Source organism: Brachyhypopomus gauderio, chromosome 11 (assembly GCF_052324685.1).
Source record: "Brachyhypopomus gauderio isolate BG-103 chromosome 11, BGAUD_0.2, whole genome shotgun sequence".
In the NCBI taxonomy this organism is placed as follows: Eukaryota; Metazoa; Chordata; class Actinopteri; order Gymnotiformes; family Hypopomidae; genus Brachyhypopomus; species Brachyhypopomus gauderio.
The window spans coordinates 8,099,657-8,243,323 of record NC_135221.1 but is presented as its reverse complement, the minus strand read 5'-3'; the positions used below and the strand labels follow the sequence as shown (position 1 = coordinate 8,243,323).

The 143,667-nt window shown below is 41.1% G+C and overlaps 9 protein-coding genes and 2 long non-coding RNA genes across 21 annotated transcripts in view; 5 read left to right on the top strand and 6 right to left on the bottom strand.

Moving 5' to 3' along the window:
* Nucleotides 1-430, bottom strand: part of ahnak (AHNAK nucleoprotein) — a 33,396-nt gene extending 32,966 nt beyond the window's left edge. Inside the window, exon 1 of one of the 3 annotated variants that reach the window (XM_077021699.1) lies at nt 242-430. The gene's annotated coding sequence lies outside the window, so the exon portion shown is untranslated. The remainder of the gene's footprint in view (nt 1-241) is intronic. The other 2 variants (XM_077021701.1, XM_077021700.1) reach the window with 2 other exon arrangements.
* Nucleotides 431-6,764: 6,334 nt separating this feature from the next.
* On the bottom strand, nt 6,765-10,320 carry LOC143526910 (uncharacterized). The gene is made up of 3 exons (XR_013133989.1): nt 10,205-10,320; nt 7,323-7,445; nt 6,765-6,903 (listed from the first exon to the last, which is right to left on the bottom strand). It is a non-coding gene; the product is annotated as an uncharacterized LOC143526910 (long non-coding RNA).
* On the top strand, nt 6,778-7,577 carry LOC143526911 (uncharacterized). Its single transcript, XR_013133990.1, has 2 exons — nt 6,778-6,892; nt 7,237-7,577. It is a non-coding gene; the product is annotated as an uncharacterized LOC143526911 (long non-coding RNA).
* A 21,249-nt stretch (nt 10,321-31,569) lies between the features above and the next one.
* Nucleotides 31,570-37,288, bottom strand: eef1g (eukaryotic translation elongation factor 1 gamma). The gene is made up of 10 exons (XM_077021697.1): nt 37,226-37,288; nt 36,218-36,376; nt 36,065-36,128; nt 35,728-35,870; nt 35,499-35,642; nt 34,428-34,557; nt 33,460-33,688; nt 33,062-33,234; nt 32,085-32,209; nt 31,570-31,871 (listed from the first exon to the last, which is right to left on the bottom strand). The coding sequence occupies exons 1-10, from the start codon at nt 37,235-37,237 to the stop codon at nt 31,713-31,715; spliced, it is 1,338 nt and encodes a 445-aa protein (XP_076877812.1). The 5' UTR covers nt 37,238-37,288; the 3' UTR covers nt 31,570-31,712.
* A 4,422-nt stretch (nt 37,289-41,710) lies between these two features.
* ppid (peptidylprolyl isomerase D) lies at nt 41,711-45,815 on the top strand. Its single transcript, XM_077021698.1, has 10 exons — nt 41,711-41,870; nt 42,149-42,289; nt 42,466-42,572; nt 42,827-43,015; nt 43,235-43,357; nt 43,744-43,850; nt 44,425-44,569; nt 44,710-44,796; nt 45,158-45,200; nt 45,619-45,815. The coding sequence occupies exons 1-10, from the start codon at nt 41,786-41,788 to the stop codon at nt 45,705-45,707; spliced, it is 1,116 nt and encodes a 371-aa protein (XP_076877813.1). The 5' UTR covers nt 41,711-41,785; the 3' UTR covers nt 45,708-45,815.
* Nucleotides 45,816-46,199: 384 nt separating this feature from the next.
* Nucleotides 46,200-53,586, bottom strand: etfdh (electron transfer flavoprotein dehydrogenase). 3 transcript variants are annotated; one of them, XM_077021693.1, is made up of 12 exons: nt 53,407-53,586; nt 52,530-52,676; nt 51,188-51,417; nt 50,523-50,604; nt 50,178-50,336; nt 49,911-50,080; nt 49,439-49,585; nt 48,669-48,809; nt 47,951-48,094; nt 47,368-47,716; nt 46,939-47,160; nt 46,200-46,827 (listed from the first exon to the last, which is right to left on the bottom strand). In XM_077021693.1, the coding sequence occupies exons 1-12, from the start codon at nt 53,435-53,437 to the stop codon at nt 46,664-46,666; spliced, it is 1,986 nt and encodes a 661-aa protein (XP_076877808.1). In that variant the 5' UTR covers nt 53,438-53,586; the 3' UTR covers nt 46,200-46,663. The 3 variants fall into 3 exon arrangements, with proteins under 3 accessions (XP_076877808.1, XP_076877810.1, XP_076877811.1); XM_077021695.1 differs by having other exon boundaries at nt 49,911-49,988; nt 50,218-50,336; nt 53,407-53,585; XM_077021696.1 differs by lacking the exons at nt 52,530-52,676; nt 53,407-53,586 and adding an exon at nt 52,325-52,458.
* Nucleotides 53,587-54,295: 709 nt separating this feature from the next.
* rxfp1 (relaxin family peptide receptor 1) lies at nt 54,296-91,732 on the bottom strand. 2 transcript variants are annotated; one of them, XM_077021690.1, is made up of 18 exons: nt 91,144-91,732; nt 86,414-86,566; nt 69,792-69,875; nt 68,055-68,160; nt 65,120-65,191; nt 64,044-64,115; nt 63,800-63,871; nt 63,337-63,408; nt 63,088-63,222; nt 62,854-62,925; nt 62,264-62,335; nt 61,913-61,984; nt 61,634-61,705; nt 60,931-61,002; nt 59,864-60,093; nt 57,190-57,600; nt 56,480-56,698; nt 54,296-56,008 (listed from the first exon to the last, which is right to left on the bottom strand). In XM_077021690.1, exons 1-18 carry the CDS (start codon nt 91,184-91,186, stop codon nt 55,707-55,709), a joined length of 2,331 nt encoding a protein of 776 aa, XP_076877805.1. In that variant the 5' UTR covers nt 91,187-91,732; the 3' UTR covers nt 54,296-55,706. The 2 variants fall into 2 exon arrangements, with proteins under 2 accessions (XP_076877805.1, XP_076877806.1); XM_077021691.1 differs by having other exon boundaries at nt 63,088-63,156.
* On the top strand, nt 91,175-94,916 carry LOC143526905 (uncharacterized). The gene is made up of 3 exons (XM_077021692.1): nt 91,175-91,307; nt 93,654-93,882; nt 93,985-94,916. The coding sequence occupies exons 1-3, from the start codon at nt 91,228-91,230 to the stop codon at nt 94,111-94,113; spliced, it is 438 nt and encodes a 145-aa protein (XP_076877807.1). The 5' UTR covers nt 91,175-91,227; the 3' UTR covers nt 94,114-94,916.
* Nucleotides 94,917-126,137: 31,221 nt separating this feature from the next.
* fbxl13 (F-box and leucine-rich repeat protein 13) lies at nt 126,138-135,163 on the bottom strand. 3 transcript variants are annotated; one of them, XM_077021683.1, is made up of 21 exons: nt 133,935-135,163; nt 131,848-131,951; nt 131,605-131,698; nt 131,457-131,524; nt 131,165-131,319; nt 130,947-131,056; nt 130,701-130,805; nt 129,882-129,977; nt 129,672-129,807; nt 129,409-129,461; nt 129,206-129,306; nt 128,905-129,034; nt 128,716-128,814; nt 128,458-128,578; nt 128,047-128,209; nt 127,780-127,899; nt 127,511-127,637; nt 127,331-127,414; nt 126,995-127,129; nt 126,668-126,831; nt 126,138-126,549 (listed from the first exon to the last, which is right to left on the bottom strand). In XM_077021683.1, the coding sequence occupies exons 1-21, from the start codon at nt 134,028-134,030 to the stop codon at nt 126,411-126,413; spliced, it is 2,400 nt and encodes a 799-aa protein (XP_076877798.1). In that variant the 5' UTR covers nt 134,031-135,163; the 3' UTR covers nt 126,138-126,410. The 3 variants fall into 3 exon arrangements, with proteins under 3 accessions (XP_076877798.1, XP_076877800.1, XP_076877799.1); XM_077021685.1 differs by having other exon boundaries at nt 133,477-134,063; XM_077021684.1 differs by lacking the exon at nt 133,935-135,163 and adding an exon at nt 133,144-133,461.
* On the top strand, nt 134,029-135,953 carry armc10 (armadillo repeat containing 10). Its single transcript, XM_077022916.1, has 6 exons — nt 134,029-134,110; nt 134,316-134,461; nt 134,596-134,730; nt 134,829-135,005; nt 135,110-135,181; nt 135,702-135,953. The coding sequence occupies exons 1-6, from the start codon at nt 134,029-134,031 to the stop codon at nt 135,951-135,953; spliced, it is 864 nt and encodes a 287-aa protein (XP_076879031.1).
* The window catches only part of cax2 (cation/H+ exchanger protein 2), a 10,477-nt gene continuing 2,759 nt past the window's right edge, over nt 135,950-143,667 (top strand). Inside the window, exons 1-19 of one of the 4 annotated variants that reach the window (XM_077021689.1) lie at nt 135,950-136,727; nt 137,310-137,461; nt 138,294-138,446; nt 138,694-138,791; nt 138,879-138,987; nt 139,134-139,250; nt 139,344-139,405; nt 139,753-139,908; nt 140,085-140,273; nt 140,626-140,719; nt 140,895-141,036; nt 141,241-141,424; nt 141,585-141,684; nt 141,880-142,004; nt 142,135-142,172; nt 142,290-142,402; nt 142,585-142,727; nt 143,145-143,239; nt 143,581-143,659. In XM_077021689.1, coding sequence (XP_076877804.1) covers nt 137,404-137,461; nt 138,294-138,446; nt 138,694-138,791; nt 138,879-138,987; nt 139,134-139,250; nt 139,344-139,405; nt 139,753-139,908; nt 140,085-140,273; nt 140,626-140,719; nt 140,895-141,036; nt 141,241-141,424; nt 141,585-141,684; nt 141,880-142,004; nt 142,135-142,172; nt 142,290-142,402; nt 142,585-142,727; nt 143,145-143,239; nt 143,581-143,659 — 2,055 coding nt within the window. In that variant the 5' untranslated portion in view covers nt 135,950-136,727; nt 137,310-137,403. Of the gene's footprint in view, nt 136,728-137,309; nt 137,462-138,293; nt 138,447-138,693; nt 138,792-138,878; nt 138,988-139,130; nt 139,251-139,343; nt 139,406-139,752; nt 139,909-140,084; nt 140,274-140,625; nt 140,720-140,894; nt 141,037-141,240; nt 141,425-141,584; nt 141,685-141,879; nt 142,005-142,134; nt 142,173-142,289; nt 142,403-142,581; nt 142,728-143,144; nt 143,240-143,580; nt 143,660-143,667 lie in introns of all 4 variants that reach the window. The other 3 variants (XM_077021687.1, XM_077021688.1, XM_077021686.1) reach the window with 3 other exon arrangements.

The window sequence follows — 143,667 nt, the reverse complement described above, 5'->3', positions numbered from 1 at the left end:
CTAGATACACACCCACTTCTCCTCATGTTCGCATTACACCTCTTGAGTTATCGTTAGTAAGATTCACAAATAGGTATTTATGAACAATAACCTCTTTAGTGTCCCTACAACTTTCTTAATTTCATCGCATCGTTGTCGGTATGTTACTTTTCACCATCTATACACGGGTATGAAATGCAAGAATCTACTTAAGAAATGTTGTTTTAGACTAATAGGAATTTTGAAAATGAGCTTTAATTACCTGGGAGCAGATCCTGCTTCCAAAAGTTTAACACCTTAGCGCGAGCATCTTCTGACGTCCTCGTCTTTCTGCCACAGCCCCGACAAGTTTTTCCCCCAGCCTATTCGTTCGAAAACGTGTTTTGAAAGTTTTGTAACTTTTATTTCTCCGTTTTCCACACGTGAAAGCACTTAATGGGCTTAATGTATTTTGTTTACTTGCCTTTACTCTCTCACTGTTCTTTCTTTTTGTGTCGTCGTAACTTCGGGCTAAGGAGAATGACTTAGAGTTGAGCAGGGAAGGGATCTTCAGGGGGAAGGAGGGCGGGAGGTAACGGTGTAGCAGGGAGTGGTCGTTTGCTGCTTTGGTCCACCCACTGTTTGATTCACTCACAGCCTTGTTGTCGCGACACGTTTGGGATGTTGAAATAGGCTTGCTAATGTGAACAAAATACTCACGAAGGCCTAGAATGTCATGTAATGCATATGTATTTTGTTAATAATAACTGCATTCATTTATTTCCGAAGTAATGACAATAAGTGTTGTATTTACGCACAGATAAATAGCTTTGAAACTATAAATGCTTTCACAAATTACATAGACTGCCCAGGGAAGAGCAAGTATATGTAAACCTGTACTGTTCTGTACCAGGACTGTACTGTTCTGGATGGAGATCACCGATGTTGTTCCTGGAATTTGAAATCCCAGTGTGGGGCTTACAACCCCCGGTCTCCAATTAACATGGATATGTTGCCTTCTCAAGATTTACGTGTTTATTGTTCCTGGTGTTGCTTGGGATTACTACATTTACATTTGTTCTTCTTTACTACATTCCAGTTAGCCATTACCACTAATCTGGAAGTCTGTCTGGAAGTATCAGGGGATCTTAGCTCAGTCATTCTCGACCACCATTCGCAGTATATCCCACTTTGACCTTGGAGCTTCCAGTACAGATGTTTCTACATACTATGCCAGCCACTTGGTTGCTAGCACCTTGCATCCCACTGTCATGTGCTGTATTGTCTCAGGAGCATAATTGCACAGCCTGTACCTCAGATCTTATTTGGTGAGGTAGATCACCATATTGTATTGGTTCCTTGTTCCTGTGCTGCCATACAGTAACCAATGCCTCTGTCCTACATACCATGCTTGGCATACAGTCTCAGACTGCTGGACCTGGGATGAAACCCTCTGTGCATTGTAAGTGGTTGACTTGTCTTGATGTCAGTTGCCTCTATCTCCTACTTAGGCAATCTTAGAAGCATTTGTAGAAGCCCACACCCTCTTCTTTAGCCACCTTCCCTCTGCTTGTAACCTCCTGACCACTTATCCAATCCGAATGTATTAGTCAGATCCGTTTGTCCAAATGGATTAGGGAGAGGGTCACTTCTGGCATACAATTGGATGTCATCCCTGAGAAGAGGTGCCTATTGGCTGCTCCATTCCATAGCCACTATCTGTAGCCACATTTGGTGATGATTTCACTGAGGGGGTTCATGTCTATGCAGAACAGCTTCAGGGACAGAGTATTTCCTTGAGCAATCCTACACTTGATTATGATTTGTTCGATTGTCCAGAAGTTGGTCTCTAGGGTTGTCTTCCACAGCTTACGTGACTTACAAGGAATACATACATATCCACACTTGGAATGTAATTCATGTAGCAATCCGTATGAATTAGGTTGATTTGTAAAAATATTATTTCCTTGAATTTTAACTTAATTTTTGAGATTTTGTAGTTTTGACAGATAAGAATGAACTCTCAAATGAAAAATATTAAGAAATGCTACAAGAGAAAATATCTTGCAAAAAGTGCATGCACATTATCTGATTTACATAGCCGTTGACTTACCTGATGAACCTGTCATGCTAAGAATGTGCCAAACAGCCTCTCCCATCGGCAACCCTTTAATTCTTCCTTTATTGCTGCATGTTACTTACACCTTTTCAAAACAGTTTATTTGCAATGCTTCTGCTTTCTCAAAATCCCATCAAACTCTGACTTTGTTCTAACATTCTAACTAGAAAATAAAAATGCTGTGTTTATTAGTTAATGCATTCCTAAAGAGCATAATGTTAAAAATGTTTAATTGTACTGACAACAAGCCATAGTAGTTTACATGGTTGTTTCTCACTTTTCACTCTTTATAGAAAGATCTACAAATTCTATGATCATATAGGAACGGCAGGCTCAAACACTGTTGCACAAAAACTGAAAAAAACACAATGTCAAACATTAAAAGTGAAAGCATGTTTAATGCTATGCAAGGAACCTGAGACTTATTGTTTTAGAATTGAAAAGTTTTTAGTAAAATTACATTGTAACATTTTAGGGCAGTCTGCAAATATTCCAAGCGAATACTGAACAAATTACTATTGTCTCATTACTATTGTCTCATTAAAGTTATATTATGTTACACAGTATTAGTCTCTCAATGGATGTCACAACTTTCTGTAGCTATGAATCCCATGATCATATAGGAAAGGCAGGCTCAAACACTGTTGCACAAAAAAATGCCAAACAATTTAAGCTGAAAGCATGTTTATTGCTATACATGGAACCATCTTTTACATTTTTGCATGCCCATTAAGCTCAGAGTATTTCTCAGTGAACTTTCCAGTTGACATAAAGGCTGTGTGTCTTATGAAACATTTTCCTGCCTACTATGAGTGATCATAAATTGCACAACAGGATTTTAAGAAAATTCAGTGATTTATTGGCCAGATATTGTTGCTATGTAACATACACTTTGTAACAGAGCAGCAGATACAGAAATACAGACATACAGTAATGTCAATGTAAACTGTTTGTGTGGGGGGTGCATAAAGGCTCAACTGTGAAGCACTACTTCAACAAATCTGTCACACCCATATTCAGCACAGACACATAACAAACAGCAGGTGAACTCAGTAAACAAAGAAGAGGTTATTATCCTGCCTCTCTTAGCAAAGAACAGGGTGTGGCAAGTTACTATGGGGGAAGAAAGTGATTTTAGTTAGGGACAAGAATAAAGTCAATAGGTCTTGCTGCAACAGACAAAAAAGAAAAATATGATTGTTTTGCAAGCAAGAGAACACAAGAGTAGGTTAACAACACTACATGTTGATTTGGCACTGGTGCCTTTAGTGCTCAATGCTTAGCATCTGTGTTACATTGAAGCATGTCAACTACAAAAACTTTTTATGAAACTATGGGGAGGGGGAAATCTATAAACAATTACCTGCTGCAGTCACAGCAAGTCTGTTCCATACTTTAAGTTAGTGTAAACTGTAAAATGGAATGTCTCAATAGCTTAATACTAGGATATGTGGTAACGGGTGTGTTTCCTGGTGTGCAGTGCATAGGTGTGTCTGCTTGTGTGCACTAGAGCAAATAACAAGACTAAGTGCTGGTGTGTCAGGATGAGTCATCCTGTATGACTACAATACACGCCATACCACTCATGCAGAGAATGGAGTGAAGGAAAAGAACCGGGAGGGGCAGGGGGACTGAATTTTTTGGGTGTGTCATAAGATCAACTTCAGAAAAATTTTAAAGGAGCAACCTTTTTCAAGGTTAAATGAAGAAAACAGTAGACATGATAACACAATGGAAATTCCGTGATTAACACTTTTACTTTGTGGTAATTTCTGCCAAAGAAAACAATTGCACTCATTCTCGTTTAGCCAAAGACCATCTGTTGAAAAGACTCCTCTGGATCGTAATGATTTTGTTCAACAACTGATCCAACTGTCGTCCCTAACAACACTTGAAGGCACAGTACAATTCTTCAGAAACATCTGAATCTGAAGTACCACATCTTTATGAGATGGATATATAGAGGTGGACACTTCTTGTGGCCATGGAAGCATTTAAAAATGGACATTATACACCTTTAATCATTCATCTTTACATGCATGACTTACAGTACTGACACCAAAATGTTTTACATAATTTTCACAAGTTTACATCCCTGCAAAATGTTGGTGATTACAACATTTTGCAGGGATGCAAGCCTTTGGTATGTATTGTAGGCTATTATTGTAGCCACATGCATTTCTCATTAGCTGGTTGTTTTTCTGAAAATAATAGCACAATTGTGGCAACAAATCAGCACATCCCTCCTAAACTGGAAAAAGCAGCAAATCAAGCGACAGTGTGCACAAAAGAGTACCTTTAGTCTGACTGAAATGTTACTTCAGGGTTGTGCCATTACAGAAGACAACATGAGAATACGCTGTTTACAAGACCCTGCTTTATTAACTGATATAGGCCATTTGGTTCTGTTTTAGCACCTTTTGCTGAGCACGCCCCACTTTTACATTCCAGTTGAACTACTTCTGTAAACTGCAGTTGCCATACCACTGCCATGTATCTTTGTCCCCTTTTCAGTTGAATACGGTAGTGAAGTAGAAGTATTTATGCATGTGGCTATGCTACTCATTTATGGCATTCCCTTTCTAAAAGAAAGCTGTTGTTTTTTCACTTCCTAGTAAGTTTTACATGAACTAAAATAAGCATTGCAAACAAACATTTTCATTGAAGTGAGATAGAAGAAGACACTTTTCTACTAACATAAGATAATACTGATTAGTTGTTATAGATTAGTTGCTATAGTCACAGTGTTTATTAGTTTATCATCAGGGGGTTCCCCTTATCTGAGTCTTGTGATTGTGAGGCTGTCCAGTAAGAAAAGAGAAAAGAGAGAATAGCACAGAATGTCAGGCGGTTTGAATTGTGGTTTGCCCTGCAGATTATGACTCACCAACACGAGGGACGGACGAACCGAAAAGGACTATTCTGGGATGGCTGCCATGGCTACATAATAAGCAAAGGGGCAGGCTATTGCAGGAATGTTTCCATAGCAATAGTTTGTCTGTGTATACAAATATAAGAAGCCAAACACTCATTGAAGAAGTAAAAATCTGATGCTATGTAGTTAAATGTATTAAAATAAAATTATGACACTGCCAGTGTAATATCAGTGTCCAATAAAGCAGCATGTACACCAAGATGTGTGTATAATGGCTGCTTTGCTGATGCCAACATGAATAACTTCTAACAAAAACTGTTTCTAAAATGAAATGCTGTTTTTAATCTGGGTTTGTACTGAAATGCCATTTATCTAATTTCATTTCACATCTTAAATTTTGTCTTATTTACATAAAACAATGCAGCACGTTTTAATATAAATCTGCATTGTTTAACTCTTATTCCACGTTGAATGTTTATGAACTAATCTACACTATGCAACTGCCCACACCTTTAAAGTTTTATTTTTTGCTGTAGAAAATACAGCATTTAATACATAGCTGATCGCAAAGGTAAACGTTAATGGCAAATGTGAATTCCACAGGACGTACATGCATACACTTTAATGTTGAGATACATATATAGTTACCTATTTTTTTTCTTTCATGTTTTATATAAGAGCTTGTTTTATATCCTATTAGTCTTATTTTCCAGTCATTTTTTTCGGCCCCTTTGTGGATGGTAGTCAGTCCTCAACAACTCACCAATAACAACTCAACTCAGTAATGACGGTTTTGCATTTCTGTTTGTTTGTTTGGGGGTTGAAGTTGAAAAACTTCTTTCAACTTTACTGCATGCAGAGTGGAAGAATATTAACTTTCATTTTTAAAGTACCAGATCATATTTTCAAGTATGTGATGCATTAAGCAAAAGGTAAGTTTGGATGTTAAGCAGCAAAGTTTAGCCTTATAAACTGAAAAGTGGCATTGTAACTATGAGAAACGACCCCCTGGGAAGTGTTAAGAAAGGTGCATGGTAATTTGTTACTGTTATGTTTATATATAGATTGTGCCAGTTTCTTTTTCTCTGTAGTGCAACCTTAACTAAAAATAAAATGAAAAAATATATAAAATAATTAAAAAAAAGAAAGGTGCATGGACTACGGGGCTCCATTTTAGTTTTTATGATATAATGCCAGAGCATTTCTAATTTTGTTGGGGCCATTTTCCCTACTTCACTATTTCTGTGGTTAGGAATAGACCAGTGAAGTCGTGTCATCATTCATTCGTCGTTGCCATGCTTATGAAGTACATAAGTTATATAAGGTTTTTGCCATGGAGAAAACGTTTTTGAAAATTGTCATGCTGTAAACACATTCTAATTTGAATTATGAAGTTTTTGATGAGTCGACAATATCGTTAAATTGACGTTATAAACTAGCAAATTCTCAAGTTATTTTCTTTTGTAGTTCTTTAACAAACTCAAGCCAGTTTGTATTTAGCTTGCAGTTATCCGTTAGATATCGCTAATTAGTCCGAGCGATTTGATGATACAGGCTACGATGCACTAACTTAATCTGATACTCACCCCGATAGACCTTTCCCGTCTGTTCATAGATTGCTTTGACAAGCCCTATAAGGTGACTTGCACTCAGCTAGCCTACTCAACAACAAATGATCAGCTTGAAAATGGAATTCACCCCTTTTAATACTTTGCTCATCCTTTTAAAAAAGACAATCAGAAGAATATGACCACCATAGCCCATCTCAGTCAACTTACTGGCAAATAAGGTGCAGTACTTCTGTTTACACGTAGCAATATGTGGATTTGATTTACTTAATGGTCGCATAGTTCAGAGCATGATTGGACGCCAACTAAGATCACACGGCTCCAGTGGTCTATAATCGTCGTCGTAGGAGGAGACCCGGGGGGCGTCAAACGGTAATCCACCACTGCAAACAAACCCACTTTGTTAAACACAATTCTAAAACGATTTCTCAACTTCAAACTTCCCAATTTCTAATAAACCACCCTTTTGTTTATTTAGACTTGCACTATTTATGTAAACTACCTTAAATAGGCTGCTTCACCAAACGTATTCTGTAGCAAATACAGGGTGCAGCCACCCCACGTTGGACATTTGCCTACTTCCACTGTAGGCTGTTACGTTTTATTTTTTCATAAATCGTGACCAGGAAGTATTAGGGGTGGGTCCTCTCATTTCACTAAACATATCCACTCGATGTATATTTGTGACGAGATTAATCATTTGGACTGTTTTGCAGTATCTTTTTAGATGTAGAAAGTGCTTCAAGACATTCAATTTCCAAACATTGTCAGCAACAGAGAAAGCAACAAAAGGCATACGTACTTTTGAGCAACACCAAGTGATCACATCCATACTTAAGACACCCGTAAAGGATCTGCCGCCCATAGCCAGTGTTGCCAGATTGGGCAGGTTACAAACAATTTCGGCGGATTTTCCCGAAGCACACTGGGAGAAAAAGAAGAATGTTCTTCTTGGAACATTGGAAGTGGAAGAAAAAAGTGGAAGAAAAAGTGGCAATATTAATCAACATTTTGTATAGTTTTATGTTATAAAAAGATAATAAAGAATCATCATTCAGTGCTTTGTGTTATTTGCTTTACAATGTCATCAACTATCAATAATCAATCAATTATCAATATTATTATTATTACAGTCTTGCTTGTTTATGTGCCGCAGACCCTGCATGAATTGTAAATCCCCCCTCTTTTTAAGTCACCTTCTTACAATCCTGATACTGAGTCAAATAGTGATTTTTTGGGGAGGACTGAATTGTCTACATGCAGCAATATGCAGAGTCTGATTTTTTTAATATTCAAACCAAAAGTGGATAGTGTACCTGAATTCTCTGGCTCTAACTGACTTTCTGCATGAGTGTCTTTTTTTTGCCGTTTCTCTTCATTTGTGTAATCATCGAACCATAGAGCAAAAAAGTGTCACACTACAGTGGGATTTCTGCGTTATCCATATAGCTAGGTGGCTAGTTGCATGCTAGCTATAAAGTACTTAATATGCAGCACATTCTCAAACCAGGAGTATGACTGCGTGTTGCCAGCTCCTCAGGAAAGCTGCCCTAAATTAGCTGAAAGTCTCTAAATGACGTAACTCCTAAAAGTAGCTAGTCTGAATACTGACTAAATATAGCGAGTTGGCAATACTATCGCTTTATCACCATTCACAAAAATGATGTGTCTCACGCCCGTTTTGGACAGGGGTAACGTGTCTGTGCAAGTTTCATTTGGTGAGAGGAGCTGGGCAACCTTTGAGACCGTCTCGTTTTAGTCTCGCGTGATTAAAAGGCGATATCATAAATACGGCTGTATTTCTAAATAGGTTTTATTTAAACCTCTGAAAAATTTACTACATAATTATAGCTCACCTTCACTGTTTGCATTTGATGAAACATAAGCCTTAATGCCCATCCCCCACACAGTATTTTAATTGTGTAGTACTTGAGTGAGTTGCATTTTGCTCAAGAGTACAGCACCGAGCTTTATATTAGATCGGTAAGACGAATCGCAGGGGACCACATACGAAAGATTTGAATCTAATTTGAAAAGTGGCTAGCTAGCTTGCTAACACAGAGGCAGCTATATGTAAAAAGCGAATGTTAGTTGATCGCAAGTTGGGCGGTTGCTTTTTTTGAGCTTGTGACCTGAGCTGCACATACTCGCATTTGTGAAGTAAACCAGAGAATTTTTCTCAAGTTTTTCTTATTAATTTACTTTACTTATTGCTTAAGTCCTATCATAAAAATGCATTTAAAAACGTTACTTTGAGTAGCCTATATGCAAAAAAAAAATTTGAAATGTCCATAATTTAATTAGTGATTTGTACATTTTAAAATAGCAATATATTTACTTGTTGAATACTGTTGAATTGCTGAACATCAGCTGTTTTCATGTTTATTTTTCGGTTTGGCTTTTCACGGTATATATCGGATTTGGAAACACGTTTTTGCTGTAAATCACTATAGCAACCTGGCAACCCTGTCCAGAGCATGGTTTCGTATACTGAGAAAACTTTGCTGAGCAAGGTTTGTGAGCGTTTCGTGGCGTGTTCATGCGGAAATGCAATTAGAATGGTTACTGTCCGAATTCGGAAACGTTCGGACCTAGAGTGGAAAGAAGCTGTATCTTACAATAACACTGATTTTGGATTGTGCATCTTGTTAAAGCAGAATACAATATTTATGCGCAGCAAGAGGTTTTCCACATTTATTCCTAACACATGATGTGTCTGGATGACGGCGTCAACAACTCAGATTACCAGCAGACTGTATTACTGGGGGCTTTATGAAAGCAGATTAACAAATGGCTTGATTAAATCTTAAGCAAAGTAAAGACTGGGAATACATCTCAGTATAGGAGAGAAGACTCTGCCTCCATCTGTAGTCGCCCATTTTAGGAACAAAGAGAAACCCTACATTTTGAGGGCACAGCAGGCCAGGTGGTTTATACTATGCTATGAGTTCACTCTGACACTGTTGGGCCAGACCATCTAGCACTTAACAGAATATATCAACAGAAACATTTTTAAATCAAGGGTTTCCCAAAATGTTTGTAATGCTAAATACTTTATAACCTCATACTTAAAGAACATCCATAAGTTTTCTGAAATTCTTTCTAACTAATGCAGTACTTTTAAACAGATTGATTCTATTATCTTACCATTCATCTAGGATTATAGGTCACACAAATTTCTAAACAACATCTGCAGAAACCAAAGAAGTACAGTGGTTTGAACCTGCCTTGTTTTTTGCATTTTTATTGCACTGCCAATGTTAGAATAATGGTGTACTGGCAATTAGTTCAGACATGCCTCCTTGGCTGACAATTGAGCAGAGTCTGATAAAGAAAACATCCCTCCAGGCAGTTCTCTTTTCACCTATCAGACCATGGTCTTCTCGGAAAGAACAACACTTCACTTTACTCAACTCTGAGAAAATTGCCTACACATGCGCAAATGTTTTGACACTTCAGTAAACATCCCAATCTGGCATAATCACACTTTTCCCCATCACTTACAGACAGTGTCTTTAGAGAGTGGAGTCATAAGGGTATACTTTCTATAAAAGACCTGTATATTGATAAACAACTTTGTTCATGTGAACAATTACAACTGAAATATGCATTATTGAAAACTCACTTAGATATATTATACTCATATTTAGATATATTAAGGAACAACGTAAGACAAAATCTTACCTTGACTGGCCTCTTGCCAGAGGACAATGCCCTGTATAAGATCTTGTTAGACTCTCCAGAGGCTAAAAATTTGATCTTGTCACTTTTCTTGTCTTGTCTTGTCTTGTCTTTTCTGTCAAACTCTCTCAACAAGCAGTAAAAATTAAACAATTGTGGGAGGAGGACCTTAATATGGTGATCCAAGATGATTTATGGAAACAAGCCCTGAATAATATCTATCATTGCTCAATCGACGCCAGACGCTAAATAAAAAAATTCCCACAAACCTCTACTGCCTGTGATAGATGCGGGAATACTCCTCGCACACTTGCCCATCATATTTGGTCTTCCCCCAAAATTTGTCATTTTTGTTGCTCAATCTTTAGGTGGTTCTTTGCTGCACTACAGGAAACTTTGATCCTGATCCTTTTACAGCTTGGTTTCTCCAGCATGTTAGAAGGTATGGATCGTAATACCTGCACAGTAATAGCCCATTGGATGGTTGTTGCCAAGCAGTGTATTTTGAAATCTGACTCAAAACCTAATTTCAAAGCTTTGCTGAGGGAACTAATATGTGTTTTCCACATTGAAAAACTATGATATGAGGTATCAGGCAGCCCACTGAAATGTTACAATGTATATGCAGTTCTACCTAAGATATAATAGAGGCCACTTATTTCCCTTTAAAGCATGGCATTAGCACATTTGCTTATATAAAACCATGAAATCATGCAAAAACGTACGTGTATCTATTATACTACATCCTATTCCACAAAAAAGCAAAGCTACAAGAATAAATTACATACTCAGTTTGGTTGTATGTATCATAGTTTAGTGGTGTCATAACAATCCACTATGAATGTCTTTTAGTTCAAATCTGAGCATAAATATATTGTTTAATTTTATTCCAAGCAATTTCACTCATGGGTGGCATGGTGGTTAGCACTGTTGCCTCACAGCAAGGCAGTCTGGGTTTGATTCTTGGTCCAGGCTGCTCTGTGTGGAGTTTGCATGGTCTCCCTGTGCCTGTGTGGGTTTTCTCTGGGTACTCCGGTTTCCTCCCACAGTCCAAAGTCATGAGTGTTAGGTTGATTGGTCACTCTAAATTGCTGGTAGGTGTGTGTGTGTTGGCCATATGGTGAACTGGCAGCCTGGTGTAACCTGCCTTTGCCCAATGATGCCTAATAATCTTGACATGACTTAACCAATCAAATGGACTGATTAATCATTTACATCTAAATAACTTTGAGTCAGGCCAGACTAGGGTGATTCCTGTTGCCCATGAGCAAAGCTGCTAAATCTAAAATGTGTGCGTGCAGTGACTAAAGCACTGCTGTACCATGCATCAATATAGAACTTTTCCACATACTAAAGGTGCATTGCATGAAATCAATTATTTTTATATAATTGGAAGTATTCCTGAAATTCTCGGTGCAATGGATGGCAGAATGAGCCCCATACACCACCAGCCTCTTGAGCCCTGTTGTAAAGTCATAGTAGTTTAAGGGGGGCAGTGAGGGACATGTCCCCACCCAATAGTTCCTGTTCAAATTATATACTGCTATATATTACTCACCCCAGTGAAAAAGCTGAAATGAAACATACACCACTGCATAAAGGTCTCTCATATGTTGAATGTGCAAGTCCTATGCAACCACCAAGTCGTCATTATGGTTCATTATGATCAAGTGAGTGTACTCATGACTCCTTAATCTGGCCCAACTGGAATGATACATTTGCTGGTGGATATGCTGGTATCCAGGTATAGCAGGTATCCACTCTACAGCTGCTTTCTTACTCCTGTTTTGAATGACCAGTAAGGAATGACTTAGCTACCCGGCTGACTTGGAAATACAAAGGCAAATTATACACTATGTCTGTAGGTTTGGGAAAGTTTTTTCCGCAATATTTGGGTGAGCTTGTCTTTAGAAAAATCTTGTTTGTGATGTGGTTTGCCATGCTTCTGTACCAATGCATGAAATGTTAATTGTGTACGAATTTATAGGCTTGATATACGATGGTGACTAATTGAGTGTTATGTAATTACTTTTCTAAATTATATTTCTATGGTATAATAATGAGAAAAATGAAAATTAGTGGGAAACACTTTAAAATTGCCGTTGTTAAAGTTACATCGTTCTTAAAGTTGTTTGTAAATCTATGATCATTCTTCATTGGTAAACGCACCCAAATTCAATATTTAACTGAGTGTCAGTGCAGTACAGCTCTCACTACCCAAGCTAACACAATAGTATGAGTAGTAATAGCCTATGTAGTTTGAGCAGGAATTATTGGGTGTGGACACACCCCTCACAGCCGCCTTTGGGAGTATCGGTGTACCTGGATACGTTCGTCTATGTGTATTTATGTTTCTTCTGTGTGCATGTGTATGTATATGTGTGTGCGCGTTAGTTACTCACATAACCTGTCCCTTATGTCATTATGTTACACTTGTTGCTTCTTGCTGTTTGTGTATTTAAGTGTGTGTCTTGTCTATGTTTGTCGTGAGTCGATGTCTGACGTGGTGTGCACGTTTTCATGTTACTCTATTTAGGGCTAAGGGTGTTCACTCTGTTCTCGTTTTCGCATCCTGCTCTCACCTTGCAACATTACAATATTTATGCTCAGATATGAACTAAAAGACCTTCATAGTTGGTTGTTGTGACACCACTAAATCCTGATACATACAACCAAAGTAAATTTAGTACTAGGAGCATATACTGACTACATAATTCAAGCTAGTAGCTCCGGTTTTTGTTGGCAATGTGTGTAGTATTAAAGATGCACTTGTGTTTGTTACTGAGCTTCTCAAAGGTCTGAGTTGTAATGTGAACATTTTTATGAGAACACAAACATGAATATGAAGGAGCACCAAACTCTTTATTTTCTCTTCTGACTTTTTTCTCAAAAACAACAAGAACACTCTTCAGCACCCCAATAGGGTGTTCATTGTCACCCAGGAACTTTCCCTATAAATCCATTACACATGTCCCCCTCTCAAACATAAACATCCCAGTTTATATCCTCAGAAACAAATACCAAATTATTAAAACAGAGTAATCATACCAAAAACAAATGCTGGAAGTCAGTGCTAGATAACCTGACATTTCCACAGCCCCATAAACAGCAGAATAGAGCCTCCCGAGCCTCCCCATTCCTCAAACAAAACAAAAAACCCCACATACAACTACCACTGTCAATAAATCACAAAGTCCTGAAGATGAGACGGGGCACGCAGAACACATCCAGCACAGGATACGGCAGATCCAGACTCCGATAACCCCAGACACCCCCTCCAGCACATCAGCCAAGTCTGTTCTCTCCCCAGTACCTAAAACCAGAATATCCAGCCGTGTAGCAGGACTACAGGCCATCTGAGAAGCATGATATCGAGAAGAGGGTCTTGAGGGCAAGGACAACGTATATAGCTTCAGCCTGTTGTGGTGAACTACCTGAATATGTTCCCCTGGGTCCCTTGGTTTACTGATGGAGTATGTCAGGCCAGTTTCATCCCCTGAATGCTGAACCTGAGTAACTTGATAAGGGACTCGGTAGTGCGGTGCCAACTTTATAGTTTATTTTATTATTATTAAAACACATTATAACACATAGTTTAAAAAGTCAGAATTAGCCAAAAGTCTAGTTTTCATCTGTAGTCCCCTGGCCATGATGTAATAAAGGCAGTAAAATTACAATGTAAAAGAGAGAAAAAAACACACACAATATAATACAAAATACATGCAACACTTACTATATAAACAACAACAAAAATACATACATCATCACAACATAACTTATCATACCTTCAAAATAACAACAACAGGATTATCTTTTAATGTTGACAGCTATAGGTGATGATAAGCCACATTTTCTATTTTTTGTGAAGACCTTGTACACTATACTGCCAAAAGTATTCAGGTGTTCCAATCACTTCCATGGCCACAAGTATATAACATTAAGCACCTAGGCATGCAGACCGTTTTTACAAACATTTGTGAAAGAATGGGCTTAGTAGCTCAATGAATTCCAGCATGGAACTATGATAGGACAGCACCTGTACAACAAACGCAGTTGTGAAATTTCCTCGCTCCTAAATATTCCACAGTCAACTGTCAGCTGCATTATAAGAAAATTGAAGTGTTGGAGAATGACAGCAACTCAGCAAACTGACAGAGTGGGGTCAGCAGATGCTGAAGCATATAGTGCGAAGAGGTCGCCAACTTTCTGCAGAGTCAATCATTACAGACATCTAAACTTCATGTGGTCTTCATAGTAGCTCAAGAACAGTACACAGAGAGCTTCAAGGAATGGGCACCATGGTCGAGCAGCTGCATCCAAGCCATACATCACCAAGTGCAATGCAAAGCATTGTGTATTGTGTGAAGTTTGGTGGAGGGGGAAATATGGTGTGGGTTGTTTTTCAGGAGCTGGACTTGGTCCCTTAGTTCCAGTGAAAGGAACTCTAAATGCTTCAGCAGACCAAGACATTTTGGACAATTCCATGCTCCCAACTTTGTGGGAACAGTTTGGAGTTGGCCCCTTCCTCTTCCAACATGACTGCACTAGTGCACAAAGCATGGTCCATAAAGATATGGGAGGCAGAGTCTGGTGTGGATTAACTTGACTGGTCTATACAGAGTTCTGACCTCAACTTGATGGAACACCTTTAGGTTGAATTAAAGCAGAGACTGAGAGCCAGGCCTTCTTGTCCAACATCAGTATGTTACATCATTAATTCTCTTCTGGAAGAATGGTCAGAAATCCCCATAAACACTACTAAACCTTGTGGACAGCCTTCCCAGAAGACTTGAAGCTGTTCTAGCTGCAAAGGGTCGACCAGCGTCATATTGAACCCTATGGATTAGGAATGGGATGTCACATATGTGAGTCAATGAAGATGAGCTAATACTTTTGGCAATATAGTGTATGTTGTAACCAGTTTAACCTGCTCAAGTAGCGAGTTCCGCACACTTGCACTCTTTAATGACTAGGCTGACTTAATGAAAGTGCTTCTGTGCAGAGGAATATAACAGTCACCTCTGACAGAGCTGCAAGTGACATGCTCAAGGCTGTTTCTGGCTGATGAACTCTGCCAGAGGATCAATTTATGCAACTTTATGAAGACTGTCCCATTTAAAATACTGTTTGTTTATTGCATAGTGATGATAATGCCTGGGTTTTTTATCCATAACTTTTATTGCCTGTACAAGATTTCCAAATTTCCTATTTTTCTGACCTGTCTGGGACCTGCTGGTTAGGATTGAAGTGGCTGAAAATCATTTAATGCAAAAACATTTTTGCAGCTTCAGTGGACATTTCATTTTGAATTGCATAAAAAATTTGTAAGATTAAACTTGATTATTTTAAACTATTTACCAATGTGAGCTTTAAAGGAGAGCTCTGAATCTATTATTAATCCAAGATATTTAAATTGGCTGACAATTTGGATTCTTTCTCCATTATCATATATATTATCAAATATATTTGTTTTAGTAAAATACATACCTACAGATTTAGCTAGAGGCATTTAGCTGCAGACAGTACTTCTGCAACCAAGTTGTAACAAGACATTGTTTTAATGAGTTTAACGGCAACTGTGACTTTAGCAAATAAACTTCATTGTCTGCATGCATTAAGCATTTAGCTTCCGGACAAACAGTGGGACAATCATTGATATAAAGATTAAATAAAAGGGGGCATAATATTGACCCCTGAGGGACTCCGTAAAATGTAATAATTGAGGCAACTTTGTTTGACCCTCTGCGGGGTTGCTCAACCAAAATTAACTACACACAATATACGTATGGTGTCAAACACCCTTGTCACAGTACAACTTTTGTCATTCTTGAGCCTTGGCCAAATTGAATCTAGCCATCCCAAAAGCCATCTCCAGCCCTCGCACCAGAGAGGACACAAGCACATCAACAGGAACCCGAGCTTCACGGCCATGCATGAGGAAGTAGGGGCTGAACTGGGTGCTGCTGTGCCTGGATGTGTTGTAGGCCAATACAGTCTGTTTCAAAAAGTTGTCCCACTCGCCCCCACAGGACAACAGCTGCTTAGCTAACTGATGAATCAACGTCCTGTTATGGCATTCCACCATGCCATCTGACCTGGGATTATAGGCTCTCATGCGGGTTTTAATCCCAAACATCAATTGAATTATCTCTGCCTCAAACTGATGACCCTGATCACTGTGTAAGGTCTCCGGAACACAGTGCAAAGAGGTCATCAAACAAACACTGAGCCACTGACTGTGCTGTCTGATTTTGAAGAACGTACAGATTCACAAATTTGGTGAAGTAGTCCTCCACCACCAGAACATACCTATTACCCTTGGACGTAACTGTAACTGGCAGCTCTAGAATGTCTGCAGCCATGCTTTGCAGGGGCCGACTGACAGGTAACCTGCCCATAGGCGCAGTTGTGGTACAGGGGATGCATGTGTTTAACAAGCTTCACAGTGACACAGTGAGAATGAGATATTCAATAGGAATTAAACTTGAAGCCTGATTTTTGAGAGACTCTTATATCGGAGTCATATAATGTGGCGACACCACCTCCATGACCATTTGGACGGGGATTATGAACATAAATGTAGCTGGAGGGAGACACTTCATATAGGGCCATATAGTCAAATCAAAATCAAATCAAATCAAATATATTTGTATAGCACTTTTGACAACATATGTTTTACAAGGTTTACAATTTACAAGGTTAACAATACTATGGGTCCAAATCCCTAATGAGCAAGCCAAAGGCGACAATGGCAAGGAAAAACTCCCTAGATGGTGGGGAATAGGAAGAAACCTTGGGAGGACCAAGACTCAAAAGGGAACCCATCCTCCATTATATATATATATATATATATATATATAGTCGTGGGGCCAAGTCCTGGTTTCGGTTAGGCAAAGCTTGCATAGCTTCATAGCTTATGGTCAGTAATCATCTCATTTAAAGTAATGCTTTAAATGATAAGGATCTTATATTTAGCAATCCTAATTTCAGATTTAAATGATTCTGTTATTGGGTTTAAAATTGATAAAAAAATTTTACTAGAACTAGAAATGTTTTTACTAGAACTGTTTTTTGATACTCGAGAAACAGACAGTTTCAATCCAGTGTAACTTAGGTGACATTTCCTTGCAGCTCGCAGTCAGTCGTTGTAGCCGACTCTACACCAGCCTAAACTTAGAGCAACTTAGAGCAACATAAAAAGCACTGGATGGTATGTGCAACTTGGAAAGCCTCCAATCTGAGGAGATCAGGAGAATGTGTTTACAAATAGACAGCTTTGCATATGAAAAACAATCTTGGCCAAGGCAGAGCGAGACATTCACTAGGCAAATAGCTAGTCTCCAAAGTAAAGTGAGAGCAGGCAGGAATTATGACTCAACTTTGGAGAAATGCTGTGATAATGCTGGAATTCTTGTGTCTGCTGTGCAACACATCTTCAACCCTAAAAGTCCTATCATGCCAGTATCCAGGAAAGGCTTGATGTTATCAAACTTCACTTTCAATAGTTTGTGAAATCCCTCTACCATCCATGCCTCATTCGTTCTCTGGGTTAAAATTATGTTTGCCCATGCTAATGCTTTTCCTCTCAGTACTGATCTCATAAAAAGAATAAGGATGTTGTCTGGAGGCATACGGCAAGCACTGCAACACGAAACCGTTTGCATTTGCTTCCTCACTGGAATATACAGCGGGAAAGGAAATTCTTGAGGGGAACACAAAGGGTCTACCAGTGGTGTCTACAGGAAAATGCAATTACAGGTAGTCTCAAAATCAACAGATGACGGCGTTTCCTTTACCGGTGAGTTCTCAGCGGCTGCTGCACCCCTTGAGGCTATCTCAGCAGCTGCCACGCCCCTGTAGGTCATCTCAGCAGCTGCTGAAGCCCTTAAGGCCGTCTCAGCGGCTGCCGCGCCCCTCGATGCCGTCTTAGCGGCTGCCGCGGCCCTCAATGCCATCTTAGTGGCTGCCGTGCCCCTCGATGCCGCCTTAGCGGCTGCCGCACCCCTCGATGCCGCCTTAGCGGCTGCCGCGCCCCTCGATCCCATCTTAGTGGCTGCCGCACCCCTCGATGCCGTCTTAGCGGCTGCCGCGCCCCTCGATGCCATCTCAGAGGCTGCCGCGCCCCTCGATGCCATCTCCGGCCAAGCTCCCAGCCAGCGGTCACCTCTTGTTCCTGCGACCTGGAAGGGGTTACCTCCTGTTCCTGTGGCCCGCCAGCAGCCGTCTCCCGTTCCCGTGACCCAGAAGGGGCCACCGTTACACATTCCCACGACCCTGACAGGGTCATCCCACATTACTAAGGCCCACCTGGGGCCTGGACCTGTCTCAAGTGGATGTTTGAGGTCTGCAGAGATGGTGATGCCAGCCTGCGGGCCTGACACTAAGACTGGGCCACGACGTGGTGTTCCTAGACCCAGTGGGTTGGCTACATCCACAGATGCTGCCCCCTTGTTTAAGACTCAGTATATGTGATGAACTATGTGTGTTCCAGAGGGATGCCCTTGCTTCCTGCCGTGGTCCCTAATCATGTCCTAGTCCCGGGTCTCGTGCCAGTGTACGAGACGTCTTCATTACCAGGTCGTGTTCTAATGTTTCAGTGCCTAGCATCTCGATCCTAGTTATGTAATCTGTAATTGTGTCTGTAATCATGCCGATACTTACCTCAGTTGTCATGTCAACTCATGTACAGGATCTGTGTGCTTCTCCCCCAGTGTCTTCCTGACCTTTTATTTTTCCTAGTTCTTGGCTTTTGGTTTCATGTTTGATCTGGTCTCTATTTGGTTTTTTGTTTTTGAGTTTGCTGTTGCACGCTCCGGGGTTGCGCGCTTAAGGGGGGGACTCTGTCACAGGTGGTCCCGCCCCACCTGTCTGTCTTACTTTCGTGTTTCTTTAGCCCCGCCTCTGTTTTGGTTTCTATGGTTTTCTTTCAGTTTGTCATGCCTCCTCTTCATTCTCCCCACCCCTTGTTATTCCAGTTTTGTTTGTGGGTCAATGTTTATTCAGTGGTTTTCAAGTTTACTCCACATCCTACCTATGCTTCATGACATATGGTGAAGTTTCCCTGGTTCCATGTTCGTATTCTTTTCTGGTTATTGTTAGCTGCTATACTTAGTTTGATTGTCTGATTTATCAGGTTTGTCTAGTTCTGTGGTTAGAGTGTTGCTCTTATATTGTATCATCCATGTGTATGTGTTCAGTTTCCTGTTGTGTACTTTTTTTGTAATTGTCTTTACTTTGATATTCTTAGTCTATCTCTGTGTATTAGTGCATCGTGTAGTAATGCCTCGTAATCCCCATGCCCTTCATGTCTGCACAACTCGCCTAAATATGTCAGACAACGCATATGTTAATAAACCCTGCTCTATTCAGCACACGTCTGCCTCCTAGCTCCACACTGTTACACCAGTAAGCCCAAGTAGACAGAGACAAGACAAAAGCAGTCAGGTGCTCGCTACAGCCTTTCCAGGATTAACTGGGCACAGGGAGGGCAGTCCTCACAACTATCCCCCCAGAGCTAATATCTAATGCTCCAGGACAACTCCTGGATGGGCCACTTATGACTCCCTTACTGAGAGAAACACACATGGATGTGTTAGCCTGACTGAAACAGACCCTTCTAGTTAATTAGGGGCATGGTTCTGGCAGCATGGGATAAGAACAAAAATATATTTTTTCCTTTATGCCTGAAAGTGTGACTTCAATAGTGTGACAGTCACTTTAATGAACTGTCCAAGTAAAGAAGAATAAATATTATCTGAAGAATAAAAATTTCAACTGACCTTTAACAGGGTTAAATGTATTTATCTTGACTGATATTTCTAAGCATTGAAACATTGAAGTCATTCCTGTGCTCCACCTCCCCGACTGGTAATCTGAGCTGGCAGAGCTGTGTATGGGGTCTCAAGTGCAAATACACAGGGGCTGTTTTCCCTCTCCCCTTCAGTTCTCCTAACTAAAAAGTAAGCCATTTAATACGCCAGCACTAAAACACTTGATAAAGCAAACTCAAAATAAAAGACGATTCTGAGCTACCTACTAGTTGTCTATTCTGTTTGACACTTTACACATACTTGCCTTTAGCACCATGACCTCCTACCCCTGCAATGGAATGTAAAACTCTTCCCTGCACTTCAGAAAAACATCTCCATTACTCCTCAAAGACATCAACGAACATGTCAGCACAGCACAGCTCACAATTCTTACGTGAATCTGAAGAGTTAAAGCCTGATAATTTAAGCACAAGTATTACAGATTTTTTGATATACAGTTTTGTTATGCTGATTCAAAACTAGACTTGTAATCTTTTCCTCAAAGACTGACTCCAGTGGAAAATTCCAATATCAGCATTACACATTAAAAAAACATATATATATACACTCAGACCATTCTTCTTCTCTTGTATCATCTTCAAATATGCAGTGTGACTAATAAAGGACTGTTTTAAAGCTTAAAGGGCCATGCATTAAATTAGCAAATTTTTCTCACGCCAAATGATCAAATTAATTTAAAAATGCAGTCTGTTTCTCCCTCATGTCTTTGTGAAAGTGAGACACTGCACGTGGTTCTTCAAAAGCAAAAGAGGTCCAGTCTAATTTAAAGTGCTTACCATTCCTCATCTTTCCAGATGGAACAGTTGCTTAACACATGCCTAACATGCTTGAACCTTCACATGAGAACTGCATGTACACAGAGAGCTCTCGTCCTCTCAAGAATGATATTCTTGTCACTACAGCCTGGTACAGAGAAGCAACAACAGAGGACATAGGTGGTGGGGAAAAGGTTAACTGGACAACAACGGGTGAAGCCTCCATGTGTCAGCTGCCCTCTAGTGGCTGACTGCGGTACATGTTTCAACCCCACCCATTCTATGTAAGTGAATGGCTCAGACGACAATCTTGCATTTCAATTTATATTACACATCAAATACGTTTTGGGGTGCAGTTATGTTCTGTCATTTCAATAAGAGCCCCTTCTATTGCTATCTCTCCCAGTGTTTTTCATTACAATAAACAGGCTTTATAAAAGTTATTTGGTGTTACTTAAAGGGGTGTGGCAATGAGGTGGTTGACATCTAATGGCTCAAACATCGTAAACATGCTCAAACGCAGCTAACTTTTAAACCTTCACATTGGCAAACTATGCTAGCTAGTTTGGACGAAATGGGAGTTTGTATTACACTTCATCAAACTAATATTTTATCGTTTATATTTGACTCTGTTAGCTAATATCATTATTCACTTTTATATTTTTAAAGTGAAACATTGGGTCTGTCCCAAAACCCTGTGAGCTGGCTAAATAGGCATTGTTTACATGGGCAGCTGTTTAAGTCCATCATGGTGAATTATTGAAGCCCATTCCCACCACCTAAAATAAAAATAAAAAAATTTACATTTCATCATTATGTGAATTGCTATCTCATTATTAAGTCTTTATTTTGACATATTAAGTCATTGTTTTGATATATTAAGTCGATAGTTTGAGATACCAAGTCATCATATTGAGATATTAAGTCAATATTTTGAGATACCAACGAGTCACATCTGAATCAGTTCGGCATCAGCATACAGGTAAACTATATTGTCAGAAGTATTCGCTCATCTTCCTTGACTCACATCTGAGCAATACTTTTGGCAATATAGTGTGCCTGTATGCTGATGCCAAACTGATTCAGATCAGTTCATCCCCAGTGACATCCAATTCCTAATCCACAGGGTTCAATATGATGTTGATCCACCCTTTGCAGTTAGAACAAAGCTCTTCTGGGAAAGCTGTCCACAAGATTTAGGAGTGTGTTTATGGGGATTTTTTACCATTCTTCCAGAAGCACATTTGTGAGGTCACATACTGATGTTGGACGAGAAGGCCTGGCTCCCAGTGTCCACTCTAATTCATCCCAAAGGTGTTCTGTCGGGTTGAGGTCAGGACTCTGTGCAGGCCAGTCAAGTTCATTCACACCAGACTCTGCTTTCCATGTCTTTAAGGACATTGCTTTGTGTACTGGTGCACAGTCACGTTGGAAGAGGAAGGGGCCAGCTCCAAACCGTTCCCACAATGTTGGGAGCATGGAATTGTCCAAAATGTCTTGGTATGCTGAAGCATTCAGAGTTCCTTCCACTGGAACTAAGGGGCCACGCCCAGCTCCTGAAATACAACCCAACACCATAATCCCCCCTCCACCAAACTTTACACTTGACACAATGTAGTCAGACAAGTACCGTTCTCTTGGCAACTGCTAAACCCAGACTTGTCCATCAGCTTGCCAGATGGAGAAGCATGATTCATCACTCCAGAGAACGTGCCTCCACTGCTCTAGAGTCCAGTGCATCCTACACTTTGCATTGCACTTGGTGATATATGGCTTGGATGCAGCTGCTCAACCATGGAAATGAAGCTCTCTACGCACACTGTTCTTGAGCTAATCTGAAGGTCGCATGAAGTTTGGATGTCTGTAGTGATTGACTCTGTAGTATGTCTGTAGTGGGGCTTCCTGGGGCTTTCCATTCCACATCTGGTCCCATGACTCACCAATCCACGTCCGGTCCCTGGGCTCACCAATCCACATGCGGTCCCTGGGCTCACCAATCCACATCCGGTCCTGGGGCTTTCCAGTCCACGTCTGGTCCCGAGGATCACAGGTCTTGTTTGAATCTTGGAGCTAGCTAATCCTGGGTTTGGGTGCATTATCTTTGGTAGCAGTGGTGGGAGTTTTTTTGTTCTATTTGATAGGAAGGTCATCATCACTTTCACTGTCAAGAAGTCTTCTGTTGAGTCTTGTGAGGGAAATACATAGAAAAGTAAATAATTTTAAATGACAAGAAATATGACAAGTAATAGGAACAGGAACAGGAAACAGCAATAGGAAAATAACTTTTTTTCTCTTGGACTTTTTTGCCATTGTCACATCTTGATCTTCTTCCACTGTATGGATGTCTGTCATGGCTACTGCCTCAGGGAGTTTCAAACGTGCACTGGCATAGTTGTCTGAAGAGAAACAATGGGGAAAAAGAAAAAAATGTTAAATTAGTTGCAGGTATAGTTTGAACTCCTTGTAGACAGAAGAAACCACTCACAATGCAAAAAATTTAAAATGATAAAATGTACATTAATTTGATGTTGTGTATCAACAAGTATCAACCTGCAAATAAATGCTTAATGACCATACCAGTTGTATATGAAAGCTTTATACTGAATGACTTCCAATGGTCCCCAGGCTGCTCCTGATTCTGTATAGCTCTGATAATGTCACTCATTTTAGATGTCAGAGGCCACTGACACATTCCATTTTAATCCCAAATTGATGAGACAACTGCAACTTTGTGTGTTTGGAGAAATTCTACAATATAATACATTATCTAAAAATCAAGCACACACACACACACAATTATTTTTAGAGTCATTTAAGCAACAACAAACAGGATTTCAGGTCATGGGTGGTCAGTATTTAAATAATGAGAACATCTTTATGCCATATTTAAAGTTTACATAGCATTACTGAAACCTATCTCCCTTATTATATATACACACAGGTAAACTGAGGAAACAATTTAATTTGTTATTCCTGCTAAAAAGTAATAATAAAATATTTGTAATCATTTCACATCTTTTCAGGTAATGCTGTTATTTTTGCACCAAACAATGGAGAGTATTATTCATAAGAATATCAGTAGGCATCAATAAACAGTAACATTAATAAAATTGTAATGAAGAACATTTACAACAAACAATAATAATAAAATAATACTCAACTAAGAACAGCCGGTTGTACTAATACAACTAAGAACAGCCGGTCAGCAGTGTTACACGGGGACATATACTTTAATAGACAAAATGGTGTCCAAAATGGAGTCCAGCACACAGCACTCTTTACATTCAAACACACACAGGCACGAGCTTTATACAAAGACACATTAAATAGACGAACTACACAATCCCCAGTGATCACGAGACGAGGCACAGGTGAGAACGATGAACACGCTCACAAACAACCCACACCCATGGAAATACAAACATAGACATAAGACGCATAAGACGACACAAACACACACCCAAAAAGAGGGGTCCGGAGCTGTTCCATGACAGAGCCCCCCACCAGGGGCCCGCTACTCCCGGAGTGTCCCGCGTAGCTGGAAGGCCCCGAACCTACACCGACGGGCAGATACTTAAATATTCTTAAATAAACAAAACGGTGGAGTCCAGCGCGGGTAGCTTTTACATTCAAGCACACACAGGCACGAGCTTTAGACAAAGAAGAGCACGAGACATTGCGTGAACGCACATTAAATAGACAAACTGCACAATCCCCAGTGATCACGAGACGAGGCACAGGTGAGAACGATGAACACGCTCACAAACGACCCACACCCACCGAAATACAAACATTGGACATAACCAGACGCAGACAACACAAACACACCCAAAAGGAGGGGTCATATATATATATATATATATATATATATATATATATATATATATATATATATATGCAGAGTGGGCAAAGTAACATCTGTGGAGCATGGACTAGGTTTCCATTTTCAAAAGGGAACCCTGAAATAAGGCTATGAATCTTTACACCACAAAGGTGTATCAACCCATGTATATCATAAACTAAAAATTCACCTCCATAGGTGATCCCCAAAATGATCAACAAAGGACACTAGCAAAGTTTCTGCAAAACTCTTCATCAACCAATATAAGGACTAGCCAAGATGTAGATGCTCACAGATAACAACATAAAGTTCTGATAAATCTCAGTAGGTAACACATCCCTCAGAACTACAGGATTTGTGTATTGTGAAAACTGGCACAGCTCTGTTGCCTTCCATCATAACCGCTCAGTGTGCAAAGTCTTCTTATAACAAATTCGGTTGGTATGTAAGGCCTCTGAGCAATCATTTTTGCAGATATGCAAGACACCTGTTGAGATGAAATCTGGCAATGCCACCACTGCCCATCCACAAGTACAGCAGGCGACGCATCACCCCTAAGCACACTAAATCCATATAGTCATGTGGAAAACCACTGATCATACCAACAGTGGTTTCAGAAAGAGGAGAAGGTTGCACGTGATGGTCCTCATCCTCTGAGTTTGCAAAAGACACATCTGTTATTTGTCATGCTTTAATTTGAGGAATTCAGTTGCATAAATAAACATCAGACTGTACACGTTTGTCACAGCTGCTGTAGCCATTGTGGGATTCAATACACCTAATAAATGCCTGAGCAGGAGCATCACAAACAACTATGGACAATGTCAAAAGGTTGACCACTGACAACAAACCCACTACTCATCGACTTCAATTCACTGACCAGATCTTTCAGGTACTCTGACAATGACTGAGGCTTCGAATTACAACAAAATATGGAAGTCAAATTTAACATATTCAACACACCAAAGTATTAAAATGATCCACCAGCCAAATAAGCAACACTGTATGACGTTATGTTTTGAGCAATGATCTTGCATCTTTGCAAGATCCCCATCCTTGAGCTTTCTGTAGGCCCTATACACAGCAGAGCAGACAATGCAACCAACAAAATATTTGAACTTGTTGCCCACTCTCTCAAACAGCTGGCTAAATCATATTTTGGAGAATTATCATTGTCAGAACTGTTACAAGATGATGTACTATCCCCATCTGACAACAAGACACTAAGGAAACATCTAGAACTTCTGCCCACATCTTTTGCACTCACAGATTCAAGTAAACCATTTACCCTTTTCTTAGCTTTCTTCCTTAATTTTTTTTTTGTTGTATTCCACCTATGTCTCTCCATTATACACTTAACTTAATCTCCAGTCAGATGCTCTGAAAGGCAAAAAAAATTACTAACACTTTACTAATGCACTTTAAAACAAACTATGTACTATGTTGGCTGCTAGCTGACTGACAATGTACTGTGCATAATGTTAAAAGAAATAAACACATGAATTATATCAGTCTGTGTGTAATGGAGTATAATAAAATAAAAATTTCTCTTTTTGAATGGAATTACAAAAATAAATCATTTTTTTTACGAGTTTTTCATGAATTCTAGTTTTATGACCAGCACCTATAAATACCTATCTCTGAGTTGTAGGTTGTTGTTTAGGATGCACTTTGTGTATTACAACTTGTTTTGTGGACTTATGATGGACCGTTTAAAAGCTATTGAAACTTCTAGACAAAACTGATCACCACAAATTGGTGTAAGGTAGAAATACCCATGTAAGACTTTTAGGTTGTTTAGGATGCACGTAATGCAATACAACTTGTTTAGTGGTCTTATTATAACCCACTCACAGGGTGATCTATTTATTTTATTCTTTTTTCTTTTTGCTCTTTGTTGCTATGTTTTATGTTTTTTTTTTCCAGAAGTCTTTTAGTAGTAATGCAGCATGCAGCACCCCCTATAGGTCACGTGAGTGTACTGTTTTAGCTGTGAGACGTGAAAGGTCTGGTGGCTACTCGTAGGAACTCTCATCCAATGCAAATATTATATTTGCTTGTTATATCACATATACACACACCTCCTGCCTAACCAGTTATGATGAAGGATCAACCCACTACCCTGGCCCCTCCCACCACTGCTATGGCTGCCTCTCCACAGCCCTGTACTACCACTACTGACCGACCATCAAGAAGTCTAGGACTCTTACACACAAGATTAGAATTATTCATAATTTCCACCACTTCTTTGTTTATTTATCTTTCTAATTATTGTTTTCATGGTGAGTCTTGGTTCCTCTCAAGGTTTCTTCCTCGTGCTCTTAGGAAGTTTTTCCTTGCCACTGTCGCTTACTTGCAAAAAGTGCTATATAAACTAGATTTGCATTTCCTGAAGGAAATACAAGAGGGCTGGAGAAGGTGTGTCCTGTTCTGACTAAGGTTATGGCCAATACCCATGAGTGAGGAAACATAAGGTCAGTGCCCTGCCTGGCACAAAGACAGGGCCGGCGCCAGAACATATACAGTGAGGGGGCGTCAGAAAATTTAGGCGTTCAAAGTTGTTGAGCTATGGCGGCGGCGAATGTAAGTTGATGAGCGGGGGGGTGGCGAATGTAAGGTCTTATTATTTACATTGAGGGGGCGGGACACCTCGCCTGAGGGGGCGACACCCCCATTCGCCCCCCCGTGGCGCCGGCCCTGCACAAAGATGATGTTCTAAGTGTGTATTATGATAAGTAAGAGATTAAATGTATGTGGTGTGTATGAAGATGTGTTAGAAAAATGGGTTTAAAGGTACATAAATTGCATTAGCGTGTGAACATCAATGTGTACATTGTGTGCCAAGTGTGCGTGTGTTTGTTAAGGTGAACAACACCTCCTTAGGTATGTGTCTGTTTGTGTGTGTGTGTGTGTGTGTGTATGGTGTGTGTGAGAGACAGATGTGTGTGTGGGGGAAGGAGAAGCCGCTGGATGTGAGAGCATTATTGTAAAGTGTGTAGAGAGTCTACTGTGTATGAAGAAGTTTATGGCGTGTGGAAATGTATGTGGTGAAGGTGTGTGTAGTGTGTGTATAGTGTATATGTTGTGTGTATGACAACACCTCTGGAGTGAGGTTGAGAGAGATGTATTTGTGTGTGTATAAGAGAAATGTATGTATCTACTGTACCTGTATGTATGCAGACGCTGAACCGATTCAGATGTGACTTGTTGTATCTCTAAATATTGACTTAATATCTCGAAATATCAACTTAGTATCTGGATTAGGATGTTACCTAAACTCAAGGAAGGTGAGTGAATATGGAAGTTAAATGGTGTCAATATTAAAATTACAATGTAATACGCAAAATCGCAATGTAATTCTAAATTTGCATTTACATGTTCCACTCATAAATGCAACTTTGAGCTCAAAATAAAAAAATTCTAATGCAATAATTCCATTTTGTGACGAGCGAGGAGTGTGAACGAAAAAGGAAGCGCCAAGTCTCAGGGAACACACACATAATGCGCACCAACTAAAGACCCGTGACAAGATCCAAATTAAGGATACAATTAGAGATGGGACCGATTCAATACAATATCGGTATCCAGGCCGATATTGACGTAATTGAACATATCGGATATCTTGCGAATGCGGTATCCGATCGGAACTGAAAAACACTGGATTGGCCCATCACTACACAATAACCAGCAGTCAACTAGTACAAAGACAAGACATATAGACGGACAAATTACTCAGTTGCTCTGCCACAGCTCTCAATTTGGCAATAACAACGGTCCTATCAGCACCAGATAAGGCAGAGATGTCTGCCACTTGCTCGATTAACCTTTCACACTAATCGAGTGTAAGTTTACCATAAGGACTCGTCTGCTACTCTTCGAATTAATCTAATTAGTACTTCTGCTGCCGTGTTTCAAAAAACTTGCCTGTACTGCTGTAGTCCCGTCCTGATTGGCTTCCTGAGGAGGAAAGCTGTGGAACCCGATTGGCTGAATAAAGTGGCGGGCTATGGAATCTGATTGGAAAGCTGATGGCTAGTAATAAAGTTTGTCTAGTCCAGGGGTGGCCAACCCGTCATAAGCCGGGTTTCCATCCAAACCTTTCGAAAAAATAATGCGCAATTTCCAAGTTTCGGCAGAAAAAATGCGAATTAAGCCTTGTTTCCATTCATTACAGTTATGCGAATAAACTTTAGATCACGTGAGAGGACGCCAAACAATAGTGGTTTTACGTCCATCTGGCAGTTACGCATTTTTGCACGTTGAGGTTTTGAAACATTTTTTTCTTTTTCTTTTCTATACATGGAGAAGTTAAATTCAATTTTTGCTCTCTCCAGAACTGTTTTTGTATGCATTTGCCATTTTTACATCGCGATCGTGTACAGAACCACATGACTTGAGGCATGATACGTCATCGTTTATGCGAAAAACCCTTTTCCATCCAGTTTTTCCGAAATTTGGCGATGCGATAGTCTAACTTTTCCACCTCCTCCTAGCGTAAAAATCTTTTTGCGATATTTGGGGCTTTTTTCGAATTTTGGTCTTTTTCCATCCAGTTTTTTTCATGCGCATTTTCAAAATGCGCAAAAACTCGGTGGATGGAAAACCCTCTATAGACCAAGAGCCACTTTTTTACTGTGTTACGGCAAAGAGCCACATCGTACATGGGCGAGTGTAAATTATTAGCTGTGAAAACAGTCAAATGCGTGTTTTCCACTACGCCGGTTTTAAAACTATTAGCGGCTCGCTAGGCTTGTAAACTAACCGCACACCACGAAAATGTAGCAGTGTGTCGCCCCGTTTGTGCAGGTGAGCCCGCGGACCGGCTGGGGAGCCGCATGAAACCAGGCAAAGAGCCGCATGCGGCTCGCGAGCCGCGGGTTGGCCACCCCTGGTCTAGTCAGATGGACTTGAGCGTATGTAATTAGGATCGTTCATGAATTCATACGACCTCTCAGTTGGACCGACTAGCAATGCCGTGCGGCCTGACTGACCAATCACAAGCAGATGCGGTGTTCACCCCCACCCCAGGCTTCTGGTTCAGTCAGCCCCACTTTATATTACAGGAAAATCAGGAATCTAAAGTGCTATTCTAAAGTGCAATTTCCAGATCCAGTTTCTCATTTTACAATTTTGCTTCAACAAGAATTGGTCATTTCACAATTACTAATTTTATGCACCATTCGTGACATTTCTGAAATGACTATGTGCATGTGCCAATAGTATGCCTTACTTCTGCATTTGTGCAGTTAACAAAATAAAGCCCACATTTATACATTTTCTATATTCTAAAATGACTACATTTGCAGTATGCTTCACTTTCAAAACCCAAATTAAAATGCAATGTTTTCCTTATCCAAAAAATAGGCAAATAAATAGTAAATTGACAGCATTCAATACAGTTACTAACACGGATGCACTTACTGTGAAAAGTAAAGAAATAAGAATGAGCTTTGGCTCCACCTGCTGTCACATTTAAATGTTTCTTTTTTCCCCTCAAGTTCATTGGTGTTGCATAGCAAAATGAATGTGCAGAGTGCAGTTTAGACCAGGGTATCCGCACATTTTTAAATCTCAAATTCAATGACTTTTAAGACCTTTTTAATACCTCTCACAAGAAAAAATAATACTATTACTGGGGATGCAGGTGTGTTCCACCTCCACATCGTTGACCGGGGGAGGGGGGGGGGGGGGGGCGAACGAAAATTGTTGACATTGTTGAGGTCGTATACTCCAACGCTAGGAATCTAGCACTAGGACCCTGGAGCGGTTATTTTCTCCATGGTCCTAGCGCTAGATTCGGCAAAGTTCACATCGCGCCAGAACAACTAAACAACACACACTTATAATAATTTAATGCCTCCCCTCATAAAATTCCAGACATTTTAAGACATTTTTAGGCCTTGAATATGGAAAACTAAATTTAAGACTTTTTAAGGACCCGCGGGTACCCTGTAGACACCCAATAAAACTTTCCTTGATGCAAAATGGGTTAGCATTGGTGGACAGCAATAGAGTGGTCAAAAATATACCTGGGGTTAACTAGCTAAAGAGCTTCTGGTCTACATAAAGTAGAGGTGTAGTAAAGCAGAGTAAAGTCAAGAGTAAATGCAATTTGAAAAAAATCACACAAAAGGTATACGTATTTCTACACTGCCAATAATATAGGGCAGGTAAGTTTGTACACTGATTACTTTCCGGACTATACATTTATGCATTATATTTCACATTTTACATGCATGTTTTATCTAACAGCACTCCTTTTCACAAACATGTTTTAAGCTATCTTTTTGGTAGGTTTGGCTAGCTTTAAAACGCATCATTACTGTGTATTCTGCCTTGCTTTTAAATACCGGCATAGGTCAATGTCTTCTACCTCTGTACAATGAATAGGGAAATAAATAAAAAAATCTTTTGATTTTGGGAAAGGTGATGAGCTATCATAGGAAACATAGAACCTGCAGTGAATTTGCATGGTCCTAAATGTTTCTATTGTGTAGTTCTGCTGATCAGGTTAAAACATTTAAGCTTTTGTATAAAATTACCTCTCAGTAAAAGCTCAAAACAATCCCCATTCATCTGTTTGAAAACGGCTTTGCAGAAAAGGCAAAACATTTTCCCTAGGGCAATACAACATACCTAAGACATCAGATTATTTTAAAACTTCATGAAATTAGTTTTTGTACATTAATTATAGATCTCTTTGCATTGGGAAACATTATACAAAATACTTGATACATTGCATCTGTACTTTGATGCATGTCGATTTCATCCTGCAATTGTAAGAAGCCAATACTATTGGTACCATAGGTAAAGCAGTAAAACGTCTAATTCACTGTCCTTATTTACATTTAAATCACAGGGCCTTTAAACAAGAGGAAATACCAAAACCAAAAGTAAAGTTCCTTCCCCATTAAAATTGAAACAAAGAAAAATCAAGCAAAAGGGACTCAAAAAGATTTTATTTTTTCACAACTCAAACTCCAAACCATCGTAGCACATACACACACACAAACACACCCCTTCACGCCAATAAGGTGGCTGCATGTCCTTTGATTTAGATGTGGATGGTTTAAATGCCACAAAGATCACTTGAAGATTTTGCCCTGGTTGAAAGGTTTGCCTACATGCTTAAATTCACCCTCCCATGCAAAGTATTCCTTCACCATTGTCTTGCACTCTTCACTGTCCACATCCAGCTTGCGCCATTTATAGGATTCGTAATCAATCTGCCAGTCATCAGACAGCTGAAAGCAAGAATAGCAATAAAAATGCCAATTTTTCACAGAGCATTTGTAATTACAATACTTCATTAATCCAGTACAATGTATTTTATTAAATACATGTATTTTATTTATATTTAATAAATGTCTCACCAATAAAACAAGCAAAACACCCCCAAACCCTCAAAGTGCAAAAAATTGCAGCCCAAGAACTGCTAACAAACAAATCTGACTTACAGTGAAAGCTAAATCTTGTCCCCTGAAGATCCAGATGCCGGAGATGGAACTGTCATTGTTTGTGCCAAAGAGAATGACGCTAGCAAAAGCATTCTTGCGCAGCTTGTCAAGTCGTTGGAACATTCCTAAAGAAAATATAGAACAATTGAGGGCAGAAAATTTATGCAAAGACATACAACTGCACATTAAAATGCACCAAACAAAAATAACTAGCAATTAAGGGTGAACCAATATCGTTTATTGGGCTGAAACGATAATTGTATCTTAAAACATGTTCGACCTGTCAATCATAGATTATAGTGAGAAGTGCATCTCAGTTGTCACAGGTAAACCAAAAATTTATTGTAAATATTTAGTTTAATTACATTTTCTAATTTTCTCTTCTTTTGTACATATTTGAACTAAAGAAGGTACAAGAAAGCCTACACTTAACTAGCAACAACACAGTAATGCTTAATGAGCAAACTGGAAAAGATACGCAATATAAAAATTCTCCCAAAAACAAGGCAGCCTGCCTACAGCCAATGATCCTGAAGATTCAGAGGAACCAACAGAGGTGATTTGGGCACCTGATAACATTTCTCCCTAGTCAGCTCTCAAACAGCAGTTCCAGGTGCAGCTGGAACCCACTGGAAACACTACATCTCATATCTGGCCATAAGGTGTCCCAAATGATGAGCTGAAACGGTCGCAAGGAACAGAAACGTTGGCTAATCTTTTCAGCCTGCTAACACCATGAGATGATAAGAGTAAAAAAAAAAATAGCTGTTGCATTACTAAAGGAAACATCGGACACCATAGACGACTTACTAAACTTGGAGTAATTGTAAATTTTAGCAAAGGTGATTCTTCAACAAACAAAATTTCTGGACTCTGCTCTTTAGTCTCAGTAAATGGTGAGGTAGAGGAGTGAGGGAAATCAGGCTTTCAACTAGATGCAGTTGTCAAGAAAATGTACAAAACATCAGTGCTATTACCTGTAATAAGATTGCAGCTCATAAAGGTCATTGCAAGCTCATCTGGAAAGCGGTACTCGCCATACCAGATGGAGTAGCCCTCCTTGTCAAAGGTTTCCCAGAAATGTGGGAGTGCCACAGTAAGAGTGTCCTCATTAGAGTACTTCCTCTTGAACTCGTCCAAGACAAAAGCACTGGCGATAAATGTTTAAACAAATGAATTACACAGGGTGCAGGGGTTAGGGTAGCAACTGTACCTTATGTGTCACACACACACACACACACACACACACACACACACACACACACACACACACACACACACACACACACACACACACACACCAATCACCCCATTTTAACAAATGCAAAAAATAGTCTCATTTTGAAGACCGTTTCAAATTCAGTATTATCAATACCTCTTTGGAAGGTGAGCAAATGGGTCTTTTGTTTTGGGTTCAGAGGCCAGTGCAGCCTCACACTCATCCATCTCCTCAGCAGGGGCAGGAGCTTTCTTCTCCTCCTTTTTCTCCTTCTTCTCCTTTTTCTCCTGCTGTGGTTGCGGCTGCTGCTTGCCTGCGTCTTTGCCCCCTTTCTCCTTCTTGGGAGGTGCCTCCTTCTTAGGCTGTAGCTCTGCAAACTTCTTGGCTACACAACAAAACAGCTGGATTATTTCCAGACATCTGTAACTCTGCAATGTCAATAACCCAACACCATGCCAATAAGGACACAGCATCATCTACATACTCGATGTCTATGATTAATAATTTGGTCAACAGAATTGACACCATATTGTGGACCAACTACCTACATTTGCCCTAATTACTTGTCAGCCAGTGTCATGAATCGACATTTAATTTGTCAATGTGTAAATTACATTTACGCTGTCACATTTTATATTAAAAATTCTATACCCGCTGAAGGGGAGCGTTTTTCTATTTTCTATGAGTTATTTTGCAAAGTCCTTCTGCAATTCTGCATTCACTGTTTACAAGAATTCTCTCCATCTTAACTAGACGCTCTAGGCTATGCTGTAAATCCCATTAAACTGAAATTTCACGCACCTGAAATTTTGCTTTAAAATGCTTTTTAAATGGGTTTAAACATTTTACCTGTAAAAGCTGTGAACCCATTAGCATAATACAGCTGCTGTCATTTTAACATGTGGTGAAATTAATGGTACATTACAGTTGCTGATGTGAAGCTTTGTTTATTATTGAAATAGTAATTTGTTCATTACTTATTAGCCAACAATCTTAATTTCCGTAAACCTTGTTAATAGTACGCAATTAAACCATATCCGTAAAGTAAATTTCAATTAAAACCCGTTTACACTCATGCATATAAGTAATCCAAAAGTGTGAGGGTAAAAGGAAAACCTTCTCACCATCAAACTGAGCCATCTTTTCACACAGCTTGACCTCTCCCAGAACAGCTTTAAACTGGAGCTGATTGATACAGGTTGTAAACCAGCGATTCACGTTGGGGTAGGGTTGACGAAACGCAGGCTCTAGAACCTAAGGGGGAAAAAATTACTTTTAAACAGTACAACTCCACATTCTTTTCCAAAGCCAATAGTGGTGGCTAACAGAATTAAAGATCAGCCCTAATTTGAGGAAAAGCAGTCAGAGCTTCACCCTTTCCCCACTTTTTCACTTCTAATTACACCAATACTGCTATATATTCTTTAAAGGATGTGCAATGTCCCAAACATACATGTTAATGTTGTTGTACTGCCACCTCTGACATTACACCCAACACAATTAGTGCCATCTTCACCTAATCGGCATACTAGATTAACCAATAACCAAGCCCTCCATGAACTGTAACAGAAGCATCTCCACACCTACCTACCTTTGGCTACTGTGGTTACAGATAAGTTCAAACATTCAAACTCACAGCAGCAAGCATAATGGTGACCTTTTCAAAAAGCCCATTAAAAGACTCATCTGAACATATTGCACCAAGGTGTCAAATGTCATTTTTCTGGCCATTAGGCATCTGTAAATCCCTCACATACAGAAAATGTATACATTTCCCACTTGAAATGAAATGTGCCGTATGTTGTCAATTGTGATTTTTACACCCCAATCAAAATTTGTCCTCCGCTTTTAACCCATCTGTGCAGTCAGAACACACACACACTAGGGGGCTGTGCCCAGAGGGGTGGCCAGCCCTAGCCCGGTGAGCAGTTGGGGTTAGGTGCCTTGCTCAAGGGCACCTCAGTCATGGCCTCAGGTCTGGGAATCGAACCCATGACCCTCCAGTTACAAGACCAGTTCCCTACCACCAGGCCATGACTGCCCCCGAGGCAAGTGCATCAGAACACTTGATGGGTGTTCATTTCTGATACTCTATGGAAGTGTCAAAATGGGACCACCTCATTATAGATCAAGTTATTTAAACATCTTGCACATTTGTTGAGTGCAGAACATGTTTGTATTGTGTGGAATCTCACCTGCTTGTAGAGCCAGAGCAGAGAGCAGACCACAGTGATGTCGGCAAGACTGACCCTCTCACCAACGAGGAACGTACGAGTGTTTAAGTGCTGGTTCAGAACAAGCAGCACACGTTTCACCTCTTCCTTTGCCTGCTCTGTAGCCTAGAGAGATAAGGGAAGTGGATTTAAACAAAATCAATGCAACACACACTGCTGGTCAAATTAAAGATACAATCAAACCACTGACCTGTTTGTTAAACTGCATGATGCCTAAAGTTGGGAAGACCCAGGCACTGGCTGGAGGGACAATCTCAGAATCAGCAAAGTTCACCCACTGCAAGACCTGGGCGCTTGCTTGAGGAGTGTTTCCGCGAAGGGCATCGCTGCTTACTGCCAGAGACAAGGGCCGCAACACTATCAGGACATTTATCCTTGTAGTCTATGTGAACAGTCCACAACCCCCCCCCAAGCATGTATAAAAACAATGAGAAAGTCAGGCAGACACAATGTCATTAAGCTTCGGAAAAGCATTAAGTAAATCTTCATATACATCTGTTCATGCCAAAAACAAAGGTGATCCTTACGATAGTGAGCAATGGCATTGCTCTCAAACAGACAGAAGCCATCATCACCCTGAAAAGCTGGAACCTAAAGGCAAAAAAATATAATGCCAGCAGTGAGGAGACAAATTACTTTCATTTGCAGAGGACACGTACAACAGAAATGAGCCGACCTACCTTGCCCAAAGGAAAGCTGCTAAGGAAAGTAGGTGAGCGGTTCGTCTGCCCGAAGGTGAAGGCAGGGGGGGCACTTGCAACTTTCAGATGAGCCCCACTGTACTGGGCCGCAATTTGAGCCTTATAGGCTCTCCAGTTCTCTGCATATGTGTAGAGTGTCTGTGGGAAATGTGAATCAACATTTTTCACAAAGCACTTACTATAAATTCCTGAAATAACTCATTACTTCTCACCATTAGTTATCAAACAATAGTGTTTGGCTATGCAGACATGTTGACACTAGATCTGGCAGTCATGATACAGCACTTTCCCCTTGATCAGTTACAGAAACATACTGCCCATTACGCTAAAGAAATCCCCTAACATCTTATTTCCATACATTTTAATTAGTTCCTTAAGATAGTCTGGCAAATAACCATCTATATAACTGGACATCCAAGAGTATCTCAATTTCCTTTTATCCTAAATAAAAGTGTACGGAATGGATGCCATCTAGCAAATACTGTCATTAAACTGTCGTTTCTGTCCACTTTCTAGACCATGAACAAACACATCTATCATACACTAGCTGGTTGATGCTTTAGATCCCTAGACTAGCTAGCAAGCAATACATGTAGCATAGGGATGCTTGTAAGTAAACGTTACATTAAGCTTACATTAAACTTTCAAATAGGATGACCGAAGCCATGTGTATTACCCCTAAATTTATTCACAATCTGTCAACAAAAACTTAAAGTGTCTCGTTATTCCCGAAAGCAAAAAAAAGCAAAACGTGGCACAATCGCAAACCGTGTTCAGACCCACTTTACAGCTACTCATTCAAAAATTCTAATGACTGGGGGCAAGGAAAACGTTTCAAACTAAAATGAACCATGGTGTGGTCTGGATTCTGGTAACAAAATGAAACGGCAAGACAATAAAACTGTAAGCAGGAAGGATGGTTGTGATAAAAGTAGGATTGATGGCAGAGACTATAATGAAAACCTGTGTTTCTTCCATCTTACTCACCCCGGCCGCCATCTTCAGGACGAGGAAAAGAGGGAAGGGAGGCGCGCGCTGCTGTCGTAAAGAAAATTCGTGTCGCAGAATTAAAACGTCGGAGATGGCGACGGCATTATTTCAAGAATTTTCGGAATTAAACTTCATAATTCTAATTAGCGGTAATTAATTTAATGTTTGTAATTTTATTTTAATATTTGTTTTTTGTGGACTGTGGAAATATTATTTTCAAAATCATTAACATTAGACCTATTGGGAAAAAATGTGGAAATTGGAAAACATCAATAATTTACTAACAGTAGGCTACAGTAAAGGTTTTTCTCTAGGTGACCTAAGTTTTTCTTTCAGTCAGTCCAGACCTGTGAAAAAAGTAATCTGCAGCTGCTTGCCAAAGAGAACAAAACATGAATTTATCTTGAACAAGATTTGAGTCAGAATATAAAAATAAACTGTGGTGATTATAATCGTTTTACTCTTCACCTCCTGCCCTGTAGCATAGAGAAACAAGGGAGGTGGAATCATACAAATCAATGCAAAACACACTGCTGGTCTAATTAAAACCCCATTCTGAACTGTTTGTTAAACTGTAGGATCCCAGGCACTGGCTAGTGGGGACAGGTACCTACAATGTTATCTAGGCTTATTCTCCCATGGCAATCTAAGTCACAACAGTAACCACTTTTCTGCTAGGGCTTGACGTGCAACACTAGGTTGTTTCTTGTGATTGCTTGATTTAATGAATTTGAGATTTGAGAGGGGGGGGCAGTGTAACATTTAAGATTCCTTCAGGAATATAGATGGACACAAACGCGAGGGCGAGGAGAGAGTGGTTTTATTAAATTAGCAAGAAGCTGTCTCGTCAGATGATGCAGATATGATTGTACTATCCACCAGAGTACATGAACACAACCGAGACCACATGCACTAGATTGAACTCAACATTCAAACATGTAATATAAATATAAAGTAAGAAAGTAATAAACAATATAACAACATAAAGTAAGAAAGATTAAATCATTAAATGCAAATGAAACTAACATAAGTCTTACGACTCTGGCTGCAGCATTCTGTACAAGTTGGAGTTTCTTTAGGGACTGTTTAGAGCATCCAGTGAAGAGACCATTACAGTGGACCAGTTTTTCTGCATTTGATAACGAAAGTAAATGTCTCAGCTTGGCAATATTACGTAAATAAAAAAGACAGTCTTGGTGATGCCTATAGTCATGGTCCATGGGTCACCCAGGGGAGAGGTGATGGGACTCAAGTAAAAAAGAAAAGTAACCATTAAAAGTAAGACATATCAAGCAATACATTTTAACTTGTCAAAGTGTTGAAATTACCCTAAAAGACAGCATGAAACATTTCTGTGATTGGTTCCAGAGATAATGGAACAAGTTAAAGAGAATAGGAGTGAATTTTGAATAGGAGTGAGTGTAAGGGAATTTGTGATTTACTGTCTGTGACCCTCAGTCAGAACACTCTGACTTGTTCATTCCCTTATCTGTGTGTCTGCTCCTCACTTCTCATGGCTACATAAACAAAACATAAATGATTGACAGCTGGGGGAGGGGCTAAACATGACAACATCCTCTGTTCTCCTGGTACCAGCTACGATACTCTGAGGGTTGAACAAATGTACAATCCTGTCTATGAACCCTGAAGGCTATGATCTACGTCTAGAGATGATTTCAGAGACCTTAACAGTGACGATTTTGAAATCATCTCTATTGTAGATCATAGCCATCAGGGTTTACAAAGAGCAGTACAAATTTGTTCAGCCTGTAGCTGAACCGTAGCTCGTGCCAGGAGAACAGATTCAAAACACAAGGGTGTTTGGACAGAGTTCCAAATAAAAAAAAAGAAGACAGTAAACACAGAAGAAATAAGATGCATCAAGACAATTGGCTCTGTAAACAAAGATAGTTCAAATTAAATGACTGAAGTAGGAATGTTAAAATGCTTGAACTAATGTGCTATTATATGGAATTTCATTGTTTTAGTGTCAGATCACAAAGTACAGTTATAGCCTTTATAGCCCCAATGGAAGTGCACCGCCCCTCCCAGTCGTTGGGCTTCAGTCTAGGCTGCGGAGTGGGCGTGGTTAAACAGGTGATGGTGTGTTGTTGGAGGTAACATACTAATACTTGAACTTGAGACTGGGTCTATTTCCAAAGGTGATACAACATGACCAAGACCACCAAACATATATATACGTTCAACTCTAACAATATACAATAAGTGAAGAGAAATCCCTAACCACCCCAATGGGGGATTGGAAGACGCCCAAGGAAAGAACAATCTTGCTAAACCCTATACTATACTAATATATGTATATTTACATATATACAAGCTAATAAACATACACAGGAAGCCTAACACATTCCCACAAATTCATGCACACTGATAAACTATCCATGTAGGTTAAATTAAATGAAAAGATACTTACCATCAACTAACTAACTAGTAATAGGAGTGTCTTCTTCTTCTTTCAGCTTTTTTTCTTTTCAGGGATTGCCACGAGTCATCCTCCATCTCCCTCTGTCTTCTATGTCCTCTATCCTCACACCAGCTACCTCCATGTCAACTGCATCCATAAATCTCCAATTTTCGCCTTCCTTTTTGTCTTTTTCCTGGCAGCTGTATGTCTAAAATTCTTCTACCAATATACCCACCGTTCTTCCTCTGGACATGTCCAAACCATCAGTCTGTATATATATATATATATATATATATATATATATATATATATATATATATATATATATATATATATATATATATATATATATATATATATATATATATATATATATATATATATTAGGGGTGGGCATAGATAAATTTTTTTTTATCTAGATTAATCTCACTGAAATCAAGAGGTTCAGACAGATCATAGCAGCCAAAGAGTAGTCATGTTTCAGCTATGGCACGGGTCTACATGGGTCCTAAGAGTGGACATCACATATGCAGGGGCCAAAGGTTATACTGCAATAGGAAAGTGCCTTCTCCAAATTGTTGCCACAAACCTGGAAGCATGCCACTGACTTCAACGTGTTTGAATGCTATAGTCCTGATGGTACTCATCACTAGAATTAAATTCTAGTAGCCCTTGACTACTATTAGTTATATTAGTTATCTTCCACCACCACCTAACCTTTCTGTTGGCACTGGTACCATTCCAATTGGCAGGGATCTCCTGGCATCCACTAAACCCAGATTCATCCATCACATTGCCAGATAGTGAACCATTATTCATCATTGAAGGGGACATTTTTCCACTGCTCCAGTGGCAAAGGCACAGTGGAATTGCAAATAGTGATTTTTGGGTTGGCTACAGCTGGTACTTCACAGAAACTCACACCGTTCTTGAGATGCATGCCTCAGCAGTCGGAGACCCCACTCTGTGTTTTTGTGTGCTCTATCACTTTGTAGCTGATCTGTTTGTGCTCCTAGTTGCTTCCATGTCACATTAATAGCAAACACATTTGAGTATGGCAGATCTAGAAAGGCAGAAATTACACAATTTGTTTCAAAGGTGGCGTCCTATGACAGTGTCACAATTACAACCCCCCAACTCTTCAGTATAATACACTCTCCAAATGAGATTGCATATGTTCTTGATTTTATATACTGTTAGCAATGGGTGTGGCTGAAACACCTAAACTCAGTAATTAGGAGATATGTCTATACTTTTTGGTCCAATCATGTATAATCTATGGGACCCATACAGGAATTAGTGTAGTGTCCCAAAGGGGAAGCTAAAGAAAACTGTTGAACTAGACTAAATCTGTGTACAAACTATCTGTCTACAATCTATTATTAAATACAACATAACATTTATTAAATGAAATCTTGTCTTGAAAATTGAAAACATTCACAAAAAAATCCTTACAGACTCATGATTCACACTTCATCACACTTCATTTCACTGGTCGTTTTAAAAACAAAATAAAATTTGTAACTGTACTTGTACGTCAGACTTTAAGAACAGTAAATTACTGTGACTAATACTACTTGACACTGACTAATATGACAGAGGTATATCTGGTTTCCAGGCGTCCCATCTAATATAATTTATAGTGCTGATGTCCCGAGCCACTGCTCTAATGTACTTAACTCATCCCGTGAAAGACTCTTGAAGTTATGAGATAAATTGAACCATTGGTATAAATCAGAGACTGTGATGAAGTGTGAATGATGAGTCTGTAAGGATTTTTTGTGAATGTTTTTTTTCTGGTAATTTTCCAGACAAGATTTCATTTAATAAATGTTATGTTGTATTTAATAATAGTTTGTACACAGATAGTTTGTACACATAGTCTAGTTTAACAGTTTTCTTTAGCTTCCCCTTTGGGACACTACACTAATTCCTGTGTGGGTCATATAGATTATACATGATAGGACCAAAAAGTATATAGACATATCTCCTAATTATTGAGTTTAGGTGTAAATAGTTTGATTAACTCCATCCCAGTAGATGGCGCTATACACACATTTGTAACTGACGGTTTTTCTGACGGCCAGGCAAAGAACATTCCAGTTGTCCGTCTCTGCGGAGGAGAAATCAAAATGTCCAACCCGACACCTGCGACCAGGCCGACCAACCCCGGCAACCCTCGCGTCTTCTTTGACGTGGATGTTTCTGGAGAAACAGGTCAGGCGTTTAACAATAAAGCTCCATAACTGATTTAAAACGGGATATTGCGTTGCTAACAGTGGGCAGCTTAAATGTCTGAGCTAGACGTGATAACAGCAGGTTGTTTGGTGAAGTAGTTTTAAACGCTGAGATGTTTAATTTTGTAAAAACTTACGGGCGAAATGGTCTTAAAGGCAGAATAAGGGCTGTTTGTGTGTTTGTGTCTCCCATAATCTCGTTTGGTTAAATAATCTCTTCTCTTCATCTTCAATATTCATCCACGTTGTTCTTCGTAGTTGGCCGCATTGTGTTTGAACTCTTCGCTGATGTTGTTCCTAAAACTGCCGAGAACTTCCGTGCGCTGTGTACCGGTGAGAAGGGAACCGGTGTCGGCACCGGACTGCCTCTACACTTCAAGGGAAGCCCTTTCCATCGGAGTAAGTACACGGACACGAGCAGTAATGTGATCTGGAAAATTAACATTTGCACCTTCTCATGCGACTGAACAAGTGTTGTGCTATACAACATGTAACTCTTTTGACTTTCTAATGAAGTATTAGGATCAAGTTTCTTGAGACTACAACTATAATTTAGTAACCCCGTTTTGTTTCAGTCATTAAAAAGTTTATGGTCCAGGGAGGAGATTTCTCTAATCAGGATGGCACAGGAGGAGAAAGCATCTATGGAGAGAAGTTTGAGGATGAAAACTTTCACTACATGGTGACGAGCTGTTCTCTACTAATCTTTGAACGTTAATTTGGAAAATCTTACATTCAATTTGTCTTGCTGTTGCATAATTGCACTGAATGAGATTAAACAAAACAAATTGCAATAATGTCTTTCATGGTGGGAACTAAATGAGCTGGTCTGAGGAACAAGGCAGCAAATGGAAGACATGCTCACCAGTTTTTTATTGGAATAAGTTAAGTGATGATTTTTAGAAAAGCTTTTCCTCATTCTGGTTTTCTCATTAGCATGACCGAGCGGGCCTGCTCAGCATGGCCAATGCTGGGCCCAACACAAACGGCTCTCAGTTCTTCATCACCACTGTGCCCACCGCACATTTGGACAACAAGCACGTGGTGTTTGGACAGGTGCTGAAGGGAATGGGCGTGGTCAAGATCTTGGAGGACATGGACACAAAGGACGACCGCCCTGTGAAGGTGAATCACAACTGTCTGACCTGCTGCATTGTTTTTGTTTGTTTATTTGTTTTTATTATTCATGAGAGATTATGATGCAGCTGTTTGAGAGCTGTTACATTTAAGTGAGGTTTGATGAACGAGGGCTGTGGTATGATTGTGTTCAAAAGTACTTCCCTCTCTGTCTGTCACTCTCTGTATCTGTATTTGTCTCTCTCACTCTCTCGCTCGCTCTCTCAGCCATGTATCATTGCTGAATGCGGAGAGTTTAAGGAAGGTGATGATTGGGGTGTGGCTCCCAACGATGGTTCCGGTGATGTACACCCAGACTTCCCCGAGGACTCAGACGTCGACTTTAAAGATGTGAGCATTTCTACCTCTTGCGGAACTAAAATACAAGGGATATTTAGCAGGGGCACAACATCAGGGGCTCCTGTGACACTGCACATTTTTGGGTTATCCAGCGTTTACATACTGGATTCTGTGCCAAAAAAGTTTAATAAGATCTATAGGAAGTAGTCTTAATTGAGGGGAAAGTCGGTCAGACATCCTATCCAAAGAAAGGTTTTGGCATTCTAATAAATCTAAATATGCTTCTCAGAGCAATGTTCCGTTAATAACAGATATAAGATGTGCACGCTTTCTGAGATACTGTGTAAAATTCAGCTTGTTCTCTTCGTTTGCCAGCATATGCTTTACACACAGGGCATAATATGACGATTCATCTTTATCCCCTATTCATCTTTCAGGCTGATAAAATCGTGTCTGTGGCTGAGGACATAAAAAATATTGGAAATAGCTTTTTCAAAAGTCAAAACTGGCACAGTGCCATGAAGAAGTACTCCAAAGCTCTCAGGTAAAAACCTCACTCATGATCTCCAAATTGGACCTCTATGAAGTCTAGTTAAAATGGTGCTATATTATACAAGTTCTAGAATGTTGGAAATGCAAAGGAACTATGCAAACCTAGTTTTTTCTGCAATTTCGGGATCAATAGTTGTCTTATCTTTTGCTGGACCACCATCCCCTGCTTTTCATGCAAGTGTCAATGTACAACATCTCAGACGCTTGGAAGGAAGAATAGAATTAACTTTTTCAAAAGCAAGTCTGTTACATTAGCGCCAAAATATTAGTGTACACTTCAGAGAATAAGATCCATAAAGCCTTATTATTACAAATATCCCTCTTTAAGCCAGCGAGCTAGAAAATTAACTGAAACAATCTCCACCAAAGCCACCAGCTAACATTAGAGGAAATAATCATTCCTGGGTATAATCCACTTTTTTTTTTTTGTACTATTGGGAGAACCTTTTGTTGACTTTGACATCTAGATTGCAGGGAAGTCAGAGATTCATTCTGTGAATGGAAGTGGTGGCCCTAGTCCAAGCCTCGCGGCAGTTGCAGTTGAACCCTGTGTGTTTCTCCTGCAGGTATTTAGAGGCATGTGGCAGCGCCCTGGAGGACGCCGGTGCTCAGCCGAGGCTGGAGTCCATCGCCCTGAGCTGCATCCTCAACAGGGCAGCCTGCAAACTCAAGCTTCAGCAGTGGCAGGATGCCGTAGAGAGCTGTGATGAGGTACACACACACACACACACATACGGGGGGGGGGGATGAAGATGGTCAAGGCCTACAGACCCAAATCCAGGATAAATGAGCAGGTCACAAAAGGATATTTGACCTATTAAACTTCTGATGATCTCCTGTGTTCCGCTCAGGCTTTGGAGTTGAATCCGAACCACGCTAAAGCTCTATTCAGGAGAGCCCAGGGCTGGCAAGGCCTGAAGGAGTTCAACAAGGCCATGGTACGAAACACACACCCATGTGCTCTCTGAACCCAACAAAAACCTATTTGTCTTTAAATTGCTCGCCACACTAAGTAGATTAAATGCTCTGCTGCTTGACTGACTCGGACACTGCTTAGAAACCTCTGCTTGTTGAGATAAAACACACAGATGGTTGTCTTACCTGAATGATGTTATGACCTGGTCTAGGATGGACACATAACAGAAAAGGTAGAAATGATGAACCAGGGTAAAAACAGTGGTGTAATTACAGGGGGAATTGGTGACTATGGGAAAGCAAACCAGAAGTAATACTGATTTAAAATATAAGTGCCACATTTGGTATAGCAAACGTTGTAATATTCCTCTTTTAAAACTGCAGATTGATCTCCAGAAAGCACATGAGATAGCACCAGATGACAAAGGTGAGAACTCTTAATGCATCAGCTAAGACTTTTCAGTGTCAGCCCATACAGGTTAATTCCTTAATCCTGGAAGAGTGGTGTTTGTCTCAGTGTAAGCTTGAGATAAGTGCTTTTATTTAAACATGTCTGTGATGCTTGTGATATGAATCAAAAGATAGGGAAGTTTAGCTTGGTTTTAGATACAAGCAAATTTAAGTGGTAAGGTTGGGGTTGGAGGTGAGTGGGAGGTCCCAGTCTTCTCATCATTGTGAGCAGTGTCACACTTTCCCTCTTTTTATTCATATCCAGCACACATTAAGATTTATCTATGAACAAGTAATTGAAAACTACACAATATGAATTGTTTACTCCCCCATTTAATTATTTCAATAAGCACAACTTTTAATTTGTCTGCAAACGTGCCCCCTCCCTCCTTCAGCTATCGGGAACGAGATGCTTAAGGTCAAGCAGAAGGTGAAGGAGGAAAAGGAGCGGGAGAAGAAGATCTATGCCAAGATGTTTACGTAGAAGGACGTGTCCACGCATCCCGGCTTTCACCGGCTCGTAGAAGTTCGCCTGTATTCCACCGTCAGTAATGTAAGGCTGGGAGTAAACTGAATAAACACTGTAGCTGGATTCTCAAATCTGTTGGAGAAGAAATTTACAGAAGGACATGATCCATTATAGATGACATACAACACTTTTTGTTATGACTGCTGTAAGGAACGGAAGTATTTTACAAGGAGGCTTGAATTGAGGTTGAATGCAGACTGCTGCTCAAAGCACTCCAACAGCCAAAAGCAGGCTGACCTTTAAGAGTTGCTTGACTCTTCAATATTTATTTGACATAACACAGTTCCTTGGTCCTTATGATGGATCAGTTTTAAAGTTGTGAGGGGAAGTGTTTCAGGGAGAGACTAGTCAGCCCATGCTGCATAAGCTCAGTGTAATAGACGTACTCATTTTCACACCGAATCTTTCTTTCATCTGAGAAAATAAAAATGAATTTAGGAGAAAAAGTTTGGGAAAATGAGTTTATTGTACCAGTTACAATATCTTACGATATATCAATATCTGAAGATTCATGTACATTTCATATAACAGTTTAATGAACTATTGCCGTTAGCTTACAGGCTAGCACCTGACATAATGGCACTGCCCACTATTTGTAAATGTTGATACAGTCAACCAAAAAAGTAGCTTTTCTTCTCGGCCATTTGAATCGGCCAAGTTGGTCACACATTTAACCTTTTTATATAAAAGTTTCTAGTTTCAAGACGTTAAAGTACATTCTTCATAAATGCACAATGCCACACACTGGCATTTCACGCATAACCTTCCCTTAGTGCTTGTATCATCATGGACTTGTTCCTGCTGGAAACTATGAAAACGCATACACAAGGTGCAAGTTCTCTCAGGTACGAGCAGCTTAGATGCCTCAGTGACGCGTTGGAATCGAACGGATGGAAGGAAAAAAGCACCGATCACATGCCATTGTAGGCTGGTCCTCCACTTCCCTCGGGCACAACCCAGTTGATGTTCTGGCTGGGGTCTTTGATGTCACAAGTTTTGCAGTGCACACAGTTCTGTGCATTTATCTGTAGTCTCATACCGTCGGCCGCCTCCAGGGGAACAAACTCGTACACGCCTGCACAAGGAGAGAAAACATCTCAACACTGGACTAGGGACAATAAAAGCACTGCAACACGTTTTAAGTCTTAAAATGGCAGTTAAGTAACATGAGCGGTAGGGCATGTACCCGCGGGACAGAAACGCTGCTCCGGGCCATCGTACACGGCGAGATTCTGCGCGACGGGAACTCCGTCATCCTTCAGAGTGAGGTGAGCGGGCTGGTCGTGCTCGTGATTGGTGCCGCTCAGCGCCACCGACGACAGCAGGTCGAAACTGATCTTCCCATCGGGTTTTGGGTACTCGATGGGCGTGCACTCCTTTGCTGGTTTCAACTGGGCAGAGTCCACACCTGAGAAATAAAGTTACCAAAAATATAAATATAACCTCGTCACTAAAATGTCCTTTTATAGTAAAATAAACCGGACAATTAACTTCTCATGCAAATCCAGTTTATGTTCTATTAAGGCTACAATGAGGTATGTAGTGTATAGTAAAGCTTTTCCGATTGTCATTTGTGCTCAACATGCTTGGCATTCCAATCAGCTGAGAGTCTCACCGCAGTGCTTCAGGGTCCATGGCTCCTTGCCCCGCAGGATCCAGTAGAAGATCCCGGTGTACAGCATCCCACCATACAGGCCAAAGTAGTTATGAAACGATGGGCGAATGTTCCTCACAGCGTGTAGCTCCTGCCAGATCCAGGACCTCCTCAGGTTTTGTTCATACTCTGGAACATGGAGACCTGACTCCGACTGCAGGTTCTCGTCGGCGAGCTTGCTGAAGATGGCCTCGGCGGCGAGGATGCCGCTCTTCATGGCCGTGTGTGTGCCTTTGATTTTGGGGACGTTCATGAAGCCAGGGCTGCAGCCAATCAGAGCGCCGCCTGGGAACGTCAGCTTGGGCACGGACTGCGGAGATGCGAAGAACGAGACAACATCGAAGCTTTTTAAAACACTGAGCACCTTTCCCTTCTACCAGACCTACAGACAATGAGACAAGGAGTTTCATAGCACCACAGTGCAAATGGAACAAACTACCGGGGATACGACATTTGTGAAGATAAACCCATAGTGCTTAATCAAAGCCGGTAACTGCATGCACTTTGTCCACCAAAGGCCACCTCTCCTGGCGTGCACGGTTACCTGGAACCCTCCCTCGTTGAGTGCTCGGGCTCCATACGCAATCCTGCTGCCACCCTCCAGAGTGGGGATTACGGAGGGATGGTGTTTCCAACGCTGGAACTCCCTGAAGGGGCTGAGGTAAGGGTTACTGTAGTCCAGTCCCACCTGCATCACAGCACACTCTCCAGTTACCATGTTCATCATTCATTACTGTGGTGATGTTACATGATACGACCGCAGTTACTTAATGAAGTCATGTACGTGAAAAGCCACATTATTGCCCAGTTCTCTAACGTGTATCTTAATTCAGCTGGCCAATCAAATACACACTGTGCTTACGATGTACGGGATGTTTTTTTAAAGACCTGAGTAATCTATTTAAACAAGTCATCAATCTGTCACTCTTCACATGTCACACAAATATGCAAATATTTCAACAAAACAATGACACTTTTTTAACATCAAGCATAAATATTTCAAATCAACATACATAAACATATAACCATACTATAGTTTGGACAGATACACGTTCAAAGCCTTTCATAACTCATCTGTGCTTGGAAGCATCAAATGAAAGGTAATAATGACAGAGCTCTGTTCGGATCAAAGCAGCGCTGAAATAGATCATCCGTTCAGTCACACAGATGAAGGGTTCGCACAGAGGGCACAGCAGCTCGCCAGACCCTTTAAAATCCCTGACGCCACATCAGTCACACCAGTTTGTCTGCTGTGGACTCACCACTAAGCCCAGGGCCACCATCGGCTCGCCCTCGTTGAGGTGGTAGAGGAAGGAGCCTCCGTACGTGTTGCGGTTCAAAGGCCAGCCCACCGAATGCTCCACCCGACCTGGCCGCCAGTTCTTCTCATCGATCAGCCACAGCTGGGGATGGACAGAGGGGATTTGGTGTGATGCGTCATCGCGAAACCCTCCTAAATACCTAGTCCTACATGTATGTGCTCTCTCGCACATATGATGAGTCTTATGCTCTGTAAATCTAATGGCTAGCCCAAATATGGCATTATGTAATGAACCCCAAGCATATTAATGAACAACAAATATTAAAATACATTAAGCAAGCAAAAACATAAGAAGCGAGAGTAGAGGAAGAGAAGTGAAAGTGAACAGATTAGGTATGCAGCAGGATGTTTGGGGTTTGAACTTGGATTTAAATATAAGGGATCTGGACAGTCTTGACAGGCAGAGGCTGGAATGTGGGACACCTAGCTGACCGGCCAAGGGGGACCTGGGAGCACAGGTGTAGGAGTGGAGGAGCAGAGAGCTCGGGTGGGTGTAGAGGACGAAGGAGAGCAGAGATAAAAGCAAGATTGCCAAGTGCTTTGAGTGTGAGGCGAATTTGGAAATGGAACATGGTATTAAACTAGAAGCCAGTGGAGATTATTTAAAAATGCATGTGATGTGCTTACATGAGTGGGTGTTAGTTAGAAGTGTGAGGATGTGAGCTTTAGGTTAGAAACTCACACCCCCTGGTGGCCGGCGAGGCGCGGTACCTCTTTGAGACCGATGGCGTAGGTCTGGGGCTCACAGCCCTTGCGTAGGTCAAACTGCTTGTAGAGCTGCTTAGCTAGATGGCCGTGGCAGCCCTCACCGAAGAGCGTGATCTTGGCGTGGAGCTCCATGCCTCTCTCGAACACATCCTGCGGGGAGGACGGCGCGGTGTGAAGACTCAGATGGCCGTGACCCAAACCTTCCCACCGCCATGCCTGCCTTCTACCTACCATTAAATATAATTCTGTATAGTTTCAGACACGCTTTCATGACTGCTCAGGAACGGGGCGGTGGGTGAAGCATTTTGCTGCTTCGGGACATAGATTGCTCCTTAGTAACACAACTGGACTACGAAGTAATGCGAGGGTCCAGAATTTTGATATTTCAAGGTAAGTACTGAGGGCAATTTGGATACTGCATACAGTAACACTGATCCAAAAAAGGGAAAAAAGAAATTGGAAAAGAATGACGAACCTTAGGAGATCCATCTTTGGCAATGCCCACGTCATTCGTGGCTATCCCCTTCACACTTCCGTCCTCGTGATACAGCACCTGTAAAACACGGCAACAGCAGTGCAGGGCTGTCCAATCAGCACAGACTTGCCACGAAAGACCGGACGAACCACCACACCTGCCAACACCCCAGTTCAACTAAGAATTAGAAGGAAGGCAAAACCACAAGCTCGTCCGTGACAAAACGTGACTGCCCGTGGTCACTACAATACGGTTCACGAGGGGCGCGGAGGCGGGACTTATGTGAAGTTGGCGGAGAACCCCAGACCTCTGCAGCAGCGTAGCCCGGATACAGCTCCACCCCCAGCTCATCCGCCTGCTCACCCAGCCAGCGCACCAGGTGGCCCAGACGCACGATGTAGTTGCCATGGTTATTCATGGGGAGACCTGTGGGCACGAGAGGAAGAGGTGAGGTCAGGACGTTCCCCCTCCAGGCCAGGGTAACCCCACACTGAAACCTCCAACAGAGTCCGAGTCCTTCCAGAGATCCTCATCTGCACATGTGAACGTGAACCAATGTGTGTGGTAGCGTAACTCTTGGGTGGTGTTGGGGTTGATGTGGTATAACTGCACCTGGAAATATCGGAACAGGGATCCTGTATTTTTCTGTCAGAATGGCGAATCTGTCCTCCGTCACGGGCGTGTTCAGTGGGGCCTGCAGCACAGGTAGGGGAATAAAACAATCAGTGACTTGTTGAGAGTGCATAACACAAAATTCCAGAATCAAGAAGTCCTAAGGGAGTGCAGTTGACCAATTTACACAGATAGTGACTAGTTGCACAAGGTCACACACACACAGTTACGCAAGGTTTTATTTACACAAGCAACAGGCGAAGAATGGCAGAGTGACACGTCCTGTTTCCTACTGTAAAACCACTGTGGAGCTAAGGAGGAGCTATGGAGCGACTTTACCTGTGCAGTCTCCAGATCAGTGAACGCATTTGTCCTTTCAAGGAATTGTCCTTGCATAAATTACCTTTCCATTATTTCAAATGGGCTTTGAGCTTCAACCACCGTGTTACAATACCAATGTCTTAATGCGTCAAGATAGCAATAGTAGTTGGACCTTGGGTCCCCAAGAGCAAACAAACATTCATTACTTGAAGCCAGTAGCGAGTCCGTTTTAGCCAAGAAGGCAATGCTGTCTGTCCCACTAGTAAAAGGCAGATGAAAAGGGCAGTGTACTGGTTTAAAGATGATGAGATTTGTGTGTGTTGGAGTGAGACGTGCACATGTACCCCTCTCTCCTTCCAGTCTGGGAAGAGCTCCTCCAGAGCACTGGGCTCCAGACAGGCCCCAGACAGCGTGTGAGCCCCGATCTGAGAGGCCTTCTCCACCACACACACCCGCAGCTCCTTCTCATGCTGATTGGCCAGCTGCTTCAACCGGATGGCCGCCGACAGGCCAGCAGGGCCACCGCCCACAACGACGACGTCTGCCTCATCTACAAAACGCTGCATATCCACACCTGCACGCACACACACACACACACACACACACATGAGCCTAAACGTTTGCCTTGTCCACCCATGAACCATTGTTCTCAAATTTAACAGGCTATGCTGAATACGTGGTCACTGGTGACTTGTGGTGGACATGCAGCTGCAGCATCAAACACTTCACAGCAGGACCCGCCATCTCAGGGTGGTGTCATAGCTGACAGCATCCTTCAGACACCCACAGTACTAATACATGCTCCTTTACTGGACTGGGGTCTCGAGTATTTCTCAGATTTCTCTCATCTCTTAGCCATTTAATGGATTGTTGCAATAAAGCAATATTGTTCTTAGCAATGCTGATATCACAGAAGGATTTAATGTGCAAATTAGCCCAAAGGTTCCAGATAAGTGTGCTGTGGGTATTTTGACTAAATGACAACTCTGGTCAAAATACCACAACAAGCTGATGGCAACATTTACAATGGCAATATGTAGCAATACAATACATAAACAGCCTTTTGGTCCAAATCAAGCAGCCCTATTTCTGTTGAGCTGTTTCACAAATTAACTAAATCATACAAGAAAAGGGAAAACTGAAGGTGGCAAAGAATAGGACCCTTAAACACAACACAGAAACACTGTGAGATACAGTCACTTCTAATCAGTAAATCCAATTATCCACCTGAGTAACGAGACCAGCAAGTGTGCCTTTGTGTATGCAAAACCTGTCATTCTGTGGGCGAGAAATGGCACAAGATGAACCACCAGAAGCAAGACCTTCGTTATGCTGCATTCGGGGACATTCAGACAGCAGTCTACAGGGTAAAAGCTTATTTCCCTGAACGAGCCCATCCAGACCTGCTCCCACCTGCCTCTCCTCGGATGATGTGAAAGGCCTGCTTCAGCATTCCCTGTGCCAGAACGCAACACACTCACATACTCTCACTGAATCCTCTCCTGGGCAAAGGAGAATACATCAGATCAACAGGAGCGTGTCCCCTGAAGAAGGAACGACTGGCTGGTCCGGTCACTCCGAAAAACCTGTGACAGATCCGGCTGGACTGGTGGGCCTCAAAAAAAAAAAAAAAAAAAAGGTCTGGAATCAAGACTATAGTCAAAGAAGCAGACAGCCAAGACTAACCTTCCCATCGTGGATCCTTGTCCCGTGGGTAGACGGTGTAATGGGACGTGATTCGGGGAACAGGGGCGGAAGAGCAACACTTTGTGTACACGGGTGGAGCCACACGCCCCCTGTGAATCGCTTTCAGCGCACGTGCACACCTCCGTGCTGTAAAAGAACCAGTAGCCATTAGAGACAGCAAAATGAGGCCAACAGGAAGACATCCACATAGAAGAACACAAGTGCTGCCAAACCTGGCACAATGACAGGAGTCTGCACTCATTCACGTTCACTCTCACTGAACCACATTCCCAGTGAGTTATCATAATGCGTCATGTCTGTCCATAGGTCCACAGATAAAGTGTTTACTATGAATCAGTAATCAGCAGAAGGGGGTTCTTTAACATTGCTCAAGTCTCCTATATAGCAGCACTCTCTTTTTTTCAAAAAGACCTTAAGGCACAGACATGGTTAACATGCTGGCTGAATCCTGTGCAGCACCAGAAAGCAACTGCTTTACAAACTTCTCTGAAAACAATAGTTTAATTATGTTACCATTGGAGTTAAATATCTATAGTGTGTAATTCATATAAAGTGCCCATCTAAAACATTTGGTATTATATTACACAATTATATTGGTGGCAGGCAAGGACACGGCGGATACTCGGTGACCTTTGCCCTACTTTTCCTCTCCGTGCAGATCCGATCAGACACAAACTGTATCTACATAACCAGCACATAAGAGGTCTTGGCATTTACGCGTTTATATAAGATACAGTACACCTCATGTCTGATCATGTTGACAGACTGTGTTAACTACTGTACTAATCACATTTTTACATTAACTCGCGCTAACTAGCTGGTTAGTCGGCATGGGAAATTAATTCAAAATTCGTACCGTGAGCGGAGTATCTGGTGGACCGAAACATCGATCAGACGGGCCGGTTATCGTATCGATAACTAGCGAAGGCACGCCTTGTATAATTATATATAACTACCTTTAAATGTTCTCTACGCTGTCGCTACGCTAATAAATAGACGCAAGTTACATACTGGAACCAAAATAGGTCTTCTTCTTCTGTAGGTACGGAAAGACTGTGGAAACCGCTTTACTGCCATCTACTGGAGGCTTAATTCCGGTTCAGTAAATATTACAAATATAAATGACACTAATTAAAGTTATTGTAATATTGAATAGGTTGTTTAGGTTGTGTTATTTTTTAAATAAATTAAATATTGGGCTAATCTGCTTATACAATACATTAAACAAAACAATATTCCACAGTAATAATGATTGTTAGATTAACGTTAAAATGTCATTTCCACTGAAATTTGAGGACAACAATCACATTGCTGTTAATGTCATTTTAAAATGACAGGCATTTCTCCGTATAGGGGCCTAAATATGGTTGATATGGTGTGCTACAGCTTTGGACTAATATAAGATGTCTAATGTCCATAAATGTGACTATACTAAATCCTTTCATCTACATACTAAAGGCTAGCCAGCAATTTCTCCTACAGCAGAGGAGTGAGTCCTCTGGATTTGTTCTCACTGCCATTCAAGTGTTTCTAAAACCTCAAAGTAAGGGGTATATATCCTGACATAGAGCTCCATGGTTGTCATGACAGATAATTCATTTAATGGCTCAACTTTTAAAGTAAAACATGCAAAAAAAAAAAACATGCTGGAGTGTCAAGAAACACTGAAAGCCAAAACCGTGTTTTAAGAACCTAGACATTTATTTATTTTTGCATTTGGAAATAATTAACTCCAAATTCAAAGACATTAGAAAACAGTCTTCAAAGCATACATGAATTATGAAAAAAGATCCCTGTGGGAGTGGCACTAATGGTTTCTATGAATAAAAATACCATGACACAAAGAGGCATCCATGTTCACAGACATGCAATCCTTGCACCACCTACCCTGGGTTAAGATTCTGAACTACTGAGACCCTCCACTTGAAAAAGAGGCTTTAGTTTCTTCAGTAATTCAGCACTCACTGTGTTTAAAGTATGTCTGACATCTTATTCATAACTACTATTAAACATGGACACGAAAGCATATTCAACATGACACTGAAAGTCACAGTGGTCAGTCGCAATTAAAATATGCATACAAAATGTACATACCAAATATACAAACACGAGATTTTTCAAACACAGACAACTTGTCAGCAAGATTTTTTTCCTTAATCTGTGACTGGTGAGATGGCTTTCACATTACATAATTTTTTCTTTTTTGTACTTTCTGTCCCCTGCTAGGTAATCAGATAATCAACTAATTACATACCATAAAACATAGTAGCTAATATAGCACAAGTCTCCATGGGGGGGGGGGGGGTCATCTCATCAATCGCAAATCATAAATGACTTGTGAAAGAACTTGATCATGCATTGTAAATATCTGTCATGTAGTCTTCTTAAATAGCACAGGGTCATGGCTTAATGAAGGAGATTCTAACGCCCACATATCCTGAATGACAGAAACTGATGATCCTGCTTTTAACTACATTAACAACTGTAAAGAGTTTGGTTTGTGCTTTTAGGAACGATTTGGATGGCTTACCTTAAAAAAACCCCTCATATTTATTTATACCCAAACTCGTTTATATTTCTGCACAGTGCAGCAGTAGTTATAAATACAATACACACTATTAAATATATGTTCAATTTAAAAAAGGAATAATAAACATTGTAATATCTTTGCTGATTTTGGCAGTTCAGTATTGTTAATTACTGACATGAATAAAATCAATATAGCAACCGACAAAATCTTGAAAGGGTTAAAGAAGAACCAGGTTGATTTTGATGCATTCTTTAACATCTGATCTGTTGACTCTCTAATTGTCTAATTGTCTAATTGTAACCTCACTATATACTAATCCAGGCTTTTCAAAGGCCTAGAACTATCAAATTAATTAGAACTATCAAATTAATTCAGTACTGTATTTCTTATGGCCGTACACAAACTCGCATGCAAACAGACACACTCTTTATTCTTACCCCTATAGGGTGAGCATGCCTGTGCATATACACATTTATGAATCTACAAACAGATGTGTGCGTGTGTGTGTGTGTGTGTGTGTGTGTGTGTGTGTGTGTGTGTGTGTGTGTGCGTGTGTGTGTGTGTGGCAATGAGTCCAGGGTCTGTGCTCTGACACGGTCTTGTCCCCAGGATCCCGCCATGGTCCCTCATGTCCCAGTCGTGTCCTCCACGGGCATGAGCTGGCATGTGGCCAAGGTGCAGGACGTCTCAGAAGGGTGGGACAAGTACTCAGGTGAGGCGAGGTTCTCTTGGAGGGGCCACATTTCCTGCCAGGTGCAGGAGGGCAGGTGTGTCGGTCGGGCGCTGAGCAGGTCCCTGCGCTGCCTGTAGTTGGCCCAGACCTGCAGCAGGGTCTCCTTGAAGGGCCGTGTCGTCAGTGTGTACAGAATAGGGTTCAGGGCGCTGTTTATGGGCAGGATGAAGATGACCACCCACGAGCTGATTGTTCCTGCACAGAGACGTCAGGCAGATTAGGATTGTGAAGAAAAAGCCTTGGGTTTTACATTGAGAGTCAAATAAGCAGTGTTTACATAACCAGTCTTGAAAGTTGAGATTGAAAAGATAAAAATATGTTTATATGATTCTTCTTTTTGTTTTCTTCAAAACTAATTTTAATGAGACAGAGAAAACACAAAACCAAACCCTTGCAGCTAAGCCATTTTGAAAGTCTCATTGCACTTCAACAAAGAATGGAGATTCAATTTTTTTTATTATCATCACATCTTGACTGCAGAAGAGACTAGCACATACTATGTAACAAAGAGCTGAATCTTGCAGTTATTCCCATCTTTAAATATAGACTACAGAGCAAAAGTCAAATGAACTGGGACCCAATTCTTTCCTCCATTTCTGTTCAATATCTCTTCACAGAATCCAGAATCCCTAGACATCACATAGAAAGCCCTATGAAAGCCCTTACCTGGAATTTCAACCTCCATAAGTGATAATATCTTTAGGATGAAAATGGGTATCCAACAAAGTGAATCTGTAATAACTATGGAGAAGAAGCGTTTGGCTATGGTTAGCTCCTTCTTAATGTGGTTGCTGTACTTGGTCGTCTGTGTCCCGGTTCTCTGGATGTTGTAAAACATGCTTCCGTAAGACAGCACGATGATGAGGAACGCCACTAAGTTCAGACCTGATGGGGGAAACAGGTGCTGTGATAATGATAACACAAACAACAAATCGGTGTGCTACAACCAGCTTGATTGATATCAGAAACTGGCAATAGTGTGACCTTGTAGAAGCACTTTACTCAGACAGTGAATAGACAGAGTACAACACACATCTTTGGGTGTGAGACAGGTAAAGCCACTGGAGGGCTGAGTGGATGCTGCTGTATACGTGGTCTATTCTGGGCTCTTTCTGCATACGCTTCCATCTCCAAATTTGACCTCCATCACACCAAACAAATTAAGGGCACACAGCCACTCAGATCTATGTTGACTTTTTACGATCTTAGAAATACGAATGCATTATGAGGACACAACTGAGGTGCCTCTTTAGCACAAACACAAACCCCCATAAACATCAGTTATCATCGATTCCCAATGAAGTGCTCAAAAGAAAACAAAATAAAAGTCCCACAAGCCCCTAGAAGCACTCTAGTGCGCCCGCCGTTGCACTCACCCAGAAAGATGACTATGGAGTAGATCTGTGCTCCTATGGTCTCAGGCTGTTCTGAGTGCAACGGAAAGCAAACCCCATTAGTCCCGTAGAAGTTCCTGAACGCTCCTTTACACGTCAGCGGTAGGAAGGCGATGACGAAACCCAGGATCCAGATGACCACCAGAATGGTGACGGTGCGACGGCGGCTGGGGGCCAGGTAGCGGAAGGGGTAGACGATGCAGATGTACTTCTCCAAGGTGAGGTAGGTGAGGAGGAGGACGGACACCTCCGTGGACAGCATGGCCAGCGAACCCACCACTTGGCACGGCATGCCGTCCATCCATGCCTGCGCGTGCCGGTTGTACTCGCCCCGAAACTTCAGGTCATACGCCCCGATCACAAACAGGTACAAGCCCATTAAGCCATCAGCACCTGCTCAAGACACAAGTGGCAGATTTGGCTCATGACTGCTCTGCTTAATGTAAATGAAGCGATATTACGATCTTTAACAGGTCAGCTGAGACAGACAAAGCATATTATGATTATATTTGTAGTAAAGAGTTGAAATGTACAGCATGCAGACAGCTGTTTTTTGTCATTTTGTATTGTTGAATTCAAGAAATGCTATTTTTGAAGCAATTCTCTTCTCAGCACAAAAGAGATAAATGTAAAGTAAAAGAAAAAAAAGTAGTAATGTTCAACAGATGGAGGACCATTCAACATTTAATTCTGCAGAAAAGAATTGTACATACTTCCAAAAAAAGCACTTCCAAGCAGCCAGTGTAATTTTCAGAGACTTTACAGTTATTTAGTTCACCATGATGCTGATTACCATTTTAATAACGTACTGAGCAGGACATAATGGAAACTGTTTTGAAAGCAACCTTCCTAACCTTTGTTTTTTTTTACCGACTGTAGACCTTTCAGTAAGATCTCTTCTAAGGTCTAATTCAATTGAAATCGAGCCCCCTGCGGTTCCATCTATGACCCTTCATGAAGGCGGTTTCCGGAGAGGCTGATATCAGTTCCAAGTAAGCCACTTCATTAGAAGCCCTGATGAAAGCAGGTGTGAGATGGAAAGGTGGCGTCTGGTCATTGTCATGCATCATTTCAGAGCTGCCACTCACCACCGCTGCTCTTGCTCAGCCTCAGAAATGAGTTGTGACACCACTGTGGTGGGAAGTAACACAAGGTGGATTGCAGATCCAGCATATGTGTCTCAACACTGCCACTGTGTTACTAGAAGGTTTCATCCTGGGTAATCCATCAGACAACAACATGCTATCCATCTTTAAAAATGTCCATACATTTCAATAGCAAGGCTATGTCTTTTTCCTGTGGTTACACGGTGATGGTAAAGAAAAAATCCATTGCTACTGTAGAGGCATGATGTTAACATTAAAGGAGAATTTCCAATCTCCAACAAGAGCTTTGGATGCAATCCAGACTGGCACTCCCCAGCAGTTCTCTCTCCAGCAAATAGTCTTCAGCATGGCTGGAACGTTGATGGTCTGATATTCATAGCATATCAAAGAGCTGGAGGAGTTTTTCATTTCACATAGAACCGTGCACAAGAGCTGGGGCACAGAGAGAGAGAGAGAGAGAGAGAGAGAGAGAGAGAGAGAGAGAGAGAGAGAGAGAGAGACTCGAAACAACAGAGAAAGATCTTAACATCCATGGCACGTTTTCCAAAATGATGAGTCCAGAAATGTCCACTAAAAATAAAGGTGATTGATTCTGATAGCAAAAAAACATGAATAAAACGTTTTGAAATCCTTTTATGTGTTTGATTCAGGTCCAATAGAAGACAACCAACCCATGGGTTATGTAAAGGCTAAATATACAAACCCTTGGGTTATGTAAAAGCTAAATATAGCTTACTACAAGTATAGCTAAATATAGCTTACTTGTCAGCTCCTACAATATTTATTTCTATGTACAGTATCTGTATTTTCTCCTACTAAAAGCTGGACTTTGTGCTGTTATGGATGTCATTTCAGCAAAGTAATTTTTAGTAAATGATACATGTAGAAGATGAAAAACCTTCATTGCTAAAGGCCAAAGACCACTGATGAAAGGCCTTGGCTGTTTTAGCTCTAGTCAGCAGATGATGGGAATGTAAAAAAGTTTGTGGGCCACTTTTGAGACATGGAACTCAGGAGCCATGCACACATGGACGTAATTTTGATTTCATAAGTGGGGGGGACACAAACGGGGGTGGCGAACGAAAATCATTGGGGGGGGGGAGGTTGTTACCGGAGCGGAGCTTGAAGCGGTCGTTTTCTGCATGGTCCTAGTGCTAGATTTGTCACTATTTAGATATTTGTTTTTTAACCGTTAAAAAGTGGGGGGGACATGACTTCGTCGCTATTTAAATATTTGGTTTTAACTGTAAAAACTGGGGGGGGGGACCAAAACCGGCTTTTGAAAAAGTGGGGGGAACATGTCCCCCCGTCCCCCCCCCCCCCAAACTACGTCCGTGCATGCACATCATTTAAAGCATATTAAGGACACTTTACATGCATTGTATGGGGGATGGGGGGGGGGGGCAGTAGCAGAGCTTCTTAACGAGTTACGAAGTGTTTGCTTTGAAGATTGACTACGTGCACAATACCGATACCGCCCCGGCCACAAAGTCAGCGCCAGCACGACGCAACAAGACGTGAATGCGTGACGAACCGAGCGGCCATCTTACAGCACAAGGAGATGATGCACATGGCGTGCAGCTTGTTCTCCGAGCGGATGTACGAACGCATGCAGATGACAAAGACGTTGCCGAAGCAGGTGGTGGCGGAGACGACCCAGACGAAGACGCGAAGCACGATGTTGGCCAGCAGGTCCTCGAAGGAGGAAATGCCGTCCGTGTTGGGCTTGCAGCTGCGCACGTGAGGAGCATAGCCGCAGTACTGGAACTTCTTAAAGTAGCTGTGTGCGTGAGGAGATAGGGGAGAAAGAAGGGGAGGGAGGGAGGGAGAGAGGGAGAGAATGAGGGAGGGAGAGAGGAAGATAGTGAGGGAGGAAGAGAGGAAAGGAGAGGGAGGGACAGAGGGAGAGAGGGAAGGAGACAACAAGCATGTTTATCAAGATACAAGATAGAGGATTAATTCTACTGCCTTACAATCACCATTAGTAGTAGGACATCTTATGCAATTTCAGTTCATATTTTACTATTTTCAGCTTAGCGATTTGTGGAATCTATTAATAACTCTATAATAATAAGAGTTTTTTTTTTCCATTTCCAAAACTGGCTCAGGAGTTAAAAACTGTCTACAAGATGGATGCTTGCAATGTCTACTGGATGTCTCAGAATAGAGATTACAGAATGCAGTTTTAGACGCAGTCCAAGAGACAGAACTGTCAGAAAGATTTTTACGCAACAGATCCAGTTGACTGCCACTGTGCCACTACAAGTTTTCCACTAAGTAATTCTGCAAAACTTCAAAAAATCTGAAGGAATTACCAATGAATGTACTGAAAACTTACAGAAAGACAATCATAATTTTTAGACCAATAATATGTATACCACAAGGAGCAAACTTCATTCTGCACCATAGGCTGTAAGAATAATGTAGCACAAATTGACAAACGTTACTGTACATAAAGGTCAGGAGGTCTGAAAGGCCAGCAGTGAAGCACTTTTGCTCAAATGTTGCTCTTGGAAACATTGACCCGTCCTGGCTTAATTGAATTTAGGATTGCAAACTAAAGTGAATACCAGTTTTTGTGAAACCTTTATTATATATGTATAAAAAACAAACTTACATGTGTGTGAGGTTTTTGAGGGGTTCAAACATCCGTCTATGAATGTTCCCAATTTCAATCCCTTCGATGCTCCTGTGAGACAGATTTCTGTATTACAACTGCCTCCACACAGCCCACAGTCATAAGCATTTTAGAAATTTACTCTGCAGTGCTACACTTTTGTCTGCGTTATTCCCTTCAACAAAATGTTTTTCGATTTTTTCAAAAAAACCTTCTCTAGAAATCTTTGACCTGTGACCTGAAATGAGACTGCACCTGTCTTGTAAAGACCAGAGAAGACAGTACAGTCGGCGTGAAGTTTAGCTAAGTGCGTTGGACTGGCCAGAAACCCATAAGCATCCTATTACTTGAATGACCACCATGGCATTTTTACGTGGATGTCAGAAACTTTGTCAAAAATGAGAAGCTGAAGTGAAAAAAAAGGTCTAGTTCTGCACTCCTCGATATGGCTGAACATTTGTTCTGTTGCTGCGGCAGAAAACCTCTTGTTTTTGTCATTAAAGGGCTCTGGAAAGTTAAACCTCAACAGTTACAAACACAGACAAACTCTCATGCAGGCTTGAGGTGATTCTGAGCTCTTTACTGTCACAACGAAAGAATCAGTACAATCTAAAAACATCATCCTCCCTCCATTCCTGTGTCTGGAAGGCATAATGCCACAGAGAATCTTATGGCTGAAGTAGAATCTCAAAAAATGACTCACAACGACTTTAATTTTTTCAGTTGGTCAAAATGATCCATTTGCAGGTCCAGTATTGGGTTGTATGAAATATTTCTGTGAAGTAAATACATAAAAGTAGATTTAATGCTAGTGTTGGTAAGACATTGTGCATTCAGGACCTTTAAGATTATATTCAAAGCTGATAGGTACTCTTCAGGGATATGAAACATCAATGGCTGACAGCAGTTCAAGTAGTTTCATGCATCTTATTGACCTTATTGACAGGAGAGCTAGAAAATCAGCATAAAATTAGTAACTTACAGCTGCAACAAGTCTTCCAGATTTATGAAAAGATTATGTGGGATTGTCTCGATTCGATTACTGGATAAGTCTCTGCAGCAAGACAAAATGTTTATTGTAGACTCTGGGGTACTTTCATTAGGTCCACTGATGAGCGCTTCAGTGGTGCAAATCCTTAAACTGCGACTCTGATGAAGAGCAGCACACTTATTTCACAGTTTATTTGACAGACACGGTGGCCAAATGGTGCCAGTTTAAGAACTGATCATCCAATGCACCTTTGGACTGGGTCCTTCTTAAAGGAAGCAGGAAAAGGCTGGAAAAGCTTTAACAAAAACACATGGTGATAGACGAGTGTGGCTAAGAACGTACAGCTCGCCCAGTTTGTGGAGCAGGGAGAACGCTTGCTCATGAATGGAACTAATTCTGTTCCTCTGGAGGACACTAGAAGAAAAGAGAAAGAGAAACAGAAACTAAGAAACAAACAATCATCACTGAAAAACACTGAATGGTGAACACAGGGGTCCTCCCAGACACTTTAATCAGAGCCACTTTAATTCAGCCAAGTTATTACAGCATAACATATACAATTGCAAATTATATACAGTAACACTGGCCAATTTGTGGTACATCAAATCACATCTAAAAGATTGTAATATGCATTTAGTCTTTGACAAATCTCTAGCGATACAACTACCTTAACCTTTGGGGGATTTGGAATTTGGGGCTGATGTGTGCCTTTGCAAAAGGTTTTCAAATGTATTTTTGGATGCCGTAGGAGACATTGGCCATAAGCATCAAAGGGGTGTACGCATTTGCAGCGTGACCTGCGTAACCAAAGAGCACCGTGGAGGTCTGGCAGGAACAGGCAGTGAGAAGGAGACGTTTTCATGTGTGGGTCTAAATTTGGGAAGGGGGGGGAGGGATGTGAGGTGTTGGGGGAGTGTTGACAACATACTTACAGTACTGTAAGCATGCTACAGGACCAGAATGTCACATTTTCCACAATTTCTATCTGATTCCCCTCCATGTCTCTGCAAACAGATACCCACACCCACCCACACACATTGTAGACACAATGATGGTCAATAAAAATAATAGAATTACAATATTAGAAGGACCACATCGTCTTTGGGGATAAACTATTTTCAGCAAACAAAAACTGATAAACTTCAACTTTCACACATTAAACTTACAGCCAGTTCAGTCGTGGCATCTCCAAGCATATATCCTCCAGCTCAGTGAGTTCATTGTTCAAGAGAACCCTGCAATAATACACCTCAGCGCACACACAAACACACACACGCACAAACACACACACCCAAAACATTCTGTAATTGTCATTTAAATCAGCAAAAAGTCACAGCGGCGCATTTAAATACATTACCATTTTAAAGTGTCTTGGTGCGAAGCAGAACAAACAGAAGAAGCTCAAAGAAACTCACAGCAGCAGGAGAGAGTGCAGCCCGGAGAAGGCGAGAGAGGAAACGTGCTGGATCCTGTTGTGTTCCAAAATCCTACAAGCAAAAGTCGAAAGAAAGAACGGTTACTAGTAAACACTAGTAAACACTAGTCAACACTAGTAAAGTGTTTGTGGGAGAGCATTTTGTTTTTTCCAGCATTGGTTCAGGGATCTCAGGGGCATGAAGGTTACAGCCTACAATCTGATCCCATTTAATTAGACATTGATGAAAATCCTCTTCAAAACACATGAGTTTTATAAAACACTAAGATATATTAAGACCAATTGATGTTAATGAAGGTTTTTCTGTTGGGATCAACCCTCAGTGATTACTCCAGGTGTTTTGAAGAGATATGGTTTTTGATTCATCTGTATGGTGGTTTACACCAGTGCTACCAGTCATCAGCACTCACAACAGAAGTGTGGAAGAGGATATATGTGCTTACAGCCACTCTAACTTGTGCAGGTCTTGGAATACGCCCGGCATTAGGCTGGAGATTCGATTATGGCTTAAATACCTGGAAACAGAAAGAAGCAATGCTGTCAGAATAAGCCTGCATCCCCAGCCCCAATGGTACACAGACAAACACGTTGGGTCATCGTCCTCCCAACGGAGGCAGCCAACACACACCGACCACAGGGTGGTCAGGTCTGGAGGCCTGTCTGAAGGCTTTCAATGTGAAGACTCACAGGCGCGTGAGGTTGTAAAGTCCTCGGAAAGTGTGGGGTTCCACTGTTTTAATCCGGTTGTGCTGTAGGTACCTGAAGGATGAGTTCAAAGGGATATGCAGGGTTAGCAGGAACTGTTTATCATGAAGGCAAAATCAGAGTAGTTTAAGCAAAGTCTGTCTCTGAAATCTTATAGTTTGTAAAGATATCGGTATGAGTTGTATATTGTGTCAGTTCTCTACTGAAATCTAATAAACAAAAGTCATTTTGTTTTATTGTAGAAATCTGTTTTTGTAGTATTCATGGAAGCTTTGTAGTATTTACAAAACCAAGAGGGGACACATTAGCTGACTGACACTGAGGCCTCCACACTATTCGAACAGTTTGAATCCAGCATGTACAGAAGGTGGCATAAAATGGAGGAATATCTTGAATTTCTTTAGGTAAATATTCAATACCCTGTCGAAAATGAAAAGAGGTGATGTATGTATTACTAAATGTTAACGCCATGCAGAATCTTCAGACACCTAATTTGCTTTTCTCCAATCTAATTATTCTCTATTTGCTTTGCTATTATTTCTAAGTGATCAAATCTGAGAGCACGCAGAAGTCTAATTGTCTCAGCTGCAAGTGCCTTTGAGTCCTTGTTGCTATACCCTCTGCACTTTGCGGTATTCTGCAGAGATTTACTCTGTCTGACAGAGCCCCATCTGTCACTACATCAAGTACACTCCTTAGAAGAACTGAAAACACTGGGGCAATTCGATTACACCTAAAATACAACCAGTTAGTACACCAGCAGCCTGACAAATATGTGGAGACACCCCCATACATTCAGACACACATTGAACTAAAAATCCCTATAATCTCTCTTTTTCTTAAGTCTTTTCTCAGGTGAGATGCAAGACTTGGTTTGGTGGTTGCATCTTTGACTCTGTCAGCAACTAGACACAGGTGGGGGGTATAAGGGGTCTTTTCATTCCCAGGGGGACTGTAAGTGTGGCTCTGTGTTGTCTCCGCAGCAGGTAAACAGAAATGGAGATAAACATGAGATATGCAGGAGAGCGTGTCGCTGCACTCAACTACAGAGCCCTTACAGCTTCTGAAGACTCTGGTACTTAACGAACATGTCAGCGTTCAGTCTCCTTAACCGGTTCCTCTGTAAAGACCTGAAAGAGAAAGCGGGAAAGAGAGAGAGAGAGAGAGAGAGAGAGAGAGAGAGAGAGAGAGAGAGAGAGAGAGAGAGAGAAAGAGACGTAAGGAAAGAGAAATGAGAATGTGTGCCGTGAGAACGCAGATGCAAAGTCTGTATCATCTTCATGTCACAAGTGTTCAAACTTCCCTTCCGGCATTTTCCTTTGTACACCAAAGCAGCATGACCAAACTGAGCATGTGCAGCGCTGCGCCAGCACGTAAAGCTACACGTACCACTCGGCTCAACCCATCAAGGCACATAGAAGATGAGTATAAAGACTCTACACTGGCTCCAAGGAGGAACGTCCCCTGACAGGCCAAACATCTGCTCTCTTCTTCCATTGAGCCTTGTTTGTACTAGTGTAAGGATATGTCTTTCATGGATTTTATGTAGCACATCTGTAACTAATGGTGCACTGTATTACCTGTCCATCGGAATGGCTTCGTAGTGTGCAGAAACTAAGATCACATGGCAATCGTGTTCAGATGCGACTTCACTGCTTGGGAGCTGTGGTCTAAAAATAAGCCTGAACCTGCTCGCAATCCTGTAGGATTCACATCACCTGTACATTAGTGCAAAGGGGCACTTACAGGTTTCTGCGGTGAGAGCATGTGGACACTCGCTCCTTCAGACAGTACGTGACACACTCTTGACACAGTGTGCCTTCAGACAGTGTGCACTTCTATGTGTAGCGCTGATGGAGCCCACATAACTATGACATGCTAACAAACAAAGCCAGCAGCAAAGGGGGAATGGGGGTGGGGTTCAAAATGCTTTTTAAAAGGCCTAAAGTAATAGAAGAAAGTGGTGCCTTAATTGGCTTTTTCCAGCATTGCATGCATATATTGATGGTAGTCAGGTCGCTAGTGCAGGGCTTGATAAAAGAACTTCCCAAAATGAACAAATGAGACATGGCTGTTTTGTGTGGAGGATGGTATTATGCTAATTTCAATAATGCCATTATTTTTTCCTCCAGTGACATTTGAGAACCTCCCTCCCCCAGAAAAAAGCAAAATAGCCTAGTACCCATCCACACACACACACACACACACACACACACACACACACACACACACACACACACACACACACACACACACACATGCGCACATGCACATGCACACACACACATACACACAGACACACACACACGCACGCGCGCGCAAACACACTCACAAACACACACGAATTATATATGCAAAAAACACTTAAAATTTAAGGCTATACAAACAAATTTTCAAAAGCTCCACAAAGTGGGGTTGTAATTAAACTGCCAAATGGCTAACCATTTAAAAGTAGCACTCAATATTTAAATACTTTAAACCACTTAAATGATTAATTATTCAGTAAATCATGTTGCATTTACATAAACTACCGCATAAAGAACGCTTCTAAAATGACAGATCTTGTCAAGAAACCAACAGTGATGGTCAAATTGTTTAAATCCTGCCTGTATATTACACCACAGAGATGCTGTGCTGTAATTACACCCAGGCCCTTCTGACATTAGCACTCAGGACTATGAGGGACCACTGAGTTAATCTGCCACAAACCTCTTCTGCTCATCAGTCCATAACAGATCAGTCCCTTGAAAAATCTTTGTAACAATGGCAATGAGGGCACGAGGGCCATGTGCAGTTGTGAGTCTTTATTCTCCATAGCAACATGTACACCCAGCAGCAAGCAGAAAGGAGAGCAAAACAAACACAGCAGTAACTCGGGCAGCGTGTGGTCACCATGGCACTTGTGCGCTGCATTGGGAGTAGTGCACAGCAGGGGCTAGTGAGAACCTGTGGGCTTATAGGGGAAAACTAAAGTTGGCACAGGTGTGTGTGTGTGTGTGTGTGTGTGTGTGTGTGTGTGTGTGTGTGTGTGTGTGTGTGTGTGTGTGTGTGTGTGTGTGTGTGTAGGCTCACATGTGTGTGTGTGTGTGTGTGTGTGTGTGTGTGTGTGTGTGTGTGTGTGTGTGTGTGTGTATGTGTGTGTGTGGGCTTACGTGTGTGTGTGTGTGTGTGTGTGTGTGTGTGTGTGTGTGTGTGTGTGTGTGTGTGTGCACGCGCACGTGCGCACGAATGAGTGGGCGTGTTCCTCTTCCTGGGTGCCAAAATATGCAGATCCATTCCAGAGGGGGAAGAACAGGAACAAAGGTGAGTCTGTGGAGACTGGAGAGGACTGCTGACCACAAGATTTAAATTCAAACAATTATTAAATTCACTGAATTTGAGTCCAGCTGGAATGTATAATTTACACTTAACTGTATACCGTTTCATTTAACTGTTGACGTGCCTCAGTGATTTAATTTACTGTACAAAAGCGAAGTATCAGAGTGAGGTTTGAAAGACGTTTAAAAATGGGTGGGACTTGAATAGTACTGAGAATATGGCCTGAAGGACGTGTGAAAAAAGGCCTGTTGAATATCCGTAAGTTCAGGCCGAGGAACAGGGGCAGACAACTAACATGACTCACAACAGCTTCTGACAAGCAATGTGTACAAAGAAAACCTATTAAATGTGAGGAGCTTAGCAGGGTAAGCAGGTGAACATCGCTGTAGAGATCAGGAAGGCTGCCCTGATGATAAGCTGGGGTCCATCAGGATACTCGTCTCCTGGGTGTGTGAAAACATTGTGGTTCTGAATGTACTAATTCACAATAAGAGTGTATCAAAACCTGCAGTGTTGGCGTGTTACATGTAAAAGAAATAGTTCCTCACAAGCACCTCTTCAGGATCTAAGAAAGCACTGATCTCACATTTAATGGTCTCGTTGTCTGAACCCAACGATTCCTACCCGCGCACCAAGTGAAGCTTGACTTGCTTGTTATGAGGAGGTGGAACTCACATCATGGTGACATTAATGGATATCACGGGGACGTCTTTAAAGTGAGCACCATCACAGTCGAGCTCTAAGTCGCGGCACTGACATTCAACCGGAACAACCCCAAGTACTGGAAGAGAGATAGAAAGACAGACAGGCTGACAGAGAGACAGTGAGAAAAGGTTTGTTGTACATAAAAAAGAGTTTTTAACGAAAGGAAATATCATGTTGTCTACAGTTTTTTTGGCCAGATTGGCCAGTAACTTCAGGAACAAAACTATGGAATGTGCACAAACGAGAACGTTTCTGCACCTCCACCCGTTCCAGCAAGGCTCCTGTACTTGAGGTAAGTGAAGCACATGTTTCTAGAGTGAAGTGCTCCAAAACCATAATTCCTGAAATGGGAACTGTAAGAATGTGAACAACACAAGACTTCACTAAACCCTTAGAGAATATAAAGTTAGAGACTTAGAGACGTATACGGCACAAACTCACGTCAAGAGTCAATGACAAAACTATTGTGTTGTCTCAAATGAAGAAATGTATATTAGTACGTTAAGAGCCTAAGAGCCTAATCTCTTAATATAATACACTTGAACTCTGTTACAGAGAACATATATATATATATATATATATATATATATATATATATATATATATATATATATATATATATATATATATATGGGGCTGTTTTAATATAAATAAGGAAGTGAAGGGTAGCTAGTCAAGTCCTTTGAAATGGTACTTCATGTAGCCTACTCCTTGTCTAAACTGCCATGGTAATAGATTATCTCCAGTTCAAAGCTTATTTATTATATGGGGCAAAGTGATATAGTTCAGAATTAATTAAAACTTCTTTCAAATGAGTTGTATTGTCATTGGAAATGTATGTATTGCCATGCAGTTGGAGTTCATTAATTTCCTTTTAAAAATATATTTCTAAAATCTGATGAGTAGATACTGACACACAGACCATCGAAAAGCTTTATGACACATACTTAAACCTCTACTCTAGCTTTTCTGCTCTACTTTTCTGCATGCAGTTTATGGAAACTTTTAAATTACAAATTTGTAATTTAAACAGATGAAAAGAAAGTTGTTAGGCTTAATTAAAAAGCAGATTTTTTTCTGTCGTATTACTATAAAAAGTATGAACAGATGACTCGCCATCTTATATGCATGACAGTTTGAAGTCAACTGAGTGTGACCAGTCTTCTAGGTCAAAAACAACGGCTCATTAATACTCCCCTACAAAGTTTATGCTCACTGACCTTCTGTATCAGTTCTGTTGACACATAACACAGTTGCTATTCAAACCTGGGTCCTAACAGTAGGATACACTGTTATATTAACAGTATTTTAGGCTTTTGTATGAGCTATTCATTTGGAGATACAGAGTACACACCTTCACCATTATACTGACAATATATGAAATGGCCATTTACATCAGCACTGTCAAAGAGAATCCAGTTACTGCAGGGTCTGCTGTTCTCATCAGATTTCCTAAGAGCTTGTTGGTGTGTTTACATTGGTTTTGCTTCTGATTAAACACAGATTCTATATGTGTGAGGCTACAACAATATCAATGTGAACCTGTGATTTAATAATTTAAATATATGATAAATAGTTTAATTGCTTAGAGGTGTGAGACTCATGTTGCATGTTGTCCAGGACACTGAGATATTGCTATGAGTGCTCTTTACACAGAGCTCATTTTTAGGAAAGTTGTAGTGAAGTCTGTTAGGGAAGAATACTCACAACATGCATTAGATTTGCTTCCGAGGTCGTTACTTGGAATCCCAAAATATTTGTCGAACAAATGCGGCCAGCCATTGTTGTCTCCTGGAGAAACAAAAGAGTGGGCTTGGATTATCCATTCAAGAGGATTCACTCCATTTAATGTTGAACTCTGCTCTTTGGAGAACATGCTATAGATCTTCACAGCTGAGTAATGCATCATGCTTCTGCAATATCACATGTTCTGTGGCCATAATAGAATAATTTTTCACTCTGCTTCCATGTTGGAGGAACAAAATCTGAAATCTATGTTGCTGAAAACCAATTTGTGTGGTCCTGTGTAACATTTTGCAAAGGCTGGTGATTGATGAATGGATGTTGCTGAGCTGGATTAATATTTCATGGAAACACTGAAAAATACATTTTAATGCTTTCCCTGCTGTAGTGTAGTAGTAACTGAATCAAAAACTTTAATCAGTGTGAGTTTGGACTGCAACTTCAACTTGAAAAGGAGATGAGACAATTAACAGGTAGATCAAGTAACTTAGGTAGCAGCTCCCTTTCACCAAACCCTCTTTGACTAACACCCTTCACTAAACCCCTTTCACTAACCCCCTTTCACTAACCCCTTTCACTGGCATCCTGCTTCTTCACATCTAAATCTGTCATTCTGTCTCCCCTCGTGTACCATGTCAATCACTTCTGACCCCTAAATGAGGTAAACAACAATAAGGAAATACAATGTAACAGTGGAAGGGTGCTCGTTGAGGCTCTAGAAGGTTCCTAGAGACTCCTCATCATATCCGTGGCAGCTGGAAGAGAATCAAGAGGAGCAGCTGTTGGAATCCAATTCTTAGAGTCTCATTATGCCTTCAGGGATAAGAATGTCTCTAATAACAGTAAGTATGGGAGCAAAGACTGATGCCTGATTCCTTACATGCATGGGCTTCCAACTAAATAGCTCCTGCAGAATATGAGCAGTCACACTAAAAATGACATTAGTTACATTAGTGTGTTGGAATCCCTTAGCTCTTGTGGACGAAAGCATAAAACCTGACCTGCGTACACACACACACACACACACACACACACACATACACACTTTGGCACTGATGGAGGTGCGGGGTCAGAAAGACAGAATTGCTGTCCTTCAAATAAACTCAGCTAACTGCTAAAAGAAGATGGTGAGTGATTGAAAAGGACCACAAGGCATAGTGCAATAGTGCAACATCAGAGACCTTTCAAACATAGACAGTGAAACACACTGGCACATTCAAAGGCTGCATGAACTTAAAGCTTTCTTTCATTTATATCTGAAAACTTTAAAATCATGTGCTGATCAAGCGCAAGTGCACACCACTATCTGTTTCAGCAGTCTGTATACTGCTAAAAGTCTCTAAAAGCAACAGGCCAAAATAATGCAGTAGTTCTAATTCCTGTTTTAGTCTTTGACGTGTTTTGACAGAGAGACAAATTTTGTTCAGTGGTGCAAAGACATTTATCTTCAGTGTAAAGAAAATGAAAGATATGGTAACAGAGTAAAACGAGGCAGTGGGTAAGTTGACTCACCGCCTGAATCTGTGTAAGCATGCACAATTTTTGAAGAAGTTAGAAGTGTAGCTGTGGGCTGCTAAACTAAACACTTTTCCAAAAATGGTGGCAGTGAGGTAAACAGAGTCAAAACCTGAGGGGTAAATTGAACCAGTGCCCCATCAGACTCCCTCAGGTTTACATTTAAATTGGTGTTGCATCCTAAAAAATGAATAACTTACATAATATTTCATATTTTATGTTTTGCATATGAATAGCTGACATATAATGTACTCAATTACAAAAGAAAAACAGACAGGGATTTCATATCCCTGGGGAGCAACACTTCCCAACAACCTACATGCATGGATTGTTGAATAATTTCTGTAGTTTCCGGTGATGAATTGCTGTTATTATCAAATAGGCCTTAATATGTATTTACATAGGTCACGCTGAGTAACAAGACCATTCTTTTAGGCAACCCCATAATTTAATCCTTTACACACACCCATATTACCTGACCTGCTCCACTTGGTATTTGTGAAGTATTGCTGAGTTCAGTAAGCATACTGATTGGTTCTCTATTATTCTATTAGATTGGCTGGATTACTGACCTGGTTTGATATTATTCTCTCTCTCTTGTTGTTTGCCTGTTGTTTTATTTGTTTTGTTAAGCACTTTGGTCAATGCAAGGCATCGTTGGAAGGTGCTATATAAATAAATTTTTATTTGATTTTGATTTGATTTGTCTGGTTTGTGTTCATTCGACCCATTTACTTACTTAATTTTTAATCTTACTCCGAGTGAGATTAAAACACTTCCTTTATATGTCATGCACCTGAGTGTTCAGACATGTCTCATTTCAGACAATGGAACTTGATGAAATAATCCAAACTCGTGTGGCATCTAGCAGGTTATTATTCCTGTTTTATATTCCCTTGGCTATAGTTGGAATATAAATAATTAATAATTAATAGTTAATAATTGGCCCATCTTACCCCACTCTCCCTAAATATCTTGCAATACAAATTGATAAAGTGTTTAGTTTTTTGGTCCTTTTGCTACTAATAAATTCATCAGTTAAACTGAAGAGAGTGTTGGATAGTATTGTATTGTATAGGATGGTAAGAGAGTATTATGATTTTTGAACTGTATAATGCACTTTTACACCACTGCCCAACTGAACTTGAATATGTGTGAGAACATTTTCAAAAGAAATACATAAATTGACATGGCAGAATTAATCTGAGTAACATGCAGTTAAACGTAACAGGTGCAAAATGCAAGATATTTTAAATTTAGCAAAAACATGAAGCATGAATAATTAGCCTCACATATCTGTTGATTTAGCATAATGGAGTTTTTGGAAAACAACCATGCTGCCCCGTGGTGCTACCACCAGGGTGCTCCTGGGTAAGGATGTGAACGCTCTAACCAGTGAGCGCCACACGCAGACGCCCGCTGAGGTCTCTAATGCTTGCACGGTCACATGGAGACCCAGGTGCTCCCAGCACGCCTCTGAAATTATCATCCATTCCCTGAAAAGATGACAGATGAGAACAAGATGACCTCTTCAGAATGCGAAGAGTCTTGTGCTTTAGTGCAAATTTCATTAATCTCTCCCTCTTTCTCCTTGCTATCAGAGGACAAGCTTATTGTGGCATGCCAGCAGACGTAAGAGCAGAAGAAGTAAGAGTGCCACACAAGTTCTGCATTGTTTTCCAATTGTTTATTGATCACTTTTGGGGGGAAAGGAGAGATCATATAACCACTCTACCTTATCCTTTTCCCCCTCTTTCACACACTGCTCAACCCGGGTCGTCACTCCCGCAACACAACATGAAGACGGTGAGACATACAAGTACTAGAATAACCACAAGTAACTATACAAAATAAACCCAAATTATTCTGACAATGCTCACATAATGACATAGTTCAAGACATATAGCTTTAAACAATTACTGACAGATGCAAGTGTTCATGTGTAATAATGTACCCCCCCCAAAAAAAAAAAAAAAAAAACTACCAGTGACGACACCACAATATTTTTTATATTCCATATTTTCTGGACTATAAGCCGTTACTTTTTTCCCAGCAATTTGAACGATGCTTCACCCGTCTAATTAAAGTCTAGCCCATATTTATGCATAGAAACATAAATCGACAATATCATCTGTAGCATCTTTATGCAGATAAACGAGGGGAGTCGGAATTCGACACAACACCGGCTGAAAGCGGATCTGTTCAGTTAAATGTACAGTGAGTCCCCGCTTAACGATAGGGTTAGAGACTAGGGGTGTGACGAGATCTCCGTGTCTCGTGATCTCGCGAGACTCAACTCTGCGAGATTTCTCGTCGTGTTAAAAATCTGTCTCGCGAGATTTGATGACGTCACAATGATGTGGGAAAATACAGGTATTACTATTGAAGATGCCCCGCCACTTTCAAATCGTTTGTTTGGCATCATTTTGGGAACCCGGCGGAAATGATAAATGGCAAGAGAGTGACTGATAAGACACTACATATGCAAACATTGTATGAAAATAATTCCGTACACTGCGACTAATACGAGCAGGATGCAGAGACATTTACAGCTGCACGCACCACAGCTCAGTACTCAAATCAACACATCTCACTTGAACAGAGGTAGCAGGGACAGAACGGCGCTTTGGCAAGTTGAGACAGTAAAGGATATCGGGAGCAGTGTGGGGATGCTAATATTCTTAAAAATGAACATGGCAGTGTAGTTGCAGCAAATTCAGTGACATACTTGGTCAGGCTCAGTTTGCACTATTTGCACTCTGTATTGACAGAGAAGAACTTTTTGTTTTGTACATAATACAGTGAGTCCCCGCTTAACGACGGGTCTGGATAACAACGGACCGGAGTTACCACGACTTTTAATTAAATTTTGCGCGGTGTGCGGAGGAGCAGTGGAGTGTTGTGTACGATAAGCCCATCTCGGTAACGCGATCGCTCTTTCTCACGCTGTACGCACGAGAACATTGCTAGTTTTTTCTATACTGTATTTACGATCAAAGCGTATCTAAATATAGGGTCACGCTTGTCCAGTCACATAATTTGTAATTTTAGTGTTCTTAAAATCTCGTCTCGTCTCGAATCTCGTGAACCCAGTCTCGTGTCTCGTCTCGTTTCGTGAGCTGAGTGTCTCGTCACACCCCTATTAGAGACTGAAAAGTCCGTCGTAAAGCAGCTTTCGTCGTTAAGCGTGACCCTAGATTTAGATATGCTTTGATCGTAAATACAGTATAGAAAAAAAACTAACAATGTTCTCGTGCATGCGTACAGCGTGAGAAAGAGATCTCGTTGCCGAGATGGGCTGCGGTGGAGGCTGCGCTGCCTCAGCTTATCGTACACAACACTCCACAACACTACAACAACCCTACTACACAACACTCCACAACACTCTACTGTGCTACCACTGCTCCTCTGTGCACCGCGCAAAATTTTTAAAAGTCGGTCGTAACTCCAGTCCGTCGTTAACCAGACCCGTCGGTAAGCGGAGACTCACTGTATTTAGTTCAGTAGATATATGCGGCTTATAGCCCGGTGCGGCTTATACTACATTTTCCATAAAAATAAAAAAAAACTTGGTAGGTGCGGCTTATATTGAAGTGCGCTCTATAGTCCAGAAAATACGGTATTTTATTATGTCTGTTGTCCTTTATCTGACTCCATATTTATGCCAAGCACAAAGAATACTTGACCCCTCAATTGTCTCATGGTTTTCTAGACACAGAGTAGCTTTTATTCTCCTTTAAAATGGTGTCCCTTCAGAAAATCCACTGCCTGTGTAAAATAATGGAGGTCAATGCATGTTCTGTGTTTAAATGTAGCAGTCACCTCTGTTGATTCTAGGTTGAAAATACTTCTTGCAAGTGAAAAATATAAATGTATAAATGGGACAGTACACATTATACTGTGAATTTTAAATACTGTAAACAGTATTCAGATGAAACAGCCTCTAACCACTTACCAATTGTTATTCTGTTAGACATTGTTAAAAACATGCTGTACAGCATATTATGTAGTGAGTGGAATGAAGTGTTGTATGTCTTTTTGCACAGTACATCACACTATTACTGCGTCTCTGAGGCAATACAGCTATACAGTATATGCACAGTCTAACTGTCCCTAATGTAGAGACCAGGTCTACATAAAAAACTCAACTCCAAGACACACATGTTCAAAGAGCAGGGTGACAATATCCAATCACGGCTGAGAACAGAATGCACACAGCCAATCAATGCTTTGCAGCACATCACTGTAATAATCATTGCTGTCAGAAGATAGCGTACTATATCTGTATAGGTGTCAAGCAATATGTCTGTCCCTGAGTGGGTCAGTAGAAAACTAGCTCTCACTTCAAGGCAGAAGAGGATTCTGTCTGGAGAGTTTGCCTTCTTTTCACAAAGAAGTAATCACAAGAGAAGTCTCTTGATATCAGAAACGCCACACAACAGCGCAAACAGGACTCTCTCAGAAATACAAAAAAGATCCATCCATTTAGTATCTGGCAGCACAATCTTATACACACACACACACACACACACACACACACACACACACACACACACAAAAAAGACAAAAGTCCAGAAATAATGGACAACACATTCATCTAAGTACCAGGTCATCAGGGCAGTAAATGTTTATTGGATTGAGCAGGATGTACAAACCAAATTCCAAAAAAGTTGGGACACTAAATAAATTGTGAATAAAAACTGAATGCAATGATGGAGATGCCAAAATCTAATATTTTATTCACAATAGAACACAAATCAGACATCAAAAATACAGAGACTGTATAATTTTAAGGGAAAAATATGTTGTTTCAAAATTTCATGGTGTCAACAAATCCCAAAAAAGTTGGGACAAGGCCATATTTACCACTGTGTGACATCCCCCCTTCCTCTTACAACACTCAGACGTCTGGGGACAGAGGAGACCAGTTTCTCAAGTTTAGAAATAGCAATGCTCTCCCATTCAATGTCTAATACAGGCCTCTAACTGTCATCTTGGGCCTTCTCTGTCGCACCTCCCTCTGTGCCAAATGTTCTCTATAGGTGAAAGACCTGGACTGCAGACTGGCTATTTCAGTACCCGGATCCTTCTACTATGTAGGCATGATGTTGTGATTGCTGCAGAATGTGGTCTGGCATTATCTTGTTGAAAAATGCAGGGTCTTCCTTGAAAGAGATGACGTCTAGATGGGAGCATATGTTGTTCTAGAACCTGAACATAGTTCTCTGTATTAATGGTGCCTTTCCAGACATGCAAGCTGCCCATGCCACAAGCACTCATGCAATCCCATACCATCAGCGATTCAGGCTTCTGAACGGAGCGTTATCCTTGTCCTCTCTGGTTCAGATGACATGGCGTCCCAGTGTTCCATAAAGAACTTCAAATTGTGTCTCATTTGACCACAGAACAGTCTTCTATTTTGCCACACACATTTTAAATGACCCCTGGCCCAGTGCAAACGCCTGAGCTTGTGGAGTTTGCTTAGAAATGGCTTCCTCTTTGTACTGTAGAGTTTCAGCTGGCAACAGTGGATGTCACGGTGGATTGTGTTCACTGACAATGCTTTCTGGAATTATTCCTGAGCCCATTCTGTTATTTCCTTGACAGTGACATTTAATTGTTTTTGAGTGAGGTTAGGTCATTATACTGCTGAAAAAAATTTTTTATTATTGTGACTTATTCACAAAATGTTGCTCGCCTTCAGGAAACAGTTGTACTGTTATTATCTAGATTAATAGGTTATATTTTTGTCAAAAATGGAAACACTTTAAATTAATGGATTCAGAGATTTAATAATAAAACCCAAAATCATGGTACAAAGAATTGTACACAAAGCATCACAATAAATAAATAACAAGAGCGAATCACAAAAAATTGGAATGAGATATAGAAGAAGAGTGGAAGTACTGAGAAAAAAGGCTTTAACTCAATACTAAATGAGGCGAGTGTAGAACAATGATAGATTGTGGTAGTATGGTCCAGAGTTTGTGGGCCATGATGGTAACGATTTACCACCTGCAGATATCAGTCTAAATTTGGGAACAAAATGAACAGCATCAGAGGACCTCAGTGTGTGGACAGGGCAAAAGGCCTGTATACGTTCATCTAGGTGGGGTGTGCAAAATGTGTAGTGTGTGTAAAGATTTATATGTGATCATCAGAACTTTCAATTGATGGCAAACTGGGCTAGGAAGCCAGTGTAATTTAAAAAGAACTGGGATGATGTGGGCAGATTTTTTGATCGAGCATGCGAGAGAACTCTTATGGCTGAATGTTGGACACATGTGGATAGGAGTGAAGACAGAGTTACAATAACCTAATCAGGGCGACATGGAAGCATGAACCAGGACCTAATCCATAACCTCCTAAACTCTAAACTTCATTAGCTTTATGTTCTTTTGCAAACATTACACAAGACACAAAGTAATCAATGTTCAGAAACTCTGTGTAGGACAAAAAATATTTACCATGGGGATTATCTACGATATGGTTCCTCCCTGATTCTTCATGGAAGCCATTTCTAACTTCTCCCTCATAAGGACAAATCCTGCATGTCCTATTGGACCTGCTTGTTCCTGTCCCACAGAAATGAGATCCCAGACATTTTAAACCAACTGCTCAGACCTTACCTACATATGTTAAATGCTCTTCATACAATCTACAAATGCTTGACCTGAAAGATCAAACACTTACTGCCAACTCTAAACGGTTTTACTTTTGGCTCCAAGTACTACTCACAAATAAGAGGAGTTAGTATCTTGGGAGTTAGTATGTTAGTATCTTAGGAGTTAGTATGTTAGGAGTTAGTATGGGTACTGGAATGGGATCTATCCCATTGTGAGATACACTGATGACATATTTTGGTACTGCTACATGCACATTTGAAGAGCTCCAACTGTTAATTTCTGCCTTCTACAAGTTCTACAACCTTGGAAGAACAGCTGTTATACCTACATACTGTCGTTCCTAATGGCAAAACACCTCTTCAAATTTCAAGGCCTGCAAAACTCAATCCTTTACTCACAGCTATTAAAACTTATGTGCATTTCCAGTGAGAATGAAGCCTTACAGGTATGGAAGTCATATCTGTTCCTTTTGCTCATGTTTTACCTGTTCAGCGAATGGATGCCTTGACTTCAAAATCAGTCTACTGTTAAAACAACAGAAATTACTTTGGTACTAATATATCCTACCAAGTAAACAGTGACTAATTTCATACTTCAACATTTCAGAATCTGTGCGACTTATATAGAGGCTTTTTAAGATCATTCAATAATCTCTTAGCGACAAAACAAAAACTTTAAGACATGCTTGTCAGGTGTGAGATAAATGTCCAGATAAATTACCAAGGTAATATAGTCTGAATGCACTCTAGATGTGCTACAAACTGGATTCCAAAAAAGTTGGGACACAATATGTGAATAAAAAATTAATGCAATGATGTGGAGATGGCAAATGTCAATATTTTATTCTTAATAGAACATAGGTGACAGATCAAAAGTTCTAAGTAAAAAAAATAATCTAAGTAAATATAACATGTTAAAGGAAAAATATGTTGATTCAAAATTTCACAGTGTCAACAAATCTCAAAAAAGTTCCTCCCTGCTCTGGAGTTCAGAGGTCACGTCTACACCTCTCCAGCAGATGCCCAGGACTGCGCATAGTGATCTCAGACTGTGTGCTGCTGCCTGCCCATGGAAATTTACTTCAGAAATTTTATTCAGAAAGTTATGTTTCCGAATCACAAGTCTTTCCGATTCTCTCTTTCGGATTCCAGGGAGCACTTTTCTTATATGTTGCCAGTTTCAGTATGAAAAAAAATATTTTTTACTACAGGATATAAGGACAGAGTATATAAACATTAGTTTTTATTTGAGTCTACAACTGGCCACATTTCTTATTTCATTTACATCTGACACTTCTTATTGTAAACATACAATACCACAATACTGCTAACAATTTACAGTGTAGGCATGTCAGCAAGGCAGGGGAGTAAGGTGGGTGTGTGTGCTCATAAGTGCGTGTGCTCATAGGTGTGTGCGCTCATAGGTGTGTGCGCTCATAGGTGTGTGCAAGTGCATGCTGACTCGTGCTTGACTGTATACTTGGCTGAGACCTAACACTGTCTGCAGTATAGATCTCTTTCCAACCTGATGTGCCATCAAACAATTGAAATAAGCTTCCTTTATCAAGAGTTTACAAGCTGGATAAAATAATTAGTTTTATAGGCAGACCTATATGGAACAAGTTTATATATATATTTATAGAAAGGTGTGGTGTGTGGCTATTGTGATTTTCACCCCAATCAGAATTAGTCACTCACACTAGGGGGCTGTAGTACACACACACACACACACACACACACACACACACACACACACACACACACACACACACTAGTGATCACTATGGGGCTGTGGTAAACACACGCACAAACATACACACAAGTGATCACTAGGGAGCTGTGGTACACACACACGCACACACACACACACACACACACACACACACACACACACACACACACACACACACTGTGGTGTACATGTGCCCAGAGCGGTGGACAGCCCCCTAGCCCAGCACCCAGGGTGCAGCTGTGGAGGGAGGAGGTGTTCTGAGATGCCAGTAGTCAGCACTGACCCCTCTAGAGGTGAAACTCCAAGGTTAAGGGTATCTGATGACCCTTAAGAAGTGAACACCCACACTGAAGAACACACCAACTCTCAACCAAAGTGTTGATTATAAAAGTTTGAGTGATTGTAGAAATGAGTCCTACAAGCTCAACTGTAAATGCAAGTTTAAAGGTTGTCCAGAGATGAAGGCAAAATTACATTTTGCATTGTTGCTTTTCTCCTTATTGTCAAAAAGGTTTATAGCTTAGGTGGTGCATCATAAACAATCATAAGGCTATAGGAACTTTTTCCAATAACTCTTTTTCATCACATGAAGGCACCAACACCTGAGTGAGTATAATTCTATAGTCTGATACAGACAATTTTGAATGTCATGTAATTTTCATCAACGTTTCAACAAACATTGGTTAGGCTGTCTGATCGATTGCAAACGACTAACAATCTCTTTGATTGCTGTAATATCTGGAGGTTTCAAAGTGACAATGTTAACGGCAATAGAGAAAAGGGCAGTAAAATTGTCACTCTTCACCTCCCTTTCTACTCTTACCGTGTCATAATCTGAATCTGGCAATCGAGCTGCCCTTCGTAGCTTGCATAAAAGTTTTACTTTATTAATCTCAGGTGATTTGGGCAACTACCTTTCTGGGTTCAAACTAACTTCAACTTATGCTTTCATCACTGCATAAGCATCATAGTCTGGCCCAAAATATGTCTTGGACCTCTTGGTCCAGGCGGCCACATTATCTATCCATAGTATATTCAACTAAACCATTCGTGTCCATCCAGGCCTTTGGGCTCTCCATGGCTTAGACTTTGATACAGAACTACCCATTTTGTTTGAAGAACAACCAGGATGAGAGATCAGGACTGGTCTTCACAACCCAGCCGAACCAGGCGCGGCTCCCGACCAACTAAACTACGTGTCTGTCCCAGAGAGACTGCAGCGCTACACTGCAGAACAAAACAAACAATTAAAGTAAAGTAAAGTACCCAGGGGGTAGGACCCTGCAGCAACAACACACCACTACACTAGATGGTCTCCGAGGAGGATGAGTAAAGCATAGAAAAATTATTAAAATGTTTACTCACCTGCAGGAGACCATCTCACTTTTGACACCAAAGGGGTTCTTTTTCCTCACGATGGTGTGCAATTCTCAGTATGAAAGAAATGGAGTTGGTCGAGCCAAGAACTAAGCACGGTTCATTAAGAAGACATTGCAGTATAAATAGAGAATAGACAGTGGCGGTTCTGGGGGGGTTAGGGGGCCCCTGTCACATCCCCCTAAAGCCCCCCTAAATGGTGTGGCATGGAGTTAGAAACTTTTTTTTGTGAATGGCGCTAAAGCAGCAGCGGTGTTAGCATTATTTTTTGCATCAACTCACTATGTTTAGCAAGTATTCAGACCTCCCTAGCTACTCTTTTAAGGGGGTAAGTTGAATAGATTTTGCAGAGTTGACAACAATATAGTCTGGAGACAGAAACAGGATGGCAGGTGTCTGTTGCAATGATGAAACAAAGATAGGATAAAGTATCATTTTGCCACAGTTATTATTCACAGAAAGAGATTCTCCTTGTAGGGAATTCTTACACTCAAGCATGCACAGAATTTTGAATTACTTTTTGAAATTGTGACGAGCTATTTTCACCTAGCACTTTTTGTTCTGCTCTTTCAAAATTTATTAGAAAAAAAATGACAACAGCTCAAACGAACCCTTCCCAGAATGCCTGCTTGTTTCTGCTGCTGTTCCTACCCTGATTACATTCAGCTGAGCTCTGCTCCCCAGTCCTCTCTGGAATCACTGATGCGTTGCATGTACCCTCAACACTGTACAGCTCCCTCTCTGTGGAATTCCATACAAATTAAAATTCACTGAAATTGAAGCCTTTGACTTTAAAACATGTTGAATCAAATAGAACCGTTAACTACAATGGCATAGATTAGTTTTAAATGATTAAACTAGACAGTACAGATTATCTATGAAGTTAAATTAGAGATGTTCGATACTGTTGTTCAATTTTTCTTTTTTTCTTTTTTCTATTTTGTATCAGAGATACAAGCTTATGTTGTTTTTTTAACTCCACATCAGAAGGAATTATGTACAACACAGCTTCTACTTTGTTGTCATGTCTGACAAATGTGCTATACTGATGTTACAGCTGCATGCAGTGTGACAGAGATGAAGCAGACATCTTAGCATTTTATGTTTCTCTCACGATGTCTAAGACTTCAGGTTAAAGCTGATGCTTCATATCTTAAAAGTACATTTGATCTGATCTAACCCTGTCCCAGAACGCTGCTTTATGGGGGTGTGAGGGGAGAAATCTCTACATCAAGCTCAATTCTGGGAAATCACAACTGAACTAGCTAGAGGAAAGATGAACATTTTCAAAATGTAGCAAACAATAAAAAAACACTGAAGACACCAGGTCCCTGGACAAGGAGCTAGAGAGACAGACAAGCTGAACCTTAACATTTAATAATTAAAGAAGAATTTCACAGTCTGCCAGGACTAGTTGGAACAACTAGGGATCCACTTGTAAGGCGTATGGTTATTCGAGCAAGGCATAAAAACAAAAACTCAAAAACAAGAGGTCACGGAGGCCGACACAGCCTGGGAGATGAGAAGACAGAGGGGAAAAACACTCTATCCAAAGGGTGGAGAGACTATCAACAACAGGAGCCAAAACCAAAACATTAAGGTGTAGATTAAGGTATGCTCAGTAAGTAGGTGCAATCAAAGAAAAACAATACTTCGCAAAGAGAGAGTCCAATACAGCAAGTATAGACAGGGAGGTAACTCTCAATTAGAGAGTATGATGAAGACATACCAGGGGAGGGGGGTGGGGTGGGGTCTATTGATCAGCAGTGATTGGCTATTTTGGAGAGGAAGCTGTTTTCAGACATTGAGCAACTTAGAAGTACTGTACACTCAGCACTGTTCCAGCACCTCCTCATTCCACTGTAAAGCTATGTACAATGTACTGTCTCTGGGTGATGTTCTCATCCCGGCTTTCACTTTGCATTTCTTTGGAGCACTTAAAACAGATTCTCTTCATTATAAGTGTCTGCACGATCTGGAGAACCTTTTCATGATCTGGGGTGGCAGCCGGAGTGAATGGACCAGTCAGAGAAATTCTGACTGTCTAGGCCTAAACAGACATTTTGAGGGGAATATTTGTGGCATAAAGAGACATGCAATGCAGTATATACAAGACACAGATGATTCCTCTAAACAGCAGTGACAAAAAAAGATGAAAGGTGAAATGCTTCTTTCCCATTCATTATAAACACACAGATTAAGTGTGTTAAATAGTAAATGACTAAACTATTTAAATAAACTAAACTATTTAAATAAATTTATAAATGTTTTAAAAAAGAGACATAGGTATAAAAGATAACATAAAGGTATAAAAAATAACATTTTGTTACACTGTGGTGACAGTGTGCAATCCCGGTCTGGTGACACATATTGCACATGGGTGTCTATTTTGCATTTGTATAATGTGTGAACTACTGAAAATTGCGACAATTCCACAATATTAGGCAGAGACATGTTTACACGGTGTTATTATTGCCTTTGTTCGTTTGGAGTTGTGTGGGTTGCCAGAGGATTCAGCACTCCAACATTTGTATTTAAGAAGGAACAGCATGGGTGCTGTCTACCATCTTGCATCTGTTTTGAAAATGTAGTCAAGGTTTTGGCTCTGAGCTGCACAGATGCAAAACTCCAACCGTGGTAGCACATGATAGCAGGATATACAAGAAATGGTTCTACTTATAGAAGTCTCTCCCAACGGGATGGTTGTAGTAGTGGTTATGCAGTCAGTAAAGGCTTCGAAGTGTAAGTTCTCACAACTGTAACCATTCGCAACTGTAGCCAACATGTAACTGTAGCCACAGGCACCTGTAGCAATCCAGTTCCAAAACTTACAGGCCCTTATAATCTCTTACTCTCATTTGTATTCTTCATGGCTGATTTTTAATTGCTTCTTTTTTTGATCTACACACTTGCAAGTGTTTGTGAAACCTCAAATTAAATCCAGTCATGAGTGGGTTTCCAAAATGCTTTGTGACAAAAATAACATCGTTAAATAGTGTAGTTGGTATAACAAACTCTCATATACACTATGATGCTTTTGAATAATGGGGCTCTGAATGAAACATTAATCACTACCTCAGATTTGAATCATCCATTAATAATGAATTCTATAAACACTTATATTGAAAATGCCTTATTCAATAATTATTTTAAGATCTCCAATAATCTTAAAATCTTAGTGACCATATTCATTCTGAGAGAAGTAATGCTTAATAATGTTATACAAGCTACAATCCTCAAAGTGTGAATTCTGGTTTTAAATTACATGTAGACATAAAGGTATTAGATGCATATTCATCATGGTTTTGATGGCAATTTATAACTAAATAAAATCTGCTGTCACAGGTGGAGAACGAGCAAAATAAAGGAAGTAAAAAATGAGTTACATGAAACATGAAGATGAATTTAATAATGTAAAAAGTGCTCAAACAAAAACCATAACATAAAATCAATAGCAATGTGCTGTTTTGAAACACTCAACATAAATAGACAAAGACAAATGACCCTCGGGTGGCAAACCCAGTAATGGGTAATACCCACCTGCAGAGATGTTCAAAAGTCACAAAAAAAGTCCAAGCCAAGTCACGAGTCTTTAGGCTAGAGTCTACATCAAGTCAGGGGTCTTTAGGCTACAGTCCAAGTCAAGTCACAAATCAATATCAATATAAGCTTAGGGACAACAGGTGGAAAATAGTTATTTTATATATTTGCTGTATTGATGGCTAAGTGGTTAGCATAAACAAAACAATCCTGTAAGTTTTCAGGTGCCTTATGAAGTTTGATGTGGTTGTCACAAGAAAAAAGGCTGCATACCAAATCACAGAAACAAAAGTCAGGAATAATGACAACATAAACACAGAAAAAAAAAATCCATAACTTTTACACAAAGTGCCTGGATAACGGGCTGACTCTTAATATTCACAAGTTATTTTGGACAAGTTGAGTCAAGAGTCATTAGGGACAAGTTTCAAGTCAAGTCTTTTTCTAAGCAACTTAAGTGCGACTTTGACTCGAGTCAATCACTCAACCATCTCTTACCACCCAAGGGGCAGGAACACAACAAAACACCACAAATAAAGAAGACACTGATGGAGGCGGCCAGCGGGGGGCCGCCATACCATGACGGAGTGACTGCAGTAGCTTACACCCATTAAAATAAGTATACAATATTGACCAATGTCAAATGACAGACAAAGAAATCACAAAGAAATGCATGAAATGTAACAAATATAAAGTAAAAGACAATGGTGCTCAAAACATACAGTGGACTAGAACATTGGTTCATCTTTATGTATTATTGCACCCAACTACATTATTGTGGTATATGGTACATTATTACGGCATATGCTCTGCTCTGAAAGTTCAAATACTCTACTTTTTGTCCAATAACCCCCAATTTCACTAGACTATATCGTATGATCCCCTTCCACATCACATGGAGGAGGAAAGAGGGTGAGATTGAGTGTAGGTGGACCCCAATAATTTACACCCATATCTCACAGAAGGCTAGTGGGTTATCCAAAATGTATTCATCAACTTCCAGTATTTTGGAAAATCAGTTCCAAAGACATGTCTTAGTCATCTGCAATTTCCCCTTGGGGATCAATAAAGTATTCTGATTCTGATCTTCCAAGAGCAACTTAGCATACAGGACAGGTTCATCTATTAATAATTTTGCAGAACTTCAGAAAAAAAAAATCAGACCACCACACAGGAGTCCAGACCATTCCACAACCTTTTCCATACAAATCACACCAGATTTTATATGTATCATATACTGTGCATAATCTTCAAAGGTGAGGACCAGCATACTAGCATTAGATAGTTCCTTCTTTTTCTCTTTCAGACCTTCCTGTTAAAGGTACTATATGATAATGCACAGTTTAACATTTGGTGACATTTCACAGCTCACTCCCGATTGAGGGTCCATTTCTTGTTAGACCAAACACACAACATGGAAGAAGGTCAACACTGTGAACCATGGACGTAATTTTGATTTCAAAAGTGGGGGGGACATGGATTCGTCGCTATTTAAATATTTGGTTTTAACCGTAAAAACTGGGGGGACCAAAACCGGCATTTGAAAAAGTGGGGGGGACATGTCCCCCCCCCCCCCCCCCCAAAAAATTACGTCCGTGCTGTGCACAGAATCATACATGACAACCTGCAAACAGTTGCGACATAAGCACGGTGGCACCAGTGGAGGTTTGCAAATACAAAGCGCCCCAGTCAGAGTGTGAACGTTAGAGGAACATAGCAAGGAGGGGTATGAGAGAGGAGTGACATGAAGTGACACGCCCATTCAAGAGGAGCTGGGGGCGGGGACAGAACACTGACCACAGTTCTCCTCATCAGCCTGGTTCTCACAGTCGTCCACCCCGTTGCAGTGCAGGACTTGAGGAAGACAGGTGCTCAGGTTCCCACATGGGAAGTAGCCAAGTGGGCAATGGGCCCGCTCCTCCTCAGACACATTAAACATGGTCACCGCCACTGCAGCATGAGGAGAGAGAGAGAGAGAGAGAGAGAGAGAGAGAGAGAGAGAGAGAGAGAGAGAGAGAGAGAGAGAGAGAGAGAGAGAGAGAGAGAGAGAGAGAGAGAGAGAGAGAGAGAGAATTAGATGAGCATTAGACATCGGCTCAAAGGTGAGGGAGATGTGTTGACAGAATGTTGAGCACTTCAAAGCCGCAAGTAACTTTGAGAACTGGTAACCACTTGGAGCAAAATATGTAATTGCACCAAACATGTGAAGAACATTTTATAATGTGGGCTGTGCTGAACTTCTGTGAGTGGATTTATCTGATGATTGAGAGTGCTTTCACATTGAAGGAGTGTTCGAAGAGAGCCTGACCAAAACTTTGTGATGGAAATATCCTCTGAGGACATAAATGAATTATATACCATTGTAATCATATCCTTGTTATCCTTGGATTTGAGATCTTTGTAATGCACATACATATGAGAATGAAAAAGTTTACATATTTACACCCAAACTATATTTTGGGTGAATATAATTCATTGAATTGACATTTCCTACTATTAGCTATCCACACTGTCAAAAGTTAGGAAATGTAACCTGACATGAGCCGAAAGCACAGTGCAACCATGAGAACTACATTAAGTTCATTTAGTAAGCCAGCCACAAGGTAGAATTTAAGGTTTGTTAAAATTGAAATATGTCACATTACTGACTGAAGTGGGGATATCCTTAGGAAATATCTCCCTAAATATAGTGTCCTTCTACTGCTGCAAGTCACCCTGTAAAGAAATTCATTTAAAAGTCAAAGCTGACAGGTTGGAATTTGTCAGACCATGTCAGGCATCATTAGATCAAAAAGAAGGCCCAACCTCATGGTTTACCTGAATAATGTTAGTGGGGGCAGTGTTCAGTGTTAATCTGAGCAGCGGTGAAAGTTAGTGATTGCAAGCATACAAACAGAAAAGACTTCACCTACAGAAAAGTATGGCAATTTTACCTCTAAACCTTCTTCATTCATAAATTCCAAATAATTTATCATTGATTAGCCTTTAAAATGTTTGCATTGTTTCAGGCAAAGTCTACAGACTGCAAGACTGGGACAGAACGTGTAGGGTGGCATCTCTTGCAGTTGACCAATCAGAACAGAGTGGACAAGCTGACCAATCAGAACAGAATGGGAAAGATGACCAATCAGAACATACAGGGATCATGATCAGTGGGGGATTAAAAACACAAGACCTCTGACAGACCATTTCAAACAGAGAGGGAACAGAGATGTTCAGTATGAGAACTTTTATTTTAATATACCCCAACATTTTAATTATGGACACTAAGCAATAGTAAGCAAAAAAAAAAGTCCCCATTAAATTCACATATTGCTTGTGTACACACAACACGTAGAATAAGATGTTGTAGACCAACAGCATTCTTTCTCCCTCTGTTTCTTCCTTTCCACAGTCATAAGTATTACAGACATAAGTATTCTTTATTTATTCCTGAACAATATCCATAGAAACTGGATTTGTTATTTCTCACTTGTTGATTCCTTTGTTCCACAGTGAGTGTTGTTGTGACATCACCGCCACACTTGTTACAGGGGAGGCCCACAAAATAAATGGTTGTGTCAACTTGAAGCATTACCTCTGTGTAACATGGTCCTAACGGTGGATGGCAATTTGGTAATTTAATATACGGTAGTTCCTTTTTTGTAGAAGTGGCAGGCCTGTGAAGAATCATCATTATAAAGAAGGCATGGCAGAACCCTAGAGAGGTTTCCCCAACATCTCATACTGAACTTTCCCTCCTGATTTACTTTAAAACATGAGGCCAACAATTAGATCCACACTTACGAATCATTTTATGGAAAGGAAAAAGTAGCACTTATACATATAAAAAGCCAGATGAGTAGTTGTTCCTGAAAATGCTTTGTTTGCAATCCTCCTTTAAAACTCGTTGTCAGTAACATCGCCGCGGCTGTACAAACAAAGCATTTTTAGATGTATAAAAAAAATATATGTATAAGTATGTATATGTTTATATGTATAAGTGCTACTTTTTCCTTTCCATAAAATGATTCGTAAGTGTGTATCTTTCACTGCCATCCCCAGTCCTACCAGCTTTTTCTCTGCAGTAGGGGTTCTAGATCATTTGAAGTAGGGGGGCCTTGGAGGGTCCCGGGGGTGGAAGGCGGTTCAGATAATGTTAGCCTACTTCACCACATCCCCTGACAAGAGCCAAGTATCTGATGTCTAAAACCATGATGACACATCATTGCATATTCCAGACTGTTAAGGCATGGTGGGCCAGGATGACTTTATTTTCACACCATAAACAAACCTCTTGGACTACCAAATAAATGCACCGTGACCTCGAGGACGCAGCTGGTGATCGGCACTCCGCCTTGTACTTCAGTATGACCATAAACACGACAGGCTAATTGCATAGTGTTTGTGCTCAGTGCCCTCAAATCCATGGGTGGAACTTCCTTTGCATCTGTGGAATGATGCATCTATTCAAATCATGTCACTGTAATCATCATAATTAGGAAATTGCACTTGATGGGCACCTGCACAGTCAACTGACTGAAGCACAATCAGATATGACGCCTCGTCCATGGCGGCAAAATGACAACGTCTCTGCTGTGTGCTCGGGCGCCGAGGCAAGCTGATCCACTCCTATCACCACGCTTTTCTCAACGAGCGATTAATGATGTCTGCTACCATCTGTTGGCTCTCTGCCAGTCTGAATGACCCCCCCCCCCCCCGTTCTTCCTACCTGTCAAGCCAGAGATGCCACAGAAGAATGTTCATAAGTTGCCCACAGTAGACATAACTCAACCCATTCGAATACTGGAGCCTTTCTTAGTTCTAGCAGCAGCAGGTGAGAGCCTCCCCCCCCAACTGTGGCAACACAGGGGAGCCAAACGAAATGTTGCCTCCCAGCTGTCTTTGTGATGCTAGCGAGATGCTAGCTTCATTCCCAGCCTGAAAAGCCACTCACTGTCTCTGCTGGTGCCAAAACTCCATGTCAGAATGTTTGAAGAAATATATCAATTGACAAGTCATGAGACTAGTCTGTCACACTGAAAAGATGCCTTTGCTGGCTGCCACCTGACATCTATGATTGGTATTTTATATACAGTCACAAACAAGTTGCTTCCCGCTTTGCAGGTAGAGAAAAAAAAAAAAAAAAAAAAGAAACAAACAGCAGTCACTTGGGGGGAAACACTATGTTGTGGTTGTTTTTGAGTATATTGCAATCCCTTACCTGTCTGTGATATGACTAAGGACTGGTTTGCATTCTTATAATCATTTTTTATGTCGGACTATGTGAATTTTGTCATTTATCACAACATCCACAGTACATTCACCTGCGACGTCAGGGACTGGTCGGAATGCTTACAGCACACAAGAAAAATGATTTGTTATTTATTTGGGATTTATTACAAGACACATTGTTTTCCTGGTTTTTATGGAAGCTTTGCAGCGGCCAACTATAATTATTCTTTCATACCGTTTCAATGGGCTGAGCGCAGGTCCTTTATTACCCAATATTTTAAGTCTTTAATAGCGATCTGATATCAGCCAAGGTCAAGATTTGTTTTTCACATAGACATAGGACTGTAAATGTATGAATCACCTTTGAATGTAGGCCTATATTGTTTAACAGTTTTTCCCTAGTGTTGAACAAATTGATTTGTATATGTTTATTATTTTAAATGTAATAATTTAAGTAACATAGATGCTTTAAAACTAAATTAAAATGTATGTGTTTTTAAACCTGGTACAACAACCAAGACAGGAACCAAGTCACACGAACGAACCTGTCATGCGAGTAACTACACCCGTAATCGGAAAGCAATACCAAGCAGACCCAAATGGCATTGCCCACATTGCCCGTCTCTTCCATTCAGTCACACCATGTATAAATCAAATTGGATTATGTATCCCCCCCCCCATCCCCATCCCCCCGGCTGTAGAACTACAGTATTGTTGGATATGCATGCTTCAGCCTTCAGTCATGTCTGTAAAGACAATGTGCATCTTTAGGTGAGTTGGAATTCACGCTTGTGACTGTACTCCGAATAAAACGGATGCACTACAACAGTAGTATGTGTCATTTTATAAACTGTATTTGAAAGTAACGTTGTGGTAGCATCCAAGCGTTAGTCCTGTTCGTACTCGCAAGCGGTCTCTAGAAGAAAGTTTACTTTCCTTCTCGCTGCATTGTAGCAATCTCTGGAAAAAGGGAGTAACTAAATTATGTCGATAAAATCCGTCAAAAATATCGTATGCATAGCCATGCTTTACAAATCTGGTTACATATATAGGCGATAAAGCTTTTACAGCAAAGTATAAGTAGTTTCCTAAGCAGTTTCAATCAGACGGATATGTGCTTGCTAAACGAAAATAATAAGTTTCTTTATTAAATGAAGATATACCACGCTTGTGCTTTACAAGTAATGTGAATGCATAAAAATGTGGAAACAATGCTGAACAGTAAATCGATCGATCATGAGTCCAAAATCATATGACATTAGGCTGTTTATAACCCTAATAGCTGGGAAATGTCTTCCAGAAACATAACTCACCTGACACTCCAAACAACAGGATGCCAACGATGTCGGTTTGCATGGTGCGTGTTTCAAATGGAATAATCGGGGACCAAAGTTCAAATGATCCCACAACAGTTCAGATCCAACCAAAGATCTGTTGAGGAATACTGCCGAAAAGAGCCGATTCCAAATGACACTCCGTAAGAGAAAAAAAACGTCCTGCGTGGCTGTAGGGGATGAAAGGACACTCTATAACGAACGATGGTCTGCTGTTGTCTCCCCCCCCCGCGTGTCAGGTTATATCTGAAGTGTCCGTGCAGCTTAGAAATCGCAGATATACAGATGTCAGAGGGCGGTGTGTAGCGCCTGCACAGTGTTCTTTGGCGCATGTGCTCGATAAGACCATAAAGTTGTCCTGTAGCCAGCATCGTTATTGGGAAGTATAGGACCTGCCTGCTAGTATTGGAATGCTGCCTGCTACAACGGTTACCTTAATATATCGCAGGTTTTCGTGTGTTGCGAGTTTAGATTATTTTTACTTTAAAAGAGGGCAACCTCTCATATAACAAAATCTGCTAAATTAAGAGTCATTGTCAACACACACATTCCTGTAATTTCCTACACCTTGTTGAATATTTTCCATTTTTAATCATATTAAATTTAGACGAGGTATCTAGCCTTATAATTTTGGAGGCAGGTGCGTTGCATGTAGACTAATCAGGCCCATGGTGATGTTTTTGGTTCGTTTTAATTTACTCAGACAGATTTTTGGTCAGGCCACTATTTAATTAGCGACAGGTGTCGTTCGGAATACACAGAGGCATCTTTATTTTCTTCCTGGGGATCTATCCAATTTTACATAAACACACCAAATAGAGCCACCTTACCTTCATTCCCACCGGTGTGAATCAACTGCTTAGAATCATTATTAGTGTGTGTGTGTGTGTGTGTGTGTGTGTGTGTATATATAGGTTGCACAGCTGTTGAAGGACATCTGTCCGAAACATCTTGTTTCTCAGGAAACTCTGTGTACTTTACTACATTTTTAACAACTACACATATCTTACCTTAGTACACTGCAGTTACCTTCCTGGAGTCTTCTTCAGATTTCAGATCTCTCTCTCTCTCTCTCTCTCTCTCTCTCTCTCTCTCTCTCTCTCACTATATATATATATATATATATATATATATATATATATATATATAGTGTATGTAGAAGTCAACTTATTAAACCACACACACAGTGTATGTGTTTTCACCTAAACAGAACAGCGTGATTAAAACAGAACCATGTTTTAATCACGCTACAGAAATTATCCCATATAAATCTTGTAGAAATAAAATAATGTGTGAATGTACTCTGATCTATCAGGCTTCAGAAAGAAGCCAAGTGATGCTTGAGATAGAACTGTAGGATACACAAATTCCTGCAGAGATAAAAACTGATCCCTGAAAAAATACTGGGCCCGCTTCAGGGGTCCAGAGCTAAGCCAGAATGCTTCTAGGGCTCATTTTAAAATATACTTTAAAAAAACTACTTTTTTGAGACAGATAACCTTTCAGTTCACAACTAATATTATAGCCCCAGTTGAAGGTGGCCATGGTCATGTTATCTCAAACCCAGTGTGCTCTAGTGTCGAGTTAGGACATGTTTTCATTTGCCATCATGCATCAGAAAAACATTAATGTATAAATACCCAAAATGTGTATAGGTTTCTATAGTTGCAGTGTGATTAAGAGCATTTAAGGACACTTAAGCCATTTAGAGTTGAAAGTCTGAGATGTGGATAACAGCTGCAGTCTTCACAGGTTTAAACCAACAGTCCAGTGTGTTAAGTGAGACTGAACTGTTGAAAGAAATACGTGCCTGAATCAAACTGTTCCAAAATCACCATATTTCTGTAGGCGAGTCCTAAATCCAATAACTCTGATGAAGGGGACGTCTGACCAATCACATCTTAAACTAATGTTAGAATATGGAGTACTTTCTCATTTTATCCTGCTATGTAACCTACTCACAATTTAACCAGAGTATGGTATTCCATTGCATGGTGAAACTTAAATTTAATGTTGCCTGGGTGAGGACACCGGGACAACAGTAATGAAGAATGAATTTTATTAATATTCATGAGTAAACAAATCTCAATATCTCAAGTCAAACTGGATGACAGATGTCATACAACAACTGAGCATCGATGTGACACTTAAATATACAAAAAAATGAGAAGTGTAACATTACAGTAACATGACAAAGATCAGGTGAGTAATGACAGACATTCACACACGTACACACACCCACCCGCCCAAGAGGGGAGTCAGGGGCTGTACGGTGACTAAATATTCCTCTAATGAGCTGGAGTTAACATGCAACTTCCTGTGTTGCTATAGACAATTTTTTAGTACAAGTTAGCTTGGGTTTAGTAGGGTGTGCTTTTTTCTTCTGGCCCAGACTGGTGAGAAATGGCCCAATTGACACATGTAAGTGCCACAGGGGATTGAAATAGACTCGTTTGACCCGTCTTCATCTCTCCTGCTCCCTGTCTCAGGATGTGTCTGTGCACAGCAGCACCACATCAGAGGAACTTCAAAACCAGCTGCAGCCGAGGAAGAGTAGAGAAGAATGGACAGACACACGAGACAGGAGAGGATCCGAGACGAGAGCTGGATGGAAAAGCAGGAGAAAGGGAGAAAGAGAAAGAAAGAGCATGCGAGTGCAGGAGTAATCATACAGGCAGAGACATCTCTGCGTCTTTTTCCGACCCCTTAACGATCAAAGTGAGAATCACTTTTCTGTCCTTTCCGCCGTCTCCTTTTATATCACCTGACCACATTTTCCCAAGCAAAAGTATGTTTGTATGTCCTTCTCCAAACTTACAGACCAAGACAGAGATGCATTTAAAAGAAGGAGAAAGGGAGCAAGAACAGAAGACAACTGCAGTGGTAACAGCTGCAGAAAAGAGAGAGACAGGAGAGAAGGAAGGAGACGGAGTACTTGGTCTTGTATGACCTCAAAAGAGAGGAGAGCTCTGACTGTGGTGCTCAAACATGGTTCGTCATTCGGTTACAGCAAATATTGCTTTGAGAAAAGCTTACCTTGATGTTCACACGCTGTAATCTAAGCATAGCAATGCTCCAATGACAAACTGCACAAGAGTGCTTTTAGTATTGTCCTCTTTGGATCAAACAGTAGAAGTTCGGTCATCTTCAGAGGACAAAGATTTACCTTTGTCTGTCTGAGGATTGGCAGACTGGTTCCACATTCTATACCAGGTGTCAGCTGGATGTGAAGGACCTTAAACTTTCAGAAAATTGAGATGGAAACATGCCATCTGTGGTCAGACTGGGGCTGACTGCTGAACTGTTTTAGTCAGACCTCTTGAATTGTCATATGGCAATACAAACGTCACTACACACAGATCACCATGTTCTTTAAACATGCTGCCTGTAACATTCAGGCAAGGTAGACTGGGCACAATTGCAGGAGATCTTTATTAAAGAGAATTAGCAGAAATAAACAAATAACACCAATATCAGAGAGCAACACCAAAGCAAACTAAGGACAAAACAACTACCACACAACACAGAGACAGAGGGAGAAACTATCAGGAAAATGAAATGTGCAGTTAAAAACATAAGAACTGACTACACAAGGGAACAACATAAAGTTAGGAACAACAGTACTGATCATATAACATAACATAGAACAGCAAAAGACAAAACTCACAAGTTCACAGACTTACATGCAATAACCAACCAGGACCTAGACAAAAACCCAGGGATTAAATACCCATGATATAACAAGAACCAAAACACAGGAGAAGGGTAATGCTGCAGGCCGGAGCCCCTGTGGGCGTGGGTAAAGGGCGTATCATGTGTCAATCATTTTCGAATGCAGCCAATCAGATACTAGACTTTCGTTGTCAATCAATTTTTATTAAGCCAATTATCAGCCAGAGTTAGCTGTCAATCATTTTTTAATGCAGCCAATCTTAACAGATCTGCCAAAAGAAGGCGGAAACTGCACGGAGAAGCTCTTTAAACAGAAGTATATGCCGCTCTTACACAAAAGTAGCTGAATAGAAACATTAGAAGAGCCATGACTTTAGACATTTTAAAATCAAAGTTTAAAATACTTCTCACTTATTTTTCTGGAACGGCACTTTAATGTTTTTTCCTTTATTGCACGTATTGCATCATTTACATCATACATATATGTGGCGAGTGTAAATTGGTAGCGGAGGGGAGGTGTAAATGGACACAAATTATGTATTATATCGCGATCGATCGCCATGTATAAGCGCCTCCGCCGAGCAGAGCGTTGAGGAGCGATTTCGATTGGAGGATCGTGCTCTATTTTTTATTAATAATTTTTTTGCCGATGCTGGTCCAGCGTGTCGCGTGCCACTGATTATGCCTCGGCGTGCCAACGGTGGCCCGCGTGCCATAGGTTGCCGACCCCTGCTGTAGAGCCTTTGAATATTATAACCATTGTCGAAATTAAGCTCAGCAAGTAAAGTAAAAGAAGGACGCGATCACACAGTCTCATTGAAAATGTAGGAGTTAATGAATAAAGTGCACCAACGCAAAACCCGTGACATAATCCAAATAAAGTTTGAAGACTAGTATTGTTTTGATATAATCAAATGACGATGGAGTGTTGGGAGTTATCGGACAGAGTTGATCAAATCAGAGTTAATCCAACTCAATGACTCCCGCAAAGATGTAATTAAACTCTGCCCACGAATTTCTCTTGGCGAAAGATGTACACGGTGAGCATACAATAGCTAGCTCTCCATAATTATGAGGATTAAAAGCAATGCCTGATTATATCAAAACAATACTGGTCTTCAAACTTTATTTGGATTATGTCACGGGTTTTGCGTTGGTGCACTTTATTCATTAACTCCTACATTTTCAATGAGACTGTGTGATCGTGTTCTTCTTTTACTTGCGCTACATTACTGGTCACATCTGAGCTTAATTTCGACAATGGTTTTAATATTCAAAGGCTCTACAGCAGGGGTCGGCAACCTATGGGACGCGGGCCACCGTTGGCACGCCGAGGCATAATCAGTGGCACGCGACACGCTGGACCAGCATCAGTTAAAAATTAATAATAAAAAATAGAGCACGATCCTCCAATCGAAATCGCTCCTCAACGCTCTGCTCGGCGGAGGCGCTTATACTTTGCGATCGATCGCGATATAATACTTAATTTGTGTCCATTTACACCTCCCCTCCGCTAACAATTTACACTCGCCACATATATGTATGATGTAAATGATGCAATACGTGCAATAAAGGGAAAAAAACATTAAAGTGCCGTTCCAGAAAAATAAGTGAGAAGTATTTTAAACTTTGATTTAAAAATGTCTAAAGTCGTGGCTCTTCTAATGTTTTTATTCAGCTACTTTTGTGTAAGAGCGGCATATACTTCTGTTTAAAGAGCTTCTCCGTGCAGTTTCCGCCTTCTTTTGGCAGATCTGTTAAGATGATTGGCTGCATTAAAAAATGATTGACAGCTAACTCTGGCTGATAATTGGCTTAATAAAAATTGATTGACAACGAAAGTCTAGTATCTGATTGGCTGCATTCGAAAATGATTGACACATGATACGCCCTTTACCCACGCCCACCGGGGCTCCGGGCTGCAGCATTACATATATGAAACACAGCTGGACTCAATGACAAGGGAGCAGAGTTACAAAACACAGGCAGACTTAATACAGCAGTTTGGAAAACAGCTAACTTTAACACGACAGGCAGACTTCCTACAAAAAAAGGATTAAACACGCAAGGAATATAAACCAAACTAATCATCTTTATTACAAAATCATCCCCTCAGTATCAGCTTTATCAGGTTTAGTAAGTACACAAACCCCTCAGTTTCATACCTGATTTTCCAGTCTTATTCAGCCAAGTTTTTTCACACTGTAAATGTGCTGTGTATTTTGCCTGCTCACTATTTGTTCTTAGCCTTTTTACAATTTTGTTGTATCTATCTTGAAACAACCTGTTAGCCTGCTTACCATACCCTCCTTTTTACCAAACCATCTCCCTCAGCCATCACATGGGCATCACATTTCTTTGCTTCTTCCTTTTTTGTAAACCCTCTTGTAACACCAGAACTGCAGTCCTACGTGAGACTGAACGAGGCTCGTTATAACTCCTTGGAGCTGAAAATGTTCCCTTTTATGAGGTTCGTTTTACTCCCAACTACACAGAATTGACATTATATGAAATATCAGTGGAGATCCAACACACTGCAGATGGTACTGAACTCAAAGCCAGGTCACTGTGACCTGAGTGTGTTTGAACAGCCTTCACAACACTGAGGATTTCCGGTATGGTATTTTTTTAGCACTTACTGGACTCTTTTCACCTTTCGTTCATTAAACCACAGAACAGCATGCCATAAAAAAAACATTTTCTCTGTAATCAAGTGAACTGTGATCATTCTCCAACCTCATCTGCCAATTTTGGATGTGCAATTTTGGGATGTAAAAGGAGGAGGTTTCATCATCTCACTCTGGCAGCGTTTTAAAGTCTGCATCATGCCATACATCCACTAGAACTAACGAAGTAAATAAGATTATGTCTGCTAGCAGTGAAAGAGAAATAGCACTGATGACAGAGATTTGTATCCATGGTCTGAGAATATTTTTAAACCTCTTATCAGCTTGATTAATTCAAGTGGTCTGTGAATGTGTGTGAGTGAATATTCAGGTGTGTGAGTAATTTCAAGTAGGGATTGCAATTTGTTTTTTACTAATTATGTGAATGTTGTTAATTGGAGTGTAATTTTGGCATGACACCATAACTGCTGAGAATATGGAGAAGTTTTCAATCTTACAGAGCCCTGCTGGTGACATCTCTTCTTCATAAAATTAAGCCATGGCCACAACTTATTAAGCTGTGGGAATGAGATAAATAAGGCGAGAGAATGATATTTAAAGTGTGGGAATGGTATAGTGAATCCTGGAAACTTATAGGCAGAATACCATTACACAACAATACACACAGCAGTGATCTAACCGGATAATGAAAAAGAAATTAAAATTGTTTGTATTAGTGGAAATATAATTGGGCGTCACTAGCCAAATTTCCACTTCCATTTGCAGTGCAGTAGTAATGCAGGGAGACAGATGTGAGTCCTGGATGACAGTGCAGTAGTAATGCAGGGAGACAGATGTGAGTCCTGGATGACAGTGCAGTAGTAATGCAGGGAGACAGATGTGAGTCCTGGATGACAGTGCAGTAGTAATGCAGGGAGACAGATGTGAGTCCTGGATGACAGTGCAGTAGTAACGCAGGGAGACAGATGTGAGTCCTGGATGACAGTGCAGTAGTAACGCAGGGAGACAGATGTGAGTCCTGGATGACAGTGCAGTAGTAACGCAGGGAGACAGATGTGAGTCCTGGATGACAGTGCAGTAGTAACGCAGGGAGACAGATGTGAGTCCTGGATGACAGTGCAGTAGTAACGCAGGGAGACAGATGTGAGTCCTGGATGACAGTGCAGTAGTAACGCAGGGAGACAGATGTGAGTCCTGGATGACAGTGCAGTAGTAATGCAGGGAGACAGATGTGAGTCCTGGATGACAGTGCAGTAGTAATGCAGGGAGACAGATGTGAGTCCTGGATGACAGTGCAGTAGTAATGCAGGGAGACAGATGTGAGTCCTGGATGACAGTACTGTTGGATAACTGGACGTGTGCCCTTCTCTGCTCCTCCATTTAATGATGATGAAATCTATCACTTCTGCCAAATCTGCGTCTGAGGCCATATCCTTTCAGTAAGAGGATTAAGTGTGTCGTGCTTAGAATTATGACATGTGCATACAGTTTAATCAGCATAATTGTATTAAAAAAGATTAAAAGATTAAATAATTAGATGAATATAGTAAGAAACTAAAATAGTAAGAAATCACTCTCCATGTTCCAGATTAACCTAGCTGTTACCCTTTCTGCTTGTGATCACAACGGCTTCATGATCTTGTGTCGATGATTCATTAACCTGTTCCCTCATATAAGTCGTCCCTTCAATAAGAAGAGATGTCATCAGCAGGGCTCCATATGTTCTTTGGATGCAGGCACAATACAGCCAAAAATAAAGGGATATATATAAGAAGATTCCTTGCGAGTCATGCATTACTGCAGGAGTTGTCTACTGTATCACTTGCAAGATATGTAATCAGCTTTACACTGGAGAAACCAAGAGAAGGCTTGATGACCAGATGACATCCTCAGTAATTAAGCTTTCCAGTGGCAAAGCATTTTAATATTAATAGACATTGCACTAATGACATATCTGTTTGCATTGCCAGCTATGAAAATTAAATTAGGAAAGAGCTGATTTTGGAACATTACAACTCCATGGAATAATCGTTCTGATTCAAGCATCTTCTTTTTTATCTAAATTGATTCCTCTTCCTTCTTTTCAGAAGCATTTTGATTATACAGCTGCTCAAGGACCTTTGTCCAGAATGTCTTGTTTCTCTGAAAACTCTGGGTACTTCACTACAATTTTGAATCTCTCTCTCTCTCTCTCTCTAGCATCAGAAAGGAGAAAGAATGTGATTTAAGTGACTGAACATAGCTGCTGGTACTTAAACTGCTAAGATTTTCATGCTCAGCCGTCTCTGTGGTTTTACAGAGCATCCTCAGCAAAAGAGCATCCTCTGCCTTACTGATGCCAGAGGAGAGTGGCCAGACTGGTTCCAGCTGATAGAAAAGCAGTAACTCAAATAACCACCTGTTACAAATGCGGTATGCAGAAAAAAAATAACTGCTACATACTCTTTGCTATATAAAAATAACTGCTATATACTCTTTGAGCTTTAGAATCCCATGGAATGAACTTTATGGTTTAAACATCTACTATTTAATATGGTATATATACTGACTTCTATATATAATATATACTTGTAAATTTCCCCGTTGCAGGATTAATAAAGGATTATCTTATCTTCTTGCACTTCACCACCATCTCATACAGTACACATACTCCGCACTGCAGTTGCTCAGCCATCATGAGGCTCAGGTTCCAGAAGCAGTGAGAGGTTGTGCCGTAAATCCAGGAGCTGGCGGCAGTAACAGGCATCAGGTACCAAGCAGGAGGGAACATCTTAATCTCTGCCACTCAAAACACACAAGCAAGGTCAAAAACCCGAAGGTTCAAAAACAGAAACATAACCAGAGCACAGGGAAATAGTTCCAGAAAGGCTTTACACAACTGGTGGGAGTATTTACCTTTTGCATATGGTGACTATATATAAGTGCTTGAATGAGTCCCAGAGTGACCTGCAGCTGTGGGTGAGAATGAGTGGAGGTGGATGTGTGGGTAGGCAGAGCCATGTAAGCCAAAAGGGAGGCTGGAGTGGCCAATCACACAGAGAGCTTCCATGTTAGACCCTCTGTGACACTGGATCAAAGTGCATGAGCTGATCCGTGACTGTGTAGATGTTACATACAAGCAGGAGATGAAACCACACACCTGAAGGATACACAAATTCCTGCAGAGATAAAAACTGATCCCCAAAAACTGGGCCCCCTTCAGGGGTCCAGGGCAAAGCCAAAATGCTTCCAGGGCTCATTTTAAAAGATACTTAAAAACTACTTTTTTTGAGGCAGATAATAATTTTTCAGTTTACAACTTATATTACAGCCATGCTTTCTTGAAAGAAAGTTGAAAGACATTTTGCAGTTGAAAAGACATTTTGCACTTGAAATTGGCCATGCTCATCATGTCATCTCAAACCCAGTGTGCTTTAGTTAAAAGCGAAAAAAAAAATGTATCTGTGTCCTGTTTGGACTGCAGTGCATGTGTTTTCATTTGAAAATGAAATTAGGAAACTCAAAGAAAAAGGCGGTGATTTTGGAACATTACAACCCCATGGAATAATTGTTCTGATTCAATCATCTCCTTTTTATATAAATTGATTCCTCTTCCTATGAATTCAGAAGCACTTTGCTTATACAGCTGTTGAAGGATCTTTGTCCAAAATGTCTTGTTTTTCTGGAAACTCTGGGTGCTTCTCTACAATTTTGAATCTCTCTCTGTGTCTCTTTCGCTCTCTTTCTCGATTTCTGCATACATGATGAAGACAACCTACTGAATTTTAAACCGAGCATCAGAATGGGGAAATGGGGACAGTGATTTAGATTACTTCGAACATTGCTGTTGGTGCTAAAATGGCTGGGGTTTTCATGCACAGCCATCTCAAGGGTATTACAGAGAATGTTCATGACCTGAAAGTCATGTTAATTCAGCTTTTTTTGCATTTTTCTTATGTGTCCTGGTCTTCGTTTAGGCAAATAAAGTTATCAAATCTGATCTGGGTCTTTTAGGCCCATGTAGTGGTTCTGTTGTTCTGAACACCCTGAAATGCCACACAGTAGTACCTTACTCACTGGAAAAAGAGGAGTGTGTATGTATCCTTTTTTATCTGTGAGGGCTGACCCAGGTTTTTTAGGATAGACCTGGAAGAGCCTGAAAGAGAAGGCGTCTGGGCCTCTGGCTGGACCTCATGTCCTCCTCACAGCCTAGAAGTTATGGAAGCAGAACAAGAGCTCACAAGCCTGAGGGCACTCCGTTCAGCCCCGTCGACAGGGGGGGACAACCGGGTCTGTTGTCCCGGGCCCCAGCAAGACTGTCAACGGGCCTGACTCCGTTATACGGAGCTTTGCACTAGCGGCGCACGCCGACATCCATTCTTAAATCCTGCATGTGTCTTTCAGTGCTTCTCTAAGCAAACTGCTTTGACGTGTTGAAAGGAGAGGAAACGCACCCCTGCATAAACAGGCTTGTGCAGCCGCTCAGCTCAAACAAAGCAAGGCCACAACTGTTCCCTTAGCTGCAACTCAAAGGCAAACCATTACGTTTCATTATACATCTCCATAGGTGTGCAGAGAGGAAAACATTTTTATCAAATTAACACTGGAGAATCAGTGAAGATGGAATCTCCTGCTGTTCTCAGCCAGAGCAATCAAATGCCACACTTTCTCCAAACTGAATAATAGATCTGTAGTTCAAAATGCGCATAGTGAATAAGTAGTTTGCAAGTTACACACCCACCACAAGTACCTTACATTTTTAGGAACCCAACAATTAGAAAAATGATACACATTTGACAAGAACGCGGCTACGCACTTTTGATATGTTCAGTGATATGCATATGCGTTTGTACAAAGAATCGGGACTAGGCGGGTGGTGAACCTCAGTCTAACAGTCTAATAGAGAGGTGCAGATCAAAGGCAGAGAGGAAGGAAAGAGGGTTGTGAGTGTTGAGCTGTGAGCCTGAGAGTAGCTATTGCCTACTGCCTTGGTACAGTCCGCTCCTGGACCATGCTGACTACAAAGCTGCCAAGTAACACATAACTATATAGGTAATTGGTATGATACATAGAATGAGCCAAGATGTGTCATAGAAGTTTCATATTTAGAGTCATAGTGTTTCATATTTTAGATCCATTACAAAAAAAAGGATTCTTAGCTCTTTCAACCCCACCAAAATAGTCCCCAGCAGATCATTGCTTTCGTAATGTAATGCCGATCTGATTAATAGAGGTCTGGTCTATCATTTCCATCATTTCTGTCAGCTTAATACATCTTTCTTTCTTTCTTGTTCCAGATGCATTTCCTCTTAAAGGAGCAGAAAAAAAATCTAATTTGCATAGTCACCCTCTTACCCCCAAAAAACATACATATCTGGTGTACACATTTGTTCTTCAATTTAACACTGGAGCTAGAAATTTAATGTAAGAGGACACTGTGGTCACAGATTAACCCTAGGGTTATTGACCCTAACTAACCCTAATTAACCCTAACCGTAACTAACCCAAACCCTAGGGTTATTAACCCTAACCCTAACTAACCCTAACCCTACGGGTTATGTTGCATCGTCGTGAATATTGCACTTAACAACAAAGGAATAGAGGGAGACTGGAGTGCAAGTGTTCACAGGTAACTTGTTTTACTAATGCAACTCTTTTTACTTTAAGAGACTACAATACCCAAGCATAGGACTACAACTGCCTTATATAGGTCAGAATGTTATGAGGGTCAAAAGGCATGAACATTACACAACATATTCCTCCCCCTTTACTTTAAATCCCCCCCCCCCCCCCCCACTAATACAAGATTATTTAGGTTTATTTATGTAACTAAATACAGTCCAAATACTGAACACTAGGGAAAGAGGGTCGACTACCTCAATCCCCGGGCTATTCTGTCCCAATGCTGTAGGTTAGCCACTAAACTATATATTCAGTCTCTCAGGTGGTCGTCTGATTCTAGAGGGATAACGACGTCCAGTAGACTCAGATGGCACCTTTGTACATAGAGACATACGGCTCTAACTCTGGTGTTGGAGAAGGAGGGCATACCAGGTTGCGGTCTTTAGCCAACTCTGTTGATCGATTTTCCAAAGGGGGTTCCTGGTTAACACAGACATCGGGTGCGAAGTCAAATGGTTACACCTTAAGTGTACCCTCACTGGCTTTTGCTGAAGACAACAATTGGTCTACATGTCTTTGCCAAATCACATCATCTTGGGTTTGGACAGTATAGGAGACAGGGCCAGTTTGAGTAACTGCTGTAGCTAGCACCCATTTAGCCCCCTTGTTGTAATTTCGTGCCAGAACAATCTCACCTTTACTGAAAACTCTGTATTTTGCCTTGCCACATCTCTCCATTTGAGCTCTCTGTTGTGACTGTACCACCTGTACCGTCTTGTGCTTGGTGGTCTCAGAAGGTCCAATCTAGTACGGAGTTGTCGATTGAACATGGCTAATGCTGGATTGACCTTGGTAGTGGCATGTGTGGTGTTTCTGTATGCCAACAGGAAGGTGTTGACAGTTAAGAGAACCACTGCCTCGAGATGAATATACAGCTTATTTCATCATCTGGACAAACCTTTCAGCTAGCCCGTTTGTTGCTGCGTGATAAGGTGCTGATCGTATGTGCTTGATCCCATGTGCATTCAAGGAGGACTGGAACTCTTCTCACACAAATTGCGAACCGTTATCACTGACAAGCTGATCTGTCAATCCAAAACGACTGAAGATTGACCTGAGCTGTCTTCTCATAACGGCCACCTCTGGCCACGTGCTATGAGCATCCACAATAATAAGGTCTAGAGCCCCAGCATAATCTATGTGGATTCTCTGCCATGGCTCATCTGGAAATTCCCATGGATGTAAAGGGGCTAATTGTGGCACATTTCTATGTTTCTGGCAAGCTACACAGGTCTTTGCTTTCTCCTCAATTGCTGCATCTAGCCCAGGCCAGCAAAAATAGCTCCGAGCAATCTCCTTCATTCTCACAATTCCACAGTGACCAGAGTGAATTTCTTCTAGCACCTGGCATCTTAGCGGTGGTGGTATTACCACTCAAAATCCCCACAGCAAACAACCAGCCTTTACTGTGAGCTCACTTTTTCTCAACTGATAAGGCTTTAGACTTTGTCATCTCTCCATTTCTCCCACAAGAGACAATGTCCAGCACCTCTGACAGGATAGGGTCAGTTCGAGTGTATTTGCGCACTTGTGCTGAAGTCACTGGAGCATTAGGCACCTCCTTGAAGTAGAAGATTTCTGCTTGCTGGTGTTCTGCATGCTTTATTGGCAAGGGAAGCCTAGACAGGCCATCGGCATTGCAGTGAAGTTCAGACCTCCGGTACTTGATGTCATACATATAACCAGACAATAGTAAGGCCCATTGCTGCATACGGCTGCCTGCAAGTGATGGAATGCCAGTCTGGCTTCCAAAGATTGAAATCAGTGGTCTGTGATCAGTAAGTAAAATTAATTTGTGACCAAAAAGAAATTGATTAAATTTCTTGAGGCCAAATACAATTGCTAGGGCTTCATGCTCAATTTGCGCATAGTTGCTCTCTAGGTTAACTTAAGGTCCGTGATGCAAAAGCTATTGGTCTTTCCTCCCCATTGGGTAGAATGTGGGACACAACAGCACCCACCCCATAGGGAGATACATCACACGCCAACTGAATCGGCAGAGAAGGGTTGAAGTGTGTGAGAGTCTTCGACTCAGTTAAGGCTGCTTTTGCTTCATTTAAAGCCTTGTCAAATCTGTCAGACCATTTCCACTGTCTTGACTTGACTAGCAAATCATGAACTGGCCGCAGTGTGTTTGCCAAATTTGGTACAAACTTTGAACAATACATCAGTAACCCTAAGAAGGATCACAACTGGCTCACATTTTGTGGTGATGGAGCATCGACAATTGCTTTAACTTTTGATGGAGCCTTATGAAGACCAGTACTGTCAATCACATGGCCAAGATACTCTACTGATGGGTGTAAGAACTCGCATTTATCTGCCCTGACCCGAAGACCATAGTCCTGTAGCTCTCTGAAGCCCACTGAGGATCTGATCCATTGCTCGTTGAAACAATGCTGGAGCCGAGGTAATACCAAATGAAAGCCTTCGGTACCTATATAGTCCCTTGTGTGTCACAATAGTCAGTAACTCTTGAGAGTCAGGGTCTACGTGCATCTGTAAGTAAGCTTGGCACAGATATATCTTGCTGAATTTCTGGCCTCCAGAAAGACTAGCGAAAGGATCATCAATCAGGGGAAGTGGATATCGTTCAATAGCCAGGACTGGATTTATTGTGACTTTGAAGTCCCCACAGATTCTAATTGATCTAATGACTGGAACAATGGGTGTAGCCCATTCACTCACACTAACCGATTCCAGTACTCCTGCCTTGACTAGGTGGTTCAGCTCAGCTTCAACCTTGGGTTTGATAGCACTAGGAACAGGTCTCACCTTCAGACATTTTGGCTTACAGTCTGGCTTGACACTCAGTTTTACTGTGATATCCTTCAAGTTCTTTTGTGAATACCTTAGCATGTTTCTTCAATATGCTAGGAAGAGTTGTACCATCTTTTGCAACCATATGCACATCTTGCCAATTCAGCCTAATCTTTTCCAGCCAGGAGCGCCCTAACAGAGATGGATGATTGCCAATCACAATGTATAAAGGCAGTTTCACCTTTTGTTTGTTGAGTGCAACAGTCACCTCCACAACTCCTTTTACTGGCACAGTCTCACCTGTATATGTTTTCAACGTCAACTTGGTCGCTTTTGGCCTTAGATGCTGCAGCTTCTGCTGGTAGACTTTTTCCTAAACTCGCAATACTGCTGCACCAGTGTCCAGCTGCATCGTTATTGGTTCTCCCTCCAGCAACAGTGTCACCCAATAACCATCAGAGGTTCCTGAGACTGACATTACATGTAAATATTCATCATCATTTTCACCACTGTGTTTCTCAGCTGACCCATCCACTTGATAATCCTGCTTCTTTTGAGGTTTTCTGAAATCAACTTGGCTCTGTTCAGTGTTTTTATTTTAAACTGGCTTTTTTGTTTTGCATGCTCATTCAATATGCCCATGATTTCCACAACTTCTACAGATCATGTCCTTGCACCAGCATTCCTGTGCTTGATGACCAGTTTTACCACAGCGGTAGCATGGTTTGTTCACTTTGGGGTTTTGTTTTTTACTGTGCACTTTGTGTACTAGTACAGATCCACTTAGCTGATGGGCTTCTTTGGCTGCCATTTCCATGGATGTGCTCACTTCAATTGCCCTCTCTAGCATTAAGTTGTTCTCAGTCAAAAGACGCTTCTGAATGGTTTCACTGCGCAAGCCACAAACTAGCTTGTCTTTTACGGTTTCATTCAAAGTACGTCCAAACTCGCAGTGTTCTGATAGCCGCTTCAGAACCGCGACAAACTGTGATATTGACTCTCCCTCCTCCTGATTTTGTTTGTGGAATCTGAATCTCTCAGGTATGATGAGGGGCTTTGGAGAGTAATGTGTTTTCAATACATTTACAATGAAATCATAAGAACAGTCACCAGGTTTCTCAGGTTGCAGCAGGCTACGCAGCAGATTGTAGGTTTTGCTACCCATTACACTCAGAAATGTGGGTACTATCACATCAGGCTTAATGCTGTTGGCCAGCACAAAGAACTCAAAACGTTCTTTGTATGAGCTCCATGACTCCACAGACTCATCAAATAATCCAATGTGTCCAACTATACCCACCATTTCTTCCTTTTTTTTGTTGAAAACGCACGTGTATAGTATTAGCAGCGTCTTACTTTCTTACTGCTGCACAGCGTCCATGTGGCACAGCCTAGACACCACGTGATAACTCCACACAAATGAATTTGTGTATAAAATGAAAAGCGAAAAGCAAATAACTGTTAGTCCCCAATTGTGCTCCAGAACTATAACATTTGTAACCTTATCCTCATTGCCAGTTTTGTTGTATCATCGCAAATATTTCACTTAACAACAAAGGAGGAGAGTGAGACTGCAAGATTTCACAGGTATCTTGTTTTACTGACATAACTCTTTTTACTTTAAGAGACTACAATACCCAAGCATAGGACTACAACTGCCTTATATAGGACAGAATGTTATGAGGGTCAAAAGGCATGAACAATACACAACAGGTTATTAACCCTAACCCTAACCCTAGGGTTTTAAACCATAACGAAACCTAATTAACCCTAACCCTAACTAACCCTAAACTTAGTGTTATTAACCCTAACCCCTAACCCCAGATTAGCTTTTTGCAAATCACATTCTGAAATCACACTTTTATCTCAAACCATGCATCTGCTTTTTTGTTTTTTCATTTTATTGACTAGAATCCTTTAGAATTATAAACACACAATACCCACACACAGAGACACACACACACACTACACACAATACACTTCTCCAGCCCCACAAGGTGCAAAGGAAATCTGTACAGATTTAATTCATACCTTCAGGCCAACAGAACAGCCAGACACTGTCCTAGCCAAAAGACATTTCTAAAACTAGTCCTCAGCGCTGCAAGACACTATGGCTGGAGGGAAGAAAGCAATAGCAAAGCAGGACCCTAGACATGCAGCGCCTTTGAACGCATGCCCTATATACTGGAGGACATGCAAGCCTTGCAGTCATTTTTTTGTGCATAGACCTGCCACCAGCCATGCTTTCTAGCTATTGATGGCGTATTGGGGAGGTTGGGATCTGGAATGCTCTTCCATTCTGTCCTTCCTCTTGTGACACCACCTCTTATCTACATCACCTGGGGTTGGTTGTAATGGCAAAAGGTGAGAATTAGAATTCAGATTTACCTCACATTGGTCCTTTCAGTAGGACCCATGACTGTGTTAAAAATCCAACAATAGAAACAAACTGACAAATCTCCACACCTTTGTAAATACACTCCACTTTGGAATAACCCATATTTTTTACACAATAAAAAGCTTTTTTCTTCAGTAGTTGGAACCCCAAAGGCAATTCTCATCTACATTATACATAATCCTGCCTTCTTATCTCTACAGAACTTGAAGTAGCCTATAGTACTGGCAGTGAAAATGTAAATCTCATCACCAAGAAAGTTCAAATGAAACATTATGATTTATATTCACATTACATAATGCAAGACATTTGAAAAAAACTAAAAAAAAAAAATAAAAAGATTTTATAAATTAATCAACAACACCGACTCATCAATGCAATGCCAACTTCTGGGAAAAAAGAGGGTCTGTCAGCACAAAAGAAAATGTATCACATGGGATTTGTAGACTGTGGTGTGCATTCTCAGAGCAGCCAATCATTACTTTCATGCTATTTGGCACTGCAGAGCACAGCTGTACAACACTTGTGAATCACTGAGCCCATCATCTGGGCTGCCAAATTCCAACTTCACCATCTCTTTTGACCACACTGCACTCACTGTCTCCTGTCAATATATCTGCACCACACTTATTGCTGTGACTTTTGCAAAGAAAACCATTTACTGTAATTGCAAACTAGAAAAAAAAGTAGAACTCATTGGACCTCAGTTCTTACAGAACGTGTCTCCTTAGAAAAAATGTCTAGCTTATCCAACATAACTCAGCATTATGAGGAGGACTTGGTGATATTTTTAGCATCTCATTCTCCCCATAAATACAAAAATCTCTCACACATGCACGCAGACACGACTACATATACAAACCTTTAAACCTTCTCTGTTCTCTTCTCTGTCTCAGTACAGGATTCCAACACCACTGCTCATTAAGAGCAGGTGCACATATATGGGTGCAGAGGTTAGAAAAATGCAATCATTATTGTTTTCATAGCCATTAGCCATGTGCTTCTTTGCTTTGGTTGTAGTTGTCATACCCCTCGTTTAGTTCTCCACCCATCATCATTTATTCCACCTGGGTATTAGTAGTCCTCATTATCTGATGCAATTAATCTGGCCAAAATGCCATACTTCCCTGCTATTCAGTGTGCCAGCTGAATAAAGGGTGGAGTGTCCGAATACACCGTAGGCATTAAACAGTAAGCGAAAAGTACCCATATGGCTTACTGAATCGGGCGCCATTTTGAAGCATGCGATTGCAGCGCACTGTCCAATCCCATAATTCAACTGGAGCAGCGGAGGTGTTTGAAGCAGAGAAAAAAAATGGCGGAATGTAGCAAGTCGGCTGTTTACAAACATAAGTAAAATACAGCAGAGTGTATGCAGAAATACTGAAGTTAATTTGAATACCTTTTAAAGATTTTTAAAGACCTTCCAAAAATGTTTGACCTGATGGCCACCTCATCGTTGTAATAAGCAACAGATCTTTAACTTACAAATTTATAGTACTTTACAATTTATGTGACGTGACATTATGACTTATGTGACATTTATGTATAAATGTAGCATCTGTAGCCGCGTGTGTGGTATATTTGTTTATGTATAAATGGGCATCTGTAGCTGCATGTGTGGTACGTTTGTTATTTCACAATGAATCATCACCTTCGGAGCGTCAACACCAGCATCTGTGTCCGAGCTCCCCGCATTGCAGCTACCCCAAAGCTCACTCACTCCAGTTACAAAGTGGAAGTTGGACTTGATGAGTTGGGCCATTAAAGATCCTATAGCACCAATTGTTTTAATTGTCTCTTGTAGCCTCCATTTGTTCAATATTTACCTGTCTTGCTTTAGCCTCCGTTTGTTGTACTGAGCCCTGTTTGCTTTCTTCAGCCTCTGTTTGTTTCCTAGCTTATGTGGCCTGTTTTACTTCTTTCTGTCTGACGGATCCCTTCATATTCATATCATAATGGACCCTGGACCATTCTAATGGCTCTAAATCTCTAAAATAAATCTCACTCCTCTAAGCGTTTGTGTTCACCTCTTTATTGCTCCGCGTTACATCCTAAATGTCTGGAATTCATTAATGTTCACACTTATACCAATATTACCTTGTGCAGAAAACAAATCCCAACATGACCCAACAAAAACGGCAAATAGAAACCTCCAGAACATAGAACAAGTAGTAGCAAGTAGCCAAATTAATGACCAATAGACCAGCTGAGTTTAAGTATGTAATGTTACGACACGACCAAAACAAACACTTTAAAACAATAAATGGCAGAACCTGAAAGAAAAACAGATACCCATGGAAGCCATAACCATTGACAAATGACAGAAGGTGGAACTGTGACACCAGCTACTTCAGAAAATGTATAAAATCCTATTCCATTCTAATTGGATATTAATATAATAATGTATTATCTTACCACAATGTTTCATATATTAATCCTTTTTTCATTAGATTTGTTCAGTGCAATTTCTCTCCAGTGGAAATTTCCATTGCAAATGAAAACACATTTTTTCTTAACATATTTATTAACTAAAAATATGGATTGTTTAAATGGCTGATCAAAGAACTTTATGATGGCTTTTAATTCAAGAATTAATGAAGCATGTTTTTTAGATGCTGAGGACCAAGCTGTCAAGGCTAGAAGGAAAGCAAAACAGAATGCAAATGTACCCTCAGCTGGTACCATTATCTTCAAAGGAGAGACTACAGACGTCATCATGGTGGGGTGGGGGGTAATGGTGAGGAAGTGTGTGTGATCAGTCCCACTCCCAACCAGTAAATCAAAGTGGGAGGGATTTGGTATTATACAGGAGCATTCATATGTAGCCTACATGTTCACAGTGCAATTTCATTTATGACTGAACCTTCATCTTCATTTTTACAACATTATTTTCTGGCTGGGGATGTTAATGGTAGACAAGGGCTACCCCGATTTTGTGAATGTATATTCACTCATTACACAATTTTACCCTAAATACTTTGGCATATCTTTCATATATGTGCCTTCTAAAAGCCTTCTTTTATGAGGAAGTTTAAGACAGAGATAAATCAAGAGAGAGAGTGCGGGTAAGTCAGGAGATAATCCAACCCATCACTTATGCAAATTTATTCATTGGAGTTTCCATCTCTGTCAGTATTGGCCTCTGAGAGAGGTTTTTTTTTTTTTTTTTTTTTTTGCCAAACTCCATTGAACATGTATTTTCTTTATTGAGATCAATCACAAAACAGAGTGAACCGTGCCTGACTAAATTAGGTGCAATGAAAAAGTGGGAGAGGGTGCAAACACTTTAAACCAGGGATACACAACAACATCACAGCCTAGTTTATGATGCTATGCTATCATATCATTATATATAATACACAACGTTCATTGTTGGGGTAGCTTCAAAGCGTTTGGCATGACTTGGGATGCACGCAGATGACCTTGTTCTACACAGCAAGCCTGCCTTTCTGTCTGTCTGGCTGATCAGTTAGGATTTCACCACAGAAAGACCTACAGATTTGCCTGAACCTTTAGGTAAGTTGTACTTTGCAGAGACACATGAATGATCAGGGCATGCCTAGCATACAATGAAAGCTGAGTTTAGTGTTTATTTCTCAAGATGTTAAGAGGCATCATGATGGAATACACTACTATCTCTGCCTTCAGCTTAATGTGCAATCAGATGTGACTTTGATGAATCTACCATAAGGGCCCTTCACACACACACACACACACACACACACACACACACACACACACACACACACACACACACACACACATATACCTCCTTGCTCTTCACATCGCCAACATCATGTTTCTCTCAGGATGAAGGAGGATGCTACATCTCAACTGTTTTGCAGTTTTGTCACATTTGGTGGAATACGAACACTGTGCTCTGCTGAGCAGTAACCTTCAGATGATTAAAGAATCGCATACTGGACGATGGTCTCCCTGGGCAATTCTGGGCTGTGAATTTGAAGCTGCAAAGCTTGTTGGAACTAAAAGCAGCCATAAAATTGCAAGTTTGCAAGAAAAAACTAAAAACTGTAGGTTTGTGCACCATAACCCTAAAATGATAGCGTTCTTGGAAGTGTAGTCTATCCCACAGAACTCGGACAAACTGATCCAGTGACCAGTGCAGATGTATGACATGAGGTTGGAGAATTCACTCAATAAATAATCATGTGATAATATGGAATGCTGCAAAAAAGAACTGTAGTAGGCTGTGATGTTTTCACGTCAGACCCGTTCACAGCTGCATAAGGGTTCTCATTGCTTCTCCAGCTTGAATTATTAGCCTGAACGATGGTAACAGTCTTAAAATACAGATGGATCACAGTGACTGATCCAGACAGGATCTGTCCATGGCACTGCCTGATAGAGATGCTAGGCTGATGTACATCCTGTAGAAACATCGTGCTGGATGCTCTGTCTCTATGGGAGCTGATTTACAGTTATGTTAAATAACTTCGTAGTTATGTTGTTCAGCCGTAAGAAGAAGCTTGTAGTTTTCTTTCCTTCACTTTTTTTCTGAAAAAAACTTAACTGCTGTTTGATTCCAAAGACAATAAGGAGGAGTACATGTCTTTTGTTCTGTAAATCCAATGTCTTCTCAGATTATATAACATAATATTTAAGGAATGCTTTCTGGAAAAAAAGCTTTCTTGACAGATGCCTCTACCCATCAAAGAAGCATCATTTAGAAAGTGACAGCAGGACAAAATCTCTTTTATTGCTTTTACTTTATCTCTTACTACACAAGCACACACTGCCAGCGTAGACGTGCTGCTGACAAGTTCCTGACAGGAAGTGATGTGGGATGACAGGGTGCCTGTTGGACTGGCAGTGCTAACCTAATTCGGGCCCTGAGCATTACTGTTCAGCATTGTCCACCGGACCAGTCTCCAGAACCAATACACAGCAGGGTCTCCTTTATTAAATTAAATCTGAAGTTCAGCACCAGACCTATTATTTAAAGTTACACTTCAAAGAGTGTTAGCGGAGTTTGGGGTGGAGGTTGTTATTTGTTGTTTTTGTTGTTTGTTTTATATGTAATATAAATCATTCAAGCATATAATTGTTATACTATATTTTACAATTTTAAAGGTAATTTGATTAATTTCCTCTGCTCAGTTAATTTATATCCACTTCCCCTGTCCATCAATGAGGGTACCAAACAGCATGCAAACACACACACGCACATACTTGTACACATTGTATGTCTGTCTATGGTTAATTGTGCAAACGTGTGGTTGTGTGGTTAATTGGCAAACGTCTAACTTGCAAAACACTAGGTAATGACATTGACTCCTGTAGTTTAGTAGTAGTCTGACTCAATGGTATCTTGAATTCTGGCCTATCCGTACTATTACCTAGGATGAATTCTGTGATCAGATGCAAAGCACTTTGTAAGTCGCTCTGGATAAGAGCGTCTGCTAAATGCCGTAAATGTAAATGTAAATGTACACACACAAATGCACATGCACATACAAAAACACACACACACACACACAGAAAAACATCACACCAGGCAGTTTATTGGTTAAATACTGTCATAATGAACCAAGCATGCAGAACACTTTTCAGTTCAAGTTTTGGTTTAGTTTAACAACTGTTATTCACATGTCCTAATCAAACATGAAACTCACATATATTAAAAATGCCAGCCCTGATGATTTGAGTAGTGTCTTCCTGGTCACAGGTACATATAAAGTTCACACCTGCTTCTTGTCCTCAAAGAGTGCCCTTTACTACAGCTCCACTCTGTCAGCTCAGAGTGTACCTGACTGCAGGAGAATACACTCACAGTGCCTGCAGCTGTAAGCCCATCCTCCGCAGGACACTGGCCACGCTCCACACCACCCGGCCACGGTGAGATGGACCCGCCTGCCCTGCAAATGAACACAAGTGTATGAGAGATTCATCATGGGTGGAGGCCAGGTTTAGCATCTGAGACTTCAACCCCACTCAAATGCAGTGATCAGCAATTATTACTGTTAATGCCGTAATCATCTCAATTTCATAATAATTAAATATAAGAGTTAGAAACACTCATTCTGACATATATTTTTGCCATTGTATATTTAGATATATGTTCCCTATGGTCTTCATCAAGACAGTACATTTTTTAGACATTAAAGACTACAACTCATCTTTCTCTGTATTTCATTTGTGATAGCCGTCCGTCCTAATCACAGCAATGACACATGGCAAACTCCTGCAACACTTCTATCCTAGCACAGCCATGTCTTCCCTCCACCATATAGGTGCCACTGCCACAGAAATAATGTCTGTGGTGGCGGAGATGCAGAAATCAGGAAATGAGCGATGATAAATATGGTAGAGTGATGGGCACACTGGGCATGGAATCTGTACATAGTGTATGTAATCCACTTATACACTAACCTAATAAAGTCAGTGTAGGGGCCAGGTTGGTGTCTCTGATATAGATATTGGGAGTTTATTTTGCAGGTTAATCGGTTTTAAGGGATTTACACTAGAAAATATGTTTTGTTTTATCTTGTATAAGACATACAAATAAGAGTGTATGTCCCCTGATGGTCGCTGTGCATTTGTTCAGTGTACCTGCTGTAGCCTCAGCTGTTAAAATCTCAGGAAGGGGCATGAACTCCTCAGCTGGGCTGGAGATAAACCCAGGACTCTCACACATTCTGTGTAGTTACATTCCAAAACAAAACAGCATCCCACGACTAAGCCACTTACAGGGTAGAAAGAGAATTCAGTCACCAGTGTCACGTAAGCACGGACGTAATTTTGGGGGGGGGGACGGGGGGGACATGTCCCCCCCACTTTTTCAAAAGCCGGTTTTGGTCCCCCCCAGTTTTTACGGTTAAAACCAAATATTTAAATAGCGACGAATCCATGTCCCCCCACTTTTGAAATCAAAATTACGTCCATGCACGTAAGACACTATGAGTGGGGAGGACTTGTGAGTGGGGAAAGATGAAGTGAGTGTTCTGTCAAAGGCTATGTCAGGTGCTCACTCCTCTAGTCCTACTTAGCAGGTGACAAAAGGGGGAACAGAAACCTTCACCTGTCAGCCCGCACAAGGCTGACACAAAGGTCAATGACATGGGGAGACGTTCTTCTAAAGCTCATCTCTTTTATCTCACTATCTCACTCTCATCTCGGTTAAGAAAGTGATCACCAGGAGCACTGGGAGAAAACCTGCATCCTGTTCCAGTCTGCTCCCATACGCATGCCTAATCAGCGTGCGTTGACATGCCAGCTTCAGTTACCTGAAAGGAGTACTCACAGGTTCATCAAGGAGACACCAGCTAATCAACCAGCCTGACCTCATGAATGATGACCAGTGTCACTGGGGGCTACAATGAGCGTGAGCCATGTGTTAACACCATGAGATCAGGATCTACCGCTTCAAAGCCACCTGTATCCAGGCTAAAATCAGCTCAGGATAACTAACCCACACATATGGTCTGGAGTTCTGCAAGAGGCCATACAAAAAACTATGAAACATCTCAAGTGAATGTCCAGTGAGTCCAACAATGACTCAAAGGAGCACCAGCTTGGCACCTAGAAAACTTTTTCGCAATTCCTGCAGTAACAGAAAGAAACAAACTTGGCACAGCTCACAACTAAAAGCTCAAATACCTGGACCGGCCCATTCTGCAAACACAACACGTGCATATACTTAAAAGGGCAAGAGTTTGCGTTTGAATTTGATGTGTTTAGTTTCACAGTTGCTCAAAAACATCATGGGAGAAACAGATGGTGTTACTAGATGGGGATGAAATGTTTCGGTTTGGACAGGACACCATCTGAGAGGTGTCAGAGTTATCTTCAAAGATCCTTTATACTCCAGTTGGCACATCACTGAAATTCCATTCAGGTATGGATGCCTTGTCACCACTTTTCACATGAACAAATTAATTAAATAAGGGAAGAGGAAATGAAATATTAAGAAAGAAAAACATCAGAGATCTCAGAGCTTTGGAATTCAGTTCTGGACTGTTGGACTAACAGAAGCAACGGTCCAAACCTCAGAGGGTTTCACGTCTCCCCGACTCTGCCCTCAAGCATGGAAGCAAACATTTTAGCACAATTCAGGCTTTAATGAGAAAACCTAGACGTGTGCTAAAACAAAGAAATGGGTTCCAGCATGATCTCCTGAAAGAGAAGTCACACAAAGGGACGAGGCAGTGTAATAGTTTAATATTGCCTTCTGAAAAGATGAATTTACAGCATAATGATAGATATCTAAGCTACATTTTTTCCATATTATGACAATGTACAAGCACACCATATACTATTAAACACTTTCACAGGAACCTACAACACATGACATTAAAAGCAATCAAGAGGATGGCATTGCTCAAACAGCTTAGGAAGAACATCTAACTGTGTTATGGGTCTGAAGCAGGTAAAGTTGCTACTGGGGTTGGGACACCACATCAGTTTATGGGTAAAACTCTCCTTCAAGTAAAGGCATGGGCAGATCAATTGCATCAAAACTATTCAGATAAATAACTTATTCGCAATGACAAAATGAACTGCAGTTCTAGCCCTGAGTTGTAATGCTCTTTGCACTCCACGGCCTCTCACGATCTCCCAGTTTGTTTCACAGCCAACTCACTCACACCCCATCAGCACCAAAACGTGTCGGGCGAGGCAGCTTTTGTACTCATATGTTTTCATGGTTATAATATTAAATAAAAGGTAATGCAATCAGTTCGGATGAAGGTGCACAAAATGTCCAGTTAAGCAGGACCCAGCCTGACCTGAGAAGTTGAATACATTTAAGAATGTCTGCTCTTGTCTTTTTAAAGCTTTGTATGTAACAGAATGTAATATACACATCAACACCTAACAATCACAGATGGACACAGATGGGCACAAGCATCTTTGGAGCACCAAGCTGCCTCGGGCCCTGTGGTCTGAGGACACCTGAGACCTCCTGGTTCCTGGTCAGTAATCCATCCCTGAGTGTACTCCACGCAAAAGAGTTTTTTGAGCAGCTCTGACACATGACACAAGAAAATATTGTGTTCAGATAAGCCAGCTGATGCCTGTTGAATGTTCAATTCGGAGACATTCAAAATGTGATTATGCGCTGGCCTTTGATATCAGTTCTGACACCATTTTAACATATCCAGCCTCAAACACCAATATAGTGATTCAACTCAATAGATTTGATATAACACAGTAAATATGAAGTTCTAGTATGTAAGGATAATGTTTAATTAGAGGGTACTTACATCTACACAGTCTGAAATGTCTCAGAGTCACAACCCTTTTTTTTATATGTGAAATGTAGCCTTATTTTAATCAGGCAAGTTAATATATTGTTTTTGGCATTGCGAACCCATACACATTGAACATCCAGGTTTTGTTCATTTGTTGAGGACATTGAGCAACATTTTGGGGAGTTTGGAAGAAAATTCAATTAGCATAAATTTGATTACACAGAAGAGATATCAAAAGGAGTGATACAAATCAAAAGGGACTCTGGTGCAGATATCTAGGGAAAATGAGATGTCTTTGTGAAATACCAAATGTCTAATACTGAAATTATGTGACATTATCTGAGCAGTGAACAATAGTTGTAATATCTGGTTTGAAATAGCTCTGATAAGACTAAACAGCACATTAACATTAAAGTGTGAGGACTTTAGTGGGCAAACCATAACAAATGATTTTGCTCTCATAAAAAGAGGAATGATAGTGGACCAATCACTGAGGGGCCTTACAACTGGGTTAAAAGAAAAATAGCTAAAGAATAACATGTCTTTTGGATCAGCCTAACCCCACATCATCCACACACACACACACACACATGCACAAGAGAAAAAGAAAGAGGAGAGAGAGAGAGAGAGAGAGAGAGAGAGAGAGAGAGAGAAAGATAAACTGTATATTGACCTCTGAAGCAAAACATCTTGTGTAGCTTCTTTTGACATGTGAACTGCATGTATAGCAGCCTCACTGGTTCTGCTTATTGGTCACCAGCTTATCTTCTGCAAACAGGACCACAATGACAAATTCAAAATGATTCATATAAAATGTGACTGTTGGATGTCATTTAAGAAGGGGAAGAGGAACAAGGGTGGGGAGAACATGACTCCACAGTGTGAAATGAAGCAATTTCATCTCTGCCAATAAAAGGATGAAACCTGTAAACTATCAGAAAAAAAGAGAAAGAATAAAACACATTCTTCCAGACATAGGAAAGGGGAGAGGGGAGGAAGAGGGGAGTTTTATTGCATTACAGTCTTTGCCACCAGGATAACATCCACATTAAAAAGAAATAAATCAATGCTGGAATGTGGGACATCAACACCAGATAAGAAATCAACACCAGAACGTAGCAGATCAACACCAGAATATGACAGATCAACACCAGAATATGACTGATCAACACCAGAATATGACTGATCAACACCAGAATGAGAGAAAACACAGAAACAATACCAACAGCCGCATGTAGAAAACATACTAAGCTCTGGATTTAATAATATTCAAAAAGTAAGTTTTCCTCTAATTTGATCCTGACGTGTGCATGAATTTAAAACAGTGCTTGTTGTTGTTTATCTGTTTTCGAAATAAAAGAATGGTTTAGTTATTTGGCTATAAAAGTTGTTGTTCTGGTTATAAAATGAATCTGCTTTTATTATTTTAAGCCAACCTTCACATCAAGGGAGGCAGAAAGGCTGTTATTCAGACAAAGGACAGGGTGAGATCTGCCCCGTTTTCATGAATGGTACATTTATAGAAACAAAGTGACCCACATTCCCTAACTGTGTTAGTTTGTTAGTTTAAATTGTTCAATTGTTTTTTTTTAAATGTTTGGTTGTTTTTATGGCTGATTGACTGAATGTATAAAATTGCACCAGAATTCTCACCAGCTATGATACAACTAAACAGCATATTTGAAGTGTGAGGACTTCTTTACTTTCTTAGGTTATATAGCCTACTTGTTAATTTCTATGCTGTAAAGTGTCTCTACTGTTACATGACATTATCACTTACACACACAAACACACACATCATAGTGCTTTTTGGAGCTGTTTCTGAAATGAACTGCTGAGGATTTTAATGGTGTCATGTCTTACTGAGAGAGGCGTGTGGTCAGAAATACACGTGTGGTCAGAGATACACACACTAGTGAGGTTATCTACCTGAATGTTTAAATGATTACTAAGCCTGACATTTAAGCCGGATATAATAGGGAAGGCAACCTTTACTCAAAGAAATGCACCAACACACTCCCACACAGACATGACACACAAATACACTGTCCCAGAATCCCAGAAACCCACAATCTTTCAAGCTACTTAAGCATATGTCTTTCATATTCTTCATGCAGTGCCCTGCCATACATTTAAACAGGCCTTTTTTGTTTAATATGATATATTGGCCTAGTATTCAAGCATACTCTAATATGATTAGAGTACTCTACTATAGAGTACTCTATATACTCTATTTTTTCTCTTTAACTCTGTCTTTATACTTGACAATGCAGTCACACATCAACATAGCAAAATTACATCATGTTTAGCACCGAACATCAGACCTGCAGGTGTGGATTGTTCACAGTGATGGATGGACGTTTGATGAGAGGATGCATGGCTAATGGCTGCAATTCAAATAAATCATGCAATTTCCTGTTTGCCCAGCCAAAGACAAAGCAAACCAAACCAACCAAATAAACACAAACGGACTGCATGGACGTGTTGGGTCTTGAAGTACTGTCACATGTCACATGTCAATAGTTTCAGTTCTGACTCGTTAAAAGGACCTGTGGGGGAAAGATCACTTGTGTGTGTATGTTTGCTAAGCTAGTCATATGAGTGAAAAGCTCAATATCATATAATTCATATATAGTAGTTAGAGGCCGATTTGATGAAGATCCTTGTTTCTACCAGCAGTGCATTTTTAAATTCCACATTTTGAACTTGTACTGTCAGTCACGTGTTCAAGAGGGTTTGGAGATTTCCGAGCTGTGTGAGCTGGAGTCTGCATGTATGCAGCCAACAGTCATGGTCAGGCCAGCTGTTCAGCTGGGGCTGCATACAACAGATAAGCTGTGGACTTCAACACCTGGAACCTGGGAGCTCCTCTCTCTCTCTCTCTCTCTCTCTCTCTCTCTCTGTCAGACTGTTTCTGTCTATCTGTCTCTCTCATGCTACGTGGCTTGGTAATCTTTGCTCTCATGTTTAAGGCCTAGTAATATCAGGTTTTTGCCTCAGCGTTGTTTTATGAAAGACTCATTGCAGCAACATGCTAAAAGGGAGTAACACCCACTCAACTGTAAAATATGCTCTTCAGAATTTTTATTTATTCTTGGTTAAAAGGTTCAGCCATTTTGTGGGTTGTTATTTAACAGAAACCTCAGTAAAACTGCACCCTGACACATCAATTAAGCCTCTTACATTTTATGAGATTGTAATAAAAATTTTTTGCAGCCATCACATTTCATATTTATCAAACCTTTTGGTCTCACTGGCAATGAATAGGAGAAGTCTGAACACAACTTCAGCAGGTGTGAAGATTCACCTCATATGTGCTCCACCAGACTAATGCAGAGGCATGGACCAGCTTTCAGGTAGACGGAGCACTGACACATGACAAATTCAGCACAGGTGAGTATACATGCATCCAAACAGAACCAACATGGATGAATTTACATGTATCAACGCAGAACCAACACAGATGAATATACATGATAACTATCCTCTAAATGAAATTTGTCTGATATCATTACACGTGTGCATTACACGATTTCCACACACATTTCTGTTCATGGTTATGGTCATACAAAGGGCACGTCTAAAAGTCTTGATAGCAATTCCATGCTCTGTAATCACAAAGAAAGCTAAGTGTGAAGATGGATATGTATGCACATCAACTGCACCTCTAGGGTTGCACACACACACACACACACACACACAAATTGCCCTTTGCTGATTTTAACTTATTTTAGAATTTCTACACATCATGATGCCCGTAAACAGAACAATTATTCAGTCTTCTGAATCTTATCCGCATCCGATTATCTAATCTGCATAAACGATGTAATCCGTTAGTACTATGCCTTCTAGCTATTTTATCTGAAATTCAATCTACTGACTTCATCCCTGTGTTTATCCATGTTGATTTCTATTAATAAATCCACTTTAAATATTTATTATTTTCTTCTCAGTCATGGAGACAGCAACGCTGAACCCCTTGATCTTTACGTACTTTGCATTGAGACACTGAGACAGAAACTAAATGGTATGTGGTGGACAGCAGACCTTTCCATTCTCATAGACACCCATGGAATACACAAATATGGTGCACATCAGACCTGCTTATTACCACCATCCATGCAGCTGGACTGAGGACTCAGGGGTGCGTCATCCTGTAGATGTGAGGACTTTGCAGATGTAAAAGGACAAAATGACAGATGCCACAGTCGATTTGCTAAGCAGATGAGGTGAAAAGAAGGCAAAATAGGGTCTTGTGTTCTTTTGGAAGGACAACACACAACAGTAAGCCAGCACAGATTTACAGTGTATATGACAAAGCCCTCTACACCACCTAGTGGTCAACAAGAAGAACTGCTGTGGGTTAAATGTGGGTCTTGGATATAAACCCCACTTCAGCTTTAACCCTGCTGCTTTAACCCACTGATGCAGTTTGACAGCCAATTAAAAAGCCCATTAATGATTTAAGTGTACTGGTGAATTGAGAGTTCCCCCTGTGAGGGACCACAATAACCCATGCAGAACCACAATATCAGCCTAACATTTTGTTTAATTTCAAGCAGTTCAGACTTGACTGTTCCACAGAATGTCCACTAGGTGTCTCCACTGCAGCAGATTTCCCACAGGCTATACACATAATTTGTCATTATTATATCTGACAAATCACACACCCATCAATCACACACACACTTTCCAAGTCCCAATCACCTGCTTACTAACCACTGAGCACACCTGCTTCTCATTTCAACTTATTGCCCTTATTGAAAAAAGTGAGTGTCTTCTGTTCAAGAATAAAATATGTAATTTGAAAATCTTTTCCATTTTTGTTTTCTTCACTAAAAGGAACCTGATGCCCGATCCTGCATTTCACTCCTCTAGAGTCACATCACGTATACAAAAAACAGTAAACAAGGTCTCTCTTGTATGGATATCGTTTTCATATAGACAAAGTAAAAAATAATAATATACAACTTGACCTTTAGTAACACATTTTAACACAAAGTGCATATAAGCAAGTATTAAACATAAGATCACAACAAACAAATAAAAACACAAAACAACAACAAAACAATATGAATGATCCCTGAATTAGGAACAACTCATCAAATACAATATAAATATCAATATAAATCTCTACTGACATTCTCTCTCTCAATAAAATGTCAGAAGGAAAAAGAGTCCTCGCCTGGTAAGTGGAACAGTGTTCGCTGAATCTCCATTGATGGACGTTTGGACATTTGGACTCTGCGGTTATAGGACGCCGAGTGTGTCCACGGTCATCACTGCTATCATATCAGATCACTAGAGAACCACTAGAAACACAGTTGACGTGTACCACTGTGTCAGCACACTTAACACGGAACACAAATGTAAATGTTTGTATGTGTTTAAATAAAGTGTATTAAAATAGGGACAGAAGAATTTCACCAATATGCTAAAGCATAATGTCATATGCAATCCTCTGGATAGGTTCTTAATGAATAAGGGCAGTCATGGCCTAACGGTTAGGGAACTGGTCTTGTGACCGGAGGGTCGCAGGTTCGATCCCCAGGCCATGATTGAGGTGCCCCTGAGCAAGGCCCTTAACCCTCAATTGCTCACTTGTATAAAAAAAAAAAATGAGATAAAAATGTAAGTCGCTCTGGATAAGGGCGTCTGCCAAATGCCATAAATGTAAATGTAAATGAATATGGTTAGAATATCTTAACATCTTCGCAATAGATGTCCCCTGAGCACATTTCATTCTTTGTAGGAAGTTAGGCTTCTCAACGACCATGTCCTGGACATGTCCTGTGTGTTCGTTTGTGCAGATGTGTCCTCTCCTGGCGGGGAACTCACTGTCCGTCCTGACATTGCTAAGTACCTCAAGTGGTACCTCAAGGGCATTCTCTGTTGGGTGAGCTAGTACTGCTCTTTGTTATCATGGCTGGTATCATAAAGGATATGGTTGACATGGATGCTGGAGTCAAGGCTGTTGTTACAAGTGATGCCGGCTTTGTTTAAAAATGTTGGTGTTGCTGTAGTGAGTCTTGCCATAGTAGCACTTTGTCTAGGTCAGATCATTAAATCCAGTCTACACAAGGATTTGAAGGAAACTATTGACATTCTGACAAGCTATGTACAGACTTGGCATACTCAGGAATTTTGTTATGAAAAGTCTGGTTGACCTTTGTTTCTCCCGGTACACACTGGCAATTCAGATGCAACCAGCATGGTAATATTGTCTTCCCACACTCACTCTTCAGTTACAAAAGATTACCCAGGCAGTTTAGATCAACCAAAACTTTCAACTCTAGCCAAAACCTATGGTGTAGCCTGAACACTGTGTAGTCAGCTGTATACATTTCATATTACTCACATATAAATGTACTGTATATTCATAAATATACAGGTTATTTCTGCATATTCAGTACATTTACACCATAAAGTGAAACAATTACAAGGGGAAGGTTTATTTTGGTTATTTTGGTTATTTAGGTGCCATCTTGTCTCGCTTCTGGGTCTTACTACAAGATCTCATCAACATCACAGGCGATGTCCACTCTGTCAAGACAGCGGGGGACGTTCCTCGTTGAGTGACGTATCCACCCCTCTCGTATCCGCTGAATAGATTTGTATAGGTGGGGTTGCAACCACCTCTATGTCAAGGAATTCAGTAGCACTGGAGAGTGTGGAGCACAACAAATCATGGCTGTTCAGTTAGCCAGTTTGGTACTTGAGCAGCTCAGTGCAAACTTTCATTGTCCCAGACAGCAAATCCCGTCAGGTCTGATTCATCCCCCTAGTGATGGAGAATGTGTATGTTGTGCTCTGTGTTGAGGTGGTGTACACAGTATTGTAGGGCCCAGGAGTGGCATGATGAACCCCACCATTCTGGCAAATGGCTGCACACATTGAGATGTTGCTGCCACGCAGCCAGTAGCCAGAAGAAAAACAAACAAACAAAGGGCTCCAGGGGAAAAGCTGACTATCTCAAGGAGTGAGAGAAACAACAAAAATAAACAACAAAAATAACATACTATAAAAATTCAGGTAAGACAGGGTTAGCAAACCTGAGAATGGCACAGAAAAAAAGATAATGAATGGAAAAGAAACCTAGAAGGAAAATTCCCACTAATCAAGATACCGTACCAGCTGACCTGTGACACAAGAACAGGCACAGCAAAGACACAGCAAAGAGTTGCTGAGAAGTCAGCGGCTGTGTTCGAAATAGTCTACTACATACTACTGGCGTACTGATCGAGCCCCAAATCAGTATGCCGTATGCAGTATGTGACCAAAATGAAAATTTCCAGTATGCGAAACATACCCGGATGACTTACTACTTCCGCAAAATATTCCAGTACGCGAACAGAGCTATCTTCGTGGTGTACTGCATCCCATCATGCAACGCTACGTTCACGTGACCCCGTAGTGTGCTTTGCTTTTGTCGCATACTGGAAACTGTACTGCATACTACTACGAGGACCAGTATGCAGTATCCAGTATATACTGAGTCCAGTATGCAGTATCCAGTATGTAGTAATCTATTTCGAACACAGCCAGCCTCATAAAGCCCTCAAAGCAGGTGTAGCTCATCCAGCCTAATTAGGCTGGTTTAAGGGATCGGCTCCCTCTAGTGGTGGCTGGTGGTGTAGTCCGGGAGACAACCATGTTTTGATGGTGATGCTTTCAGTAATGATGTGCAGTTTTAGTTGTAATATAATAAAAGTATTTGTTACTATTCATAAGTAATGTTTTGTGTTTATTTACTTAACTCAAGTATTTCCATTTTTGTAACTCTTCTACTTTTTACTCCACTACATTATGTGAAATCTGTCGTTCAAAAAGTAATGTCAAAACAAGTGTGAAGCACTAGTCTCGCACCAGTCAGTGTCCGGTTCAACGTCCCTGCAGCAGCGTAACGGTTAGAGAGAACAGATCCCCACATACGAATGGAAGAAACCGTAACTCTCTATAAAACCCATGGCCTTATCTGAATAAAATTCTTTGAAGTAGTTGAAAAGAAAATTAACTTTGTTTTCAAGTACCCTCTCTGTCTGCCTCAGAACATTTGTTCTTATAAGAATTCCCCATCCAGTCTAAGGAAAAACATAGAGCTGAGCTATTTTCATAGGCATACTGGTCATTTGCCTTAATGAGAAATCTAAAAATATCTTGCAGCAAACCGTTTCACAGTGGCAGATGTAGGATTTTTCTGAGTAAGGGGCTAAAATTATTTTTACTGGGTTATATTATACTGTGTCCGCAAGCCGTGTCCTCAGGAGAAGGGTGATCATGACCAGAACATCCTTTTGCGTGCTTTAATACCTCTCCCCAGAACTTTTGGGGACCAGATGAGGTTAGGATTCTAAACTTTAGGAGGATCATTGTTGTGGTTGTGATCTATGAGTTCCTCAGAGCAGAGGTGATGGGTAGAGAACCTTCTTACATTCCACTTCTTGCATTTGGCATTAGATAACGTCAGGTTCTCACACTTTGTGAGGGAAGAGCGTCTCTGTCGTGATGGGTGAAGTAGTAGTCTTTGCTTTCTCCACTACACGTTATCTGTGATTTTCCACAATAGATTGCAAAAGGCTGCAAAAAACATTTTATGTAATTATTCATGGAAACTCATCAAATCGACAAAAGATGAACCCACAAAAATGTATTTATTCAGATTTCATTTCATTAGTCACACATTCAGTATTTGGTACTCCAGGTGTATATAGAATCATATTACTGTAGAAGTACAAGTAAGATGAATGACTAAAAACAGTTAATCTACATCAAAACAAGAGATTTTAAGAAAACACACTCCATATTATGTACATATTACATATGTATTACATACAAGCTTAGTGAGTCTGCTTCAGTGCATCAGTGTGTGTGGGGAGTGCTAGCTGACATGCGAGGCTTTAACTGGGATCTCTGCAGTGTTTATCTTCCCAGTGGTTCCTCCGGCTTCCTTACGGGTTGTGGCAGACAGCCCATGCTGCCGTAGCCGTACGAGCAGGGCGGGTCGTCCCTGCTGTGTTCCCACTGCTGCACGCGTGGCTGTAGCCTCAGGGCCGCCTGCCTGAGGTGGACAAACGGAGACGTGGTGAGCTGCACGACGTGGGCCGTGCTGTAGAGTCAATACAGGAACTGCTGTGAGCGGAGCAACAGGGGACTGTCTGCAGCCATCGGGGCTTCACCTGGAGATGTTCCTGCAGTACAGCATGCTGACGGTGGAGAGCTGGGGGCAGGCGCGGTGCAGGAGGCGAGGGGTTCGGTCCGTCAGGAGGACGCAGCCGCTCAGGTCCAGCTCCCGCAGGTAGTGACACGCTCCTGTCAGATACTGCAGCGCCATATCTGTCATCTGGAGTTCAGAGAAGCAGCTCAGTCTGGATGTATCGGTTTCCTGCTGTAAGGATTAACTCACCAATGTTCACTGCTTGACTCTTACTAAGTGTGACCACTCTGACCTCATGTCCTGTTAGGAAAGCAATACAAGGCAGAATTGTGGAGAGAAACAGGTTTACTTTTGGGCATCCAGCCATTCGGAGCGTGGTGATGTTTCTGCAGTAGAAGGACAAAAGCTTGATCGATTGATCAGATAAACTGAGGCAGTGACGCACGTCCATAAGCTCCAGATCTCGAGCCTGTCTGCAAAATTTCTGCACCAAAAACAAACAAAACAAAACACATAAGCAGGAGCCAAGAACGGATGTAATGATGTTCAGTACAGGTGAGAACATGCAGATCTTCTGAGGTTGGGTTAAAAAACACAAAAAACCATAACATAACATAAATCATAACATAACCACAATGGATAACCTGCTGTAAGCTGAGCTGAGAAAAGAGTAGAGAAGACATGCCTCTATTCCAATATCTGTTATCCATACACATTCTGGAGCAATCAGCTCTCTCAAAGTGCAGACTGCACCCAGCGCAATCAGACCCTGCAAAGGAAACACAGGGTTCCTCTTTTCCTGGTTCCATCGGGTTATATGATCGAACTGTCGTATTGACCCTTGCAGCTGTATGTAAATGTGGACCTGGTCCTGGACGCTGCAGCCCGTGATGTCCAGCGTGACGAGGGAGGAGCAGCCGCTGAGATACTCCACGCTGCTGTCCGTCAGACTCTCACAGTAACACACACTCAGCTTGCTCAGCTTGGTGCATCTGGACAGACACACACGCACATGCATGAAATCTGCTGGTGCAGCTGTTATGATATGGTGTGAGGGTGTGTGAGGGTGTGAGGGTGTGTGAGGGCGTGTGTGGGTGTGTGTGGGTGTGCGTTTGAAAGTGAGAGTGTGTTCACCTCTGACTGAGCCTCATGATGGACAAGTCATTGATTTGAGGGCAATTGCTTAAATCGAGCTCTCGTAGTTTAGAGGCACATGGCCCTTCTGCCATGTAACGGATCCCAGCATCACTCAATCTGGCTCACACACACACACACACACACACACACACACACACACACACACACACACACACAGAAATCTACCACAACAGAAAGACACCCCACAGCCCACATTAAAATGGCTAATCAATGATATTGCACTATTGCAGTTCTATCTCCTACTTTTCAAAGCCTGCCAGGTGAAGGGTGTGGAGGTTCCTCAGACTGCTGATATACTTCATGCTGGTGTCAGTCATGCGAGAGCAGTCTGGTGCATGCAGCACGGTCAGGTTAGGGGACGCCCTGCACAAAGCCTTCCAGCCACTGTCTGTCACACGGCCGTTACCTGCACAGCCACAATGCAGACGCGGAGCGTCCTGATCCACTATTAGCCTTTAGCAGTTTGAGCTTCATGTCTTCTTAACTAATGCTACACAGGTCCTACAAAGATCTGTTTGGCTTGTGTTACAATCAGCAGGTGTGAGTTTGGAGAGAAACAACTGGGAGAAAACTGTGAAAATGCAGTTTTGACCGAAATTGAAAAGCCACATATCCTGGAAAAGGCTCCAAGGTCTTAAGGAAAAAATGGCAAACCTTCTATTTTAAACTTAGTCAGGCTGGCGACCTCAGCGATGGCTTCGAAGGCTGTGTCTGACAGATACGGCGTGTCCAAGACAGAGATCACAGCCAGGGAGTGACACTTAGAGGCCAGCGCCTGATGAGACGATTTCAGTCAGCATGCATCATACTGCTGTATGTGAAATGCAGCATTCATGCCCTCATAATGTAGAGCCAACCAAACCCACAGTGTCACTGATTATAGTATGAGGGAAAGCACTATAGTTATAGTACCTGGATACAGGCATCAGACAGTGTAGTCATATCATCACACACGATGTGTTGGAGCAGACTGCAGCTTTTGGCTATGTGTCTGAAACCATCCACTGATATCTACAGCAAAAACGCATAGATCCTGTAGTTTAAACAGTTAGGTTGAAACTTTTATGAGATATTGTGCACAGCAAACAGAAGAGAACTTACCTGTGTACAGCCTGAAAGATCCAGGTGTGTGAGCCCATGGCAGCCCCTCCCTGTGGTCAGGACCTGCAGGCCTTTATCTGTGAATCTCCTGCAGTAGGCCAGACTGAGGGACTGCAGCGTCATACAGTTCCTTTGCAACAGAACCCAAAAAAACGTGAATATACATCTTCTGCTAGTTACAGATAATAACAAAAATAAACTATTCTGGAATTCAGTTAATGACAATAATTGCATTGAGCATATACTGTAAGAGATGTGGGGTATTTAAACTGTGGAGATGTAGACTGAGTGTGTTTGGTACCTGGACATTGCTCGCCAGGTGCTGTCGGTGACGTTGGTGTAAGACAAATTAAGAGTAAGGAGAGACGGGCATGCCTCTAGGATTATCCACATAATGTCATCCTGTCAAAGATTTATTATAAAGGTGGATCAAATGAATGATCTTTCAAACCATTGCAAAAAAAAAAAAACATGCCAGAGTAAATGAATGTTAGTTTCACTCACATTGATGTTAGTACATTCACTCAAATTCAGGTCCTGCAGATTTTTGCATTCACCTTTGAACAAATGCAGCAGACAGAGGGATTACACAATAACGCCATATCTGTTTGGCTGCAAACTTCAGAATATTCATCAATTTACCAGTTATGAGTTCATCTCTTAGACCATCAGGGGCTCAGAGAAGAAACGCTTGTGCACAGCACAAAACAAACCCACCACATTAGCGCCAACGTTTAGCATCACCATCACGGCCCTTGATGACTTACTGATGCATCTAAAGCTGGCGTGGTGCAGTGTGCCACAGCCACTCATGTTCAGCTGCGTGATGAAGGGACGGTGCTTCTGCAGTATTCTCACCACAGCCTCATCAGTGATCCTCTGCCTCTCAGCAGAGATGTTGATCTATGACAGACAGCACCGTCGTGAGATGTTCTTAGGCTTTGCAGCAGTGCAGGGTCTCTGTTTCTACCACTCACCCGGCTCCACAGAGAGCACGTTTGAGCAAGGGCCTTCCATGCACCACACACGCGAGAACATTTCAGCAGCTCTCCCACACCCAGATTCTGAAAGATCTGACACAAATGTGTTAGCTCAAAGCCACATTTCTCCAGTTAGTGGCAGTGCGTCTGTCAACATGTTAACAACTCCAACCTGAAAAAAAATGGAAAACAAATAGGAATCCTCCAAGTACTTTAATTATTTATTCTCATATCATAAATTAGTGAATTTGTGCACTTGGTGGGACCTATAGAGCTCCCTGTAGTGCCTCTCATCTCTGACGCTCAAAACTGGACCTGCATCCACATACCCAAACGCACTATGAACCCCATGCTGCCTTTGAGCATATAGTTCAGCTCTATTTGAACCACTGACACTCACAAAACACAGAAGGCATGCATCAGGACCTCTCTGTCCTAGCAACCATGTTCTGGAAAGATCTTCACCTAGCTGTCCGTATAGCTGTCTGTTTACTGGCTGTCTTCAAGTAAAAAAGCACTTAAATATTTACTTTTAAAAAGCTGACTTTCACTTTAGCCAAAGGCTTTATCCTGACAGTATTCTTAATACTAAGCTATCTATAATCGTATGAAGACGTGCTTTGGATCAAGATACAGTAAAGCAATTCTCAAGGCTGCATGCTCTGGCCATGTGCATCTGTCAAATTCTGAGAATGTGGGTAGTTGTATCTACCCATGTCAGTAGCAGTACAGCAACGGACAAACCCATAAGATCATGTAGGACATGATATTGACTTAGTGCAAATGACTTAAGGCTTTGTAGGGAGAAAGAGGCACCTTGACTGAGAGTTTCCAGGGCAGCAGAGACAGTCTGTCCTGGCCATCTGCTTGAGAGAGATCTATGTGTTTTCCGTGGGTGTCCAGCATGCCTTTCTCCATTCTCTGCCAAAGACCAGACCCATACACAAAAACACAACACACATACACTAGGGTATTTACATACAAGTTCATGATGCACTCATCAACACATTTAATTAGATGCACAATTTACTTCAGTGGTGATACCGTTCCATGAAAAACTACCTCAAAGTACTCCTTTGTTCTTTTTGCATCTTGTGCTACATGGCGCCATGCTGCAATAACGACCTTACAGAGGACAGCGTCCCACACGCACTGTATTTTTTTCACTGCATCTGAAACAAACAACAAGCTCTTCTGCATCCTTTTCACAGTGGCCACAGAATGTTCACGGTAGCCGGGGGGAAGTAATTATGCACCGTGAAGACAGTAGGGCAGCTCACCGGATTGCTTGCGCTTGCGAACATGTACCCAGTTTGCCCAGCTGGTAAAGATGAATCTTGTGTTCTGCAGCACGTAATGTCTCTCTGCTGAATGAGTCAGGAACAGCAGCCGGGCAGCATCTGCTTTCCTCTTTGAAATATACTGCCTCCAGCCTCTTCCCACAAGAGCAGCCAATCATTAACTCATATGATCTCAGTGTGGACAAATAGGATACTAAAGCCTATTGCTTTTAGATTAGTGAAATTTATATATATACAGCATGTGAGTGGTAGAAGGCTGCTAAACACTTACTTGAAGCACATTTTGGTCACATTTGTTTGATAACACAAGTAGGCTTTCTCTAATAAATGTGACTGAAACTAAAAGATCAAAAAACAAATGAGAGTTTGCAAGCATAATAAGTGCCTATGGATTGGACAATTAAGGTAGATTGCTATACCATAATATCATCTGTGCCTCCAAAAATATCGTGCACAATGCTTTTTGCCAGCAAGGACACTGTGACAGTGTGAACATCATCAAAACAACTGTGCCTGAAAAGATATTACAAATAAAAATGCTCAAGCACTTTGCATGGTTTCCTTTGGTCAAAACCCATAGTTACAGGAATTGCTCAAATCCAATGATACCTAGCCCCATGGATAATCAAAATTATATATTTTTAGCAATATATGGAACATACCAGTGAATCTCCAGAGCCTGGTTTTCCTGAATTGCAAGAAGCTTGCTTTCAATAAAGTGTAAGGGATCTTCAGGGCAAGACACACATAAACTAGCCAGTAAGGCCTGATGAATGAACGAACAATAACTCTGTTACTATCAAACTAATATAAGCATGTACACAGCTATTGTGGGAAGTTCTCTTTGGATGACACTTTTCCTTCAATATTTCCTGAACATTGTCCTTTAATGACGCTTTATGTGAACCCTGAACATATATTAGGTTTTAAAAAACAAATACTGTTGCACCCATAAATACGATAAATACAATTTATATTTAGGAAATAGTATACAGTCTAAAATCTACAACACTGGAATTATTAAATATTATTTAATAATATTAAATCATATTTAATCATATTAAAATCACCAAATATATTTTGGTGTCATCTTAAAATACTAATGTGTTGTTGTTATTCCATAGTGAGCTAATGGTGACTAGCTATTAAGTGAAGTACCTGTCCAATATTCATTAGCAGACAGCTTGTTAGCTCAAATAGGTTAGCTAGCGTTAACTTAGTTAACTGAACTAGTGTTGGCTAGTTAGCTCACATAGGTTAGCTAGCATTAACCTGGTTAAATAAACTAGTATTAGCTAGTTAGCTCACATAGGTTAGCTAGCGTTAACCTGGTTAAATAAACTAGTATTAGCTAGTTAGCTCACATAGATTAGCTAGCGTTAACCTGGTTAAATAAACTAGTATTAGCTAGTTAGCTCACATAGGTTAGCTAGCGTTAACCTGGTTAAATAAACTAGTATTAGCTAGTTAGCTCACATAGGTTAGCTAGCGTTAACCTGGTTAAATAAACTAGTTAGCTCACATAGGTTAGCTAGCGTTAACCTGGTTAAATAAACTAGTATTAGCTAGTTAGCTCACATAGGTTAGCTAGCGTTAACCTGGTTAAATAAACTAGTATTATCTAGTTAGCTCACATAGGTTAGCTAGCGTTAACCTGGTTATCTAGTTAGCTCACATAGGTTAGCTAGCGTTAACCTGGTTAAATAAACTAGTATTATCTAGTTAGCTCACATAGGTTAGCTAGCGTTAACCTGGTTAAATAAACTAGTATTTGCTAGTTAGCTCACATAGGTTAGCTAGCGTTAACCTGGTTAAATAAACTAGTATTAGCTAGTTAGCTCACATAGGTTAGCTAGCGTTAACCTGGTTAAATAAACTAGTATTATCTAGTTAGCTCACATAGGTTAGCTAGCATTAACTTAGTTAAATAAACTCGTGTTGGCTAGTTAGCTAATCACCTTGAAAATCTGAGGAAGTGAATGCTTAAGAAAATATTCTCTAAAAACAGGATCTGCTTTTTTTAGAGAAGCCATCACGATTGTCGTTAATTTAAACAGTTATCAACAAGATGGCTAGCTGAGTAAGAACATTATTTTAGCTTTAGAAACAAAGTTTTACAAACGTTAAACATTACACCTGCTGCGATCAATATTTATTACTCTCGTTGCTAAGAAACGCTTGCACGCAGTTGGCCAACAGTAAAACTCTTCAATTTTAGTTGCTGCGGTAGTTTCAGCTATTTGTGTGACAGGAGTTTCGTCCATTTACAGTAAAACAAGCGTCATGTTTACCTTCGCAGTGCTACAATTTGTCATATTTATACGAATAATAATAAAAAAGAAAACACTTGTTGAAAGTATGTTAGAAAAAAACAAGAAAGCAACTTATTAAGCAATCAGGCTTGCTGTATGTTATTGTTGTCCGTCCAATACTATATAAACACTGAGTATGGGCTCAGATAAATAAACGATAACTTAACGCCTTATATTAAATAACTTTAATCGTTAACGGGTGTCCTGGCGCGGCAGCCGCAACCCCGTGAACCGTCATGGTTGGCCACCAGCACTAGTACAACACTGGGGTGGGCGCGCGAGCGAGCACGTGAGCTGTTTGCTGTTTTAAAAAATCTGATTTTCTTTCCCCCAAAATGGGAGAATATCGAGTCGCTCCGCAACTGGGCAGCGCGGGGCCTTTACTGGGGAAAGTGGGAGCTTTACTGGGGATTGTAGCGGGAGTCGGAGCCTCTTACGGGATATACAGGCTGCTGCGCGGACGCGGAGACGCGGACGTAGACGAGGCGGGTTCGGCGGGACCGAGCCTGCTGTCCAGAGTGTCCGGACTTCATGTCGTCGGTGGGACCGACGGTCGCAGTCCTACCACAGACATCGCTCCAGGTAGGCAGGAACGATGCTCTGCTGGGTGCAGGTATCCGCTCTCTGTCCTGGGCGGTTGGTTGTGGTGCTGCATCTTCACCTCCCTGTTTAACAGCGGCTGCAGGAAGGATGCTCACTCAGCCTGAAAGTTTCGGACAGCTGGTGCAACAGTTGGATTAATAATAAGCAAACTAGCAGTTTCTTGTAATAATCCGTAATGTTACAACCATTTTCTTTTTTGTCGCGTTTTTCCAAAGGCGAAATTCTCTCAAAGTCTCCAGGTGTCTTGGAGCCACGACACCTGAACGTGCTGCTGTCCGTCCTCCAGACCAGCCCCAGCCCAACGGAGAAGCGAGATGTCCTCATAACTTTAGGAAACGCTGCTGCTTTTACTGCTAACCAGGTCAAGATCCAACACGTTTCACTTTCTTTAATAAAAAATGACGCAAGCCCATTTTGCACGTCATATAGTAATTGTACACGAAATATCAGTTATGTATATAAAACATTTTTTGCTAAATTCTTCCCTCCTACCAGGATCTCCTTAGAGAATTTGGAGGCCTTCATATTATAGCAAGCTGCCTTTGTGACCCTTCACCTGACCTTAGAGTGCAGACTCTGAATGCCCTGAACAATCTCAGCATGAACATCCGGAATCAAGAGCAGCTAAAGGTATGTGAGAAGGTTCATATTGCACAGCTAAAGGTATATCAGAAGGTTCATATTAAACAGCTTCTTCCTGACCCTTCATCTGTCTATTTTCTGTGCAGATTTATGTTCCACAAGTGCTGGAGTTGATTGAGATGTCCCCTGTGAACTCAGATCTTCAACTGGCTGCACTAAGACTGCTAACTAATTTGACCGTCACAGACAACCATCAGCATTTGATGAAGAACTCCATCACTCTCCTGTTGTCTCTGCTTGTTGTGAGCAGTGAAGTTCTTCAGGTGTGGTACTCGGCCTACATTATTATTCTTCACGTCTATTTGCACCCAAACGAGTATTTTTAGATGGACTGTTTGTCTTTACACATTGGCCTCTTTGCTTGCAGATCCAAGTTTTGAAGGTTCTAGTTAATTTATCATCCAATCCAGATGTAATGGATGACATAGTACAAGCACAGGTAAAGTATGAACAAATAGCCATATTACATGTAGCCTAACTACCTAACTACTGTGTATTATGTATAAAGTTCTGTTTGAGCTGTTAGGAGCTAACTTCTAAATCCTTTCTTGAGGTATGACGGTAAAAGAGATTTAGCCGACTATATAAAGGTGAACTTGGTATGAACAACCATATTTACCTGAGTGTTCCATCACAGTTATTCTGAGCTTGTGTTCATTACTTTAACATGGCCATTATGAGTTATAAGCATTAACAACAGCAATTCCTTGCTTACATTTATTACATGTCCTAAAGTGTTTAATTAGCTACTTTTATTTTAACTGACTGCTTTCCTCATTGTTTGAACCTGACTGTACTCTCTGAGGCTTTCTTTGTTAAACACTTGATCCTATAGAGATCCTATCCTATAGAATGCTAGAGTTTTGAATTCAGTAGCACGGGTCTTGAAGCTACTTTTCAATAACTGGCCTTATGGTCCATGCACATGTTAACTGCACATTTATCCTCTGTTTGTATAGGCTCCTGCTTCCCTGGTGCTTCTCTTTGACAGCTGCACAAGTGCAGACGTGCTGCTCCGTCTCCTCACCTTGGTAGTGAACCTGCAGGCCTGGAGACCATCCGCGCAGGTGGCCGAAGCCCTGCGTAGCCGGCAGGACTCCCTATACTGTGTGCTGCTGGATAGCTCCTCCCAGTTCCACAGCAGACTCCGCCTCCTCCTCTCCCACCCCGACAGGGAGATTAGCGCACAGGTGGCGCGGCTCCTGCCCTAACCCCTCACCTGGGTGATGCTTGCCTCTCACTGCCACACCTTTGCTGTGTCCTGTGAAGCCTCTTGTATAGCCAGTGCATGTACAAGAGCACCTCCTTAAAATGTTCCAGGGACTGTCAGACAGTGATACTTGCAAATGTCTTACGCAGTGGTGGACAACCAATAATGGGGCTATATGGAAAGATTTGACTTTCGGGTGAACGTTAACTTGCACAGAATCAAATCTAGCTTTAGCATTGGTTGTTAAAATGATGTCTTTACAGGCAGGGATGTTTACACACTACATTTCTTGAATACCCTTTCTATTGTACTGATATCCCTTTTAGAAGGCAGCTGGTGGAAAAGCGAATTACAGGAAACATAAAGGTTTTGTGTTTGCCAGTGACCTCCTTAGGCAGTTCAGGCAGTTTGTACATTGGATGATGTTGGCACAGCAAATCCCTTAGGAGAGACGTCTCTTTCTTATCGTGTGAGAAGCATGTGTTCTCACTGCCAACCCCCTTTCAGGCCAAGTGAATGAATGCTTCATGTTTCCTATGCCATGCCAAGTGTTTCATAGACCTTTTCTCATGTGATGAAGCAAAACTGAAGAATAATACACTTGCACTGCTTTCGGGATCTTTTTAGCGTTAAAGTGCACTACTCATTGGCTGTTTAAATTATTTAGTGTTATGTTTTTCTGCATGCTGTGAAAAGCTTGACATCCCTATAGAAGATATTTTTTATCACATGGAACCAGACTTATAAGGATGGAATATATTGAACGTCCCATTTGGTAATTTTATCCTGCTCTACTTGGATCCCAGAAAACATAATTCCTAGTTCAAAATTCTAGTTCTAAAAAATTGTTAATGAATCTTAATATCTTATGTTTCCTAACTGCTGTATGCGAGCAATATAATTTAAGGGCCATTTGGCTGATTTATTTTGCAATAACTGGATCCCAATATGTATGTCTTTATTTCTGTAATTGAATTATGCTGTGTCACACCTGCTACTGATAGGAAATGACATTTAGCAGTATAGAGTGACAACACAGTCGTTACTATGGCTGTCGATGGTTTGTATGGCCATATATGGCTTGCTTTAATATGACATTCAAATTAATCTTTGTGAATTTGCTACTTTTGCCTGTTTTTATTTATTTGTAGTCAAATTAAATGTTTATTTTGAAAATGTGAGGGTGTTATTGACATATCGCTTTACCTTATTCTGTAAGTAATATTAATCGCTATTATCTGGTTTCACTGGATTGCAAGTAAATACACGTGTGCCAGTAATTGGTTTGTAGGTTTACAACTGCCTTTTCACGACATCTTCCTAAATACCACGTAGAATAACAAACTCCATTTCCCAGAAGTCTCAGTGTACGCTCTAGTACGGAGCGCAACAACGTTTGAATCACATGAGATGCATTGCTGTATTACAAACGGTGAAGCGCAAGAGCTGAGATGTCTGCAGATGCAGAAACTCGGAGAAGAGCGGCCAGTGCCGACGCTGATTATCAAGGTAAAAATGTACTAGTTTGTAGAATGACAACCATTGAATTAGTCGTTCTGCCTGTTTATCCACGCAAAGAACGGCGCTGTGCACCTGAAACAAGATGTTACTGGACCTGCCTCTACATGCTGTAGAGTGATGATTTAAAAAGTAAAAATAATAATTAATACGTTGTAATTAACGTCTGCAGAACGATCAAAATAGGCTAATGGCACGGCTATTTTAAGGGTAGCGTGATCGGTACTTTCTGCACGAGTTTTGCACATCTGACTTTACAGGTGTATACCAGTTAGCTTCAGATAAGCTAGTTACATCATTCACACTGCGCACACATTTGTGTGTGTGACAAAAATGTCACAAATTATGTTTAGACGTCTAGACAGTAGTGTTTTATTGCACTCAGTTCTGTGTTGAAATCATAAGTCTCTTCAGTTCCTCTGACGGTTTCCTGCCTAGACAAGGCTGATCACTTCCTCACTAGACTAATTGGACATTCTCCTCCAGGCTTGACCTATGGTGGTCTGGATAGTGTAGGCGTGTTACAAGTGATCTACTCAACCAGCCAATAGGGTCCCGCAGCACGAGGGAATCGTGGCGCACGCGCACACACACACACAGAGCTGTACAAGTTGCCTTCTGTTCATCTGCATAGCACACAGCTGCAGCACTCAGTGGAGTAACAAAAACCAAAACAAAGATATTACACACCTGTGTGAGGCCAATAAAAACACTGTCTTGTATTTTGAGTTAATAAAATGTGGCATGTTACACATGCATAATCTGCAAAGGTTTTGGCTATTATTATCAGTTGCTGTTCCCTTGTCTCTGTGTCTGGCCTCAGAGCCTTTGTGGGACAACGGTGGTGTCGGAGGTCATGTTGGTGTTAGCAGTCATCTTCCAGTCTCCTGCTCTGAGCAGACATGTGGGGATCACCAGCGTTTGCCCTTCAGTTCCCAGAAATGTGGCCCTTACACACGCAAGCGCACGTGCACGGGTGAGGGGTGTTAATGCACCCGCACAGAACACACCTAAAGCTCAATCCACATTTTAGATTACTAAAGAAAGGCTCATGTACGTTAAGAAGCAAAGAATCAGAACATATAAATCAGGAGACCTGCTCATAAGAAAAACATCAACCAGCTGGTCTACTGAAACCTAGTTGCATTTAGTTCTGTTTTTTATGTAAGTCAGTAGTTTCAGTACGAATGTGCTTTTTGTTTTCTTCTTCGACATGTATGCAGCACACACTGCTGATGAACTCTGGGAAGATATCCCATTTAAAACCACCTTAAGCGCTGAGAATGAGGTGGAGGCACAAAAACTCGCCAATAATTATAAGGTATGTAATTGCATTTGGTAACAGTGAGAGTGAGTTTCTGTGATGGTTTACTGTTCCTGTCTCACTTGTGTGCTTTTCCACGTTAAGTTTGGATTCAGAAAGTGGAAGAGCCATGTGACTGAGCGGCCGTTTGAAGACAGATCAGAGATAGTAAAGGAGCTCTACTCAGAGTTGAATGTCATTAAACCAAGCGCAGGTCAGAGTCATAAAACATGACTAGACCAATTTAAGATAAAACACAAATGTCAGATAAAACACAAACTTGAAATATTGAGACGAGTGATGTGGTTTTCCATCTTTGTAATCATCTCTCTTTCTCTCCCTTTCTCTCCCTTTTAGCAGGCTCTTTACTTACCTGTGGTAATGTTCTCTATGTGGTATTATTCGGGTGGTGGATTACCCTGCTGTACCTTCTCACTAGCATGTTGATGTTCATGACCATTATAGGAATCCCTCATGGTAAGCAATGCTTCTACTAATGTCATCATCTCCCTTAAAACTTACTTTTTTTCTACTTTTTAAAAATTTTTTATCTTCCTTATTCTTTTTTAGGAAAACTGTGCTTGAGATTGGCTGGTTATTTTCTGTGGCCATTTGGAAAAGCAATACAGAAGGTTGTGGTTCAACACTTAATAACACACAATAATTTACTGTTCCGTCTGTAGTCCAATATTGTCCACTGGCAGTAGTGCGTTTGTAATTCCCTCAAAACAGTTCAGCTACAGGAGCATCAGATGGGTAGAGAAGCAATTAAGGAGCATTTAATTGAATTGGTTATAACAGCAAACGTTTAATGTTATGCATAATTAATGTGTTATGGGCTGCTCTGTGATTAATCTATAAAAATCAGACATTTTGCGGTTTAGCAGTAGCAGCTGATCAATGTCCTCATGGCTAGTGTGGTGCACATGACTCCTGCAGCTGCTGTCTGTGTGAGACCTTGTGCCTCCGCTCGTCTCAGGTGACTGGCTCATTATCCAGTTTCAGCGTGACTCTGCACAGTGACCCTCAGCGGGGCGAGGGGGGCGAGCGGAGGGCCGCCTCCCCCCTCCTGCTGCCCACCACTGTAGGGGACACTGTGGAGGAGCCCAGCAACCCTCCACAACAGCGTTCCTGGGTAAGGTTCCAACTGTCAACTGTCGTGTGTGTGTGTGTGTGTGTGTGTGTGTGTGTGTGTGTGCGTGGAGGCAGGTTGGGGTTTACATGTGGCTAACACCTTTTAGCTAATATTAGACCTTAGTCCAGTCTTCCATGCAGTCTGGCTGCATGAGCCTGTGTGTGGTTCTCTCGCAGGGTCAGGCGAGTGTGTGTGTGTGGCTGCTGTTGGGTTATCCTCCTCTGGTCGCAGCTCACTGTCTGCTGTGCCTGGTCTCTTGGCTCCTGGTCTTCACCATCCCCGTGGCCAAGTTGAGCTTCAGGACCCTGGGCACCATCCTGCTTATGGCCCCTGAACAGGTTCACATCAGCTCCAGCTCTGGCGGGGTGAGACGCGACTAAGTCCTGCGCCTCACGGCATTTCGGACTCCAATGGCATAACATAAAGCACCTAAACTTACATTTAAATTATACATTTCTATACATCATATGTACATTTCTAACCCCATGTTAGTTAGGAAGCTTTAGGCAGCCATCATACAGGATCAGCCTCATGTGCATTAGCTGAAAACAGCTAGCTGGTTCCCTTCTCACCATTAGCAACAGTGCTGGTGCTATGATTCACTTACTTTCACACTTAATACTGAAAAATCCCAAATCCAAACTTTTAACAAGCAGAAAGGTTTGTGCTTGATGTGGTATGTTTGCGAGTCCTCCATGCTAATGTTTTGAACCTCAGGACAGGGAAGACCGAGCCATCCTCTGCTGCTATCATGCCGTGAATATCTACTACTACAAATACACTGTGGATGGGATCAACGTCTTTGCTGTCAGTATCCAAACAGAGGCCCATCAGGACCAGTGAGCGGGTCACTCACAGAGGAGGATAACTCCATTTGAGTATTTTGTTTTATGTGCTCAGGGGTTTTCCAGATTAGCTTCAGTGGTAGTCTAGCATATGCCTTTCAGTTTGTGTGTTGTTTTCCTTAGAAAATGGCTGTCTTGTAGATCTGCTCCCATTGGTCATTGTCTCATTGATAATTGGCTATGTGGACCAGGACGACCAATTAATCAGCTCCGAGGTTAAGTTTGCCACAGCCATCAGTTCGATCATTCCATTATCCTACTATATTGGAATGGGCATTGCCAGGTAAGGAAACACTTCTCCTAAAACACACACACTCACACATGCGTATTGTGCTCACATCCATTGTGGTCTGTATTATTCTCAGCAATTTACTAGGAGTGTTATTTTTCTGTAAATTGTGCACTTAGCACACATCATTACCATTATATCCTTTAATTCTGTTCTACACATTGTAGCTGAAATTAATCTGCCTTTGTGCATTTGCAGCATATCAGCCCAAAGTAACTTTGCGGTCGGAGCGGTGGTCAACGCAACGTTCGGCTCTATCACCGAGCTCACCTTTTACATCACAGCTCTGCTACGGGGTCATCGCCTGGGCAACAAGTGCCTCGAGGAGATCGTGAAGGCGGCACTGACAGGCACGCTGCTCGGCTGCATCCTCTTCATTCCAGTGAGCGATCTGGCAACCACACATCACACCAGTGGCATCGTAAAAACACAGCCTGCCCACGACTTTTCATCACCTATATACATAGAGCCTATTACATATTTCCATTCAGTTCAAAACACTCTCTGTGCACCATGCCCCGCCTCTTTGCCCCTCCCCCCAGGGGATCTGTATGGTCATTGGTGGGCTGAAACACAGGGAGCAAAGATTTAACAGCCGCTCTGCAGGAGTTAGCTGCTCGCTGCTTTTCATATCCATTGGAGGTTAGCTCATCCACTCCTCTGCCCCTCTCTCTCTCTCTCTCTCTCTCTCTCTCTATCTATCTATCTATCTATCTTTCTCTGCCGTTTACACCTTCTTTCTCTCTCACCACACTTTTTCAGAGCACACCAAGCGTTCAGTGCTTACTGCACTTGTCTAGTTGACGGCACTCTGACCGACCTGTTTGCTTTTGACAGGCGTGTTTGCCCCCACCCTGTTCTCTAAAGCTTATGGGAATCTCGTGTGTCAAGACTGCTCCAACTCCTCTGAGAGCAGTGGCAGCAGCGGGACATTCACATGCAGAAACTGCCACTACGATATAGTAAGACATGCCAACATCAGACATGCAGTTTCACTAAGTCAACGTATAAGACACCATCAAAACGTGACACAGACATGCTGTTAGTGTGTGTGCTGCAGTAATGTTCAGACCATATTTGCTGTTTCTTTAGAGTGAAAACAATTACAGCCTCTTTCATAGTCATATAGGGTAAGCTACTGTCGTCCTTTCAAGCTCAGTACACCTACTGTCTTTCTCGTTCTCCCGAAGCCGTGCTGAGATGAAATGTTGTCTCCACTCCCTGTGCGCTCCCTGTGCGTTTCACAGGCCCCTGGTGTACACCATCTCTGTGCTCCTCCCTCTGTCCTACATCATCGGGCTTCTCTTCACGCTGAAGACTCACTCACACATTTATGACGTCCATGTTGGTGATGAACACGGTGATTTAAAAAAAATTTATTATTTTGGTCCATTCTGGTTATTGATTATTGTGTCTCAGCATCACGTAGAAAACAAAAGCTTCTGACCTCTGTGTGTGTGTGTGTGTGTGTGTGTGTGTGTGTGTGTGTGTGTGTGTGTGTGTGTGTGTGTGTGTGTGTGTGTGTGTGTGTGTGTGTAGCAGTGCACCATCTGGGTCCTGTGGTGCACTGGTCTCGATGGAGAGCTCTCCTTATTCTGATCATTGCCACGGCGCTGATGTCTGCCTGCGCTGATGTCATCACCGAGCACATCCAGCCCATACTAACTCACCCAGGCATCTCTCAGGTGTGTCACACACACAGGTCCACACTGTCTCAGAATGTGGTCCACAATGAGTTTGCTTCTGGCAAATGTTCGCTGTGTATTTTTGCAAGCTCAATGCAAATATGTTTTTAGAATTTCTCCATCACCCATATGTTCCAGTATATTCTTATGTCATTATGTGTAGTATGGAAAAGTGGTACCAAGCAAAGTGGATCCCTCTGTGTTGGCAGACTCCTGCTAGACGCTGGGGAGTCGTGCTGCTGAGGTCAAAAATAGGCACTCATAGATAATACATTTTAGAAGTGTGCGCAAATTTTTGGTGTACTAGTCTAACAGTATTAGTTACAAATAATTAATATGTAAATAAGGTAGAATTTCCACACGTTTTAGTTTGGAAAGCTAAAAACACATGCGTATGTTTTGTATGTGTCTTATCAGTACTTTATTGGTGTAACCGTTTTGGCTATGGTTCCTGAAATACCTGAGATTGTCAATGGAATCCAGTTTGCTCTTCAGAATAATATCAGTTTAAGGTGAGTGACTTGCACCAACACAGAGACCAAGCGCATAGCGTCTGTGGTTTCTTGGTTTCCCTACTGCTAATACAGAACTTCCACATAATTACTTCTGCTTTTGTTTATATGTGTCTAGATTAGGTGTGACACAAGGCCTTCGTGGTCTTCTCTACTGACCAGAATCCTCCTCACAATCCTCCTCAGTCTCCACTGTTGAACTAACACCTACAGTGTCCATATAAGTCTAGCTGGACACCAGTGTGAAGGGTAGAGAAGCTGTGATTGGTTGTACTCTCTCTCTCTCTCTCTCTCTCTCTCTCTCTCTCTCTCTCTCTCTCTCTCTCTCATGTATTTTGCAGTCTGGAGGTGGGGAGTTGCATTGCGATTCAGGTGTGCATGATTCAGATCCCCATACTGATCCTGTTCAACGCCATCTATGTGAGTCA

Coding starts and splice junctions, on each gene's coding strand:
- eef1g (XM_077021697.1), bottom strand. Junction 35,643..35,727: donor TCATGCAGTTTAACAAACAG/GTCAGTGGTTTG, acceptor TTATCTCTCTAG/GCTACAGAGCAGGCAAAGGA. Junction 31,872..32,084: donor GACAAGATTTAGCTTTCACT/GTAAGTCAGATT, acceptor TCTTGCTTTCAG/CTGTCTGATGACTGGCAGAT.
- ppid (XM_077021698.1), top strand. CDS start 41,786: ATGTCCAACCCGACACCTGCGACCAGGCCGACCAACCCCGGCAACCCT. Junction 42,290..42,465: donor GGGAAGCCCTTTCCATCGGA/GTAAGTACACGG, acceptor GTTTTGTTTCAG/TCATTAAAAAGTTTATGGTC. Junction 43,358..43,743: donor CAGACGTCGACTTTAAAGAT/GTGAGCATTTCT, acceptor TTCATCTTTCAG/GCTGATAAAATCGTGTCTGT.
- etfdh (XM_077021693.1), bottom strand. CDS start 53,437: ATGTTTCGGTCCACCAGATACTCCGCTCACG. Junction 47,717..47,950: donor TCAACGAGGGAGGGTTCCAG/GTAACCGTGCAC, acceptor GCATCTCCGCAG/TCCGTGCCCAAGCTGACGTT. Junction 46,828..46,938: donor GCAGCGTTTCTGTCCCGCGG/GTACATGCCCTA, acceptor CTCCTTGTGCAG/GCGTGTACGAGTTTGTTCCC.
- rxfp1 (XM_077021690.1), bottom strand. CDS start 91,186: ATGCAAACCGACATCGTTGGCATCCTGTTGTTTGGAGTGTCAG. Junction 63,223..63,336: donor CTGCACTCTCTCCTGCTGCT/GTGAGTTTCTTT, acceptor TGACAATTACAG/AATGTTTTGGGTGTGTGTGT. Junction 57,601..59,863: donor GTGCATCATCTCCTTGTGCT/GTAAGATGGCCG, acceptor TGTCTTGAGCAG/GTGCTGATGGCTTAATGGGC.
- LOC143526905 (XM_077021692.1), top strand. CDS start 91,228: ATGATCCCACAACAGTTCAGATCCAACCAAAGATCTGTTGAGGAATAC. Junction 91,308..93,653: donor CCGATTCCAAATGACACTCC/GTAAGAGAAAAA, acceptor TCCCTGTCTCAG/GATGTGTCTGTGCACAGCAG. Junction 93,883..93,984: donor CCGACCCCTTAACGATCAAA/GTGAGAATCACT, acceptor CCAAACTTACAG/ACCAAGACAGAGATGCATTT.
- armc10 (XM_077022916.1), top strand. CDS start 134,029: ATGTCGTCGGTGGGACCGACGGTCGCAGTCCTACCACAGACATCGCTC. Junction 134,462..134,595: donor CTGCTTTTACTGCTAACCAG/GTCAAGATCCAA, acceptor CCCTCCTACCAG/GATCTCCTTAGAGAATTTGG. Junction 134,731..134,828: donor GGAATCAAGAGCAGCTAAAG/GTATGTGAGAAG, acceptor TTTTCTGTGCAG/ATTTATGTTCCACAAGTGCT.
- fbxl13 (XM_077021683.1), bottom strand. CDS start 134,030: ATGAAGTCCGGACACTCTGGACAGCAGGCTCGGTCCCGCCGAACCCGC. Junction 128,815..128,904: donor ATCTTTCAGGCTGTACACAG/GTAAGTTCTCTT, acceptor TTTTTGCTGTAG/ATATCAGTGGATGGTTTCAG. Junction 126,550..126,667: donor TACTGCAGGAACATCTCCAG/GTGAAGCCCCGA, acceptor TGTCCACCTCAG/GCAGGCGGCCCTGAGGCTAC.